Raw genomic sequence first — 144,179 nt, forward strand, 5'->3', positions numbered from 1 at the left:
AATGTGTGTGAAATAAAAACCTTGAGTTACCTTTAAATGCCTACAAATGTTTGCTAGAATACAGCTGCCTATATTTCTGGGGGGAAAAAAACCTTTCACCAGTGTGTTTTCATGTGTAATAAATCTGTATGTGTAAATAAAACAGTTGTTTGCTGGAATTAGAAAAGAGAAACAACTTCTCCAGCTACTGTGAAGAATAGGCACATTTTTTTTCTAAACAATGTCTAATCAAGGAGTGAACAGATCTTTTTTAATGAAGGATTTTTAAAAGGTATCATGTTGATAGGTCTGGAAACAGAAATTCTAAAGCTACAAAACAGATATAACACAGGCAGTGTCAATTCAAAATTCCTTGCACTGTTCCACTCTAATGTTTTCCAAACCCCATATTGGGGGACTGCCAGAAGAAAGAAATCAGCCTCTGTGCTCTTCCAGTCTTTGTTTTCTCTCATGGAACTAAAACCAAAGGTTAATTGTTGTCTATGCACATCTGTTTGCTAGGAACTAAACTGAGAATAATATTCACTATCAATTAAGCTTCAACTGTGAATTATTCTTGGTACATTCTAAGACATTGATGTAAATATACAGATTATCAGAAGGTTAGGAAATACTGAAAATTTTGATTCATTGGATTTTTGTTAAAAGGCACATACAAACTACCCTGACTTTAAATTAAAATAAATTGGTTTCGAATTTAAATAACTATGGCTACATTGGCCACGTGTTGTCTCAAGTTCAGTACCAATAGCTACAGAGAAGAAACCAAACAGAAGATTAAGAATTCAACCCTAAAGAAAATGTAAGAGTAGGGGTAAAAAAAGAGATAAATAAGACTTCTTACCTATTATCATACATCAGGGCAATTATGGCTGTATTTCTCCTCAGTGACAGAGCAAGTGTGCCTATTCTCAGACTTCTGGATCCCCTGGTCATCACCTCCTTTGGGTGAAAAACGATCTCTCTCTCCCTTTTTAGAAGGGTGTTTTCAGGCTGCCCAGTACCCTATCTTTACTGTGTTATTCCCAGATAGTGCTTGACCCTCCCACCTCAAGCCCCACCATGAATCCACCCCTTCCCTCATGGTTACCAGTTCATCACAGCTTCAACTCAGAACCAACACACATGTTAGTTAGGTTCATTCTTTTATACAGTTCAAGAGGCCCTGATCTGGAGTTTCCAGAAGTAGGTAATTGGTACACAATGGGCCTCTCTCCCTAGAGCTTTTTCAAAAGGTTGCCTTACCAGGGAAAAAAGTTCCATTTTCCTTATACAAAGACATTTAGGAAAACCACATTACTTGTTTTGTTCTAAAAAGACTTAAAGTTCCTAACACATTCCGGAGGTTGTATTTATCTTATCTCCCTGCTAAAGAAGTTGCATACAATCTCACAACTCTACATAAAACTTGCATTTTAACTACCTCAAGAGTACTGACCATAATTCAAAAAGGTGTAACTTTGTTCAATTAAGTTTGCCTTAATTCCATAATTTTTTATTTAGGATGCTGTCATGCCTATGCCAGGCCATTTTTCTTTATTATATGCCTCCGCCATATTTCCAGTATTTGTCATGTAACATGTTGTAAGGGACTACTCAGCACAACTCTCCCCTCCCCCCCAAAAAAACCAAACCAAACCAAAACAAAAAAACAGTGAATCTTAGTTAAATAGGCTGTGGATTTTGGAATCAAATTTTGAAGACATTTTGTTAGGAATCTCTTTGGGAATGAGAAACAAAAGTCTGTTAATGCAAAACAACAACATTATTTATTCTGTTGCCTACTTGTTTGTTTTCATACTATGCCACTCAGTGGAATAATGCAGAAAGAGTTTCAGATTAATATGTAAAGCACTCATACCAATTTTACAGGCTTTCCCATTGTTAAGACAGATCTGCTACTGTGAAGATTTTTTTTCACAGTAAATGGTTGCAACATGAGTGAAGAAAGAGCTAATTTTTTCAAGAGACTCTTTGAGGCTAGAATCTCTATGTGTGTGCCATTACTTTTTAATTTTGCATAGGCTAAAGTTAATTAATTGCAATAAAACATTTCATCTGGTAGCACAACAGGTGGGTGCCACAACAAAAATTCAGCAATAACTTGACAAATGCCTGTCCATTGTTCAACTCTTGAACTCATTCAAAAACCTGCTGAGCATAGAAGAAGTAGGGAAATATTGAACAGTGAAGAACTCATGCCAAGAGTTTCAAGGGCAGATGATAGGTGCACAATGCATTAATTTGAAACTAAAAGAGGTATATATATTAACTCAGGACCATCTCCTATGACTTGGCAGAGGGATGATAGAGGCCATCCTTCTCCTCCCTCCCCTGAAAATGTTAGGGAGATAGATATTTAAGACAAGGCCATTCTTCAGAATGATGGTGTCAGAAGTGATGCTGTCTTGTCTTAAATGTGAGTTTATGAACTAAAAGAACTCCTTTACAACTGGGCCACCTCAAAGGAATCACATAACTATGTCTACAAGGTAAAAGCAATGAGCATGGAGGGAAATGCAAAAGTAGTAGAGGGGAATGTACAGTAACCACAGACAACACAAATGTGTGGGTCTCTTTGATAATGTTAATTGATAATTTGGCTCCTGAATCACTGGGGCCTGACTATCACTGCTCTATATCATCTCCATTTGCAGAGGAGACTCCATCAATTCCTAATAGAGGAATATCTGACCTTGGTTATTCATGCTTTTTTCTTCTCTTCACTGGACCACAGCAATAAAATATACTTGAGAATAAAGCCTTCAGTGCTTAGGAACCTTCAACTGGCATACAACTCTACAGAATGTTTATTCAGTGACACAGGCTACCATGGGCACATCAAACCTATTTTGTGTTCTTTATACTGAGTTTTCATTATATGTTGAGTCAAGTTCCAGATTCAGTTCTTTTCTTCAAGGTGCTCCATGGCTTGGGTCCAGGACACATAAAAATCAAATGTCTTCATTCCAAATTTTCCACAGTTCACAGTGTTGCTTCTGGAACTCTCAACAATAATGGTAAAATTAATCTATGTGTAGGGTAAACATTTCTGAGGCAGGCTATGTTAAGAACCCCTACTCTAAATTTCAAGTCTGGAACAGGCACACAAATACCTATGTCAAACGCACAGTACATGAAGGTAACCCTTTCCCCCACCCCTGCTTAGCCCATTGGAAGAAGGTCATCATAAAGATAACTACCCAGATAATTACATCCCAGGGAAAGGCCCTACAGGTGAGAGACAGGATATAGCACATTCAGTGGCGCTAGGAACAAATTGTCATGAAACCTTACGACCTCTGCTTTAATCTTCCAGGTGCAACACCAATGGGTCACATCTGTGTAAAGATACCTTCCTGGTGCTAACAGACATATTGCCACTTAACCCATAATTGACAATTGATGTTTGATTTGTTAAAGTACTTGTTTCATAGAATGCTAGGATTGTAAGGAGCCTGGAAAGGTCATCGAGTCCAGTCCCCTGTCCCCATAGACCATCCTTGAGAGACATTTATCTAACCTACTCTTAAATACCTCCAGAGATGGAGATTCCACAACCTCCCTAGGCAATTTATTCCAATGTTTAACCACCCTGACAGGAACTTTTTCCTAATGTCCAACCTAAACCTCCCTTGCTGAAAGCATCAACCATCACCTCTCCTGGTACTGCATACAACAGTTGCTGGTTGCAATGTGCCAAGATATTGTTATTTTTGGTGATGATTTGTGGAATCAGAATATTACAGCCAGAGGTGTAGAAGGAAAACCAGCAAGACTGCTTATAGCTGATCAAGTGGCAGTTGTGATAATTGGGCCACAAATTTAATCTAATAGTAAATTCAGTTGGTGAGAAGTGGATAAAGGCACCCAAATTGTCACTATAATCTGTTGCATAAAAAAGTTTAAGAAAAGATGTGAGAAGATAGACAGAATTAATTTAAACAGAATGAGTCAACTGATAGCACACAAGGACCCTATTAAGATTATGATTGGTGAATAAGAGGATCAGAGGATAAGAAATTAGAATGCAAAATTAGTGTATCAGAAATTAGGCCTAATTGGTGAACAAAATAATGAGAAGATTGATTCTTCCACCCATCTCTCTGAGTGCCCTAAAAGAAGGCTGGGGCAGGAGGCAGATTAAGAACATTTATCATCAACATAGTTGCGGTGGAAGGATTGCCACCATGACACCAGGCCTTGGAGGGAGATGTTTGACCATTATGGCTTCATCAGCGAGGACCCCAACTTGACACTTGTGAGAGTATGCTCTGCTTTTTTCTGCCCTTGTATGCTCCTTTATGCCTCATATCTTCCTCTCCTGCTCTGTCTCTCTCTATTTCCTTTTCCTTATCTTGAAATAAACTTCATTGCATAGAACCTATTGCAGTGAGATGAGACAAGCAATCCAGATATGCCCAGCCTAAGAAGAATCAATGAGAGGACCTGAGGGGTACGTCTCCACTACAGCACTATTTTGGGGTATTTCCGGTATCTTGAAATAGCTATTCCGTGTCTTTTGAACAAGCCTGTTATTTTGAAATACCCTTCAAAATAATGGTTATGCTATTCCGATATCCCTGTAAACCTCATTCCAAAAGGATTAAATGTTGTTTTAGAATAGCGGTTTATTTTTGAAATTTGTCGCTGTGTCGACAGTGCCAAATTGAAAAATAAGCTATTTTGAATTTAACTCAAAATAAGCTACACAATTTGCATAACTCAAATTGCGTAGCTTGTTTCGAGATAAGAGTGTTGTTTCGAGATAACTCACCCACGTTATCTTATCTAGATTTTATAACCATTTTGTGCTGAATTATTTCAGGTCATGAAAAATCTAATATGCCTACTTCCATCGGAGGCCGGGGGTGAGAGGAAGCTGAAGTGTCCTTTTAATAATAAAAAGTGGCAACTGAGTTTTTATTACTTTGAATTTTTACTTTTCATTTGTAGTTCATAAATACAGTTAGGACATATGTAACATCTTATCTCTTTAAGTGATTTAGTCTGAATAGAGAAAGAAATAAGTCAGTGATGACTGACAAATAATGTCTATGTTCAGAAGATAGAACTTTAAGTGTCTGGCCTGAATCTTCACCAGTTTTTCTGTAATTGAATGTTATCTTTTCCCTGGCAGTCTAATGGGTTGGTAATGTAAGTAAGAGCAAAGGGCTTGAATCTTGATGTGTTCTCAAGGGATTAATCAAGTGTGTTGTTGCATAAAAAGCGAAGACCAACTTGGTTAGCCAAGGAAAAGAAATATATACATTTATGGATTTTAAAAAATGAGCCATTCTACTTTGAGCTCTTGATGAATTTAAGCGACTATGAAAAATGGATGGCTAAATAGTAGTTAGACTACTTTGTCACAAAAAAAGAATTACAGTGATAATGTCTGCACTAGTCTCTTACACCTCGTAAAAGGTTATGCTTCTTTGGCTCCAATGTGTTCTTACTTTTACACTTAATTATATTACTTAAACATCTTAAAAACATTTGGAGACAAAATCCAAAAGTTTAGGAGCACAAAGTTTCTATATACCAAATTGCACTTTTGTTTTTCAAAAAAAAAATATTGTAATAAAAAAAAGAAAGATAATGATATGTATGATTAATCAATGTTAGCTTTTGTTGTTTTGGGGCCACAATTCTTCTCCGAATGATGTGTCTGTACGTGGGAAGCCACATATAAAGACTATGGTTCATTTATTATGCTTTATTTATTATTGTAGGCTGAATAAGACAGAAAGAACTTCTGCTATTCTTAATTTTCTGTTGCTAATCTAGAGATCACTATTTTTGTGATATTTGTGCTGTTCTTGTTTTCTTTTTTTTTTTTCAAAGCTAAAAAATGTTACATCATCATTGTCAGATATTGTTTAAGATTTGGAGTCTGAGCTTCAAAAATGTAAAACAAATTGACACACGTATAATTATGCATCAGGTCCAAGAAATTAAAACCAGTCTAAAGTTAGACTTCTATATATATTTAGGAATATAAATAAGTAGATAATTTTTCAAAAGGTACTAAGTAGCATTCAAATAGCTGCCATAGATCTCAGTGATGTATACAAATAGGATTGAGAAAATTTAATGATTAATATTTTATGACTTTGACAATTAATATTGGTATATTTTACACATTTTTCTATTTTATAGATTTAAATATTCAAATTTAAAAACCGGTTATGGAGGACTCAGACAATGTGGGGGAGTTAGACATCTTTCAGCACTGAGGAACTCTTGTCTTCATAAAATTTCAGACTGCCAAGGGGAAAGCGTTATCTATTTGTCTGCCTTCCCAACCCTGTGGGCAAGCACAGTCAATCAAGTCTACTGTAAGAAAGGAGGCAGGGTTCTCTCTTGCTCTTCTTAGGAGACAAGAGAAGATTTTGTTTGTGGAAGGGTAGAAGAAGAGCAGGCAGTATCATTTTCCAAAGAAAGGAGGAGAAGCCTCTGGGCTTTCATCCCTGATTGTAACTTGTGGAAATGGATCGATCTTTCTGCTTCTTCCCTCTTCTTGCATTTTCTCTACTGCTGCAGCTCCAATCTTGGGAAGATATACAGGAGAACTCCTTGGAGTTGCCTTTTCTCCGGCCCTGGAAGGGAGAAAAGAAAGAAGCTCCATATGTACAGAAGAGCAGACATGCATGATACAAATATGGTGCATGGTGCAAATATGGGACTGGAACACATAAAAGGGATAGAATTGTTCTGTGCTGGGGTTGGTGGAGTTAGTTTGAGGTTGGTTAAAGTGTGTGGGTCTGGGTTCAAATAATCAGCACAGTAAAGTGGCCAAAATTATATGTTTCACTACACCATGACAATGCAAATCCTCCACAGTAAAGCTGTTCTATTTTTCAGAGATTGGACCAGAGCACTGATGACATTTTGTGTGTTCTTGTCATCAGTAAACAAAGACTGGCTTGAGAGACACAAACAAAAGTCTATCCCAACTAAGAGATCTGAGATTTCTTTTCAAGCTATCCACAGTTTACACACTCTGAAATAATGCTCAGTGCCTTTCTCTAACATGCTGTTAGCAAATCTGACATGCAGGTTCTTTCTAAAGCCCTTTCTCTTTGTTCCAACCTCCTCACAAAATATTTTCACACATGAATAGAAATGAACAAAGCACACAGTTTTTATTCATGTTTGCTATTCTTGGTCATTATACAATACTGAAGTTTGTATAACAAATTTTAATTCTTTATTGCCACCCGCCCTTTTTACAGTTTTCTTTAGAAGTGTAACATAGTCACATTTTTGAAGCTTCCCTCCCTATGTCGTTTCACATTTGATTTGACAAGTCTCTAAAATTTGATTAAGAAAAGGAAATTGAAAACAACAATAAAGCATATTTTAAGATAAAGGTAAATTCGTTTGTGCAAAATGAGGGGTTTGCGGAGGAAAAAAAACCCAAACGAAGTAATATAATCGCCACACTTCAAGCATTTGGGGAAAAGGAAACTTGTTTCTTGAAAGGCCCATTGAAATCTGCAAACAAACAAAACCTTTATAACTTTGTAACCAAAATTGCATATGATGCTTGATTTTGAATGATTTAAATCCCAACAGTGCAATCTAATGTCCATGGGAGTCTCTCAACAGACTTTAGATAAAAGAGTGTTGTGTGCATTTTTGTGCTGTAATGTTCCCTTATGATATCAGATTTAGGGGTTATATGAATCCCATATTCAAAATTAAATTCAGGTGATGTAAGGTCTCGCAGCTTGAAAATGATGAAGATCAATGAAAAACTGCCATGTCATACACCACTTTAGTTATATAACCTTTCTTTATTACTTATATTGCTTATATCCCATTTTAGCACTACCAAATAAGATTTTATTTGTTCATACTTACCATTCCTCACAACTACAACTCTTGTGTTTCTTCATATCCTATGACAGATAGTGGTGCCTTTGTGTGTGTGTGTGTGTGTGTGTGTGTATGCATGCATTTATTTCCTGCTCAGTGCCATTTCCAGTGGTAAAGTTAGTGTGCTTGTATAACTGAATATATATCTCCAGTTCTTTTATGCTCTCTCACATAAACGAAATGGCAAGATGATCTCAGGCAGAAACAAATACATTATTTGCATGAATTTTTGAAATGATGGGTCAGCTCTTCAGAACTGTTCAGACTAAGCATAACTCTGCTTCCATTGAATTCAGTGGCAGTTTTACATTTATATTGTAACCTCTCTGCTGACCAGCAGTATTAGGTCAGTTCTCTGCTTTAAGGGAAATCCGTGACATAGATTCTATGTATATTGTTTAAACTCAGTAAACCAGCCATTGAACATAGTGGTCAAAAATGCATGTAGTCACATTTTTCCTTCAGATATCTGAGCTGAACCAAATGTCCAATTCCCAAGAAGCAACTCTGCTCTAAGCATTGCCTCTCCTAAGAAAGATTAAGAACAAGAATAAACTCTATTACTATTGGCAATAATATCTAATGAATTTAACACAGCATATCTTCTAAGAGTATGGCTATACTACAGCGTTATTTCTAAATATCTTATTTCGAAATAGTTAATTCGAAATAGCTTATTTCAAAATAACATGTCTACACACAAAATGAATTTAATGCTATTTTGAAATAGTTCGTCCACACTGAGTGGACTCTGAATCTCATTTAAGGCTGGCCAGAACCAGTTCCAGCAGGGCATCAGGTCAGGACTTACTATGTAGGGCTGCTGCCTGAGGTCTGTGCTTAAAGGGACCCCCCCTGGACAGCCAGTTTTCAGGCTTCCCTGCTTGCTTGTCTACCTCAATGAGGGACAGCAAAGAATTTTGTCTCTGCGTGCTCTGGTTGTCCTCACTCAGGACACCACAGCACTCTGCAGTTTTGTCGACATATGTAAACCTCATTCTACGAGGAATAACACCTTTTGTCGACAGAGTTCTGTCGATAGAAGGCACTATTGCATCTACACTGTCCTTTGCATCCACACTGTTATGTCAACCAAGCGGCTTGCTTTGTCGACAGAACTGGATGTAGTCTAGACGCTCTTTGTCAACAGAAGCTTTGTCAACAGTATCTGTCGACAAAACTTCTGTCGACGAAACACTGTAGTCTAGACATACCCTAAGAGTGTACACTACCTACATACTAAAAAAGAGGTTGCATGATTGTCACATTGCCATTATGGTCTTTTCTGGCCTTAAAATCTTGAAACTATGTTTTATCTTAAGTATTGTATAGAGGTGCACAATTCTGCCTCCTTGAGGGGAAAAAATCATATCTTTCAAATTGTCAATATAATTTGTACTGAATTACTCTGTTATCTTATTGTAAGAAATTCTATAAGTAATTTTTGTGCTGTTAGTCAGTCACCTGAAAGATGCATTCTTATTGACAAATTGGCATCTTTTTTTCTCTGTATTTATGTTAAAAGTATACAGAAGCTTATCCTCTCATAATTTATAGTCATACCTACATATTTTGTAATCCAAACCTTTTACCAATAATACTCTCTACTTTAGTGTCTCCTTTTGAGTACAGTGTCTCTTCTCTACATCATTAGCCATACTGTGACAAAATAAGAGCAAATAAACACTCTTTGTTCTTTAGGACAAACTGTCCATGATCTTTAAAAAGTTATCAGTCTCAGAACAAAGAGAAAATTCTGCTGAGTGCTTTATTGGGAAACAGCCATACAGCCATTTTGAAAAGTAGCCAATCCCTAAATTATTTGATATTGGAGAGGAACTGCATTGCCTGATGGTTAGCTTGTAAAAATGTCAATACTAACTACATTTCATACTTTCTTATGTGCAAAAAATTGTTTCTGTGAATCACAATATTTAAACAGGGGTTGTAATTTTACTGTAACCCAATTTCAGTAACACTATAAAGATTTTCTGTAGATTAATTTAAGACAAGAAAAAAAGATTTAATAATCCTAATATTACAAACCCCCATCCTATCCCAGAATGAGCATAAAAAAAGCAAAGAGGACAGCTAACAAACACATACAAGCATTATACAGAGGGTGCACATAGTTTTCCATTTTACTGATTACTGCCATTTAATGATGGATCAAATATGTGCCTTCTTATCTAGAAGATGGATTTAAAACCCATTATTTGCATAGTTGAAGCACAACCAGAATGTCAAGATGTTGATCAGCCAAAGCTGTGAAGTCATCCTTTTAAATCTTTATGAGAAAGTGCTCTGAAGAGAAATATTGGCATAGAGTGGACCACTCAAATGTTAATATTTGTGTAGGTAAACATCAGGAGAGATTGAGATCTCAGGTAAGAAACTGGATTACTTTGTTATTATTTAAGTATTTGTATTACATTTGCATCTATAGTCCTTTTATGCTATTATTTATGTAGATATATAATAAGAGAGAGCTCCCATCCTGAAGAACTTACAGACAAAAGTGGAGCGGGAAACACCTGCAGAAATGTGAGGTGAAGGAAGTGCTGACAATGATTTCCATGGATTTGGATTCGAGCAGCATCTGTTGAATAATTCTGAAATAAAGGAGGTTTGAGAAGATAAACACACAGGTTTTTGTCCTCCCTCTGATTGTTCATAGGAGGGCTATTTATAAAAATAAAGGCAGCATAGGTAACATAAAAAAAAGACTCCAGTAGTCCAGTGTGCAAACCATAACAGCTAAGATCTCAGCTACAGAACTGTATGGGGAAAAATAATGGACTTATGTTTCTGACTGGCTACAGAATTAGAAAAGTTAATTAGGTCACTTAATTAAGAGCCCACATCACAGAGAAGATTAAATGAATTATCTGAACAATAAAGAACCAGATAGGTGCCTGGAGCTGGGTCAAAGCTACTCAGTCAGGCAGGTTGATAACAAAGACAAGAAAATCTGGAAAAGTAAACAAAACCAAATTCTAAATCCTACTAGTTACTGCTCATGGGAAACCTTCACAACAAAAGGGAACACAAGGTTAATGAATTGAAATATAAAGCTGCAATCAGTATTCTCATTCTTGACCAAACATAGTCTCAGCCAGTTATCCAGTAATTAGACTGATTTTTTACAACATGTAACTCCAGAAATGCCCATGTCTATTTTTAAAAGGCACTAAGACTCCCCAAATGATCATTTTGTCTTTGCTATAGTCCGTAAAATGTTTCCTGCTCAATGTGACCCTACAGATCTTTTTTAGATACCTGTGGCTATTTGTAAGCAACACAACCAAGGTATTAATGCATCCACAGACACAATAGTTTCCAAAGTCCTGGTACACCAAACTCAACAAAAGTATTAAGCTTTACAATTAAAAAAAGCTGTTTTTAAACTACAGTGTCATTTGAAAGATGTGAACACCTACAGGAGAAAATTATATATAACATCCCAACACAACCCAATATAAGACTTCAGTGGTGGAACAGGTAAATGGAGCAGGATAAACTCTCAACGGCTGCAAAGGTGGATGAAGATTGCAACATAGGAGAAAACCCTGGTTATCTAAGACCTCCTTGCCACTAGATAAAGGTTTGTGCTGCCAAGATTTGTGTGACTGCTGGGGCACAGCAGCTAGTCCATATTTAAAATACTCTCTAAAGCTACATCTACACTGCTTCCCTCTTCTGCAAGAGGAAATGCAAATGGAGTGCTCATTTACATATGCTGCACTCTCATTTGCATTTCCTCTTGTTTTCCCTTTGCACAAGAGGTTTTTACACAAAAAAAGTGCAAAAGTCCTTTGCTGTGTAGATGGCTCCTTTTTGTGCAAAACCCCCTTTTTGCACAAGAGCTGTTCTTCCTCAAAAAATGAGCAAAAACCTGTTGCGCAAATGGGAGCTGAGGAAGAAATGCAAATGAGAGCATACCATATGCAAATGAGTGCTCCATTTGCATTTCCTCTTGTGGAAGACGGAAACAGTATAGACGTAGCATTAGTCAGGATGTAGTCTAGGCTTTTCTAGACAGGTACACCACCACTTTTAGACCAATTGCCTGTGGACAGTAAGTGCCATCTCTTTCCCATGTTTCAGTGATATTTCTGATGATGCTGAACTATCTAAAGATAATTCTTGAAATATTCTAGTCAATGAATTAAAGGACTAGAAATCTTCATCAATGGTTTCTATGTTAATGTCTGTATTATCATCTCATTCATAGATGAGATTTCCACCAGTATTAAATGATACAGTTCCATTTAGACTGAACACCTCCCTGTAGAGTTTCAATTTCATTTTTTATTGCAGAACTAGTGATGAAGTGTCTAAGATCGTCATAATTGATGAAGAATCCATAAGGGTGTAGTATGTCAGTTAAACTGCAAGTCTTAAACTCATGTTATAGCTGCAGCAAGGCTTACATGCATCCATGGAATAATTTTATTTTAAAACTGTTCAACACTCTGCAATTGATTATATGCATTGCTGACTGTATTATTTGCCTCTTTATCAACCAGAGGATGTTTTCATCAAAGCTGACCTCTGTACATTTCAATTGCCTGGTTTTGTTGTATATTCAGAGGTCTTAATTTTGTCTATTTCAGATCAACAGATAAAAGTAGCATTAGGCAAAACCAGTTGCTCATCTGAGAGCTGTTCATCAAGCTTACATGTGAAAAGAACATCTACAAAACATTTGCATGATGTAAATTCCTAGTTCATGTTACTAGCAGCTTGGATAACATCAGCTCTTTTTACAGTGCTATGCAAAAGGACTGTTTGACCCACCCAAAAAACCCACCTGTCTTGAGCTACACTTGAGCTACACTGGACAATGATCTCAATCTCTGTGCAAGAATCCATCACCGTCAGTACAGATGAGGTGAAAGAGGATTTAGCAGCTATGAAGAAAGTGAAGGTAGCTGATAGAGACAGATTTATTCTACAATTTCTTTATTAAATAGACCCCAATGGTTGGTGAAACTGTACACAAAAACCATGGAATCCAGATGCTTCCCAAAAGCTTGATGGGAGATGATTGTCGCTGCCATACTCCAAGTGGACAAGCCAGCCTGGGAAGTTATAGGCCATTATCACTCCTATGTACTACCTGCCAACTCCTGGAATACATTATCCTTCAGGGAATCAAACCTCCTATCAAGTCAATGATCCCCCAAGAAGAATCAAGATTCTGGACTAAATGTAGTTGTTAAAGACAATTTTTGGCTCTTGTAATGTATATCGAGGCTAGAATCCATGAGAAAAATAAGTATGGTACAGTCTTTGCAGACCTGCAATTGGCCTGCAATTGGCCTATAATACACAGTCTGGCTTAAAGGTCTGATGCTGAATCTTTCACGGGTCATTCCCTGCTGAGCAATAGGTGGTTATGTGTTTTCTTGGGCAACGAAGTCTATTCACCCCAGTTCCTCAGCAATGGACAGCCACAAGACTCGGTACCCAATGTTTATAAAAGTGACATGCCTTCAACAAAGTTGTCACATTTGCATAAGTGGGAGTCCTTGCTCTGGCAATGCAAGCATCTACCTTCATTGACATTGACTATGAACAGAGACCTAAACACCACGGAGGAATATTTCCCAAAATTAAGTCTCAAGTCAAATCCTCACAGAATAACAAAAACTGTCTTTCATCTGCATAACAGGAAATCTAATCGCACTGAGAAAGGGACCTCCTGTAGCAACACTGTGCAATATGGCACCATTGTAACCTCTCTCAATGAAGTTGAATGAATTTGGATCATTCACTCACTTTCCATGACTATCCGATGAAAGTAGCTGATAAGATAAAGATAAGAGTCAACCTGGTCTAGAAACAATCAAGCACAAGCTGGGAAGCATCAGCATCAGTGACATCAACAATATCCCTGTGTACTACATAACCAAGGAATACCGTGCATTGGTATGGGCCAGAAATATCCAGAGCAGAAGTCAACTTGTTTATGTCCAACTAAACAGTGACATAAACTCTTCAGTCAAACCCAACATCTTAGCTGTTAGTGCTTTTGCACATTTGCTATGATGACACAACTCTTGAGGAATTCCAGAAAAACAGAGAAAATGAAAGCTTTCCTTCAACAAGAGCCCTCACCACTGCTTGAAACCATTTAAGCCTCACTTGACCTAGACATTTAACATTCAACAATGTAACAATGCAAGTTTAACCCTGATGAAGCTTAGGAAGCAGACTGGAGTTCACAGGAAGTCACAGATAAACACCCTGTGAAAGACTTGACACATAAAATCTCTAGCTTTGATCCACCACAAAACTGTTTGCAGTTCCTGCATTTGAGGGAAGTAAGATTTTATATCCTTTAAAAAAATTCCTGGTTATGTGTAAGATTGTTATCTTTCTCTTCAATCCACTGATAAAATGCATTGTCATAAAGTGATTATATTGTATCAATGCAGCGAGATGATTTTGTTTTAAGATTTCTTTTACTCGGGTAGGAAGAAAGGCTTTTACCACCAGTGTGCTCTCTAAACTGCATTGAAGCACAGCTTCACAGGGCATTAATCATCCCCTCCCAGTCAGAAGCTCAGGGCTCTATGCATGGAGCTGACTGACTGGGCAGGGCTGATAAATCACCTGTGAAGCTGTGCTGCCCTGCAGCTTTGAGGGAACACTGGTCATCACCTGCACATGTATCTAGAGAATCTTATCATCTTTGCCTCTATCCAGAACCTGATGAGGATGTTCAGAGACTGTGGTCTGCATTTTCCTCTTTCAGAAAGGTAGGCTGTAGGTGCCAATCTGTGTGAAAGGTGTTTGCTGGTAGAATCCTTCAGGAAGCACATGGAAAAGCAGTAGGAGGAGGTGTCCAAGGCTGAGGAAGCTATTCAATTAGAGAAGACTGTGATCATGCCCCTCCTGGTGGATGATATGGTTTTGCCACAGGAAGGGCACTGATTCCTGGTTACTTCTGGCTTCAGACAGAGCTCCACCCCTACTCCTATCCACCCTAAAAATTTAGAATTATTATGCTACCCTGGAAATGAGCAATGATGAATCATCCCCAAAGTACCAGCTGAGAAGATACACCCACAAGGCTGGAAGAATCACAGCCACCACTTCTAGAGGGTGGGTCAGATCTATACCTTAAGCATCCCTAAGTACAACATCTTCAGCATTCCCTTTGCTTCCCCATGTGACCTTCCCTGGAGCCCCCCACTCCTGATGAGATCATTCCTAGAGCCCAGTCTCCTACATTTGTAACAAACAGTAACAATGACCTGTCCTCAACTGAATTTAAAGAAACCATCTTTTTTTGGAATATTTAAAAAGCTAGGTAATTACAAAATAAAATTTTCCATAAGGCAGAATAGATGCTACAACTAAATTCACATACATTTATAGCTATCCAGAATGTGGTACACAAATATGCATGTAATCTACTGCACAACCATAAGCATGAAATTAATCTTCACAGCAAATTTCAATTGAAAATACACAGAAGCATTATCACTTGTGAAGTATGGTTTACAGTTAAGCAGATATGATGTGGAAACATTTCATGTTACTAGGTTGCAAAACACTGATATTTCCATTTTTGCCACATGACAAACAAGTCCATCAATTCTGAACAAAAAATACTTGCCAATGAAAAACAAATAGAAATATTTTTGATACAGTGTCATTGGGTAGCTTTGACCAAAAAACACCAAATTAAACTCACTGAAATGAATATAAAACAGTAACAACTCCATGCTGCCATGTTTGTTGAAATGTGCGAAAAACAAAGATACTTACTCTTTTGGAAATCATTGTTTCATCTCACTTACAAGCTTACATATCCACATAATTCCTTCTATAATGTACACAAATTCACTTTTAAATTATATATTATATGAGTGTGTGTAGGGTGGACATATTAAACTATAAAAATATTTGGCCAGTTTTAACTTGCTACAGGTTTATACACTTTCAATCAAGAAGTACATTTATATGTATTTTAAAGTAAATGTTTAAAAGCCCACATACATCTGATAAAGTGTGACAAATGCACAAATATTGTCTCTACAATACTGAATTACTACCACATTCAATAAGATGTAAGCAGTTCAGCCATTCTCCAAGCAACATTGATTGTCTTAGCACATGCAGATGAACTTTGTAGAGCTAAAATCCATATGCTTTTGCTGTTCATCAAATGCCATTTTTCCTTAGTTCCCAGCTTGCGGAGCTCTGAGATGCAGAGATAGGGAAGGAGAACTTCTTTCTTCCTAAGTTATAAGTATGAATCCCAGCCATTACTGCATCTTAGAGTTAGTTTCCAGTTGACTCCACATGCCCTATGCAGTAACTAGTGGATTTACATAGAGATGTTCTACCAGTCTCTGCTACCATGTCATCCCAGCCCTATTTCTAACTCCAGACCCCTGAACAAAGCTATCCTTTTCAGTATCTCCCCATATCTTGCCCCTCCTAGTTGTGCAGTGCACATGGAAACTTGTACCAGAATCTTCCTCAAGGAACTTAGCTTTCTGACTATATATTGCATTATCTGTTTTTTGGGTTTTTTTTTACATAAAATATGTGGTAGAAATGTTTAAAAGAGAAATCTACCTGGCTTGATAGGTGATGGCTACGCAAAGCAGCAGAGGACTGATATTCTGTTGAATATTGAATTCCACTTCCACTTTGAACAACAAAACATAAAAGATACTATATTCTTTTATCTTATTTTCTGGCAGGAGCATTGTCATTGTGCTGAATTTTTCTCTTTCAGAAATGCATTGATTTGTGTTACATGTGACATTGCAAGTTAACTGCATCTCCTCAGTGTGGCTCAGAATGGGAAAATAAGATGAATTTCCTCCTGTTGTATTGCAGCGCATGCTTCTTTCATGCATCCTGGATGACTTTGATTAAACAGTTGCTTGTCTTGTAAAATCAAAGACAGCACTATTCGTTATCTGTTAAGTGCCATGTCAAATTCTCATAACAAATCAATTCTGAAGCCAAGCAGTGTATTTTTTAATGACAAGCCATTTTTGAATAAGCTGCCACTAGCCTTACTAGTAGTACTCAGAGTTAAAATATTCCAAAGGCTATAGCCATCACATTACACCTAGAAAACAGTTTGACTTTACCAAATATTGTAGGACAATTGCCACACCAAAATGTTCAATAAAGAGAAAATAGATATAATTTTGCTAAAGCACTGAGTTAACTAGATATGTTTAAATAATATAGGTTATTTTCAACATTTGGGCCTTCACTTTCACTGAAATAAATCCTATACTTAATGTTTTAACATCAAAAAGTGCTGCAGTGGAAAAAGTAGGAAGCCATCAAATCTATTTCTCTGCTCTGAGGTAGGACCAAGCAATCTGAAACCATCCCTGACAGGAATTTCTCTAACCTATTCTTAAGAATATCCAATGGGAGGGCTTTCACATTTTCTGTTGGTAACCTTTTCTAGTACTTAACTTGGCCTGATTTTGGAAACACTTATAGTCATAAGTTTGATTAGAAATTATAAAAAAATCAGTACATAGTCTTTTCTAAAATTGTACCCTAGTTAACAATAAGCATTTCTCTAGGCTGGAGGTTCCCAAACTTTTTGGACCATCGACCACTTGGCTCAAAGCAAAACAGTTGCTAATAGAAACTCACCGTTAATTACATAAGTATTCCTAAACCATTTTGTTGGTGCTATAGCTAGAGAGAATTGTTTAACTTAATTTATTAAACATATTAAGTTTTTTAACTTTCTCATGTTAGCTTATCAAACTTCATTTTCAGTTAAGTAAAATATTAATTTATGTCCAAAACAAAAGGTTTCAATGGCAGGAGAGAGATCGCTTGATCATTACCTGTTCGGTTCACTCCCTCTGGGGCATCTGGCACAACTGGCAGACAGGATACTGGGCTGGATGGACCTATGGTCTGACCTAGTATGGACATTCTTATTGTGTTATGTTCTTAACGTTTTTTTTATTTATCGCAGGGATGAGAATTTTTTTTGGTTGGGGTCACTGACCCACGGAAAAATCAGTTGGGGACCACCCAAGTGAGAAGCAAATATACTCCTCCAAACCCCCCTAACCCTCACTGATGTGGCCCCCAACTGAGACACTTTACTTTTTTAGCACTCCAGCCTCACAGGGTGAGGAAAAGGGACAGGGAGGACTGAGCTTCAGGGTTTCCCAGAGATCAGATTTACTTTTCTGGGGTTCCAGAGTTAGTGAATTTTATAGATCCCCTTCAGGTCTTGAGTGGGGACAAAAATGAAGGGTTTAGTGTATGGGACAGGGCTGCCAGTTAGTGGGATAGGGATGGGGTGCAGGATGCAAAGTCTGAGTGGGAGTTAGGGTGTAGAAGCCGGCTGGGAATAGAGTGTCTGGCCAGGCAGAGGGAGCAAGACCAATGGAGGATGCAGAAGCAAGAAAGGGTGTAGCAGCTGGAACAGGGTAGGGTATCTGACCAAGAGGGAAGGTGCCTGGCCAGGAGAGAGGGTGCAGAGCATGGGTGTGAAATAATTTTTGATCAGGAGGCCACTCCAAGAATTTTGTAAGTGATCAAGAGCCACACATTTCCATTATTAATGGAGGAGGTGAAGGGGTTTGGGATGGAGGTTGAATGCAGAAGGGAGCTTGGGGTAAGGGATTGGGGTGTGGGATCTGGGAGGGAGTTTGAATGAAGGAGAGGATTGTGCCCTGAGGCAATGGAGTGGGGTGAGGAGGGGGTCCAGAGTTTGGGAGGAGAGTGTTATCTGGGGTAAAGATGTAGGGGTTTGGGCTGTGAGCAGAGACAGTGGATTGAGGTGCAGGATCTGGCAGGTATTTGTGACCTGAGGTGGGGTTTAGGAAGAGGTGTAGTGTCTGAGAAGGTGCATGGGGGCTGTAGTAGAGGTACAGAAGGTTTGGGTTACATGGGATAGGGGGCAGAGGGTTAGGGGAGGGAGGGACTGGGATGCCACAGACAGACTCTGGCTGGGAGAATTTATCTGGCACGATGGAAGGGTGCTGCCTAGATGCACCCCCAGTGTAGACTTGGCCTAAGAGAGAACTATCTATATTTTTGGTTAAATGCAATCTGTAATATAATCTGCCTTTGCAAAGTTACTCTTAATTTCATGCATCATTTCTTAGAAGGAAAATAAGAAATCCAGTTTATTGTTATGATTAAGCTGATATTCCTCAGAACGTTTCTTCTTTCAGAACATTACTATATATCTTCAAGTGTTAATAGGTTTATTTTTCAGCTAGTCTTACAATACAGTAAGAGTAGGTAACATTAACCATATGGGGGGAAGGGGTTGGTTGTTTGTTTTCTCCATGGATTTTGCTATAAAATCCACCAGCAGTGTTCCCTATAAGCAGCAGGGCAGCACAACTTCACAGGTGATTAAACAGCCCTGCCCATTCAGAGGCTGAGGGCTCTTTGCATGGAGCTGACTGACTGGGCGGAACTGATTAATCACCTGTGAAGCCGTCCTACGGCACATCTAGAGGGAACACTGCCCAACAGGCCAGATTTTCAGAAGAAATCAGCGTGCAACATTTCTAATTATGTTCAGTGTGACTTGCTGAATCCTTCTGCAAACCTGACTATTCTGTTTCACTGCTTAAGAAGGAGCTGTGCTCCTTTGAAAATCTCAACATTCATGTTAAAAGCGGAGTTGAAAAACTAAGTTACTTTGCAAATGATTCACTGTCCTTCCATTTTACCCTATAGCCCAGTAGTATTAGTAGCAAATAATTCCTTGCCATTGGTTGGCATAGCAATATATGTGTCACTTGTGCTCTCTTTGAGTAAGTTATTCGCAGTTTGTATTGGTACAAGTGGGTTTTTATTTCCCTTGAATTTCAGGCAGTAAATCAAATTTGTGGCTTTCTTTGCTATATCACACTTTAGGAATTCTTTTAAGTTATACTAGATGAAAATGTTCCTATCCAATGCCATGACTATTCTATGGTAATTAAAGATACTTTTATAACTTCTCATTGCATTAATGAGGGAAGCTTTGTTTTTCTCAGTCTCTCCAGTTAGAATATTTCTCTCATAGCCATTTCTCACCATTATATAAGGGGTGGAAAATAAGACACAGGAGGTTCATCAGGGTTAGCCGCTGGCAGGCCTCTAGCCCTTTATTTACCTCCATGTCCACAAGTATGGCTGCTTGTAGCTCCTGATAGCTATGGGTTACCGTTCTCAGTCAGTGGGAGCTGCAAGAAGAGGCACAGACTGGGACCCCACTTCCCACACCTTCCATTAGCCAGGCACAGCAATCTGTGGCCAACGGGAGCTGGAAGCCATCAGACTTGCAGATAAACAGGTCAATAAAGTTCCAGCGGCCCTCTAGGACTAACCCTGGTGAACCACCTAAGGCCTGGAAGTTAAAAGTGCTCTACATTAAAGGGAACTATTGTTTAAAAAGTGTGCCAAACATTGACTTAGATTTCATTTGCAAATGGTTCTCTGCTCTTAGGAATAAGGTCTCAGGGGCTCAATCTGGCACTGAAGTTGATGGGAATGTTGGGCTCACAACAAATGCAGAATGAAGCATAGTGTGCCTTGCAGAACTATTTCCCATGTAAGTTATTTGTCTCTAGCTAATCTTAATTATATTTTTATAGTGCAGCTTCTATTGTATATTATAGTAATGATAACATAACTATCATATTCCGACTTCATGATACTGTTTTATTAATGAAAGTTCAGGATGTACAATAGTTTTATGTCATATACAAAAATGTAATATGATTTTTTTCCAGGGGCTCATTCAATGTTAAAGCTAGCAAGACATACTAGTGCAAAACATGAATTTATACTTTTAGCTGAATGATAGTCTTTTACTATTAAATACTGCATGACCAAAAAATGGGCACATTCTTTATGACTGAAGAAATACACAAAATGACAGTTATAAGTTTTAATAAAACAGAAAAAAATTCTGGGTTTCCCTCCATTTTCATAAAAAGGGCAAAAAACCTTTAAAATGAATGTAAATCATAATGCAGAGACTACATTTTTATTAATGTAAGTTATGGTGGAAATATTTATTAGAGGCTAGAGAGGACAGTTGAGGATTATGGACACAAATTTGATTCTGTCTTACTTTATGTATGCTACAGTTTAAGTGTTTTTCTATTCTTCTAAGTGTTTTTATTACACTTTTTCTTGCTAATTTTTTTAATGAAAAGGACACCAATGGTTTGTAGCTGAGAATGATAGTTGCAGTTATTCTTTCTTCCACAATGGACATGGACATGGCAGACACAGTACAACCTCTTTGAACTCATTATCATTTCCACCTCTATCCCCCCTTTTAAATGCCAGCCTGACTACAGTGAAAGATTAGAGCAAAAAGTCACTTCTGTTGTTCTCAGTATTTGACTGTGCATCTGACCTTATATCAAGAGATCCTCCAGGGAGGCTGTCCCCTTTCTTGTACATCTTCAAAGCACTCATTGAGTGCTACTGCCTACAAATAATTAATAAAAAGAGGACTCAGAAGAGAGAAAAAAATCAATACGGATATGCATTTTACTATTTTCCACTTGACTTCAGTTGGAGATGGATCAGGCCCCATAGAAACTCTTCCTGTGAGGCAACTGAATGAAACCCTCTTCCTTCTACCAGTGTGAATACACAGCCAATCTTTGGTGCTCTGATATCAAGCTAGTTACTACAATCTGTGCACTGGATACATCAGTCTGTGTGTGTGTATGTTCAATATTCTTAATCCATCTACATAAAATGCTTTATCTTAACTATTTTACATAATTGGGTTGGGTAGTGGATGTCTTATGAAGAAAGCTAGTTCATATATGTACCCAATATTTTGCTTCTTCTCCTTTATGCTACAAAAGTGATACTAATCTTTGAAAGAAGAAGAAGAAGAAGAAAACAATATTTTTTTATGGAACCATGTACCCATATCAGGATTAAATCTAATCCAGTGGAAAAAGACTGATATTAGATCTAGTCAGTAGTTCCGTCTGTTAAAAATAGGGCATAAGTGGGTTTTAAGTTCACATAGGCCATGTGGGTGGCTTTCCACGGATAGATGAATTTCACCCATTGGTGAGTGGTAGTACTCACCAGCCAATATAAGTAATTTATAATTGTTTCTTAATTTTTAACTGTCCCATAACATGTAATTTTTCTTATTAGATGTTTCAGAATATATATGAGTCTCTAACACATTTGTCAGGTCTTTAAAGTAATTTTGTAGAAGGCTTCTATTATTTTAATTACTACAGTGATTTAATCCCTATTAAATGCCATAATTAATAATTAATATAATGAAAATATTTCCCCCCTAGGCAAGTACTTTTGAGACCTGGAATCTTATTTTTAAAGTCAAAACGATGAGATGAGATGAAAAAGATGAGAAATGCTGGAAGAGCCACTAGCTGCTGCCAGTTACTTTAATGATCTGTCATGTGTGCAACATTTGAAACCCTAAGCACTGTAGGCTAAACTAAACACAAACCATCAGCTAAAACTATAGAGATATTGTTTTGTAAATTATTGAAGTTTGTAGAATTCTACAGCCTCTGGCAATTATTTTTTCCTGAGATTTTAAGGGAGTTGCTGGAATACACACTGTCTGAATAAGTTCCTCTCACTTTTCATCTGATAGTATAACAATTCAAAAGGTACTTGTATACCTTATAAATTAAGAATCCATATTAAATCCTGCTAAAACATACTTTAAAGGAAAAAGCTCCCACTGAAATCAATGCATATGAGACATTACATTATTCATAAAAGCACATGTTATTTCTTGCCAAAAAACTAATTGTTTTACAATAACAGTGTCTCAGGATACAGCACAGAGACTGTGCTATAGAAAAAATTAAGTTGTTTATACACTGAATTTAATAGGCAAAATTTAAAATATAATTGCTAACTAAATACTACTATGAATGATAGGCATTTATTAGAGAAAAAGGTAAAGTTTATAAACTCCACAGAGTGAGTTTATTATAGAATCATAGAATCATAGAATAATAGGACTGGAAGGGACCTCGAGAGGTCATCGAGTCCAGCCCCCCGCCCTCAAGGCAGGATCAAGCTCCGTCTACACCATCCCTGACAGATGTCTATCTAACCTGTTCTTAAATATCTCCAGACAGGGAGATTCCACCACCTCCCTTGGCAATTTATTCCAATATTTGACCACCCTGACAGTTAGGAATTTTTTCCTAATGTCCAATCTAAACTTCCCCTGCTGCACTTTAAGCCCATTACTCCTTGTCCTGTCCTCAGAAACCAAGAGGAACAAATTTTCGCCTTCCTCCTTGTGACACCCTTTTAGATATTTGAAAACCGCTATCATGTCCCCCCTTAATCTTCTTTTTTCCAAACTAAACAAGCCCAGTTCATGAAGCCTGGCTTCATAGGTCATGTTCTCTAAACCTTTAATCATTCTTGTCGCTCTTCTCTGTACCCTTTCCAATTTCTCCACATCTTTCTTGAAATGTGGCGCCCAGAACTGGACACAGTACTCCAGCTGAGGCCTAACTAGTGCAGAATAGAGCGGCAGAATGACTTCACGAGTTTTGCTTACAACACACCTGTTGATACAACTTAGAATCATATTTGCTTTTTTTGCAACAGCATCACACTGTTGACTCATATTCAACTTGTGGTCCACTATGACCCCTAGATCCCTTTCCGCCATGCTCCTTCCTAGACAGTCGCTTCCCATCTTGTATGTATGGAACTGATTGTTCCTTCCTAAGTGGAGCACTTTGCATTTCTCTTTATTAAACCTCATCCTGTTTACCTCTGACCATTTCTCTAACTTGCTAAGGTCATTTTGAATTATGTCTCTATCCTCCAAAGAAGTCGCAACCCCACCCAGTTTGGTATCATCTGCAAACTTAATAAGAGTACTCTCTATCCCAATATCTACATCATTGATGAAGATATTGAATAGTACGGGTCCCAAAACAGACCCTTGAGGAACTCCACTTGTTATCCCTTTCCAGCAGGATTTAGAACCGTTAACAACAACTCTCTGACTACGGTTATCCAGCCAATTATGCACCCACCTTATCGTGGCCCTATCTAAGTTATATTTGCCTAGTTTATTATACTACCAAAAGAAGTAGCTTACTATTATCTCAGCATATATAATAGCTAGAATCAATGGCAATTTTGCCTGAATATGGAAGTTTAGATTGGAAACCCTATTAGCACCATAACAGGGTCTGAATGAATGTTTCCCGGGAAGCTAGATGGGAAGACGAAAGAGCCCCTGAGTGTATTTATGTAAATACATAAATATGTTAGATGGTCAGCAGTGTTTTGCTCATTGTAATCAGCTTAGCTGGTAACAGGTCACAAATTATTTTAGTACTGAATACAGGGGTAGTGAAATATATATAGTTGCAAATGTTTGTAATTATTGTAGGAATATAGAAAAGAAGGACTATGCTTTACCTGTCCAAAAGTAGAGTGTTACTTCTAGTTTAAAGAACCTCAGTAAGATAAGGCCTGGAATGTCAGAGTGCTAGGAAAGTAAAGGTACGGTGGAAAGACTCCCAACCAGCAGGCTTCATACTCTCAGCCCTTTACTATAAGTCTGGTTCAATCTGTTGCTCCCCACTGTTTAAAGAATAGAGCTAAATATTCTTCTTTGTTATTTCTAAATTGCCCATTCAGTGCTGAAACCACTCGTGACAGGATTGTGTTTCTGCCCCAGAACTGAAATCAATGGGAAATTAAATTACCTGAGATGGGGGAAATGTTTCTGTCCATCCTTCAAAAAAGCTGAAAATTAATACGAGACCAATGTGTAGAGATCACAGCAAAGAGGTGGATGGCAGTATATGGTGAAGACCAGTAGGGTGCCAACGGAGAGACATGATAATCACCAGCAGGATGGCTGCAGAAAGGTAAAATGAATGGCCACCAGGGCCATGGCAGAGAAGCATGATGAGTGAATAAGATACCTCTTTACTTCCCTTCACTTTATCCCCTACCGTACATGGGAGATTAATTCTGCAGCCATGAAAGAGACCTTTGGGTTGCTGGACTTTAAGAACCCGAGGAGAAAAGGACACTGCCCGGTCTACATGGAATTGGTCTTTTACTCATAATTTATGTTTATGAGCCTTCTTTGCAGGATTTTCCCAAATGAATTCTAAGTTACTTCCCTCCTTTTATTAAAAGTTCTTTCCTACACTCAGAGTCTGTGCCTGTGAGTGGGAAAGAGGCACTTAGGGATGGTATGTAAATTTTCCATCTTACTTTGTGGAGTCTTGAGCTGATACTGCGTTGGATTGATGGAAGGAAGTCCCTACATGTTGAACTTGGCCCTGGCTGCTTCCGAGAGTGCCATTTTGGGTGTGTAAGGGAGGTCAGCAGTTGTGTGCTCCAGGACATGGCTAGCTTTTCATCCCTTTCCCCAGTGAGATGAAAGTGCTTGCATTCTGTGTATTCCTCTTATACCTGGCTGGTACAGGGAGCTCACCAAACAGGTTTGAGAGGCATGCAAGGGATGCAAACACTTTCCCCTTGCTCCCTTAGCATATGGAGAACAGGATGAAAAGCTAGCCACATGCACATGGTTGCTGCCCCCCATGCGCCCAAAATGATGCCCTTGGCTGCTTCTGGTTCCATCTAACAGAATCATGTTTATTCCATAGAATTAAATACATGAAATATCTGATTTATACACAGTATTCATAGTATAATGGTATTTTCAAAATAAATGTACTTTTCTCTTGTTTACCTAAGAGAGAGAGGTCAGAGATCCATTACAATCTGTGTAAAATATCTTAATGAACCTCAGCATTTTTGTAAGGGCATAACGAACATGAAGGGGGGGGGAACATGTTTTCATTTGAAAGGAAGTAAAGAATAAATAACAGGTGTAGTATGAACAATAGACAATTGAGAACAGGCAGGATTTTATATACTGCAAGTACACTTTACAAGTCAATGCTTTTGCACAGTACCATGTTTAATGGGATTTTGATGTCATTTTAAAATGAATCATTGTAGAAAGACACACTTATTTCAGATATGATATCTGTTATTCAATCTTAAGTGAAGCTCAAAGACCAAAGTACTGCAGAATGAATTTTCTAACTAATTGATACCATAGTTCATCACCTGCTCAAATAATTTTTGGGTAGCTAGACACATATCTAACTTTTTACGGCTCCATTTGTATATTTTATTATCATCATATAGCCTGTCCATTCACCATTTTTTAAAAGATGAGCACTTAAAGAACGTTGTCTAATTAAATCTGAATTGATTGATTCCTTCTTTCATTACATCTGGCTTAAACCACTTTTTCCAATATCTAACACTGTAAGCTATTTATGACATTTTACTAAGAGACATAGCATAATATTTCTATCTAATGGGAAATATATCCAGTATGTTCATATGTCAGCTCCACATTGCACACTTTACCAGAACCAAAATCAACAAATAAAGCAATATCAATGTATCAAAGGATGGGTTAAAATGAGCTTGATTACCATCTGTCTGGACTGAGAACAGATGGAAGCCTTTGCATGTAATAAGCTATAATTAGACTCCACTATCCAGAGAGTGCCCTGCAATAATGGTAGCAGAATGTGTTATAAAATATTTCATTAATTTTGTGACTGAGGAGAGAGATTTTTTTACCAGGTTATGCCAAAAAGGACATGGGTATATCCAGAAATATGCACAATTTAAGGTTGATGGTTCAGAGTTATGACGCTAAATGCTAGATGCTAAATTTTATTATATATTCTAAACAATTACTAACTCCTACAATATAATGGACTACAGGGAGGGACGGAGAGAGAGACAGAGACAGAGAGACAGAGAGTGACCCATAAAATAAGACTGATCTATAGGATTCTACTGTCCTGGATATTTACTGATCTGCTTCTGTAAGTTGCAGTGTGTGTTGTATGTCCCACTCATTAGACATACAAGGCAAAATTTACTTCATTCACGACATCTATATATTATTTAAACTATAATTTGAAAGTTTAAGTGTGAATTAAGGATGATAGGCTACATTGTGGTATCCCTACAGGTATTCAGAACTTGATTGAGTTACTTTTAATCATGCTTTCCCTGTTTGGGTATCTTCTAGGAGATGCAGTTACTGCTCCTCCACCCTCTCCCTTTTCCCCTATCCCCACCCTAGTTTTCCTCAACTCCCACAGTTGCATATTGTCCACTGGCCCCCAGGTTATATATAAACCATTCAGGAAAAATTAAGATAAGATTATTTATCACAGATCAGACATGCACTTTCAATATGTGTCACAGCTGAATTTCGTTTTCCTTTCCTTTCCTCCTTATGGAAATCCCTTTGTATCCCTGATCTGAGTCCTGCTTCTCTTTATCATGTGGGACCAACCAGATGTGCTCTTTTTTGATAAAAGCGAAAATGGAATCTATGAAAAGGAGGTCCACTTGGATAAAAAGGGTGTTGTGATCATAAGCAAGTGCTAGCTGGCAGGATATTAGAATGCATTCAGCTCCTTCTTAAAGGATCAACAAAGTATGCTTTGTAGCCTGTTCCATTGGTCTACCATGAGGAATCTGTGCTCTTACATCTGGATTCTTGTCCCTCCTGAGACATTTGGAAGTCTCCATGGTCATGCCTGGTAGATTGCTACTGCTATCAAAACTAGGTTTTCACCTATATCATCTTGTAAATGTTTGGAGCTCAGGCAGTAAAATTGCACACTTCACTTTTGTTGGGAAAGTGAATCAATTAAATACAATCTCAAACATTCATATAATAGATTCATTACATTGGATATAGAAGTCATGTTTTAGAGTTGAACTTAGCAAATATACAGCTTTTAATATTACATATCAGGTCTCCTTTGGTTTTGGATTTTTTTCTTTCTTCAGAGGTATGAGTTTGAACACCAAATCACATAATTAGAACATTCACATGAGGTCTTTCCTGAATTAGTAAATGATTTTTAGTACTCTAAGTAAAATAATTCTGTATTTAATCTTGCACAAGGAAGGTGTATCAAATAGAGGAGAGTGGAACTGTTCCTGTCATAAAATTAACAAAACAATAAGGCATAGCACTATAAGGAGAAAGGGAAGCTCTATCCCTTTTAACCAATTACTTCATCCAGTTTGTGGGGTATTACTGCAAGAAAGCACTCATGTTGTAAAACTTGATTATGAGTTTGAATATTCCAAGGTCAGGGAATGCTATTATGACTGTGATTGCTAGAGGAGATAAACTGAGAATAGAGTAGACAAATCCCAAGACTAGTGATATATGCTATAATTAGATTCACTATGCCTGCAACAGAACAGCTTCTGGAATCCCTTACATGTTATCAAAAAGCAAAAGTGCAGTTCTCTTTCAGCAGTCCCACTCTCACCTAGACAGCCACATTTATATAGTGAGGGTTATTTAAAACTTTATTCACCATTTATAAAGTTATACCAGTTTTAAGGACTCAGACACATTCTCCACTAGGTCAATGAATTTTCCAGATCTTACCCAAATACACATTTATAGCCAAGTCTTATTAACTAATTCTAACATGTATTTAAATATAAAAGAAAGAGAATTTTTGTAGTTGAAAAGTTAATTATATATACAGGTATAAAAAAAAAGTTCTTAGATCAGTTTCATACTAGATATGATAAGGCTGCTGGTTTGGAAATGTTGTTCCAGAATAAGTTTAATAGTTGATAATTGAATAGACAGACTGTGTTTGCACAACTTTTTTTCCTCAGCATTTTCAGGGATAATCTCGGATAGAGCTGGAGTCCTCGGTCTTGTGAGCTGAACTGCCCGTACCAAGTCTAAGCAGATCTGAGATAGCAAAGGTTAGGCCCAGTCTTTTCTTTATCACTGAAGCTCAGCAGATAAGTCACTTGATAGCAAGGGTATGTGTACACTACAAAGTTAATTTGAAATAACAGTAGTTATTTCGAATGAACTTTAATAGCATCTACACAGCCAAACTGCTATTTCGAAATAAATTCAAAATAGTGGAGCACTTATTTCGAATTTGGTAAACCTCTTTCTACAAGGAATAACACCAAATTTGAAATAGCTAATTCAAAATAAGTGCTGCATAGACACTTATTTCGAAATAGGGGGCCTCCAGCCCTTCCCAGTTTCCCCTGATGGCCACTATGGGCCAAACCAGGAAAACTCCTCTCCTCTCCCCCAGCCTCGGAGCCCTAAAAAGGGGGTAGAGTCTGGCCACTGGGCATGTGCAAGAGCCAGGCCTGCCAGCAGCCGCAGACCCTCAGCCAGTGGTCGCACAATGGCAGCCAGTGGCAGCCAGCTGTACCCCGCCCAGTCCCGCAGCACCCAGGGGCCAGCCCGGGGCCGTAGACAGTGTGCACCCTCATAGACTAGTGCGGAGATCATGGACCTCATTGAGGTTTGGGGGGAGGCCCCCAACATCCATGATCTCTGCACTAGGTGGAGGTACGCGACCATCTACAGCCGCATAGCGGCCACCATGGCCAGGAAAGGCCACAGGTGCACCCAGGAGCAGGTGCGCCTGAAAATGAAGGCGCTGCGGCAGGTGTATGCCAGGGCCACCAGGGGCGATGCTGCAGCAGGGGCTGCCACCTGCCCCTACTTTCCTGCCCTCGACCAAATCCTGGGGGGGGGGGGGACGGGGCCGTCTGTGCCAGCTGGGGAGGCAGCGAGCCGGGAGCTGAGGACTCTGAGCCGGGAGCACCAGAGGGTCCACCACCAGCTGTCCCGGCACTGGAGTCAGCAGGGTCATCCGGGGAGGCCATGCCAGGTAAGTGCCAGCACTGTCCCCTACCCGGGGGAGAGGCGGGCAATGAGACCAGGGACCACGCGCGTGGGCCATGCCTCCCACAGATCATGCAGCCACCTCTGCATGTGCAAGCACCTGCCATGCCACCCTTGGGCAGGTGGTTCCAGCTGCGTGACACCAAGGGGCTGTGGCCCACATGCATGTGTGAAGAGACCTGACAGACTCCCAACTCCAGGGCGGAACACAGCAAGAAGCATGTCCCGGGCAGACACCCACCCTCTACACAGAGGCAGGGGACATCTCCCCCCTGCCCCGGCCACACTATACACAGCACACGGGCATGGCTGAGGTCCTGGGGCAGCTCCCACTCCCAGGCAGAGCCGGACATGCCGACCATGGCCTCTATACAAGCACATCGGCTCTGTTGGTGCAGGGCATGGTCTCCCTCACCTCGCAGCATGGGCTAAGCATCATCCACTGTGTCCCCAGGGAGAACTGACCACTTCCTTCTCTACAACCGCACCAGCTGCTCATGCAGGGTGCACCACCCTGCCCGGGACTTGCTCCTGCACCCACGGCCTCAGCAGGACCATCACCATGCGGCAGGGGTACAGAAAGTAGCACCTGCAGGCCCTGCGAGCCCAGTCCCGGATCATTGAGCAGCAGGCGGGAGTTCCAACGGGAGCTACTTGCCCAGGGTCATGCCAACTGTCACCATCTGCAGGCCCTGGTGCACAGCATGCTGTCCCGTGCTGGTCCTGAATCTGCTGCTCCCCCCCAGCTACTGTTCCTCCTCCCACTCCTGCCCCCCTCCCACCTCTTCCTCCTCAAGCTCCACAACTTCCTCTTCAATCTCCACACCCCACACCTCAACCTCTGCAACCTCCTTCCCATCGCCCCGGGGACACCGAGGCCCCCTTCCCCATGGTGCTTGGAGGCAGTTGGCTCGGAGAGACCCCCACCCCTGACCGATGAGCTTCTCCTCCCCCTTCTTCCCCTTGCTTCCCCCTTCCAGCTCCTTCCTCCCAGGTTTTCCCCTCCCCTCTTCCACCCTCTCTCCTGCCCTCTCCCACCTCCTTTCCCCATCTCCCCAGAGGTTCATCCCCCTCCTCAGTTGTGTTAAATAAAGACAGGTTATATTTTTGAAAATAAGTGTCTTTTATTTGACATCAGTAAGTGGGGGGGGGGGCTAGGGAAGGGTAAGTGGAAGGACGAGAGGGAGGAAGGGGGCACAAGCCCCCAGTGGGGCAGACTGGGGAGATTGTTAGCGCTCCTCAGGGTGGAAGCTCTCCCGCAGGGCCCCCTGGATCCTGACAGCCCCTCAATGGTCCTCCCAGATGGCAGCCTGCAGACAGTGCAGCCAGGCTGCTTTCAATGTGTCCATGAGACACAGCAGAGTCCCCAGGGGCAGGTCTGGTTCCATGATGCAGAGTGCTGTGGTGCCCCGAGTGAGGGCAAACGGAGCACTCTGAGACACAAATGCTTTGCTGTCCCTCAGCGAGGTAGACCAGCACAGACCTCGGATAGCCTGAGGCAGCAGCCCCACACACTAAGTCCAACTCTAGAGCCCTGCTGGCACTGGTTCCAGCCTTACTTTCGATTCAGGGTCAACTCAATGTGGACGTGCTATTTCGAATTAGAAAAGCACTTTTTCTAATTAGTTTTTCTGTCTAGGTGCGTTATTTCGAATTAGCTTATTTCAAATTAACTAAATCGAAATAATTGAATTCGAAATAGTGCTGTAGTGTAGACATACCCCAACTGATCACAAGAGCCTTCCCAGATGAAGAGTAGCTAGTGCATATTGTTGCTTTGAAGATAAACTTTTATTTCCTACCTATGCACAAATAGACTAGAAGCATTGATTAGCATAAGGCAATTCCCCATTGAAACCGTTCATAGGTAATTTATTACAAACTTCAAAGAGAAATAAAGGCAATATTATTACACCACAAGTTTCCTCTAAATGTTTACTTTTGATCTCTGAGGGTATGTCTACACTACAAAGTTAGTTCGAACTAACGGACGTTAGTTCGAACTAACATTCATAGCCGCTACACTAGCGCTCCGCTAGTTCGAATTTGAATCGAACTAGCGGAGTGCTTAGTTCGAACTAGGAAAACCTCATTTTACGAGGATTAAGCCTAGTTCGAACTAGCTAGTTCGAATTAAGGGGTGTGTAGCCCCTTAATTCGAACTAGTGGGAGGCTAGCCCTCCCCAGGTTTCCCTGGTGGCCACTCTGGCCAACACCAGGGAAACTCTATTGCCCCCCTCCCGGCCCCGGAGCCCTTAAAGGGCCACGGACTGGCTACACAGTTTGTGACAGTTGCAAGGCTGCCAGCACCCGTGCCAGCAAACCCTGCACCTGCCACAACATGAGCCAGCCACCCGAGGACACCCAGCCCTCCACTGCTCCCCAGGACCAGCCTGGCGGCTCCCAGGAGCCTGCCCGGGGATGCAAGAGGCGGGCACCCGCTTGGTCAAGTGCGGAGATAGTTGACCTCATCGAGGTTTGGGGGGAAGCCTCCAATGTCCACGATCTCTGCACTAGCCACAGGAACGCGGCCGTCTACAGCTGCATAGCTGGTGCGCTGCAAGATCAAAGACCTGCGGCAGTCCTACTCGCGGGCCTGCCTGCCAGGGGCTGACCCGGAGGCCTGCCCCCACTTCCACGCCCTGGACCACCTCCTGGGACTCATGCCGTCCCTGTCCCCCGGGACGTGATAGACCCCGGGGCAGAGGGACCGCTCCAGGAGATGGAGGAGGAGGAGGAGGAGGAGGAGGGCTCTGAGAGCCAGGAGCCTGCCGGCAGCCTGCCCAGGACCTGGGACCCCCGAGGCACCCCACAGAGCCGCTCGCCTGTGTCGTCCGAGGCCGGGGAGGCATCCACCTGTGAGTACCATCGTGCTCCCCTTATGTGTACGGGGGGCTGGGGCAAGAGGGAGCCCCGGGACAGTGTGCCTGGGCCTTGCCCACCACGGAGCAGCAGCTGGGGAACGTGCAGGGGCCCTGGCCTTGCAGAGGGGAGCTGGGATTCACACATCTGGGCCCCTGGGTTAATTGACCGCTGGTCTTGTTGCACCACAGCCGCAGCACCTGGGCCTGCAGGGCGCACCACACCGCCTGCAGCAGCTGCCCATGCCCGGGCAAGCAGGAGAGCCAGGAATGAGGAGGACTACCAGAGGCGGCACCTCCGGTTCATGGATCACCAGCTCCGCACCAAGGACTACTGGGTCCAGGAGGACCTGAGGCTGTGCCGGAGGAGTTTGGAGGCCCTGGAGGAGCAGGTCCGTGCCCTGCGAGGCCACCTCCAGAGCCTGCTCGACCGCTTCCCAATTCCTCCTGCTCCCCCTGCTGCTCCCCCTGCTTCTCCTGCTCCCCGTGCTCCCCCTCCTGCTCCCGCTCCTGCTTCCTCCACACCCCCTGTCCCCTCTGCCCCCCCCTCCACAACCATTCCCCACTGACGCCCCCGGACCCGCAGTGTGGCGAGACGGGAGAGACAGCCGGACTCCCACCCCTGAGCTTTCCTTTCCCTTCCTCCCTTCCCTCCCCTTCCAGCTCCTTCGTCCCAGGTTTCCCCCTCCCCTCTCCCATCCTCATTCCTCCCTTCCCCCACCCCAGTTATGTGAAATAAACATACGTTTTTGTTTGAAAAACAGGTTTCTTTATTTGACAGTAGGTAGGGAGGGGAAAGGGGAAGGGAGATAGGGTGGAAGAAGGCCCCAGTGGGGCATGCAAGGGAGAGGTCAGTCCTCCTCCTCCACCTGGAAGCTCTCCCGCAGGGCTTCCCAGATCCGGAAGGCGCCCCGCTGGGCTTCCCGGATGGCGGCGGTGCGGGGCTGACCGTAGTGTCCAGCCATGAGGTCAGCCTCAGCCATCCAGGCTGGCAGGAAACCCTCCCCCTTTCTCTCACACAAATTGTGGAGCACACAACATGCTGCCACCACGGGAGGGATGTTGTGCTCGGCCAGGTCCAGATGGGTGAGGAGGCATCAAAAGCGGGCTTTCAGTCGCCCGAAGGCCCCCTCCACCATGATGCGGGCCCTGGTCAGCCTGGCATTGAAGGCCTGGCGGGAGGGATTGAGGTGCCCCGTGTAGGGCTTCATCAGCCACGGCTGCAGTGGGTAAGTGGCATCTCCCACCAGGCACACAGGCATGTCCACATCCCCGACCCTGATGTGGCGGTCGGGGAAGAAGGTCCCGGCCTGCAGCCGCTGGCACACGGAGGAGTTGCGGTACACCCGGGCGTCGTGTGCTTTGCCGGACCAGCCCACATTAATGTCCGTGAACTGGCCCCAGTGGCTACACACGGCCTGCAGGATGATGGAGAAGTACCCCTTGTGGTTGATGTACTGGGACGCCTGGTGTTCCGGGGCACGGATGGGGATGTGCGTCCCGTCGATGGCCCCCCCTCAGTTGGGGAAGCCGAGGGTGCCGAACCCCCAGATGACGGCGTCCGGGTCGGCGAGGCGGACCACCCTGCGGAGCAGCACCTTGTTGATGGCCTTGACCACCTGCGGAGAGAGACACAGCAAAGCGCCAATCAGTGGGGTGCAGGGGTGGCTGGGAGCGTTCGTGCCCTGGCAGTGCCCCGCGCCCCATTCCCGGAAGCAACCCCCCTGGCGGCGTGTAGTACGGCCGGGACAGACCGACCCCTCCGGTGCGGGCGCATTCGCCTCCTCCCGCCCCCCCTTTGTCCCTGGGGCGGCCAATCCCCTTCTTGCAGCCCCCCTTCTCCCCCTGCTCAGTGGCCAACGAGTGCCATACCTGCATGAGCACTGCTCCGACGGTGGATCTCCCCATGACGAACTGGTTCCCGACAGAACGGTAGCTGTCCGGCGTGGAGAGCTTCCAGAGGGCGATGGCCACCCGCTTCTGGAGGGGGATGGCGGGCCTCATGCGAGTGTCCCTTTTGCGCAGGGCAGGGGCGAGCCACGCGCAGAGCTCCAGGAAGGTGTCCCTCCTCATCCTGAAGTTCTGGGTCCACTGTCGGTCTTCCCAGCGCTCCAGGACGATGCGGTCCCACCAGTCGCTGCTGGTGTCCAGACGCCAGATGCGGCGGTGCTTGCCGGTGCCAGGCCGCCACCGCGGCTCCTCCACGGCCCCCAGGGTGGCCAGGTGGAGAGGCAGGGGGCTGATGTGCACCAGGAGGTGCCAGGCAGCCTCGAGCCATTGCTGGCAGGCTTGCAGCAGCAAGTCCAGAAAATGCACCAGAAGGTGCAGGGCGAGCTGTGGCTCCATGTTGCCACCTGCGGCGGCATCCCCGAAGGGAAGGACCGACACAGACGGGCACAGAGACCAATGCTTTGCTGTCCCTCGGCGAGGTTAGCAAGCAAGCAGGAAAAGCTGAGAACCGGATGTCCGGGGGGGTCCCTTTAAGCTCGAGACTCAGATAGCCTCAGACAGCAGCCACACAACGCAACTACTGACCTGATGCCCTGCCAGAACCGGTTTCAGCCGCCCTTAAATGCCCCCCTGCGTCCAATCAGTGTGGACACGCTAGTTCGAATTAGCAAAACGCTAATTCGAACTAGTTTTTAGTTCTAGATGCGTTAGTTCGAATTAGCTTAGTTCGAATTAAGTAATTCGAACTAAGTTAGTACGAATTAGCGCTGTAGTGTAGACATACCCTGAATCTTATTGAATATGGTAGTGAAACATTAGAGATAGCAACCAAAGTTTATCATTTGCAAATTACTTAGGCCACATGGCTAAGCTTCAAACAAGATATTGGCAAACAAAAAATTACAATTAATATCTAATTTTAATTCTTCCTACAGACTTATATTTCAAGAATTCTAGTCCTTTAACATTGCTTCATTAACTAACAACTAGGGCTATGTCTAGACTGCAAGCCTCTTTCGAAAGAGGCTCTTTCGAAAGATACTTTCGAAAGAGCCTCTTTCGAAAGAGAGTGTCTAGACTGCACGCGGAATTTCGAAAAAGCAAGCCGCTTTTTCGAAAGAAAGCACCCAGTGAGTCTGGATGCTCTCTTTCTAAAAAGCCTGTTTGTTTTCAAGAACGCCTTCTTTCGAAAGAGCACTTTCGAAAGAAGGCGTTCTTCCTCGTGGAATTAGGTTTACCACCATCGAAAGAAAAGCCACGTTCTTTCGATTTAATTTCGAAAGAATGCGGCTGCAGTCTAGACGCAGGTGAAGTTTTTTCGAAAAAAGGCTACTTTTTTCAAAAAATACCCTGAGACTGGACTGGTCCGGTTTTATTTCTAATATATCTTTTAAGGTTGATCTTGGGTCACTTAGCCAGCTGATTGCTTAGCTCTGTCTGGCTCAAATGTCACAACTCTAAACTGAGTTTTCTGCTTGCTCATCAAGATCAAACTTGGGTTTTTATTTCCATGTCCCATAAAAGTTCAGAGTGTTAAGATATGACTTAGACTTTTGTTGTTTGATTTTAAAAACAAAAGAAAAAACAAGCTGTCTTTGCATCCTTTGACTCAATAGCAAAAAAAGGAAACAGTAGCTTATACAATTTGATGTATCTATTAATCTGACATCTTATTTTCTGCATACATTGCTTTATGGGACTCATAGAAATCTAGTTTATATCTAGGCTATTTATCCTCAATAAATCTAGTGTGAATTGGTGAGATAATAAGTGAAATGACTTAATCTACATCAAGAGTCCAGGAAGAACAAAATAAAAAATCTTGCAGTCGTCATGTTATCAACATTCCCATACAATTCAATAGGAATATTGTCTAGGGAAAGACTGCAGCATTTGGTTCATTATGCATACTCTCCACAGCAAAGCACTGCACAAGCTTCAGTTGACTTGAGAGAGGTTTTAAAAAGCTGGGGAGTTACCTTGTTTCTTCATAGGAGAGATTTTCATTGATTTAGCATTAGCTGAGAGAAATTATAGAGTCTAAATTATAGCTAAAAAAGGCCTGCTCTCTCTAAATAGATTCTGTGGAAGAGATTCCAATTTCATTTATACCACTGTCAACCCAAAATAATTCCAGTGAGGCAAGTGGTGTTACTTTTGATTTACATTGACAAAACTGAGATCAGACTATCTGAAATACATTTGTGATGAGCCAAGGTGACATCAGATTTTTGGGGTTATTTTGTTTTGAAATGACAGGGTCACATCAAAGCATGTGCTGTTTGTTTAGAGAAGGTGTAATTAGAGGGGGGATACAAAAATAGCAGCATTTCCTATAAAAATTCACTTGCAGAATGAATACATTGTGCAATAACATGAAGGAGCTATGTGAAGGACCATAATTAGTCTTGTCTCTTTTGAACTTCTCCCCAAATTAAGAGACAGTGTTTAAATTCAATTTAAATAATCTTTCAGCTAAATCTCTTTGTAACAGGATATGGCTAAACACTTTGAATGGGTTAGAAGGGGGTGAGAGAAGGAAGGAGGAAGGAAGGATTTCATGATTTTTACCTGGAGTGAACTTTGATGCAGTCCAGAATGGCTTGGTTTACAATCTTTTCGGGTAATCTGAAGGATTTAGTTAGAAGCAGATATTTGCAAATCTGGATGATGGATTTTGCTGTTCCCCATATAGCCAAGTGTGGCTACTTACTGAATTATCTAAATTCTGAGTTCCTTCACCAATATTTCTACTATCACCCATACAGGTCCCTCACTAGCCATGCTTTGTGCTCTCAGCAGACCCAAGACACCAGTCCTACTTTTTTTCTGGCATTGTAAGGAACATATCCGGAATCCTACTATCCCTCTCTAGAGTATATGGAAGACGAAGAAATGTTAGGTCTCTGGCTAGTATGCCTTCTCTCCCCAAAGAAAGAAGCAAGCATTTTTTGGAGGGTAGCTATGTAGTGGAGTGGATGGTGAGAATAAAGTATTAGGCTACCTCAAGTAAGCTCTATGCTAAAGCCAAAGAAGACTTAAATGGGAGTTAGATTGAGTGATCATAACTCACAATAGTTTGGGGATTATGAGTTTCAGAGCCCCAGACAGGTCCAAAGCATTCTGTAGATATACAAGTTAAGGAAGATGAAATAGTTCATTAACTGTTTGTAGACCAAAAACTGTTTAGTTATGACAAAAAGTAACAGCAGCAAGGCAAGCAAGTGGAATCAGTTATTTTGGAAACAATTAGGAAAACTGAGTGAAATTCATTTTGTATTTAGCTCATTCGATCATTGATAAATTACGGCAACCAGATCCCACAATTTCTGAGGCACAATTAATTACAATTAAGTCAATGATTGCTTTCTGAAACATTTCAGTCATCAATCTCTGTTTTCAATTATTCTAGTGTGCTTGCTTCTGAGACCTTTTCCACTTATGTGTAAGTATAGTGGTGTTAGTTAATGCCTATTTCGCCCACTGGCATGTAAGGCAGCAACAAAGGTTCTCCATGGTATGCTGGTGTAACTCCACTGAAACTGGCATAAAATAAGCTAATAAAAAGGTGAATTAAGTCTCAGATGACTAATAATTTCTCTAGCAGTGTAATGGTAAAATTCCCCCTTAGAAGACACCTTATGCAGACAACTCATCCCTGATCTATGGCCCCTTTTGCACTAGAACAAAAGGTCTACAATAGAGATCTGTCCATTAATATTTTCCTCTTCCTCTGGAAGAAGAGGAAAATATTAATGGACAGATCTTCTTCCTCTGGAAGAAGAGTGGTGTCTTTTTTCTGTAGTGGGAGAAGCACTGGTGCTAGAGTTTTATGCCCTTCTTGTGTACTTCAAGTGAGGCAGCTTATATGGGTATTTTAGTGTAATTCTCTACCATCCTTGGCTGAAGTAACCGTAGAGCCACTTTAGACGCAAGTCAATTGGGTGCTGGCTATCAGCATATAAATTGTATACATATTTTCACCAAATACAGAGATCCAAATAATAATCTAATGTTTGGGGACATCTTGTGCATTTGTGACTCTGCAATTGTGGGAGGTCCCAAATCAAAGGCTTGATGAAAATAATCCAAAATGTTATTATTTTTCTAAAGACATAGAGGCTACATCTCCACTGGCCAGTCTTGTGCAATAACATATGCAAATGAGGTCTGGTGATGAATATCATTTGCATACTTAATGAGCCGCCATTTTGCATGAGGGGCTTTTGTGCAAGAAGGAGCAGTCTACACATACTGAAAATAAGAGGCAGGATGGCTCTTGTGCAAGTGGGGGGTTTTGAGCAAGAAGGAGCAGTGTAGACATAACCACATTATTTTGACAGTATGCATCTTTTCAATCATTGCAACACGCTAACCTTGAAAGAACAAAATAAGGAAAAAAAACAGCTGTTGCAATAAGAAACCTTGGATGGGGACAAGTGTTTCATGTTACATACAGAATGCCTCTCACCTGAATAAAGGCATACAACATACTGGATATATAACTACTATGTATCATGGTCTTAATGTCATACTAGTTGCAGCTATCACTTATTTTTATGTTATTGCATATTTATACACATCTTAAAATGGACAGGTTAAACAAAACAGGAGACTGGTCTAGGAACTATGTGAGGATATGGTACCATATATTTTGAAAAAAAAATCCTTACTTACATTAGCAATAACATCTAGTAAACGTTCTCTTAGTGTTATATTATAATGTTAATATAGTTTCTTATCCAGCATGATAAATAAATAGACTAGTTGGTTTCACATATGTTTATAGCATGGCAGATGATGCAAGAGAGGTGTAGTCCAGACCAATTAGCTAACCTAATAACATGCTACTAGAGATAGAAGCAAGAGGTTTGTTAATTACAAAGTTTCATTGATAGAAAAATATTGACAAAAATAAATGATAGAAGTTTCCTTGTGTAGAAATACCTAAAGCCAAACCCCTATGCGAATTGTCAGTATGTAATAGGGTAAAATGAAGTCAGTGAGACAAATTATCTCCTGCATTTGTGTAGTTTTTCATCCTTTTGCTGGTGCAAACCTGAGTGATCAGCTCAAGGTCACTCAAATAATAGAGGAATCCTTTGATGGGGTAAAGATGCCATAGTGGTTTCTAGCCCTGAAGCCAGTTAAGGAGTTAAGGATAGAAGAGAGAATACATCACTGATGAAATCTTGGTTGCCCTTAGACTGCTGTTACTTGTCTTGAGAACTGGTCTGATACAGAGAGTTTTCAGGATCAAGGAGTGTAAAGGTAGTTTAAAACCACCTTTATGCCTCCCCCTTTAATTGAGTTGCTCCATGGCCAAAGTCACAAATTTAAGCCAGCAGGTATACCGTTCAGCTCAGGCCTTATTTTTCATTTGTTTGCCTAACAAAAAAATAATAATGTGGTAATATGAACAATATTAGATCAAGTATACATCAATCTGTTTGGGAAGAAATAAGTTGAAAATTAAAATCTGAAATGGCAAGCAATTAATATTGGGCAGATCCACAGCTGGAGTATATAAGTACCAATCACAGGTTATTTCTATGGAGGTATAATGCAATAGTCATGGGTTTTCAGAAAAGGAGATTGAACTTGGTATACAAAAATATAAGCTCCAACTGACCAAAGCATCAAATTCTGATAAATAAAACCATGGGGCAGATTTGTAACCCTATGCATATATTATCAGGGCTCGACAAATTATACAATCTACTCACCTGTGGTGAGTAGCTTGTAACCTGGAAGAGCCGGGTTCGAGCGATCTGCGCATGCGCAGATCACCGGACAGCGTGGATGGTGAGTGGGGCTCGCCGCGGTTCGGCGAGCCCTGAATATTATGCTTAAAAGAAGCACACGGGACCTTTTTCAGGGGGATAAGGCAACACGCTGCATTTATTGATAACATAAAGTAGCATATGCATTTACACACACACACACAAACACACATGCACTCTCGTGATGGAATAGTGACCAGTCTGTTGCTCGGCCCAAACTATTGGTCAGATAGGTCGGGTGTGAGGAAAAAGCAGGGTTCTTGTCAGTCCTGACTAATGCTCCATAGTCTTAGCAGGATGGGAACCTGAAGAAACATACAAGATACCCCATCCTTTATAGCAGGGGTTCTCAAACTTTGTGATACCACGACCCTGCTCTAAGTGGCTCGTGACCCCCCTCTAAGTTACTTGCGATCCCCCCAGGGGGTCAGGACCCACAGTTTCAGAAACACAGGTTTATAGGATTTTCCTTCCATGCAAGTCTATGCATTTTGCCTTGTCATGCCTTAATCAGTCATTCAGTATCACAATCAGTTTTTCTGCAACATATGTTCATCTGGAGGTTGTTCTCTCAGTCATCTGTATCAATATGCTGACAACCCCTGATTCCCTATCAAGGGGTGCTTGCCACTAACTTCAGAGTTCATCAATCTACCCTGGTAGTCTGTGTCTTCATTGTGCTTTCACTTAGTTAATAATTATTTGGTTCTTCTGAGTCTCCGGCCCCTCCTCTGACCAGTTGAGCATGCAGTGGCCTTCACGCTTATATCTCCTAAAACATTCTCTCTCTCATTCACACAAACAATACATTTACCGAATTTCAGCAAGAAACAAAAGTACCTCTAATCACTTTAACAAAATTACAAAGTCTTTCAACATTAAACTTCTTTTTATCTATTACAAGGCCTTACCTAATATTAACATCACTATGCATTACAATAGTCCATCCCTTCACTTTAACATCAGAACATGTTAACATCAGACAGAACTGGAGCTAACTTAACAAATCTGCCTGTCCTGTCTGAGGCCTACATCTTGGCTACATCTAGACTGGCATGATTTTCCGGAAATTCTTTTAATGGAAAAGTTTTCCGTTAAAAGCATTTTCAGAACAGAGCGTCTAGATTGGCATGGACACTTTTCTGCAAAAGCACTCTTTGCGGAAAAGCATCCATGCCAATCTAGACGCGCTTTTCCGCACAAGCCCCGATTGCCATTTTCGCGATCGGGGCTTTTTTGCACAAAACAAATCTCAGCTGTCTATACTGGCCCTTTTGTGCAAAAGTTTTGCGCAAAAGGACTTTTGCCCGAATGGGAGCAGCATAGTATTTCCGTAAGATTATCTTACATGAGATCATCAGTGCTTTTGTGGAAATTCAAGCAGCCAGTGTAGACAGCTGGCAAGTTTTTCCGGAAAAACGGCTGATTTTCCGGAAAAACTGGCCAGTCTAGACACAGCCCTTGTGTTTAAGTTTAATCCAAACCTTTTGCTGTAACATACGTTCATTATAACTAACTGACTTATTAGTTACAAAATTCCAGGACTATATATAGATCCAGCAACTAGAGAGAGAACATCACACTGTACATATGGGTTATATACGGATCAGACCTATGTTTAAAAGTCCAAAGCAAAATGATAATTATTTTTCTTGTCCACTGGAGATGCACAGAACCAACTTTTCTCATTATCTGCTCATCTGACATTATCTAATCAGGTCATGTATCAGAAAAAAATAACTATGAAAGAAGGTTAGAATCTGACCCATAGACATCAGTTTAACCCAAAATATATTGGTGGTTCAAAGCCATGTTTTATAATGCAGAATGAAAAGAAAAAGGCCAGTCTTATACAAGGAGTTATTGCTATATAAAACCTAACCCATGTAATCCTATTATTGGATATAATGATCAAATTAAGTGTATTAAAAAGTCAAAAGAAGTTCTGACAGGTAGCTAAGATTGTAAAATGTCAAATGGAAAATTATATCAGCATTTGACATTTTTACAAAAGAAAAAAAATGACAGTACAGTTCATACACTCCCACATGGCAATGTTGTATGTTTCAAAGTATAAAGAGATTTTTTTTTATTCTTTTAAATCACAGGGGATTATATATCTGTAGTAAGGTAGCCTCTTTACCTCAGGGTTAGGGACTCGTGTTTAATTATCAGAGTCAAGTCAAAAGGGGTTAAATACTTTCTTTAACAAACTCAGACAGCTTATTTGGAAAGAAGTGACTGTAGGAAGAATGACCCCTGGAATGTTTCCTGAAGAAGGGGACTGAAAGAAAAGATGTATTCTCCGTTCTGTACTTAGAGTCAAGGGGGGAAGCCTCTGAAAAATGGCTTCTTTTGATATTTTACTTAAGTTTCAGGTTTTTGAAAAATAAAACTGATTGGAAAGAGACCTGGGTGTGACAGAGAACCCTTCCTGGCAAGGATGAGAGGTCCAATCTGAATAAGGGAAACTGAGGCACTGGCTTAGTGTGAACCTAGATTAGGCCAGCAGTACTACAGGTTGAACCTCTCTTGGAACAAGTGCTGAACCCAGAGAATTTGCTGGACTATAGGAGGTCAATATTGTCTAGCAGCAGTATAGAACTTCTGATGTTTATTGGGTTTTAGAAGACATTTAGGGGTAAATTAGAACTACATAACAACACAGAACACTGAGAGCCAGGACTGGTACCTGTAAACAAACTTTATGGGGACACAGGAAACTTGGCCAAGTGAACATCTGGCCAACGAAAATTATGCCGGACTATGGATAATGCTGGACCAGAGAGTGTCAGACTAGAGAGTTTCAATCTGTATTGCAATGTTCTTTTGGGTTTACTCATGAATTCTTTGTGTACCCTAAGCTCTCATTACAGTCAATGGGATCTGTGGAGTTCAAGGCAAGGCTGAGCCACTTAAAAGGGTAAATATTTTTATTGTGCTATGATTGATTTTTATAACTTTTAATCTCTTTAAAAAGCAGCTCACTGAAAAAAATCGATAAAAATGTATTGCTTTATTATTTTATTTCTGTTTAAAGCAACCTCACAACTAAGGGCACCCAGCCAAAGTGCCTTTAACATTTAAAAACATAAAATCATAAGCTATTGCAAAACAAAACATAGTGGTTTTTCCATGAATATTATTTTGCTCTAGTTACACTAAATAAAAGGCCAAATACCAAACGACTTAAATATATGATTCAACCACATAAATAACACCTCCCATGATACAGTATAAGCATTCAATATTGCAAAGACTTGTACACATGCTTTCTTTTACACGTCAGGGAGCCATTAAAGGTTTTTGGGGCTGCTCCTCCATGTAAGTCTTTGTAGGATCAGGACCTAAGTATCTGCTTCTTATCTATTTGAAAAATAACTCTGGTCACTATATCCAGGTATATATTCTTGAGACAGATAAGAAACTTTGAACTTGTTTTTCCCTTGACAAGAGAGGTTTATGAGATCAACATTTATAGTACAGAGGAGCACAAGACCAATAGAAATGTCTATATTGAGGGGGAAATTATATATTCAGATTTAATGTGCTAGAGTGACAGGGAAGTTTCCAGTGGCCCTTTTATTTGATAGATGTTATCTGGTTTCCCCCTTTAGAATACGCATGTATATAACTGAAACAAGTTTGTTGTGTCCAATAAAGTGCTGGATTCTCAAAATTTCGATTAGAATGTAAACAAAGAAAAATATGTTGGCCTGCAAAAGTGATTACAGTTCACCTTCTATGGCCAGTCCTTTTACATCAATGGCATTATTATGCCTGTTCAGTACAGTTAACAAAATACAGTCATGCATGCCAACTGCTGTGTATGCAAATATTAATTTAAGGCGGATTTCTTTCCTATAGATACAATTCAAGGGCCATTTATATGCTGTGACTCACATGCCCTGAAATCATGTTTTTGGAGTAGTTTAGTTAACACCACTATCTATCTCTATTCATTACTGATTCCTACAATATCTAAAAGGAGAACATACATGTGGTCTGTTACAAAAATGTTACCAAAAAAAACCCCATGTTACAAAAATGTCCCAAATGCTCTCAACCACTAACACCTGAATTGGGGACACCTAATTAGTTAGCACTGCCCTGACTGGTTGTTTACTAAAGCTGATTTTTTGGGTAGCACCACCAGGATTTTAAAGGGCTCCATTTTTTGAGTGACACCAAAATCTAAAATTGACCTTTCGTTTTATTTTGTTTACATTTCAGCTACTCAGTGAAATAGCACATAACGAGAAGGCCACAGAGCACAGCACAGGGCTGGCAGAAAAATGAACAATTCAGAAGGGGAGCTGCTTGACTGAGTTTCTGATGTGTTCATTTTCACTGATTCTGTGAATTGTTTGCCTCACCGATCACTGGCAGAGCCCTATTGAAATAATACATGCAGGCAGGAAAAGGAGGAAAACAGCTAAATACTGTACTTAAATAATGAAAAAAAAATTTAAACAATGTGTTAGGGTGAAAACAGACAACACAATTATTCAAGAAAGTCCTAGGAAAATAATTGGCATAATTTCATGATGATGGCTTTGTGAAGCTAATATTAACATTTATATAAATTAAAAATAGAAATTGCTTGGGTGGAATTCATTAGCTAAATTTAATAGCACAGTATTACTCAATGTCAATGCAGGTTTCAAAGAAAGAGAAAACAGAATGGGGAGGAGAATAGCCAAGGAATATCATGTTATGACATCCATAAACAAACAGCATCTTTTCCTCTCCCAAAGAGAAACAAGACAGTATTATGTATGTAGATTAACTACAAATGGGACAGTAAGATGGAATACAGGCTGTGGGGGTAGAGGATATCAATGTTCTGATTTAATTTGCAAAGTTTTGGATATTTACCATTTTCTTATTAGTAGTACAAATTCTGTTATCCTTAACGCTAGATATTTTCTGAAAAAAGGTGTTATAACTGAGAGCACAATTGGATCTGCAGCCTTTATTAAGATTACTTATTTAAGTACAATCATCACCAGTTAACTTGTGAAAGAGAGATCTCTTTAAATTTAGTTTTATCTTTAAATTAAAACTTGGATAACCACAGAGTAGATAAGACAATATCCCATAAAGCTGATCAGATATTCATATAATAAAGTCAAATAATAAATAAAAGTTTGACCACATATAATATTTTAATTCTATCTCCCTGGCAATCAGATATTAACAAATTTGATAAGAAATTATCTATTATAAGGTAGATACAATTTTATTTTACAAATGTAATTAGTAAACACTATTCAAATAATACTCTTATAATTTAAACTTCTCTGTGTCAAGAATAGGTTGCTGAATCCTAAATGATGCTGCACTAATTGTCAGATTGCATGCTTCTTGAACATGTTTCTTGTACTGCATGAAGGCCAGAGAAAGCTTTAAGTGATCAAGATTTTCTTGATGATGATGTATTGAGAAGAAGAAACAAAACGGCTACGTCTAGACTACATCCCTTTTTCGTAAAAGAGATGTAAATTAGACGTATCGCAATTGCTAATGAAGCGGGGATTTAAAACTCCCCCGCTTCATTAGCATAAAAATGGCTGCCGCTTTTTTTTGGCACGGAGCTTTGCCGGAAAAAAGCGCCAGTCTAGACGTTGATCTTGCGGAAAATAAAGCCTTTTCTGAAAGATCCCTTATCTCTTTATGAAATAAGGGATAAGGGATTTTTCAGAAAAGGCTTTATTTTCTGCAAGATCAGCATCTAGACTGGTGCTTTTCTCTGGCAAAGCTCCGTGCTGAAAAAAGCGGCAGCCATTTTTATGCTAATGAAGCGGGGGAGATTTAAATCCCCGCTTCATTAGCAATTGCGATACGTCTAATTTATATCCCTTTTACGAAAAAGCGATGTAGTCTAGACGTAGCCAACCAAATATCTATGAGTCATTGCCCTTTAAAGATCTTTTCTAGCATATAGATTTTAACTCCATACATCAACCAGGAAACAACACAACTCTCATTTTGGTTATATGGTCTGGAACCTATCACTGCATACCTTTGTAACCACTGTGGACCTGATTTACCCATGCATCATGCTAGTCATACATCACTGTTACTTCCACTGACATACATAAAAATTGAATAGAACTAAAGCAGTGAGGTGATGATTGAGGCTTCTATATGTCTAAACACTTTAATAAATTCATTTCAAGATGAGATCTGGTATGAAGAAAAATCTATGGAATTCCAGTACTATACATGACAGTCAAATGACTGACAGTTTAAAAATAAAAAACAACAACAAATGGTCTGGTAGCACTAATTGCACTAACAAAAAGAACTTGCACTCCACACTTTGTGTACCTTTTTTCTGATAGTTTTGCTGGAAGAGGCTTTTCCAGAATTTGGCCTGTTTACAGTGGGCCAAATTTCAGAAAAACCTGCTCTTTTGGAAGAGCCCTTTTCCCTTGTGGCATGAGGAAGACAGGGCTTCTTAAAACGCACATCTGCTCTTCTGCAAAAAATATCAGAAGAGCAGATGCGTTCCCTGGATTTTCTTCCGGAGAAACTCAGACAAAGCCTGGGTCATCCCACTGCACTGAATTAAAACAGATAAGAGGATCAGAGACAGCACTGCTATCTCTTTCTTGTCTGGCAATTTTCTGTGTGGCCAAAAATTCTTCATATCAGATTTGTAACTCTCTCTCAAACTCTCAGATGAGATCAGTCAAAGCTGCTTTGTTCATTGAGTAAACTATTTATCCCAAAACTGCATCCAGATCTACTTTTTACCATTGTGAAATTCTAGGGTATGGAATTTTGATCTCCATCCTACCTAACCCTAACCCTAACCCTACCCCCTTTTAATCTTCTTAAAATATGCAAAAAGCTAGAACTAACATTAAAAAGTACAAATTTGACAACAGGGCCAGTAGTACAAAAATGTCTCTTTTTGGCATCTCTTAATCTGGCAAAATGCCTTTTAGTTCAAAGGATTTTTGGCTTGAATAAGGAGTATTGTAAACAGCCTGAAAAGAGACACAACAGAAAGCAAGCTTTAAGAAAGTGCAGATTATTCAAACTGTGGAACCTTAAATTAACCACATCTATGCATTTATGCCTACTTTACTACCAGCTTTTGATAGTCTCCAATTAAGTGACTGAAGTTTCCTTACCATATTAGCATATCAATAGGAAGTTAATTAGATGCTCATTTTCTATGTAAACTTGAGTTTGTTACATGGCAACCAGATTTCTTCTTCACATTTTTAGGTTGTTCTTATTGGCTTTTTTTTTTTAATGTCTCAGAAATGGTATGACAATAGTATTTTTCAACAAATGTGTATACATTATTGTTAAACTGTTTATTAGTTAATAAAAAACAGATGCCATCCTACACTATATCCTTATCCACACTGAGGCTTAAGTCATTTCTTGTCTTGTGGGGTTCTTATCACTACTGGATGTGAGTACCTTCCAGTTAGAGTTTGAAACAGGTGGTCTCTGCCATATATGTTCTCTCTCTCTCTCTCTCTCTCTCCCCCCCCCCCTTCCCTCCCTCCCAGGGAAAAACATTACATGTCTTATTTTCTGATTGCTCTCTGCATTATATGTGAGAAAAGTCAAGTCTTGAGAAAGTTATTGGAATTGGGATGGGTGCGGATGTTGAGAAGTAAGGTGTTTCTTGGATACAGTGGGAATTAGTTTCTCAGGCATGGACCAGTCCTGGAGAAGGCACTTTTCACATGCACAAATCAAATTTATCTTTTTGATAGACAATTCCATTCAGCCAGAAGAACTGAGTATAACTCCACATCCATGTAGCCTGTGTACACAAAGGTGAACTGAGGAAACAAAGGACTGGGAGAGCCTGAGCTACAACTGCAAAATCTTCAGTGCTATATTTAGTATTGTACTCTGAGTCCCACAAGCCTGATCCTGTTGACCTTAGCTCTCAAACTCATTGCCACAGACAGCATAAATGTACACTCAAAATTAAATATTTCATAGAGGGGTTGCTCCTGCACAGTACAGGTATGAAATGTGTGTAATTAATTAGGAGGGGAAATCTGAAGTACAAGGGAATCAGATCTCACATTAATGATGTGATGTTATCTGATATGACATGAATAATGTTATTTCCAGTTACCAAATCACACTGTATTCTTGATGATGGCTGGTATTGCCTGGTTGTCAGCAATTCCAAGGGTTACAGTTAATCATACATGTCCTTAAGAACAGCAGTAAGCAATGACAAACTTTAGAATGGACGTACTGAGACAGACCAATGGTCCCTCAATCCCAATATCCTGCCTTCAAAGAGAATTAATAGAACATGAAATCATCAAGTGATTGTCCTGTTGTTCACTCTCAGTTTCTGGAAGTCAGAGGCTAAGGACATCCAAAACATGGGTTTGCATCCCTGACCATTTTTTGACTACCAGCTATTGAGGGACCTATCCTCTATTAATCTAATTTTTTTGAATGCCAAAACATTTACACAACTGTCCCTAGAAGCACATCAACAGGAAACAAATGTAAATAATTTTAAATAGTGGAAAGTGTTGTGAGACCCTTTATGGGCAATATCTGTAACAATGAATTTAGCAAGTGAGTTCCTACTTCAGATTCATTAAGGAACAGGCACACCACAAACTCCTTGAAATTAAACTATGCTTAGTATTGAGGACTGCATCTAGAACTCAAATTTACTAAAACATACCCTCTTTGTCTGCCTACCTTTTCTGTCAAGTAGTTTAATAGCTATCTATTTAGAAATTTCCAGACATATCCTGAGCCATAAAGCACCAATGGGGGGCACATGGAAATCCAAGTATCAGGTCAATTCAAGCTTTTTAATTACAATCAAAGTTAATATGAAGATGGTATTTAATTGACAACTTGGAGAATGGAACAGTTTAATGACACACTGTAATATGGTTTAATATTATTGTGTGTGTGGAGGGGAGAGAGAGAGAATATGGAACCCCATTGTAGTCCCATTCATTGCTGAGTTGGAGGAAAATAACAAAAAACAGGATAATTTTAATCAAATCAGAAATAGAGTTGTTCTTAGAACCTGAGCACAGGAAGCAATAGGATGAAAAAACTGAGCTAAGAGAAAGCTATGATGATGAAAAGATGTATATAAGTTTTAAAAGAGTAGTTGAAGTAAAAAAATAGCTCCAAGAATTGCTATCTTAAATATCAATTCACATCTAGGCCTGGCAAGCAGAGTGGCATTTAAGATCTAACTTAATAACATCTGTACCCAAAATACAGATATACAGAAAGTATATTTTTTCCTGCACTGACTTCCACTAAGTTTTAGGCTTCGTTTTGTGCAGATAGTTTTGTAACCTGGAAACTCTGTTTATTATATAAGCTGAAAGTAATTGCAAGTTTGAAAATCTTGATTTTTAATAAAAGATGGTAACATAAGAGTGCCACTTGAAGAGTGTGATGGGTGTAAAGTTCTGGCAGACATCCAATTTTTCATGCAGACACAATAATACAGCATGAAGAAAAGACAGCAAAACACAAAGGTAGTTATTACCTTGAGTGCTGGTAAGTGTTGCTTTTACAATATACACAAAAATGACAAAAAAAGTTTCGATTTATAATAACAGATGTGCACAGATTAATGAAATAAGAAAAATGCTGCTTGAGAATTTAGAGATACCTTTAAGGATATTCACTTTGCATATTTTGATATGTGTAATTGACTATTTGTCTTTTATACAACATACCAGGTCCTGAGCACTTCCTGTGTATGTTTGTTTTATTTTAAATTTGTCTCTAGATTTCTAGGCAGAACTCTTTTCATAAAGCCCAAGCAAAGTAGTATTTTAGGGTTATATTTTTCAAACTTGGTTTTTGCACATTTCCATGAAAAAGAACTATTCAACCAAAAAGATGATGAAATTGAGTAGGTACTTAGGACATGTTTCTGACTTTATTCACTGTCCTTTTAGCATGTCAGTGGACAACAATAGGCATCTTTATTAGCATGTTCACTGAAGCTAGTTTCAAATGCTGATTCATTGGACTGGAATTTTTAGTCACACTTAGGCTCAATGAAACATTTGCTGAACCACAGGCAGGGACCACAGGTTAGGCAAGCAACCTGCCATCCCACCAGAGGCTGCACCGTCACTGATATAGCCGTGAAGTCCTCTGGCTAAAACAGGGAGCCCAGCGGTTCCGAGAGCCCTGATAGGATCTCTGCCACAGAGCAGCTAAATAAAATTGACATTCTTTTCAGTGTCCCAGCTGTTATTCAATGATTAGCAGATGTGAATTTGACAGTAATGTCTGTTTCACATTTTTGTTTCAGGAACATTATATTTTGGTGTTTCCAAAACAAAAAAAAATTGAGGGATGTCCAATTTGCAGGAAGAATTTAGTACATTTTCTCTTGCTCCAATATGTAACAGAAGCCATTCTTAAGTACTGAATCCCTTGGTGATTGAAATCCACTATTTTTGGTCATCTCTACATAAATATGTGATTTGTTGATAGAAAGGAAAGCTCACAAGCAGATTTTATATGCATTACCTTAGTGTGCATTGAGGCTAAGTGATCTTTGATATAAAAAAGGGTCTTTTCTTCCTATTGCTAGGAAATTAGTTGGGATTCCCACACTAGGGGTATGTCTACATTATCATCTTTCAGGGTTCAAAGTAGCAGTCTAGTTAACAATGCTAATTCGAAGTGAAAGGGGCACTCCAGTCGATGCTGGTAACCCTTCTTTCATGATGATTAAGGGAAGTTGAAGGAACAGTGTTCTTTATTCAACTTCCTGCAGTGTAAACACAGCCAAAAGCCGAGTTAAGCTACTTCGACTTCAGTTACACAATTAACATAGCAGAAATTGTGTATCTTAATTTGACTTTGTCCTGTAGTGTAGACATACCATAGGAGATGATATGAGGAACATAACATCAGAAATTTCCTGATTATATCAAAAGAGCCTTTAGTCCACAAAGATCATATTACCAGACACGTAAAAAATGCCCCCTAAAATAAAAAATTAATGTTACAAATCTGGAAAAAGAAGAACCAAAATGTGAAACTCTGGCAATAAATGATCAATTAATACTGACACTGCAAAGATCAAAAACTGTTGTAAAATTTGCCAAACATGTTCCATTACAATATGCAAAGGACTCCTTAATAACAGCAAGTCAAAACTGACTTTAAAGTTGGTGTCTAATTCTCATTTACATTTAAGAGCAGAGTAAAGGGGGCCTTAAAATGGACATAAATTATATTTTTACATATGCTGTGAGAATAGTATAAAGTGGCTTTACTTGAAATGAAAATCTGACCATACATCAGCTATGTAACTCTCGACATAAAACAGTAGCGGTCAGAACTCGGAGGGAAGCAACTCAGCCATAAATAAGTTCTCCTTATTAAAACTTAAGATTTATATGTGAAGCATACTTATCCTTTACTTCAAATATATGTAACATTAATATTAATAGAAATTATTCAAATAGTCAAAACACCTAAGGCAGATGAATATTATTACAAACCTGAATTAGATCCCTGAGAAGCTCAGGGTTGGGGGTCTTGCTGGCCCACTTGTCTCCCAGCACTGTGGGTGCGGGGGCCTCAGCATCCCCAGGGGGTGGGGGGAAGAGTGGGGAGGAAGAAGTGGGAGGAGGAGCAGGAGCTGGGGAGGCAGCAGGGCCTGGAGCGGCAGGAGGCAGCACTCTGCACCAGGGTCTGCAGGCGGTCGCACATGGCACAGCCCTTGGCAAGCAGCTCCCGCCAGCTTTCCTGCTGGAGCTGCAGGTCTTCAGGCACCCGGTAGTCCAGGCTGCAGTGCTGGCCTCGCAGTATCCCCAGGTGCTGCCGCTGGTACTCCTGTTGGCACAGGTGCGGGAGGATGTCCTGGGTGGGGCAGTGCACCCTGCACTCGCAGCTGCTGCAGCTGTGGAGAAACAAGAGAAGTGGTCAGTTACCCCTGGGGACACAGTGGGTGAAGCCCAGTCCCTCTCTGCAAGGTGAGGACGGCAGATCTCCACACCATTGGAGCCGATGTGCTTGCACACAGGACATGTTCAGCATGTCCTGCTATCCCCGGGAATGGGAGCTGGCCCGGGACTGCACCCATGCCCCTGTGCTGTATATAGTGTGGGGGTGAGGGTGGGGGTGGGGATATGTCCCCTGCCTCTGTGTAGAGGGGGCTTCTTGAGGGAGGACATTGTGCAGCGTCCCACCCCAGGGTCAGGAGCATGTCATGTGCCTTCATACATACACGCGTGTGGGTAACAGGCCAAGGCCCCTGTGTGTCAGCCACCTGGGGCCACGTACCCAGGGGTGGCAGAGCACATGCACAGGTTGCTGCATGATCCATGGTTAGCAAGGGCCACACGTGCAGTCCCCGGTCTCCCTCTCCCTCCACCTCACCCCTGCATAAACGGACAGTGATGGCACTCACATGTTGTTGCCTCCCCGGCCTCGGACGTCACCAGCAACAGGCCTGCTCAGACAGCTTGGGGGTCCTGAGTGTGTGGCACACTCCCTCCAGGCTCCTGCAGCTCCTGGCCCCCCTCCTCCTCCTCCTCTGTTTCCTGGTCAGGGCCTTCTGCCCCAGGGTCAATAACCACCCGGGGGGCACGGACCATCCCGCCCCCCAGGATGCGGTGCAAGACATTAAAATAGGGGTAGGGATCTGGGTCTGCCCCTGGTTGGGAGCTTCCCCCTGTGGCCCTGGAATAGTCCTGCCTCAGCTCCTTTATTTTCATGCAAACCTGCTCCTGTGTTTGCATGTGGCCTTTGGTGGCCAGGCTGGCATCCATCTGCCTGTAGCCTGTTGCATTCCTCTTTTTAGTGTGGAGATCATAGACGCTGGAGGCATCCCCTCAAACCTGAATTAGGTCCCTGATCTCCACACTGGACCAGGCAGGTGTCCACCTTTTCCGGTCCCTGGCAGGCTCCTGGGAGCTGACAGACTGGTCCTTGGGAGCAGTGGAGGGCTGGCTGGCACTGGCTGCCTGGCTCATGCTGGGGCCACTGGGTCAGGTGCAGCAACTGCTGGCTCTGGGCTGGCAGGCTTGGAGCTGGTACAGGCACTGTGGCTAGAGTGCCCCCTTAAGGGTTCGGGGGGGGGGAGGAGTTTTCCTGGTTGGGGCCAGAGTGGCCAGCAGGTCACCCTGGGAAGGCTGGAGGCCCCCTATTTTGCAATAAAAGTCTACACAGCTCTTATTTCAAAATAGCAATTTTGAAATTGGCTCTGTTCCTTGTGGAATGAGATTTACCAATTTTGAAATAAGCTCTCCGCTATTTTGATTTAATTTTGAAATAGCGGTTTGGCTGTGTAGACATTGGTACAGTTATTTCAAAATAACAGCTTTCTATTATTAATAATCTACTTTGCTGTGTAGACATAACTAGCAGAACATGATCAAAATTCTAAAAGTGAATGACAGTAGAACTCACAACAGCTACTATAGGGAGCCCCTCAACCTTCCTACCTTCCGGACCCCACCCTTATCCATCCCATGTCCCAAGCCTTCCAGGTCCATCCATCACCAAGCTGGTTGTGGTTGTAGGGGTGGCTGTTTCGGGAGGGGTGGGATTTGAGCCCTTGACCTTTGGAGGCAGGTATCTTATCCACTGCACCACTGGAGGAGCCCCAGTTTCTTCTCTCTCATATAAAAATTCATTAAACATTTTTATTGCAGTCACAGGCAAAACATCTGGTGGACAATATAAGAGATTCAAACCATACACTTTTATAGGCAGTGAAATTCATTCCTCATACAATCAAGACTAGGCAGTAGTGATAGGCAGCAGAAGCCAGAAAAATCCACTCAGTCAAGGGCAGGGGAGAAAGCAGTAAGGTCCAGATGATGGAAACAAGTAGAAAATAATCAACAGTTAGAATAAGATTTGATTGGTGCCAATAGGGGTGGTGGTTTAGAGATTTCACCGTGTTTCCATCCAACATGACCCACTGTACAATTGTTCAAGGTAAATACAAATCTAGTGATTATCTTGAAAATAGAAGTGCTCTGAAGGCTTAATTCTTTTGTTATCCAAAAAAACATTTTCACAGAATTTAGAAACTTACCAGCTGTCACTGCTGTTTGTGTCACATAAACAGAATTTTCAGGGTTTCAGCAGCAGTGAGAGAGTAACAGGCCAGGATATTCAAAAGTCCTACTGTGAAAGCCATCATGCGAGAATGTTTGACAAATAAACATAAAAATAATAAGGGAAAAGTCTTCACATTGAGTATATTCTCTTCAAAGGTAAGGAGAGCCCAAATCTGCTCTCATTTAGATTAATGTAACACCAGTCCCATAGTGATGCTAGCATGACAGAGCAGAGTGTCACTATGCGTTAGTGAATAGAATGTAAATGAGAGTAACGTTACCACATGCACTCTTATAATCAACTTTTATTAACTTTTCTTTTAATTATTTATTTATTTTGGTTTCCAGTTTGTCTTCATATTGTTGTTGCCTTCATTTGTGCCTTAAAAATCTGAGGAGCTCTATTTCGGGGACACCATTCTGCCTCAGGGTAGAAGTATGCAGAACCATGTTCTCCTTGTAAGACTCAGATTATTCCCAACAATCATTTCCCCATATGGGGAATCATCTCTGATGCTCTGTGCAGGTGAAAAGCAGACCTATAGACAAATTCCCTTCTCTTTCCCACTTTCTTTTAGGCACTATCTGTGCCCAGGTGAGTATGAAAGGAGCAGTTCCTGAAGTCCTCTTAGCACAGGAAATGCAAGTGTGTCTTTCCCTTTACCTAGATAACAGAAGTTGTTTGAGGAGAATATAGCGAGGGATGGGGTATAGGAACATTTCATTCTTCTCCAATTAGATGTGCAAAATGATTGACTGCAGCATACACCACACACATTAACATGATTAAGATTGCAAAATCCAGCGCTCAAAATTTAGGAAAAGCAAGAGTTAAGGTTGCCTGTACAATATTTGATCACCAAGACCATGTATACAGTAGAACTTCACTGAGGGGCAGTATTAGATGTGGGAGAGGCTCAGTTATGCACATCCCAACTTCATGGGGGTTTCCTATGCAGTAGCACACAGGGTCTGCTGCTGGAGGAGTACAGCCAGAGAATATTTTTAAAATAGTATTTATGATTCATATTTCTTTTGTCTATGTAATTCATTGTAATCTATCCATAAATATAAGCGATTATTTTCTGTTAACATTTTAAGATAAACAGAATATATATTTGAAAACAAATGTTAAAATATATTGCATCACCTTTATTTTTAATTGCTAATTTTTCACTCATCTCTTACCTTTCTATGGCTGTACAACTGGGGGAAACATGGGCAAAGACAGTGGGGGGGGGGGAGATGAAAAAAGAGGGAAAATAGAAGGGACACCTAGTGTATGTCTAGACTACATCCCTCTGTCACCAGAGGAATGTAAATTAGATATACCAAAATTACTAATGAAGCGGGGATTTAAATATTCCGCACTTCATTAGAATAAAAATGGCTGCCATTTTTTGCTGACATGGCAATTTGCCGACAAAAAACGGAAGTCTAGACGGGGATCGGTCAACAAGGAAAGCCTTTTCCGACCCATCCTGTAAACCACTTTCCTTGTCGACCGATGCCTGTCTATACTGCTGCTTTTTGCCAGCAAATTTCGGTATGTCTAATTTACATCCCTCTGGCGACAGAGGGATGTAGTCTAGACATACCCATAATGAACAAATTAGATATCTATATAATAATGGAATAAATATGGAGCATAAATGGGAAAAACTAGAATACTACCGAACAATCACAATTATGATATAATTGAGATCATAGACTTAATGGGATAATGCATATAACTCACAATAGAAGGTAGAGAAAGTCTCAGCTTGTTCAGGAAGAGTAGTTGGGGAGAAAATAGAGAAGGTGTTGCCTTGTATATCAAAGATGCATACTCTTGCATTGACACTGAGATTGAAGCAGGAAGTAGACCTACTGGAAGTCTTTGGGTAAGAGAAAAAAGGTGATGTCATGTGAGGTGTTTACTATGAACCACCAAACCAGAAAGAAGAGGTGGATGAGGCTTTAAAAAAAACTTGCAAAGAACAGGACTTGGTGGTAATAGTGGACTTCAACTATACAGATATCTTTCTGGAAACCTGCCCACAAATAAAGACAATGCTGAAACCTTTTTGTGGTGGAAATAATATTTTACTTTATTTAAAATGAAGCTTGGCCAACAAGGCTCCAATCAGGGCCCAGCCTCCATCTCGCCGCAGCATCCTGTGCCTGGCCCTGATCCTGGGGCAGGCTCCTTGGTCCTGCCCCTATATGACTGCAGAAAGTGCTGGTGGTAGCCCGACTTCCTCCTGTGGCACTGATAGGAGGAGAGGCCATTATTTGGCTGCGGAAGACAGAGAGGGTTGATGAGCACAGTGAGCAGGGTTAGCAGCCTCCTAGTACTTTATACTAAATCTTTAATTTCAGATACGAAAGGTTGGCTGGCAGCATGGTATTTTGAATAAGATCCAAACTAATATCAACTTGGTAATGTGCCTGGCCTTTTGGGGATCAGAAAAGCATTTTGTACAGTGAACAGAAATTTAAATAACTCATAATTTTACTGGACTTATGTGCTAACTGGGAGCCAGATAATTGGAATGCAGTAGAGAGGACTGTGATTTTTTTCCCAGCTTCTTGATAATCACTGCGGGGTATTAGGAGCACAGTCTGTGACTGTTTTGTGAATCTAACTTCAGGGTTAACCTTCATTTTGGGGAGAATCTGTTTTCCTTTTTTTTTTTGCAGCCTGCTCTGACCTTGGCTTTTTCAGTGATGCCTACACTAGGCACTGTGGGCCACAAAGTGCACAAGTGAAAGCTATCCCAGTCCATAGGAAAGATAGTAAGTATGATAAAATATCACCTTGGCTTACTCTGGAGATCTTCAATTACCTGGAAAAAAAATCACACAAAAAGTGGAAAGTAGGTCACATTATAAAGGATGCATATACAAAAGCAACATAAGCAGGAAGGGAAAAATTAGAATGAACAAGATTAAACAAGCTATAAAGGGCAACAAGAGAACATTTTACTCATACATTAGAAGCAAGAGGAAAAGCAAAAACAAAGTGGGACCAATAATCAATCAGGTGAGCAAGACAACAGAAAACAGAGTAACTGCCAAAGTTTTAAATGCTTTTTTTTTTATTTCACCAAAAAGGTTAGCAGTGATTGGATGACTCAGAAAGTGAACATTAGTTAAATGGTTTATGAGCCTATTCTAAAATAAGGAAAGAACAAATTGTAAATTATGTGGACAAGTTAGATGTTTTCAGGTCACCAGGATGTAATAAACCACTTCCTAGTACACTTAAAAAAAATCAGGCTGAAGAGATCTCTGAACCATTAATGATTTTTTTCCTGAGAATTCTAGGAGCATGGGTGAGATTCCAGAGAACTGGAAATATAGTATCTATCTATAACATAAATAGTACCTATATAGAAATGTAGTATCTATCTATAAAATGGAAATAAGGACAACCAAGGGAAATATAAAGCAGTCAAGATAATCTCAGTACTCAGTGAGATAATGGAGCAAAAAATGAAATAATCAAATTTTAAGTACCTAGCAGATATTAAGGTGATAAAAAAGGATATAATTCTGTCATGGAGGTCATAGATTCCATTACTTTCAGGGATCTTCGTGACTTCTTCTGGAGCAGGGCAGGACCAACAGTCAGTCCTAGGAACAGCATGGTAATGACCCCAGGGCTGAAGCAGCAGCTGCAATTTGATCAGCATATCTGGGGCAGGAGAAGCAAGGGGGGATGGAGCATTTGTTGGTGGTAAGCCTTGAGGCTGTCAGAAAAGCAGTTCCTGGGTCAGCAGAGCAGGAATAGTAACTCCCAGGGACTCTGGAAAAGCTGACTGGCAGTTTTCTCTGGAAGCCACAAGAACAGCTAACCCTAGTCCATGGAGAGGCTGATGAACATAAGAACATAAGAACGGCTGTACTGGGTCAGACCAAAGGTCCTTCTAGCCCAGTATCCTGTCTGCTGACAGTGGCCAGCACCAGGTGCCCCAGATAGGGTGAACCGAAGACACGATCAAGCAATTTGTCTTTTGCCATCTCTCTCCAGCCTCTGACAAACGGAGACCAAGGACATCATTTTATCCCCTGGCTAATAGCCTTTTATGGACCTAACCTCCATGAAATTATCTAGCTTCTCTTTAAACTCTATTATAGTCCTAGCCTTCACAGCCTCCTCTGGCAAGGAGTTCCACAGGTTGACTACACGCTGTGTAAAGAAGAACTTTCTTTTATTAGTTTTAAACTTGCTACATATTAATTTCATTTGGTGTGCTCTAGTTCTTCTATTTAGGGAACTAATAAATAACTTTTCTTTATCCGCCCTCTCCATACCACTCATGATTTTATAGACTTCTATCATATCCCCCTCTGTCTCCTCTTCTCTAAACTGAAAAGTCCCAATCGTTTTAACCTCTCCTCATATGGGACCTATTCCAAACCCATAATCATTTTAGTTGCCCTTTTCTGAACCCTTTCTAAGGCCAAAATATCTTTTTTGAGGTGAGGAGACCACATCTGTACACAATATTCAAGATGTGGGCATACCATAGTTTTATACAGGGGCAGTAAGATATTCTGGGTCTTATTTTCTATCCCTTTCCTAATAATTCCTAGCATCCTATTTGCCTTTTTGACTGCCGCTGCACACTGCGTGGAAGTTTTCAGAGAACTGTCCATGATAACTCTAAGATCTCTTTCCTGATTTGTCATAGCCAAATTTGCCCCCATCATACTGTACGTATAGTTGGGGTTATTTTTCCCGATGTGAATTACTTTACACTTATCCACATTCAATTTCATTTGTCATTTTGTTGCCCAATCACTCAGTTTGGTGAGATCTTCTTGGAGTCCCTCACAGTCTGCATCTGTCTTGACTATCCTAAACAGTTTGGTATCATCTGCAAACTTTACCACCTCACTGCTTACCCCTTTCTCCAGATCATTTATGAATAAGTTGAAAAGGATTGGTCCCAGGACTGACCCTTTGGGGTGAGTTTTCAGCTCTGAGGCTGTCAGAAAAGTTGTTCCTGGGCCACGTGAGCAGTGGCCAGGGTTGAGTCATTCCCACTGGGGCCTTAGCTGTGGCAATCAGCCACAGCCACAAGAGCAGCAGGAGGACTGGAGCAGCTACAATCCCCGGGCAATATTCTTGGTCCCTCCCCCCTTCCCGCCCCCTCACACAGCATATTTTTTTAGTAAAAGTTATGGACAGGTCACAGGCTTACATGAATTCTTGTTTCTTGCCTGTGATCTATCTCTGGCTTTTACTACAAATGCCCATGTCATAGTGATAAATATCACAAGGGATTTGTTAAGAATGGATACTATCAAAACACCCTAATCTCCTCTGTGGACAAGGAAACAAGCCTTTTGGCCTTGGGGTGGAGGTCCAACAGATCTGATATATCTTGATGTTAATAAGGCTTTTGGTAACCTTATTATGAGCAAGGTAGGGAAGTATAGTCTAGTTGAACCTACTATAAAGTACTGGGTGAAAAGCTTCCTTAGACTGTAGTTGTCGATTCTTCCTAGTTAAGCTAAAAGGGAACATCAAGTGGTGTGCCACATGGATCTGTTCTGTATCTGGCTCTTTCACTGTGTTCATAAATAATATGGATAAGGTGAAATTTCTTGTTCTGCCTCAGACTTCTTCTGTCAACTTGAGCAAATTGGTTAGTCTCATTTGTAAAAATAATATTTAAACATATCTCAGGGCATATCTACAATACAAAGAAGATTGACTTTCCAGAGGTCAATCTTCTAGAGCTCAGTTTAAATCATACCTGTAAGCCAAATCCAGCTACGCATTTTGCATAGCTGGATGGCGTACCTGAAGCCGACCTACCTGATTTTGTAGGGTATGTCTACACAGCAAAGTTATTTTGAAATAACTTTACTAGCATCTACACAGACAAACCACTATTTCAAAATTAATTCAAAATAGCGGAGAACTTATTTCAAATTTGGTAAATCTCATTCCACGAGGAATAACACCAAATTCGAAATAGCTATTTCAAAATAAGTGCTGTGTAGACACTTATATTGAAATAGGGAGCCTCCAGCCTTCCCAGGGTGCCCTGGTGGCCACTCCAGCCTCAACCAAGAACACTCCTCTCCCTTCCCCATCCCCGGAGCTCTTAAAGAGATTGACTCTGGCCACAATGCCTGTGCCAGCTCCAAGCCTGCCGCTGACATAAGCCAGCATGTCACTGGCAGCCAGCCCTCCACTGCACCCCATGAGCAGTCTGCCTGCTCCCAGGAGCCTACTAGGGCCCAGAGAAAGTGGGCACATTTCCCGGTCCAGGGTGGAGATCATAGACCTTATTCAGGTTTGGGGGATGCCCCCAATGTCCATGTTATTTTGATAGGATAACTAGCCTTGTGGATAAGGGAGAAGCGGTGGATGTCATATACCTAGAATTTAGTAAGGCATTTGATACGGTCTCGCATGATATTCTTATTGATAAACTAGGCAAATATAACTTAGATAGGGCCACGATAAGGTGGGTGCAAAATTGGCTGGATAACCGTAGTCAGAGAGTTGTTGTTAACGGTTCTAAATCCTGCTGGAAAGGGATAACAAGTGGAGTTCCTCAAGGGTCTGTTTTGGGACCCGTACTGTTCAATATCTTCATCAATGATGTGGATATTGGGATAGAGAGTACGCTTATTAAGTTTGCAGATGATACCAAACTGGGTGGGGTTGCGACTTCTTTGGAGGATAGGGAAATAATTCAAAATGACCTTAGCAAGTTAGAGAAATGGTCAGAGGTAAACAGGATGAGGTTTAATAAAGAAAAATGCAAAGTGCTCCACTTAGGAAGGAACAATCAGTTCCATACATACAAGATGGGAAGCGACTGTCTAGGAAGGAGCATGGTGGAAAGGGATCTAGGGGTCATAGTGGACCACAAGTTGAATATGAGTCAACAGTGTGATGCTGCTGCAAAAAAAGCAAATATGATTCTAGGTTGTATCAACAGGTGTGTTGTAAGCAAAACTCGTGAAGTCATTCTGCCGCTCTACTCTGCACTAGTTAGGCCTCAACTGGAGTACTGTGTCCAGTTCTGGGCGCCACATTTCAAGAAAGATGTGGAGAAATTGGGTGCAGAGAAGAGCGACAAAAATGATTAAAGGTTTAGAGAACATGACCTATGAAGCCAGGCTTCATGAACTGGGCTTGTTTAGTTTGGAAAAAAGAAGATTAAGGGGGGACATGATAGCGGTTTTCAAATATCTAAAAGGGTGTCACAAGGAGGAAGGAGAAAACTTGTTCCTCTTGGTTTCTGAGGACAGGACAAGGAGTAATGGGTTTAAAGTGCAGCAGGGGAGGTTTAGATTGGACATTAGGAAAAAATTCCTAACTGTCAGGGTGGTCAAATATTGGAATAAATTGCCAAGGGAGGTGGTGGAATCTCCCTCTCTGGAGATATTTAAGAACAGGTTAGATAGACATCTGTCAGGGATGGTGTAGACGGAGCTTGGTCCTGCCTTGAGGGCGGGGGGCTGGACTCAATGACCTCTTGAGGTCCCTTCCAGTCCTATGATTCTATGATTCTATGATCTCTGCACTTGATGGAAGAACATAGCTGTCTATGGCAGGATAGCGGCCAGCCTGGCCACGAAAGGCCACATGCGAACCCAGGAGCAGGTTTGCATGAAAATCAAGTGGGTCGGGCAAGACCCCCAACCCTGAGCCCTGAGCTTCCCCTCCTCCTTCTTCCGTTTTCTTCCCCCTTCCAGCTCCCTCCTCCCAGGTTTTCCCCTCCCCTTTCCCACCCTCTCTGCTCCCCTCCACCGCCTCCTTTCCCCAGTCTCAGCAGAGTTTCATTTTCGGCCTGCCCCCCCCCCTCCCCCCAGTTTAGTTAAATAAAGCGAGTTTGTGTTGATGAAAATACATGTATTTCATTTGATATCAGGAAGGGGTAAGTGGAAGGACATGAGGGAGGAATGAGGCACAAGCCCCTAGTGGGGCAGACCAGAGAGGCTCTTAGTGCTCCTTAGAGTGGAAGCTCTCCTGCAGGTCCTTCTGGATACTGACAGCCCCCCGATGGACCTCAAAAATGGCAGCCTGCAGAAACTGCAGCCAGGCTCACAGCAACACATCCACAGCTCTGGCTCCTTGTTGCAGAGTGCTGTGGTGTCCCGAGTGAGGGCAACCAGAGCACAGAGACAAAATGCTTTGCTGTCCCTCTTTGAGATAGGCAAGCAAGCAGGGAAAGCTGAGAACTGGCTGTCCGGAGTGGGGAGGGTCTCTTTAAGTACAGGCCTCAGATAGCCTCAGGCAGCAGGCACACACAGTCACTCCTGACCTGATGCCCTGCTAGACCTGGTTCCTGATGGCCTTAAATGTGATTCTGCATTCTCTGAGAGAGGACGCAATATTTTGAAATAGGAAAACTCTATTTCGAAATGCATTTTGTGTGTAGACGCATTATTTTGAAATATTTTATTTCAAATTAACTATTTTGAAATAAAATATTTCGAAATAATGCTGTAATGTTGACATACTCGTATAGACCAGGTCTCACAGGGTGTTTTGAGCATAAATACATTAAAGGTTTTTAGTCCCACCTAAATGAGGTTGTTGTTTTTTTCATTTCATGAGGAAAGTATCGAAGGCAACAGTGTTTCTAAAAAGTCTTATTTTCATAAATCTTGTTTTTATCTACGTTTAGGTATGAATTACACATACATACACACACAAATGACGCCCAATATTTTTTATAGGTATTACACTTAGCTTTATGAATGAATTTGACAAATTCTAGTCTGAAGTAGAGCACCTGAGAAAATATTCGTTGATTCCCTGTGGGTATCATTCATAAGGAATTTATAGCACTTTTTGATAGACAGATACTTCCTTTGTTCTCATCTGCAGAAGCAGAGACATTAACTTGAGAATATAATACAGATAGTTGCTTTAAATAACAAACTCAATGTTTACATTCAATTCTTCACTATTTCTATGGAATTATATGCAGTTCCACACTGCTGTGTCTCAGTTATGGTAATATATAATCACATACCTGTATCTGGTTCTTTCAGTATATTATAAATGAACAGGATTCAGAAAATGTACTTGTGACTCCCACAGCAATCATAATTCACTAACATTCCGCATCTACCATATGTTTTAGAGAGTTTATCTGTTTCATCAAGATATCCTCTAGTCTAAATGGAAGAGCTAGGACCACAAAACTCGGTATACAGCTTTCTCTTATCATTACTTAAAGCAGCGTAACGGTTTGGATGTGCCACGAAAATGGACTATACCTAGAATGGGATTGCTTCTCATAAAACTAAAGAGAAAACAGATAAGTATCAGAGGGGTAACCATGTTAGTCTGAATCTGTATAAACAACAAGAAATCCTGTGGCACCTTATAAACTAAGGGCATGTCTACACAGCAAAGTTTTTTCAATATAACAGCTGTTATTTCGAAGTAACTTTCCTAGCATCTACGCAAGCCAACTGCTATTTTGAAATTAAATTGAAATAGCAGAGGGCTTATTTCGAAATTAATAAACCTCATTCTATGAGGAATAGTGCCAATTTCAAAATTGCTATTTTGAAATAAGCACTGTGTAGATGCTTATTTAGAAATAGGGAGCCTCCAGCCCTTCCCAGAGTGCCCTGTTGGCCTCCCTGGCCACAAGGTAACTTCTGACCTGATCCCCTGCCGGAACCAGTTCTGGCTGGCCTTAAATGTGATTCAGTGTCCAATCAGCGTGGACGCACTATTTTGAAATAGCAAAAAGCTATTTTGAAATGCATTTTGTGTGTAGATGCATTATTTCAAAACTAGATATTTCGAAATAATGCTGTAGTGTAGACATACCCAAACAGATTTATTGGAGCATAAACTTTTGTGGGCAAAGACCCACTTCGTCAGATGCATGTAGTGGAAATTCCAGAGGCAGGTATAAATATACAGTCACATGAAAAGAAAAGAGTACCAATCAAGAGGAAGGCCAGAGATAACAAGATGAATTCAGTCAGGCACATTCTCCCTGACTGAATTGACCTCATTATCTCTAGCCTGCCTCTTGATTGGTACTCTTTTCTTTTCATGTGACTGTATATTTATACCTGCCTCTGGAATTTCCACTACATGCATCTGACGAAGTGGATCGTTGCCTACAAAAGCTTATGCTCCAATAAATCTGTTAGAAAAAAGACAGAATTACCAAAACATGTGGGCTGTGTCTACACTGGCCACTTACTCCAGAAAATCAGCCGCTCTTCTGGAATAACTTGCCAGCTGTCTACACTGGCCCCTTGAATTTCCGGAAAAGCACTGACGATCTACTGTAAGAAATCAGCCGCTTTTCCGGAAATACTATGCCGCTCCCGTTCAGGCAAAAGTCCTTTTTCCGGAAAACAGTTCCAGAAAAGGGCCAGTGTAGACAGCACAGTAGTGTTTTCTGCAAAAAAGCCCTGATCGCGAAAATGAAGATCGGGGCTTTTTTGCGGAAAAGCGTGTCTACATTGGCACAGTCGCTTTTCCGGGAAAAGTGTTTTTCTGGAAAAGCATCCTGCCAATGTAGACACGCTTTTCCCGGAAATACTTATAATGTAAAACTGTTCCGTTTTAAGCATTTCCGGAAACTGGTGCCAGTGTAGATGTAGCCGTACAGTCCTTAAATTGACAGAACTGAGTGAATGTTGGAAGAGAATGAACCAAGATAAGCCAGAAAAATAGGGTGAACAAAAATACTATTGCTCCTCAATAAACCTTACAGAAAAGAGATAAATCAGAGGATATAGGATTAATGCTGTTTTGACACAGCTAAATTACTGTTTAAGATTTAAAATCTACAAGGGAGTGTTATTGGAAATCAAATTTTGTAGTCTTTTTTTTTTTTTTTGGTTAGAACATTGTGAATTATAACAGTTTTTATAGAGCTGAAGAAAAATACTCTGTATGGAATTCCTGTTTTAAAAAAAAATACTAAAATTAACTTCATGAAAATAACACTGTATTTCAGAAAAAAAATGCAGTCATTTCAATAATCATACACATTTTCCTTTTATTTAAAAAAATAATTGAGGTAAGCACCGAGCAGCATCAGGTAACAATGATAATAGGTAATAATTTGCATTACTGAATTTGTTGGTAAGTGCTTCACCTTATTAGTGCAATGACCTAGATTTTACTTTTTGCTCACACTATTGTTTAATCTTGCTGGATCAGATCACAGACTTTACACTGAGGGCATCTGAGGAGTGCAAAAAGGAAAGATAGCAAAACTATCCAGCATTGACCCACGCCCTTAAGATAACATTCCAAATTGACTTCAGTGGGAGCTGAATTAAACTAAGAGTCTTTGAAACATCATACCTATGTCTTTTAGTTATAAATCTAAGACGAAAACTTCCCACGCTGGCTGGATCTCTTTTAACATATTTCGCAAGTCCAAGAGAGGCAGAGATGAATTATCAATGTACAAAAAACAAGCGGGTAGCCAAAACTTGTCTATGCTTTATTGAGGTATGGAGTTCCCCCTAGGATATGTTTGCCCTGGTGTGACTTGTGAATAGATAAAGTGTTTTTAACAACTACCATTCATAATTTTCACCAATGGCTCATGAATCTTTGAGTCTAAGGGGCATGTAATAGGATGCCTTTAGTTATTCAAGAGAACTAGAAGGGGAGTTGAAAATGAGACCATGCATTGTTATGTGAAGTTTAAATTGGCTCAACTAACATTTGTTAAAGAAAAGACTTTTGGCTTTAATGGGAAATTTATGATCCTAGAAATTAACAAAATCCAGTGTGAGTTGACAAAATGACAAAAAGAAAAACTGCAGCTCCTGCCTGATGTTGACAATATAGGCTTCCAGAAAAATAAAGCTACGCTTCCATTGATATTAAATAGTTAGTAATTATATTTCTTATAGATGGCATGTTCCAGAAATATAAACAATGTGGTCAAATTCTGCCCTTAGTTACACCCATTAAACTACATCAATTTCAGTTAGACTGTACAAAAGTAACTGAGGGCAGGCTATGGTTTCATGCCTTGTTTGCTTTTTTAAGCATGTCATGAGTGTTCTAATGGCCTTTCCATTTCTCAGGCTTAATAGCAAACAGATTAATCCTTTGGAATCTCATGTAATGAAAATTTCTCTTGTGACTGCTGAATGACACAAATATTAAAACCAACTGTCCGTATTAACCAATATCAGAAAGGTCCCCTGGAATCAATTTTGTCAAAGTAATGCCTACCTCTTCACATTTCATTACAACATGAACTTTCATTCCATAATTAATTACTTGAGCTGCATGAGTGGGCACTGGATAGTAAAAGATTAGGATCTGGTTTTCTGTGTCTTAGTTCAAGAACAGAAGTACGTGTTTGAGAGCAGAAATGAGCCAAAGCAATAGTTTGGATCCAAATACAGAATGATATTTGGGGATATTTAGACCAGAAATTTTGATTCAGGTCCATCCCAGATCTTGAGTTTCAGTTTAAAAACATCAATATAATAATCCATTTGTTCTAGACATAAATGGATTTCCGTACTAGGATGCCCTATAATTCTGTTCAATTTTATATGGATTATTACATAGTCCTCCTTATCATAATGTCTGTATGGTATTTTTACCAGAGATGTTATGGAGCATTTTTAAATTATTTTTTGAAGTGGCTTGAGTCCTTGGATTAAAGGTGTTATATAAGTGCAAAGAATTTTCCACACTAAATTCTATAAAGTGAGGATCCCTGCTGTCTTGATGTCTGATAGTACAGATATCATTTCTTTTCACAATAGAGTTATTTAATACCATGTGAGTGAAGGTCCTCTCATGGTTAAAAGATAAGGGGAAAAAAGGTCAGCTTTTCCAATGGAGAAAGGTAAATAGGGGATTCCCCCAATGATCTGTACTGGGAGATGTACTGATGGAAAGGGGGATGAACAGTGAGGTGGCAAACTTTTCATACACTATAAACTTAATCCAGATAATCTGACTGCAAAGAGTTATAAAATAATCTTATTAACCTGGGTGGCTGGACAACAAATTAACAGGTGAAATTCATTATTGATAAATGCTAACTACTATAAAACAGAAAAGATAACTGCAACTGTATAAATACAATGATGAGGTCTACCTGTTCTCTGTTACCACTAAAGAAAGAGCTTGGAGTCACTGTGGTTAGTTCTCTGAAATCATCTGCTCAATGCACAGTGATACTAAAAAAAAAAAAAAGCTAACAATCATTAACAAAGTATTAAACAATAAATCAAAACATCTCAACACGCCTTTATATGAATCTATGGTATGTCCAACCTTGAAAACTGTGTACAATTCTGGTTGTTCCATCTAAAACAATATTGGAATTGGACAAAAGTCGAGAGAAAGGCATGAAAAATGATTAGCTTTCATTTGAGAAATCTCAGAGGGGTAGCTGTGTTAATCTCTTACTTCAAAAACAATGAGCAGTCCTGTGACACCTTAGACTCTAACCAAAATATATAGACTCATGGGCTGTCAAGTGCAAAACTCACTTAATTAGATGAATTTGAGGAGAGTGTAAAAAGATTGGACTGTTCAGCTTAGAAAAGAGACAACTATGGGGAATACTATAGCAATTTATAAAATCATCAGTGGTATGGAGAAAGTGAATAAGGAAATGTAATCATCCCTTCACATAACCCAGAAACAAGAGGCCACATAATGAAATTAATAGCAGCAGATTTAAAACAAGCCAAAAATATTTTTTTCATTCAACACAGTCAAACTGTGAGATTCGTTGCCATGGGATACTGAGAAAGCCAAAAGCATAACTCAGCTAAAAAGAGAATTAGATAAATTTGTGGAGAATAGGTCCAACAGCAGCTATTGGCCAACATAGTCAGGAATGCAATTTGAAGTTCTGGGTGTTCCCTTAATCTCCAATTGCCAGAATCTAGAAATAGATGAGAGTGAATGGATCATTCAGAATTGCCCAGTTCTGTTCATTCGTTTTGAATCATCAAGTACCAGCTGCTGTCAGAAGACAGAATACTGTGCTAAATGGTCCTTTGGTTTGATGCAGTATGTAAATCCTTATGTTCCTATGATGTGGAATGCAGAAAAAGAGAGAATGGAGAGGGGAAAAAATGTCTGAATAACCCTGCTGCTCCTACCCTATTTCTATAAAATGTTATCACTTGCATTTGACTAGGATGAAAGATCTGAATTTATGTGAAAACTGATATAAATGTGAGGTTTTTTTCTCCCAGAAAATGTTAAAATACATGATGTAGTCTCCTGCATTTGGGGAGTTAGGTTTCACATAAAATCCATATATTCTTTGTCTGTGCTCCATTTTTCCAAACAAACCATCTGGCAGCCTGCCAGTGGCTAATGCTAGTGAATTGCATGCATCCCAAAGTCTCACCCCTGCCCTAGATCATGCTAATAGCTATTATGCTTGTTCCTAATCACACAGATGTGCGTGTGCTCTGAGAAATAAATATATATTTCCTATATGGGTGTTTTGTTTGCTTGCTTTTTCTTTAATTGGTTAAAGTGTAATTAACTTCTGAATTAAAATGAAACGTATGTTTGTGATTATGCTTTTTTCTGAGAGAGTTTGACAGTTTAAAAAGAAGTCTTTATAAATGTGTTCCATGTCTTTGATGTCAGGTTGTACTACTGCAGTATGCTTCACCTGCATTTTAGCAGCAAAGCCACAAACCAAAATAAAATAATAAAAATTAAAACTTGTTAACTGTATCTGTTGCTCTCCTCTGGATTCTCTCCAGTTTGTTCATATTTTTCTGAAAGTTTGGTGCCCCAAATTGGAGACACTTTCCAACTATGACCTCAGCAGTGACAAGTTAATCACATTATTTATATTTTACAGATGGAAAATATGAATTATAGAGAGTTGAAGTAACTTGCCCAGCTCCACACACCTGGTTGGTGATGAAATAATGAGAATACCCTTTTCTAATTAAGCACTTTTCATCGGAGATCTCAAAGCACTTCACAATTTTCAATGTATTTATCCACAGCTTGAATGGATTGTGGGAGCATTCTTCCTTGGTATGGTAAGTTGGTGAGAAAAAAAAATCATAGAATCATAGAAATTCAATTGCAGGAAGTCCAGCCTTTCATGATGAGGCAGGACCCAGGAAACCTGGACCAGTATTTCTCAAACTGTGCTCCATGGAGCCCCAGGGCTCCGCGAAACATCTCCAGGGGTTCAGCGAGGTTGACAAACTGGAAACATCGATAGGTACAACACATACAATCAGTGGACTGCGGGGGCTCGATATAAAGTTTTACGCATGTAATGGGCTCCGGAGTCCAAAAAGTTTGAGAACCACTGAGCTAGACCATCCATGACAAGTTTTTATTTAAACTGCTTCTTAAAATCCTCTAACTGAAAGGATTTCTAGAGCTTCTCCTGATGCTGGACTACAGTTCTAACTACACAAATATGTACCGGTGTTATAGTCTTCACGGACTATGTTTTGATCTCAGAAAGTTTAACCTATCATGTAGCCAGGTGGAGAACCAGGCAGAAAGTTTATCAGGAATAGGTGGAACAAACAAAAAATTTCTAAGGATCTAATACTGCAATGAGAAACACACAGACATACCCCGGTTCATACACAGAATCCTACTGACTTTACAGTGGTGTCATGCATGCACTGAGATGCACTTACCTGATTCTCTTTGGACTTGGATTTGTGTCCCAGCTCAGTGTCTGAATAGCAATGACTCCCACTAAAGTCGGTGGAGTCTGTTGCTCATCATTATCTTTTAGGATTGTGCCTGTGGTGGTCAGACATCACCTGTGTGGTTTCCTGACAGGTCTCCTGATCTGTAAGTGATGATAACCATTCAGCTGGGTGTTTGGCCCTGTGTGTTATGCTGGCTTGCACAAGTAGCCAACACAGCAGACTCTGAGAAAGCCTCTCAAAGACCACAAAATCAGATAAGATTTGAAGGCACCAGGACAAGTTTATTGCAACCAAAGCTCAGTAATAGCTTCCCCAGATTAGATGTCTACAGCTAGGCTCAGAATGTGTGCCTGTGACAATGGACTTGAATCAGTCAATAGCACAGGATCTGCTGACTGGGAGCAACAGAAGACCACTTGTGACCAGCTAGCATGCTAGCATGAAACTATGTGCTCCTCCCTCACCTTGAAGCACATGGCTTTGTGCATGGAGTGGGCCACTAGCCACATCCCTGCCCCCGCCCCTTGGCTTCCTTTTCTAGCCTCCACAGTGGCCACTGGGGCTCCAGAACACATGGTGATGGGACCTCTCAGACAGCCAAAGCCGCCTGAGTAACCCAAGGCAGGTGCCAGCCCCAGCCTAATCCCTGAACCTACCTCCACATTCCTCTTCCCTCCTCCATTTCAGGTTCTTTCTCTAGTTCCTCCCCTGCTGTATATCCTCCCAATAAACAGTCTTGTTTTTTTTCAGCAAGGAAGGTTTTTTTAATTTACGCTGCAGGGGAGAGAGGGAAGGTGGGAATGGAGAGCAGAGGAAGAGTGGGGTGGGGAGGAAAGGCACACAGAGGGGAGGCAGAGGTCCCTTGTGGAGAGGCATGGAGGACAGTCTCATAGCAGACCTTGCATGAAACTCTCCCTCAAGGCCTTTCTGATGAGCACAGCCCCTTGATGTGTTCTCCGAATGTCACTGGTGTCTGGCTACTCTTATGCCAGCCATTCAGTCCCTGCTCCCCACCCTGCCACGAAAGTGGCCCCCTTGCTCTCACACAGGTTGTGGAACACACAGCAGGCTGCCACCATAAAGAGTATGTTGCGCTCACTGGGGTCCAGGCAGGTGAGGTGACTCCTGAACCTCCCCTTTAAGTGGCCAAATATGCACTCCATGACCATACGACACCTACTTAGCCTTGTGTTGAAGTGCTCCTTGGTGGGCTCCAGGCTGCCCATGTACAACTTCATGAGCCAGGGGAGCAATGGGTGGGCTGCATCACCCAGGATACAAATGAGCATGTCCCCGACTCTGATGCTGCAGTCAGGAAAAAAGTACCACTGTGCATCTTTTGAAAGAGGCCAGAGTTCTGGAATTTGTGGGCCTCATGTGCCTTTCCTGATGTTGGTGAAGCATCCCTTTGTGATACACGAGGGCCTGCAGCACCATGGAGAAATACCCCTTTCTGTTTATATAGTCCTAGGCACTATGGTCGGGGGCTGAATGGGGATGTGAGTGCCATCTATGGCCTTCCTGCAGCTGGGAAAACCCATGGCAGCAAAGTTATCAATGATACTGTCTGCTTTCCCCTAAAGCAATGACCTTCCATAGCAGCACATGGTTGATGGCCCTACTATTTGCAGAAGCATGGCCCTGACTGTGGATTACCCCACACCAAACTGGTTTTCAATGGAGCAGTAGCTGTGCGGTGTGGCGAGCTTCCACAGGGTGATGGGGATGCACTTCTGCACGGGGATGGTGGGTCTCAGTTGAGTGTCCTGTCACCTGAGAACAGGGATAGCTATTCGCAGAGTTCCAGGAAGGTGGCCTTCCACATGTGGAAATTCTGGAGCCACTTTTGGTCATCCCATAGCTGTAGGATGATGCTGTCCCATCAGCCCAAATTGGTCTTCCACCACCCAAAGGTGAGAAGGCTATGTGAGAAGTGGACATACAGAGAGGAGCCCTGAAATCATGAGTCACAGCTCTAGCCTCCTGTTGCCCTCTCCAGAATGTTTCCAGGGGCTCTAAGTATGAGGCAGGTTCCAATCAATGCGTACACACTATTTAAAAATAATTCTGACTAATTTCAATTGCTTCCCTTTAGTGGGAACATACTATTTTGATTTTGTTATTTCAGGAGTAGTTATTTCAATTTTAGTTAATTTTAAATAATCTCCTAGTGTGGACATGTTCTCCTTCTCCAGCAGTGGTATGCCAGTAGTCCTGTGTAGCTGGATAGTTTCCTCAGCCTTAGATGGCTCCACATGAATTTTTTAAAGGAATTCCTCATAGGTACAGATGCACCTCAGTCTAGACACTTCCTCCTATAGAATACTTCTTCCTAGAATCCTTTTGTTAAAGTAATATATACAAGTTGTTTGATTTCACATTATACGTGAGTATACTCCACTGAACTCATAAGCCGTAAACCACTGTAAAAGCGTTGTAAGTGAAATCAGAATCAGGCAAATATTTTTATAATTACATTCTCTGGACTAGCTTTCAAAATCATTTGCAACTTTGAAACATACAGTGATGAATAAAAGATTCTGAGAATGTAGTCTTTCCAGGGCAGCCCTGAGGAAAACCTGGGGGGCATGTAAGAGAAAAGTATTGTGTTGCTGACAGAGTACAGAGGTAATTAGAAGGTCATTTTTATTTAAAATACAAAAGTTTCATATAAACCATCGCTATCTTCCTTCAGCATTATCAGAAGACTTTCATCATTGTGGGCATGAAAGTATTCTTATCAAAATAACACATGAATGAAAATGTCAGCCTTCAAAACACAAAACATAAGTGACTAAAGGAAATGACTTGCAAGGAAAAAATACTCTTAATATCTCTGGATCAATTTATAGGAATTGCTCTCTCTGTGTCACACCCCCACAATTCAACTGAGATTAGAAGGGTAAGATTCTGCTCCCCTTGCTCATTCTGAGTTGTACTTTACTGTGTAAGAAACAGAGTTGCCTCTTGGAGAACATATTGAATGTGATTCAAGTGACCTCATTTAAATTCACAAGTCAGCTACTAGTCTGCTTGCTGACTTTGGAGCATTTTCTGGCCTTTCCCCCCTCCTCTATCCCTTAAAATCAGGTGATGGTACTTAAAACGTTCTTTGGGATCTACATGAAACACACAGATAGAGAGTTAGATATTATTATTAATAATATTGGAGAATCAAATGTAATTATTTGTATAACAGAGAACCAGTGATTGTGAGTAAACCTGGCAAAATAGGGTGCATACTAATAAATATCATAAATCTAAGAGCTTCAGGGGGTAGCCAAGTTAGTCTGTGCAGGATAAACTTAAAAAACAACAAATGGTCTGGTAGTACTTTAAAGACTAACAATACATGTAGATGGTATCATGAGCTTTCGTGGGCACAGAGTTCTTTTCACCTTCACTGAGGTATGCAGTAGTGGGCTTCTAGCTTCTGTGTTCTTGGAAGTGTTAAACAAACAAGCCAATATTATTGGTCAATAGCAGCCCTTCCTGCCTATAATAAGGATTAGCTATAGGAGCTCAAAGGGTTCAACGTACAGCTGAATTTAATCATTGCTTACTGCTTTATTTCAGCAAAAGCAGGTATGTATTTTAAACCAAACCCAACTCCTGCCCCATTGGTGTTAATTTACTGCAAATATAATTTTTGACTAACTAAAAAGGAAGTTTGCAGATGAAAAATACTGCTGATTCTCTTTGGAGGAAAATAGGCCAGAATCACCCTGCTTGATCTTATACACAAGCCCTGTTTGTCTGAAAAGTCCAATAACAAACTAATCATTTTTCAGATAGGGACCAGAGATGTACCAAAGAATGGATATGGCTGAAGTATGTCCCTGGTAGTCCATGCAAGCAGATTTCTTTGTAGGATTTGGTCTTTACAAATATGTTCCCAATACATTAGCATTAGTATGACAAGTTGTGCTTCCCTTAACCAGGACTGTCTCGTACAGCAACATCAGTGGTCCAGCAAGGCCATGGATGTTCCTGGATGAGAGATCCCTGGAGCAGGTGAGAGGATGAGAGGCCCTGGAGCCCTGAGAGCCAAGTGAGTCTGGTTGCAGCAGGGCCACAGCAGCCAGAGCAGCAGTGGTTCCAGGAGAGCCTGGGAGGTAGCAGATTGCTATTGGGGCTGCCTGCTGCATAGCAGCAAGGTTGGGACCATCACAGCTCAGGAGGGGAAGCCTGGCTAGGGCTATGGCAGACCAGGTGACCGCAGTGTGATTAGGGCTGCCTGCCGCTCAGCAGTGGGACTGGGACTGGGGCTGCAGCCACTGCAACCTGGGAAGGGAAGCCAGGCAAGGGTCGGGCAGCTGGGCAGAATCAGCGCAACTGGGGCCAACACCCGACAGCAGGTCTGGGTCTGGGTCTCAGAAGCCCAGGAGGAGAAACCTGGCCAGAAGCAGTACGGCTGGGGACATGTTCCACCCAGCAGGCAGTGGAGCCAGGGCTAGGGCTGGCCAGCAGGCAGCATGGACTGAAGGTGCCAGCAGCAGGGAGGGGTAGCAAAATACAGGGCTGGAGTCAGAGGAACTCCCCTGGCAAATTCCCTCATCCAGAACCGGTCCGGTCACGAGGTGTCCAGACCAGGGAGGTCCAACCTGTAGTATGTTGCCTTCTTTTGGGAACTGCTCTTACTTCTATTAAAGCCAACAGCAAAATTGTCACTGATTTCAAGTGGACCAAAGCAAACACTTTGGTAAAAAGCTTAAAGCAGACTGTTGGATCAATATCTGCACATTTTAGGTGTCCAAAGAGTTTTATTATGATGAGTCTGCTTTATAAATAAAGGCTACTATGAAAGAGGCACTATTCCATTTTGACTCTTAAAATTGAAGGCTTGATCCAAACTCCACTGGTAAAAGACACTGGTTGGTTTCATTGTGATCTAGGTAAAACCCTGAGACACAGGAAGCTTGATAGTACAATTTATTTTAAAAATATTGTAGTAATATTTATAATTAATGTGACAGCAAAAAAAAAAAGCCTATAACCATTTCTAAGTCAATTATAGTTATGTATGAAATATATTTAAATTCCTTCCCATCCCCTAATCTTTTATGAGATAAATTAAAAAATACCTTCTGACCTGAAACCACACACCTGTTGGTCAGATTTTGTTCTCAGTGTAAATCTACAGAAAATGAACTGAAATAAAATTGATAAAAGAAAGCAGATTTTTACCAGGAAAATTCTTCACCAAACACAGATTCAGAATGAACTGTAAACCTCTGAAATATGTGGAAATTGAAATGCTAACTGGTATTAAGTTCTGTAATGACATTGGCACAGAGGACATCCCTAAGTATGCCTCAAATACATGCTTCTCATTTTGGAGCCCCATGTGGAGTCCATGACAGTAATTTAGTCTGGAGATGAAAAACACACATCACACTCATTCTGAGGTCTTTGAACAAGTGAAGGCTGCTAAGATAAGAGAAGTGGTAAAATAGGATTTGAATTTCAATGGTTAATGAAATAATGAAAATATATTTTAACATGTTTTTGCCATACTCTGGTAAGTACAAGCCAATTTCCTTTCAAAACATTTGGTAATTTTTTTTACAAATACTAAACATTGTGAAATGTACAGTCAGAAAACATAATAGTAGCGTAGTATGTTTAAAAATCTTGCCTCATTTCCAACAACTGATTCTGTTTGTAAAACATTTGGTTTTAAACAGAAAGGGCAACACATACTGCACAGAACTGGCTTGTTACATTGTTTGCCCTCTAGGCCTTTCCATAAATTATCTTTCTTGACGGCTTCTTCAGGCTAGCCAAATGTGCAGCTTAGTTTTTGGCAAAGATTAAATCAAAATAACTAGCATAGTCTTCTTTAGCAAAGCTCTCAAAATAACCCAAAGTTCAAATGAATTGTGACTACGGGGGAGTAGGCATACCAGGGTATTTGACATTGAAGTTTACGTACTTTATCGGCTAGATTACACTTTGCTGTTCACATTCTGGCAAAATGTGAGACACAATATAGCTGTGCTCTTTGGTAACCAGAAAAAAACTAAGCACTACAAAGACCTCTACCTAGAAAGGTCATTTATGATAACTCTTTTCATTTGCCTTTATGTCTTAGAGCTGTGTAAACCCACCTAGTTTGGGTTTGCACAGCATTCTGAGAGATTTCCTGTTCGCCCAGCTATTTGAGTTCTTGAATTCATACTTCCATTATATCACTCATGGTTCAATATTATAGTTATTAATTATGAGTCTGTAAATTATTAGACCCTGTGTCAGGTCATTATTAAGCCTCAGGTATGTTCTGTAAAGAAACAAAACAACAGGATGAACAGATCAAAAAGTATTAAAATAATAATGTCTAGCAGCAGACAATCTAGCCTTCACCATAGCATGATCCTGAAAGGGTATATATATTCATTCATTAATATGGATGTAACTGTGCAGTGGAAGGGGAATTACACTGTGGAGTGTAGTTGATAAGGGCCTTTTGAAAATCCCAATGGCAATATGTGGACCTGGAGGTGCTTAAATACATAACAATTCTGTCCCTAAGGCATACAATCATAGAACTGCGGGTGTCAAAGAGAACTTGAGAGGTCTTCCAGTCTAGCCCTCTGCACTAAGATAGGACTATGCCATCCCTGACAAGTGTTTGTCTGACTCTGTAGTTCTCAAATGTTAGCAACCCAAGAACCCCCATTTTTATTTCCAAGTTTTTCCAAGCCTACCGTGCCAGGTTCTAATTTTTTAATTTCCCACAGTTAATACTTGCTCAGCCCCGGGCACCACCCTCACCTCACCCTTTCCTCCAAGATCCTACCCCACTCTACCTCTTCACATTCCTGTTCCATGACTTGTCCCTCCTCTTCCCCACCTCTTTCTGCTCCGTCCCTACCTATAGACAGACACACACATAAGCACTGATATGCACAAGGGATAAATAAGCAACAGACTCCTTGGCAGAAAAAGGAGGAGGGATGGCACCACAGTTGCATGCACTCACTTATTCACTCACACACTTAGATTCACACATAAGTATGCACAGACATACTTCTCTGTTCAAGAGTAAAGACACCTCCTGAGTATAATGACACTCAGATATCATTGAAGCAACTGTAAATTTCCCTGTTTAAAATTGTGAGACTATGCTAATGCCAGGTGAAATGTTAAAGGATAGTATTAAAACACTTCTGGCTATGGGAGCGGTGGATAATTACTGGCACCTACTGTGTATAAGCATTTGTCTGTTTAGCAATAATAATAAACTACAATCTCCAGGCTGATAGCAAGAGACGAAGCAGCCATCGTGAATCAAATGCATTTCCCCTTGTAGCACTAGTAGATGCGTGTGTCAAATCTGAAATAAAAATAAGACACTTCTCAAAGGAATCACAGAAGATAGCAAATATACTAGGTCAGTGTCTCCTGTGAGGGTTACGATTAGGAAGGCAATTAGCCTTTACTGAGAATGTCCTACGGGAAACCACATCCCTTTTAATTTTGGAGGGCTGCAGATTGAGTACCTCTGCTATACGGTGTGAAAAGAGACATGGTTCCCCAGGTAACCAGGTAGCCAAGGTTTCTATAGGAAGCCTGGAATCTTATTTGCAAAAGCTGAGGAATGCTGGTATAATGTGCTCTTTGTGTGACATACTTCTTAATAAATAGGCAGCTGCATCCAAAAAGGCAAAAAGGGAAAAGAAACCTCTAAATGAGGGAAGAGGAATAAAAACTAGCCATTCTGAGATTTCTAGTTTACACTGACAAATTTTCCAGGCCAGCTGCTGTGATCCAGTTCATAGAGGGTAACTGGAGAAGGAGAACAAGGCAGGGGCCTCATGATAAGCAAGGCTGCAAGGATCATATCTGCTCTTACTATCATCAAATGGATGCTGGATCCCTCTACAAATATTACAATAAAGATATCCCACACAAAACACAAAATTATCTGTCATTTATTAAGTGAAAAAAAAAGAAATAAAATGCACAACTAGGTTCAGAGCATGGGGACAAAATTAATCCCTTTGATTGATCAAGAAGTCCTAACTGGTAAAAGCTAGGACCACCAAATTTGGTATACCACTTCCTCCTATCATATTTTAAAGCAATGTAAAGGTTTGGTTATGCCAGGAAAACAGGATGTGCCTGTAATAGGATTGCTTCTCATAAAACCTAACAGAAAAGCAGCAAATCAAGTACAGTCCTCAAAATGATATAACTGAGTGAATGTGGAGACTGAACCAAGATGAACAACAACAACAACAAAAAAGATGAACCTGGAACAGGATTGCTTAAAGAAGAGACAAAATGGAGAAATTTGGAGGAGTTCTCTCTTTTGGCATAGCTAAATCAATGCATAAGATTTGAAAACTAGAAGATTTTGTTGTTGGAAACCAAACTGACCTTAGCCCTTTTTTCTTAAAACATGGTGAATTATAAGAGTTAATAGAAAAGAAAGTACAATTGATAGAATTCCCATTTAAAAAATTACTCGAATAATAAATGGACAAATTTTAACAATCCCCTTTTAAAAGAAATCAGAAATAAAAATTAACTTCATTAAAATGACACAGCATTCTTGAAAAAATACAATCATTTAAATAAAATATGTATATTTTCCTTTTACTTTAAAAAAATAATTAAGACCAGAGCTACACTTGATAAATCTGCTATTAAAATGTACATATTCTCTATGGTGTCCCACTTGTTCATGAAAACATAATTAATTTTTCAAAGCCCCTTATTATGCTTCTTGCAAAATGAAATGTTAAAATGAATTTGGAAAATGGAAGGTTTCCATTGTGTTTTATATTTCTCTTGCATGGATTTCATAGAGAAGCTGCATTGCCTTTACACTGAGCTGTTCTGAAAGGTCATTTGTCAACATATACCATTCTTACTTATCAGTCAGGATGCTATTGATATTCCTGTTGCAAAGGTTATTTAAAATGACCAGTGGTCAATTAAAATAGGATACATTATAATCACTTATAGGTGGGAGATTCTTATATTATCTTTTTTGTGCTAAAATTATGTTCTAAAGCTCAATATCCTATTAAAACCACAATGCTTTTTTCCATCTAAGGGTGTGTCTACACCCTAAACTCAAAATAAGATATTCAATTTGCACTACACAAATTGCGTATCTTATTCAAATCTATTTCAAAATAGCTTATTTTGAAATTTGTCACATCTACACAGCACCAGATTTTGAAATAACACGCTATTTTGAGCCATCCTTTATCCAACAAGATATACCAGGATGGTGAAATAGTGCACCTGTTATTTTGAAAAATATTTTGAAATAACTAGCAGCTTGTGTAGATTATCTGGTATCCCGAACTAACTGAGCAGTGTAGATGTACCCTAAGAGAACTGATCCTTCAGGGATTTTTCCAAATGTGATAAACTCCTCAACCCCATAATGTCCCCACTTTACTGAGTATTTGTCTATTCTACATGCTTCTGAAGCATTCAGGACCTCTGAGCCTAAATATTTTGCTATTTAAAATAACTTTATACAGCAATATAATTATAATTTAAAGTAATAATATTACCTTACCAATAACTTGTATACAGAAGTTGTTGACCAGATAGTTCGTTTAATTTTTTAACAGACAAAACTTCCAGCTAATTTTATTTCAGAAACTTAAATTGAGGACATTTTGCCCTGGTCTACTATAGGACATTATTTTAAAATAAGACCCCTTATAAGTGGAGCATTCACACTATCAAACCTGTTATTTCAAAATAACAGGCTGTTTATTTCAAAATCTGTACTCCTGCTTTCCTCAGGGAATAATGCTAATTTCAAAATAGTGATTTCAAAATAGTGTTAGTGTGGATGCTCCAGTTTTGTTATTTTGAAATAACTACTCCCCAGAGTAATTCAAAGTAATACTCCTCAGTGTTTTCTAGGGCTCTAAGTCAAGGTCGCATGGCCACATTAACAGAGCCTGCCCTGGACTAATTTAAAGGCTTCTCTGTAATGGGGATACAGTAGTTCATTTTGTAAAACTGGGAGTTATCAAGTTAGGTTTAGTTATTTTTGAAATAATTTCCTAGTGCATGCATGCCCTTTGTTAATAATTAATACATATTTTGTACAGAGTAAGGGCTGTTTTTCAGAAGACCAGTAATAAAGGAAATAATTTTATTTCAAAATATTAGTGCTCAAAAATATTGTAAGGGGATTTGAAAAACTAAACATTTATACAATTTTTATGAAAATTACTGTGTGAAGTTGAAATAAGAATAGAGCATTCTTCACATCTTTATAATTTATAGCTTGAATGTGAGGTTTGCCTGCATAATATATCAAGGCTGTACTGAGTTCCATTCCTGGCCCTGTCACTTAATCATACTCAACTTGAGAATGAACACGTAAAGGTAAATATTAATGTCTGGAAGAGGGCATTTTCCTATTCTAAGCTCAATATCCTATAGATGAAAGTATATTTCTGATATAAAACCATGGATGATCATTTTTAATGGCTATTCCTCCCCCCCCCATTAAAAACTACAAAAGGAAATCTGACAAAATAGCAGCTTTATGTAACACAGATTTAAGCATGAAATAATCTATGATATGATATTAGGATATGATTTATTTTCTTTGTTTAGTCCTGACATGATCATTAATAATACAGTGGAGTGTAACTACTAAGCAAAATATCCAATGTACAAATGTTTTCAAAATCTAGTAAATTATGAATTGAGATTAATGTGAATCATTAATTTTGTCAGTAATGTTTTCTATCTTAAAATAACATGAATTTGTTAAAATGATGTAAAATAAAACATTGTACAAGCCCATATCCATTTCTTTACATGTGCTAGTAGTGATTTCACACAACAATTAATCAACTATTCAAAACTTTCTTTGTCATTTAATAGTTACTTAATATTGTTCTTTGTTGAACCAAATCCAGTCCAGTGATTTACTTAACCTTTCTTTTCCTTTATCAGATTAAAGAGCTACGTCTCTATAAAATTATATAGTATTCAGGAAAAGCACTGAGGCAGAAGAAATTCCAGAGCTGAACAGGTTTTCTCTTTCCTTTATTGGTAAAAAATGCAAAAGTGATGTTACATTTGCATAGGCAAGCTAAGCTTAAGTCTTCTTTTTACATCACATCAGGGAGGGCACTGTAACTATATTTTTTATATATATATATATGAACTTGGATTTTGGAGCTAGAGATGCAAAGAAGGATAAGAGAATTTACAGGGTAGAAAGGTGGATTTATTTAAACTGAAATGATCTAAATAAATTTTGCATTTGTATTTTAAAGTAATTTTCCTAAAGATAATATCAATCTCATTTGTTGGCAACTATAATATATGTTGAATTTCAACTAAATATTGCTTTTATGCTGAGGCTAGGTCTACACTATAAATAAAGTAAAAAAAGAATACACATATTGAGAATCACAATTTGCGTATTTTTTCCACTTTTCTTTCAAAAGAGGCTTTTCTGAAATTTGACCCGTCTACATGGTGCAAAATTTCAGAAAAAACTCCTCTTTCGAGCCATACCTTCTTCCTCATAGAACGAGGAAAACTGGTATCCTGGAAAAGCCCTGCAGACTGGATATAGCCTCAATTTGGGGATCTTTTTGCTACTCAGGTGTATCTATAAAAGTATATTTCAGCAATTATATAGAACTGAATTGAATCTTCAGTGCTTCATATTTTTAGAATGAGCAGATCTCATCCTCTCATGACCAATTTTATTCATAGATTGAAAGAAGAAAACAAGTTTTTCTGCTTCTTCTCAGCTTTAACCTGGCTAGCATATTTGATGGATGCTCTTTATCTAGACCATTTTGATTTTTTTCCTTTTTGTTTCAGTTAGCATTCTCCTATGATCCAATGCCTCATCAAGACTTTGTAATAATAAACACATATTTAAAATATCCATTAAATGAATATAGTTGGATGTCAGGATGTCATGAACTATCAATTTTATCACAGTTCACTGTTTTGGAGGAAACTGAATTCTTCAGATATTGCAGTTGAGTATTGTTCAATTACCTGATAATCCCAGCATTAGATTTAGCACTGAGGGAACATTATCTTGCAGATAATGTCAAGAGGGACAGCTAGTCTAGTTGCTCATTTCGTGTCTACTCCTACTCTCTTCTGAAAACACAATTACATTAATATGACCTATAGAACAAAAATGTTTTGTAATTGGACCCAAACCTCATATGTTAATTTGTTTTCTGGGATACTTAGTTCAAGAATATTCCAAGGAATTCAGGGTTTTTTGTTTTCCACTAATGCAATGTTTGTTGTGTTAATGAATACCATATTGTTACCTTAAATCAGGTTAGACATGCATCATTAACAATCTACACCCTATCCTGGAAAATGATCCCTCACTCGCACAGGCCTTGGGGGACAGCCCTATCCTCATCTACAGACAATCCCCTAACTTGAAACAAATTCTTTCCAGCAACCATGCAGTACACCTCCATCTTACTCACCCAAGAACCCATCCCTGCAATCAACTCTGGTGCCAACTCTGTTCACACATCTATACAAGAGACATCATCACAGGACATAACCACATAAGCCACCACATCAGAGGTTCATACAACTGCACATCCGCCAATGTGATCTATGCCTTAAAGTGCCAGCAATGCCCTCCCTTCTGCCATGTATATTGGCCAGACTGGACAGTCTCTACAACAAAGGATTAATGGACACAAATCAGATATTCAAAATGGTTACACTCAGAAAGCTGTTGGGGAACATTTTAACTTGCCCAGGCTCTCATTAACAGATCTAAAAGTGACTATACTCATTACAAAGCAATTACAAAAAACCGCTGGAGAGAGAAGCTGCAGAACTTGGTTTCATTTATAAGTTTGACACCTGGAATCAAGCTTTGAAAAAAGATCTGATCTGGATGAGCCACTACATTTTGCACCCCAATGACACAAAAAGCTAAGCACTAGGTACTTAACTCACTCTATTGGCCTCATTTAGCACAGACACCCTAAATGACATTTTTCCCCTATTTTTTGTTCTCTTTCCCTCCCAATCCCCTCTCTTTCTCTGCTATTTATTTATACCTGGAGCCCTTACTCCATGAATCAGAAGGTGGGTTGTGCTCATGAAAGCTCATGATACCATCTACATTTTTGTTAATCTCTAAGGTGCTGCAGAAGTATTTGTTGTTGTTTTTTAAACTTGTATATTTTGAAATTAACTTTAAACTGTTTAGTTTAAAATCTGTCTCTGAACAGATTTTTTGTTGGAAAATACCATTTGGTGGAAACAGGTAGCAGAAAAGCCAACCACATTGCATGTATAATACATTTAAACAGGATTTTTTTAGAAGACTTACAATTTCTCAGTTTAAAAAATTTCCCTTTATGTTTGATGTATTTTAAACTCTGAACATTTTAAAAAGACTATTGTGAGTTGTGCACAGCACTACATGAGGTAACACTGCATCTATTTTTAACATTATCTTCTTGGATTATTAGTCCCATGTCAAAACTTCTGTCTCCTCTGTAATGCTAAGGAATTACTTAACTTCTCATCCCACTTACTTCAACTTGAATTACATAGATCCCTGCAACAGCATTATAGTGTTCTGTATTGTTACATGAGAGGTTCATGTGAATTTATGCACTCTGTTCTTTATGCCATGGAAATAATGAAATGGGCCATATGAGCAGCAAAATCAGACTCCAGTACCCATGTTACTCTCATTCCTTGATACACACGTGGAAAATTGATTTCAGTACTTCATACTTACCCTCTAAACAGTTATTAACATGAATTATCAACACAAATCTCCCTAGTTATAAAGTTTAACCTGTGCTAATGGATATTACACAGTTTATATATCCTCTCCCATAGCAACATAAGTTACACCGAAAAAGTACTGTTGCGCTTTTCTCACTGAGGGTATGGCAGCTGTTTTTCCGACAAAAGCTGAGTTAAGTCCACACTAAAATCATGTTCTTCTGAAAGTAAATTGAAAGAACAAAGAGGTTTTTTCTGGCATTGGTAATCCTCTTTTTATGAGGAAGAAGCCTCATAAAGGCGTGTATGGACGGGGAAGAGAGAGTTCTTTTGGAAGAAGAGGAAAGAGGAAAAAGCACAGATGCTCTGGTGGCCATTCCGTTCATAGTAATCACAGCTTAAATGCAAGATAGTACCCATTCAGTATGAATGCTATCTTTTGAAAAAGCAGATTGCTTTTTTGATGAGCTTTTGTGTGTGGATGCTCTCTTTCGGAAGAAGTTTTTTCAGAAGACCTCTTCTGAAAAAAGGTTCTTCCAAAAGAAGCCTGCAGTCTAGACATAGCTTGATATAGGCTACTACCATTCGTGGAGGCTGGTTTAGTAAAGCTGAGAGGAGAGCTCTCTGGTCTTAGCTTAGAGAAGCTATGTTAGAGATTTTACTATAACACTACTGCAGCAGGAGTCATAACCAAAGAAAGGAAGTTTTCCCAAATTCTGAATAATCATAGGCCATCATGTCAGAAAAAAAAAGAGAGTAAGGGAGAAAGAACCTTTCAGAAGCGACTTGTGGCTGAGGTGTTTTTATTTTTATTTTATGTCATTTTCTCTTTCATTTTATGATATTTTCATCCAGGTATTCAAGGATAGCATCTAGGCATGGTGAAATATGGAATCCACTCTATGGTTTTCCAGTGTCTCCCTGTCATTCAAAGGCAATAGGTAACTTTTATTAAAAAGGGAATTTTATCTAGTACACAAGTGAAAAAAATGAGGTTGTACCTGTGTGTTTATTTTCTGTGTAAATTCTATGTGTTTGCTTCTCTTGCTATATCAACTTTAACATAGATCAGTAGTGCTCAACCTTTTTTAATTCATGACCCTAAGGCCTGGGAAAAATTTTGTTGAGCAAAAAAAAAAAGCACCAGGAACATTTTGTTGTGGCCCCTTTAATTTAACGGCACTGCGACCCCCAGGAAGACAACAGAGTCACGACCCACAGGTTGCACACTGCTGACATACATGACTCAGTATCACATGAGAGGTGCACCACTCCTTGTAGCCCCACCAAAATTTGTATAGCTTCATAGGGCGCCTCCTAATGCTCTCTCTCTGTTCCTTTGGGGGAAATTCCCTACCTTCCCTCCTCCACAGCACCAGTTGCCTATCATCTTTGAGTATGTTTTAATTTTATTTTACAAAAACCTCCTGTTTAACTTTAAAGCAGGTTTCTGTTGTGCAAACTGTGTGGAATTTGTGTTAAAGTGAACTGATAAAATGGGGCAGGCTTCATTCCTCCAGGGTGAGAACCCAGAAAGGGACAGTCTGAGTATCTGATAATTAAGATCTTGGCATGGACAGATTTGGTTAGACTCAGGATCAGGAGTACTGTTGAGTTCTTGGGAGCAGCAGTTAATCTGCCAGCAGCTAACCCTGACAGACCCCATGTGGCCAGCGCGCCAGAGGTTCCCAGAAGCCCAATTTAACAAATTAACTCCTCTTGTTTTGTGCTGGAACTTTATCAGCAGTGTTGATAAGTATAACAACTGCTAACACTCAGTGCCTCCAGGAACCCACTTACCATTATCACTAATCAGTACTGGGCTCATGCCAGACTTTCAGCATTCTCAGTGACCCAGAGATGTTAGGAATGCTAGCAATATAACAAGCCAAATGAGAAATTGGACATTCCTTTCACCTCAGTTCGAAATGTGTGTGCAGCTTCTGTGCCAATAGGTAAATTCAATGAACAGATAAGGATCTGGAAGAAGGATAGTGATGCTCTTCAGCATTTCAAAGATTTTTTTAAATATGTCTTGAGATAGCTAATGAGCAGTTGCAGTGGGACCGTGCACTGTAATATGAAAAGCCCACCTTCGTGTAGTCTTTCTTCTCTGTAATTTCTTGAATTGGAAAATGTGGGGATTTCTATAGTGGATGCAGTATCAGCTTCAGGGTTAACTATTATCTAATTATCAATAAGAAATAGTTAGCTGCTGTAGCAAGTGGAAAACAAAATGAAAAGCTTAATCTTTAGTGATGAAGAAGAGACCAGGCCAAACTTGTGTGACACTGCTACTCTGTATGCTAAAAAGCAAGGCCCAGAGAGAGGAACCAGCCCCAGCCCTTGAGACAAACTATAGAAGCTGCTAATTTGCCCCCCATTTTAATTGTTTGACAGTTTATATTTGCTATTTTGCATGTGTGAAAAACACAGGGCTCAACGGGTGAGCAGCAAAACTTCACTGTTTCCTTTTCCAGTGGACTGAATGAAGGAAATTTGGGGTTAAAATATGAACCACTATTTTTACCACAATTTTGTTTTTCATTAACTAGATTTCATGACATCTGGTGTCTGTGCCTTGGCAACTTCAGCAAAGGAAGGAGAGATCCTAGTCATTCAGGTGATAGTCTGAGCTATGGAACATTCCACAAGAGTTGATATTGGAAGCAATGGTAGTTGAATTCCACTCAGGTGCCTTCGGCTCCACAATTTTCTCTTATCCCACATCTGCCAACATATCCCACAATATGGAGTATCGTCTTATTGTTCTATCTATTGCCAGGCCTTCCACTTGAACATGAGAGAGCTTAGCCTCCAAAATTTGGGGTAGTGAATTATCCTTTGGCATTAGTGGTGTTAAAATACTCCTTTTGACCAACAAAGACCAATTCCCTCAAACTCAGCCAGGTTGAAACAAAGGCACATACAAAAGGAAGAGATTGGGGCTCGGTCAGGGGTGAAAAGAACTTAATTTTTTATAGATACTGTTTGATCACCACGCAAGCACCTTCCAGCTTTTTAAATAGCTTCCTGCTGGCTTTTGCCAGAGCTCAGCCAGTTCATTCTGGAGCTATGCACCTGGGCGCATCTGCTTACTTTCACCTCTGGGCTCGGTTTTCAATTAAGTTTCTTTCTTCTATGGCATGCTTATTTGTGTGTGTGCATAAAGAGAATGATTTGAGTAAGTAGGGGTATCACAAACATTGTGAGATAATATCCAGTGTTTTGGATACCAATATCTCTGTTTGTTTAAATTAAAATGCCACTGTCCTCCAATTGAGCACTGAGACCTGAATTCTTCACTCACTAATCTACTGTAAACTTTGTACAGTCACATTATTTTAACCTAGTAAGAACAATTGACTGTAATTTCTCTGACCTTGCTTACGTGAAGTGAAGCATTGAGAGAAAGCTGATGCAATGGCTCAAAATCTGGACTTCAGTAAGGCTACGTCTAGATAGCGGGGCTATTTCAGGATACTGAAAGTATCTGAGATATTGAAAGGATACCCGAAATAGCAATTCCATATCTTTAACGCACCCATTGTTTCAAAATATATTTTAAAATAGCAGGCACACTATTCCAGCATCTTGTAACTATCTTTTCATGAGGGTTAATGGATTTGTAAACACTTTATTTCAAAATTTGGCTCTGTGTAGACAGCACCAAATTTTGAAAGAAACTATTTTGAAATAATCCCAAAATAAGTTATCCAATTTGTGTAGCACAAATTGCATAGTTTATTTCAAGGTAAGGGTGCTGTATAAACACACCTTGAAGCATTTAATACAGTATCACATGGGAAATCATTAGTTAGAATAATGAAAATGAGGATTAGTAAAACATTAAAAAAGGGGTGGGAACCTCCATCCCGTGGGCTACACACGGTCAATGAGAGTTAAATGCTGGTTCTTGTTCACGTGCTCAGAGTTTAACTAATTGTTGTATGCGGGGTTGGAAAAGAATTTTCTCCATCATATATGTTAGTATACGTTAGCACCTAAATGGAAATGGCCTGAATTTCAGAGCTGATTAAGACATTTTTGGTTTTTCAGGGAGCTGAGTTTTCTCAGCACTACTGAAAAGCTGGTCACATTTGTTCAGAATCATAAACGCAAATGTAGATAGGGTCTTGACCTTCCACAGTTGCCATCTACCACAGGCCCTAAAGACAAACAGTCTCTCACCTCTTTATGTTATGTCTTTGAGATGAATACGCAGGTACTTACTAACCTTTTCGGTGTCCCAATCAAGTAACTTCAGGAATCAGACGACAATATTCTTTGTCTATCTCTGATATCCATATGGGGTCATCAGGCCATCTCTCCCTCTGTCTTCAGGTGAACTCTCTTCCTGTCACTCAGACTGGTAAACATGTGGATGAGAACCTTCTCCCTTCTGTCTCTCTTCCAGGGAAAATAAGGACCTTCCCCCTCCCTCTGTCATCCTAAGATCTTCAAATTTCTTTTACAATTTGTGAAGGTGCTTTTCTCCTCTCCTTTAGTGCCCCCAGGAGTAAACCATTTTCATACCATGAAATATTTTTTCCCTCACTCTCTCCCACTTACTCTGTGGACAGTTGAGGGTGGCTCTTCTACAGTGTGGGCTGGAAGAGAAGACTGAATGAAGAAGTAACTCCATCCTTTATAATTACCTTCTTTACCAAACTGTCCTTAAAAATTCACCAAACTGTTACACCAGAACTAATGGTGTCAGTAGGGGGTTAGTGTAACAAATGGCTGTTTAAGAAGAAAGGTTGAGGAGTAGTTTGTTTTTGGAGGAGATAGTTCGGTGAAAGGAAAAGCTGTGACAGAAGGCTGACACTGCGAGTAGTGTCACAGTTATGTTTTTGGTGTATAAATTGGAATGAAAGACAATTGTAATGGAAAGGAGTTTTTATAGGTTGAGAAGTAGAAGATATTTCTAGTTGGGTTGCCTAACTCTTCATTTCCTTTGTTTTGTGGTTTTGTTAGATATGCATGTGTATAAACATAATTGTTTCAAACATATCTTTGTGTATATGCTTTTATGTGTAAATTACACATCTCAAGAAATAAGAAATCCAGTATGTTGACTGTTCATAAACGTTACAATTGCATTTTGTGTTTGTACATTTTATATTGATCAAGTTTTTATCTCTCTCTAGCCAGGCATGTGTTTATCTCATGATGTATTGATTTAATTTAAAATTTGTCTTTGATAAGACTGACTCATAAATGAGGTAGTATATAAACCCAATGGCTTTAGTACTTATGAGCCAATTGATTTCTTTTACACAGGGCATACCATCAGTAGTTGACAACCAAAAACCCCCACAATTTACTTAAATCATGAATTTAAAGATTTTTTTCGGGTATGTTGTTGCCAGTCTGACATATGACGGATTCTGTGACTGAATATCAATCTTTCATTTCAAAAGTGGATATTTATCTATTACCCTTTGACAGTTCAAGCAAACAAGACCATAACAAGCAGCTTGTAACCTGTAATTCTGCAAGACATTTTGAATTTCCCAATGTCCTAATAAGGAATATTCGTGAAAATAAGGCAATCATTTGGAAACACAAGATGAAAGGGAAAAAATCTTAAAGAACATGTGAAAATGTTTCAAGCATAAATACAAGGAAGTTAAAAATATACATACAGAAAGAAATTTGTCATAAATTAGCAATAATTGTCAAATATATGTTTTAAAAGCATGTGTTTTACATGTATATATAATGTGTACTGCTCAGGCCTCACATGTATAAAATATGCATTGGTGTCTAACTACAATTAGTTTTTCAACTGATTTATTTAAATTGCTGTAAACACCTGTAGGGGCACACTTCAATGGTTTACTTCTGGAATAACAATGTAGCTGAAATTGGTAATTTCAACTGATTTTTATTAAAGCTTATAGAATTTTTTTGACATAGGTGTGACTAGTTATCCAAATTGCATATAAAATCTTGAGAACCTTTGTATATAATAACTTAAGGCACATCTACACTGTATGCTTATTTTGAAATAAACTATTCTGGAATAGTTAATATAATAACTTAGTTTGAAATAGCATGTCTACATTGCAGGGAAGCATCAAAATTAGTTGGGGGCCGGCTTCCCTAATGTAGATGTGCTATCCTGATGAACAGCGCCAGGAGGCATTGGGGAGGAATAACTTAAAATGGCCCTGGTGAGGGGCTATTTCAAAATAGCAGCAGTGGCATGCCTACAAACACCTTATTTCGAAATAGCTATTTTGGAATAGCCATTATTCCTCATAAAATGAGGTTTACAGATTTCAGAATAAGCCTTCTGTTATTCTGAAATAATTTCAGAATAGCTGTGTAGACACTCACATTGTTGTTTCAAAATAATGCTAGTTATCTCAAAATAACAGTGCAGTGTAGAGGCACCCCTTAGATGAAAAATGGCAAATCAGTTTTAGAGGGTGCCTTAGGAAACTAAACCCTAAATGAAGGCCAAAAATAATGAAAACATAAAATTTAGAATAAAATAAAATACAACTTGAGGGACTTTTTTTGGACATTATTGAATAATACAAATTTTGCTTCTCGTAAACATTTGTGATAATATTCTATTTTAAATGTAGCTAATCAAGAACTCTATTAATATTCAGAGATCTAGTGTCTACAATGTATGCAAGGCATCAAAGTTCAACTGTGTATCTGGCTAACATATTGTGGAGATATGCTAGCCAATAAAATTCAGCTATGTGGAGGCCTGAGGGTGGGGATAGGTTGATTCAGACACAGTTGATTCATTGATGGAGGAACATTTCTATCTCAGCAACTCATTACATAAAATTCCTGTTAGTTTAAAGAGATTCACCATGCAGAGTTTCAGAGTTTGTCTAACATGAGAGACTCCAGAGGAGTTCCCAGCATAGTTACGAAGCACCCGTGGAGAGATTCCAGGAAGATTAGATCAGCTTGACATGGGAAAACTTGACAAGATTGAAAAGAATGTTTAAAACTGCTTTCTGCAGCTGCCAATATCATAATATTTTCTACCAAAAAGAATTTGATATATAAAAGACTGTACAGATATAAATTACCTCAGGCATAGTCCAGTCACAAAGTCCTCAGTTACTGACTCTGCCTCTGAAAGGACTGTGGGAATAGAACTCATATAGGAATGTGTGTATCAAATTATATTTTCTATTTTATAATATGTGTTAAGCACTAGTCTGGATTTGTCCCAAGGTGGGCTACTGAATTGCATTTCAGACATCTGCCCTGTCTCAGTGATGTCTGAAAACATGACTCTTTGAACCATAAAAGTAGGTCCAATAAGATATTACCTCATATATCCCAGGTCCCCTATAGTTGTAAAGTTAGATGTCAGCAAGTCACCAGGTCCTGATGAAATGCATCCCAGGATACTCAAGGAGCTGATAGAGGAGGTATCTGAGCCTTTAGCTATAATTTTTGAAAAATCATGGCAGACAGGGGAGATTCCAGAAGACTGGAAAAGGGCAAATATTGTGCCCATCTATAAAAAGGGGAATAAGAACAACCCAGGAAACTACAGACCGGTCAGTTTAACGTCTGTCCGAGGGAAGATAATGGAGCAGGTAATTAAGGAAAACATATGCAAACACTTGGAAGGTAATAAAGTGATAGGGAATAGCCAGCATGGGTTTGTGAAGAACAAGTCATGCCAAACTAATCTGATAGCTTTCTTTGATAGGATAATGAGCCTTGTGGATAAGGGAGAAGCAGTGGATGTCATATACCTAGACTTTAGTAAGGCATTTGATACGGTCTCACATGATATTCTTATTGATAAACTAGGCAAATATAACTTAGATAGGGCCACGATAAGGTGGGTGCATAATTAGCTGGATAACCGTAGTCAGAGAGTTGATGTTAAAGGTGCTAAATCCTGCTGGAAAGGGATAACAAGTGGAGTTCCTCAAGGGTCTGTTTTGGGACCTGTACTGTTCAATATCTTCATCAGTGATGTAGATATTTGGATAGAGAGTACGCTTATTAAGTTTGCAGATGATACCAAACTGGGTGGGGTTGCAACTTCTTTGGAGGATAGGGACATAATTCAAAATGACCTTAGCAAGTTAGAGAAATGGTCAGAGGTAAACAGGATGAGGTTTAATAAAGAGAAATGCAAAGTGCTCCACTTAGGAAGGAACAATCAGTTCCATACATACAAGATGGGAAGCGACTGTCTAGGAAGGAGCATGGCGGAAAGGGATCTAGGGGTCATAGTGGACCACAAGTTGAATATGAGTCAACAGTGTGATGCTGTTGCAAAAAAAGCAAATATGATTCTAGGTTGTATCAACAAGTGTGTTGTAAGCAAAACTCGTGAAGTCATTCTGCCGCTCTACTCTGCACTAGTTAGGCCTCAGCTGGAGTGCTGTGTCCAGTTCTGGGCGCCACATTTCAAGAAAGATGTGGAGAAATTGGAAAGGGTGCAGAGAAGAGCGACAAGAATGATTAAAGGTTTAGAGAACATGACCTATGAAGCCAGGCTTCATGAACTGGGCTTGTTTAGTTTGGAAAAAAGAAGATTAAGGGGGGACATGATAGCAGTTTTCAAATATCTAAAAGGGTGTCACAAGGAGGAAGGAGAAAATTTGTTCCTCTTGGTTTCTAAGGACAGGACAAGGAGTAATGGGTTTAAAGTGCAGCAGGGGAGGTTTAGATTGGACATTAGGAAAAAATTCCTAACTGTCAGGGTGGTCAAATATTGGAATAAATTACCAAGGGAGGTGGTGGAATCTCCCTCTCTGGAGATATTTAAGAACAGGTTAGATAGACATCTGTCAGGGATGGTGTAGACAGAGCTTGGTCCTGCCTTGAGGGTGGGGGGCTGGACTCGATGACCTCTCGAGGTCCCTTCCAGTCCTATTATTCTATGATTCTATGATTCTAACTCCATAAATCTCTTTGAAGCACCATCAATGAGAGCAATGAATGACTCTCAGGCTTGTCTAGACTACATGCCTCCATCGTCAGAGGCATGTAGATTAGACACATAGGCAAAGTCAAATGAAGCCACAATTTAAATGATCGCGGCTTCCGTGCTGAGCCGACAAACAGCTGATCAGCTATTTGTCCACTCAGTGCACTAGTCTGGACGCTCCCCTGCCGACATCAAAGCCCTTTGTTGGCAGCCCCGTTATTCCTCGTGGGATGAGGTTTACCGGAGCTGCCGACAAAGAGCTTTGATGTCGACAGGGGAGCGTCCAGACTACGTCTAAACTACATGGCTCCGTCGCGGCTTCATTTAAATTTTCATGGCTGCCGCACTGATCAGCTGTTCATCGGCTTAGTGCGGCAGCCATGTAAGTTTAAATGAAGCCGCGATCATTTAAATTGCGGCTTCATTTGACTTTGCCAAAACAACAAATCTACATGGCTCCATCGACGGAGCCATGTAGTTTAGACGTACCCTCAGTTACTGATTCATCCCCACAGAACATTTATTCCTGGACCTATAAGTGGGAGAAAATCATGACTAGTTGATTTGGAGCTTCTTCATGTTTGTGCTCACATGTACACACTGAGTTCTGCTCTGTGCTGAGAGGGGGAAGTAGGGAGATGACAGCCACTACCATACATAAGGAATAACATGTAAAAAACGCTCTTCCCCACCTGAATGCTGATGAAACTCACAGAAAGGATAACACCCAGACATGGAGACCCTGTAACTCTAAGACACTGTAGTTTTTTTAAAAAAATTCTTTATTAAGCTTGTGTTTCCTGCTTTCCTGCCATTCTATCTCCAAAGAAGTTAACTAGAAGCAAAGAGTGCCATCAGCCTAGGTGGAGACCTGAGGAAGCACGTGTAAGTGATTCATGACAAAGACTCTGATTTTAGGGTATAGGGCAGTTGGACGGTGGTGTACCTCATGCCTAATAAAGCCTCCTTTCTCTTGTCTGAGCTTTTCCTTAACATGTGGCACATTACCAAGAGACCGAGACTGAAAAAAGTGCCCTAGAGATGCAGTGCTAGAAAGAGTGACTAGCTGCATTTTAGTCTAATATAATGGCAATGAAATAAAATTAAAAATGTTTTAAATGGCTTAACCCCCTGTTTATTAAATATTTCAGATATATGTGGCAAAGTATTTCAAGTAAGATAAATACAACTTTATATAGTCGTCTATAGTTTAAAGAACAAGGGGAACATAGAATCAAAAAAAGGAGTTAATTACTTGAAGGTACCTGCTGTGCAGCTTTGTACCCTTGAAGCAAGTCTGGAAGGTCATTTGTGCTGACATAAGGCTTGAACTACATAGTTTTAGTATCTGACACAGAAATGAGCCATCACCTTTTGAAATGGAAATTAATTCATTACTATTAATATTTTGCCTGATCCTACTCCATTCCTAAAAGCACTTCAAGAATTACTTCAAACAAACAGATTTCAAACTTATTCCCTGCCTCCCTTTGAGGAATATAGCCTGCACCGTTGTGTCCTTATAAGTCTTAACTTCGATTTTTTTTAAACTCCATTACACAAAACAGAAGTTATGGTCATGTATATATTATCTTTCTAATGTTTTACAATCACTGTCTTTTTTATTATTTTTATATTTACAGGCAGAACATGTACAAATGTTTTTGAATTAGAAGATTTAAATAATTGGAGAGTAGGAGAAATCAGTAGGAGAAAAAAGGTCTGAAAGGATAAAATATGTGGAAATGTCTCCAATTGTTGTTAATTCTGACTGTAGTAATTATTGCAAGTGAGATTGTGTTGAAAATAATATTCAGAGAGATATTTTGCTATTCTTGTTCAGTGTTAAAGTACAATGTTACAGTATGAATTCACAATATTTCATTGTTTTTGTTTGCATTGAATGCATTGCAATTTTGTTTGTGGTACTGTGTCTCAGAAATTATTAGAAAAAACAGAAAAAGAGTAAATTAATGAAATTTGCAGATTATATTTAACTGGAAGGTGTTGAAACAGAAGTAAGGATTGGGAAATTCTGTAAAAAAATGGTACGAAGTTAGAAATTTAAACTAAGCAATGCTCAACGTCAAATGATACAGTGCAATGCACCCAAGGAAAATGAATTCCGAATATTTATTTAGGCTTGGGTGATTCTATTAATGTCAATGGGAGTACTTATGTGCTTGTAGTAATGCATTTGTTAAAGGTCTTTGCTGGGTGGGAACGTTGGACAATAATGGTATCTGAACAGAAATGATTGTTAGTAATATATGTAGGAGTCTAAAAGCATTTATAGTACACAAAAAGGATCAAGTCTAATTAAAATGCATTTGCACAAGGTATTACTGAAAAGCCAGGTAGAATAACCTTTCTTTGTTGTGCTCCAATTTGACAACACCTAGATGGCCATTTCCTTGTGGACACCCCGTTAGAAAACATACAACTAGAAAAAATTCAGAGATGAGAAACAGAAGTGATTAAGGGCTTTCTACATTCATTATTGAGTTAAAAATAACACTATGGGATTGATCCAGCACCTCTATACAATAATGGGAGTCTTTCTACTTGACTTCCTTGCACTTTGAATCAGGCCTCACATATAGCATTTTCTTTTAAATGGTATTTTTTATACTATCTCCAATTCTTAACTGTTGTTTTTATACTGACAGCTTTCCCATTCTGGTGCACTATACCTAAAAGAGGGAAAGATGCATTTCTGGTAAGCAGTAAGCACTGCATTTCTTTCTTGCTCACTCATTTGAAAGTTTTATTTATTTTTGTACTGTCACTGTACACCAAATGTTAATGATTTGATTTAATTTTTGAAAATGTAGTAGATTTTGTTTGCTATGTTATGAAGTTTATGCCATGTCTAGTATGCTTGACATAGCAGGTGTCTCCATGTCCTGCAAGCTTTCTCTTCTGAACTGACTGTGAGACAAAATTAAATGATCTAGAAGTTAAGCTCGTAGGTGATGATAGTAGCAACAAAGGATGGAGATAGAGAAGAGATAAGGAGAGATAATAAAAGTAAACAATGAAAACCAGCTCCCAGTGCCAGCTGGAGATACTTTTGATAGAAAAAGATGGTGCTGTCTCACTCTTATGTCTGTTCAAAGACAAGAGAGTGAATGAGTAAGAATATGTATAAAGTGGTTGCCATGAGAGGGCGGTGGAAAGATAAAACTCTTACCCCGTGTGTTACCCCATCACTTCTTAGCTTTAGCATCAGGAGGGAGATGACTGATTGACATGATAAAGTTGGGGAAGGAACAGAGAAGTTCCTTCCACAATGGAGAAACTTCTTGGGATGCATATATAGAAAAGTATATAGTATAGAGAGGAGAATGGTAGGTGGATTGGGGTGAGTGAGACTGGCACAGGTTTTTGGATATGGCAATTATAGTAGAAAGAGAGAGCAGAGCAACATCGGCCTGATACAAAACCTGATGCCTGAACCAAAGTTAGCAAAAGTTATGTTAAGTCCCAACAAAAAGCAGGCGCTTGACTGCATGTCAATGTTTAGTGCACAAATTCAAACACATTCCGGTAAGTCAGCACAAGAACTTCCAACCTAGCACGTGATAAAATAGATTGACGAAAATGACAAAGAGCGATATTGTGTCTGAAAGATCAAGAGTAAAAGCTCACAGAAAGGGGTGAATATAAATGTTTTATCTGAAACAGCAGCAGGAAAGTAGAACAGGAGGTAACAAATATGTCATGAAATATGTAAGGCTCATGGCCCATCAGGGTAATCTGCTAGCAGGCTGCAAGACAGTTTATTTACATTGAGCATCCACATTCATGCCTCACCCCCCATCACAGCGGTTTGCTGTTTCTGGCCAATGGGAGTGGCAGAACGCAGCAGTCAGCACATGAATGCTCAATGTAAACAAACTGTCTTGCAGTCCACTAGCAGATTACCCTGATGGGCCATGAGCCAAAGGTTGCCGACCCCTGGTGAAAGATTTTATATAAGTTGTTGATCTTAGATTGCGTGTCTCAGTCTATAAAAGTTGTGATACCTTACTTTATCCTTTCAGACATCTTGGAAGCAGGAGGCATACATATATTAGGGTACATCTAGACTACATGCCTCTGTTTTGTGAGGTGGCAAAATTTGTAAATGATACTAAACTGCTCAAGAAAGTTAAGACCAAAGCAGACTGTTCAGAGCTTCAAAACCAGGTGATTGGACACTAAAAAGGCAAATGAATTGTAGTGTTGATAAATGCAAAGTAGTTCACATTGGGAAAAAAATCCCAACTATACAAAATGATGGGGAGTAATTTAGCTATAACCAATCAAGTGAGAGATCTTGGAGTCATTGTGGATAGTTCTCTGAACATCCACTCAATGTGCAGTGTCAGTCAAAAAAACAAACAAACAGAATGTTAGGAATCATTAAAAAAGGGATAGAGAATAAAACAGGGAATATTTTATTGCCTCCCTATAAATCCATGGTATGCCCACATCTTGAATACTGCATACAGATGTGGTTGCCTCATCTAAAAAAATATGTATTGACATTGGAAAAGGTTCAGAAAAGGGCAACAAAAATAATGAGGGTTTTGGAACTGGTCCCATATGAAGAGAGATTAAAAACACTGGGTCATTTCAGGTTAGAAAAGAGGAGACTACTAAGGGGGGATATAATAGAGGTGCATAAAATCATGTCAGGTATGGAGAAGGTGAAAAAGGAAAAGTTATTTACTTGTTCCCATAGCATAAGAACTATGGATCACCAAATGAAATAGCAGGTAGCAGGTTTAAAACAAACCAAAGGAAGGTTTTCTTCATGCAGCAGCCAGACAACTGTGGAACTCCTTGTCAGAGGATGTTGTGAAACCTAGGTCTTTAACTGGGTTCAAAGAGAATTAAGTAAATTCAGGGAAGTTAGGTCCATTGATACTTATTAGCCAGGATGGGTATGAATGGTGTCCCTAGCCTCTGTTTGTCAGGGGCTGAAAATAGATGACAAAAGTGGGATTACTTGATGATTACCTGTTCTGTTCACTCCCTCTGGGGCAACTGACATTGGCCACTGTCAGAGTACAGGATACTCAACTAGATGAACCTTTGGCCTGACCCAGTATGGCCATTCTTATGTTCTTATTCAATCCCTTTGGTGCCATTTTATTCTCAGAAAGGCTAGACAAGTCAAAGCAAGGCAAGAGGGCTCAAAAAAATGGCAGTTTCCGGGTAGGTCATATCTCAATTCTTCCTCACTCCCTGCACATTTTTTGTTGTTGTCCTGGCAGTTCTTCTTTGAATGTGGTTCCAGCAGCAATAGTGAGCTTGGTATTCTCCTCTCTACATAGTGTTCCTTATAATATAGGACTACAGTGTAACATTTCTTGGTCCCTTTTCCACTGCTATTGGACATGGGTACTGGCTTCAATATCAACATTCAAAAATTATCAGCATTTGGGCTGAAGAATGAGCAAACATTCACGAAGAACTCTTGTTTTAATCAAATTAGCTGACCAAGTCCAGCCCCCATCTTTCAGAAAATATAATGGATAAAATCAATCTGCTTTCAAATGCCTTTGTTTCACCTTCTTCCAAATTTATGTATCTATGTCTGTATATAATTGGAGAATATTTTTAGGCTATGTTTACACCTTTTGTTATTCTGTGTTCACATTGTTTTAATTTTGCTTCCAAACATATGTATGCTTTCTTTAAACATTTGTAAGGAAGTACCTTCCATTATTAACAACAAAATCAGGCAGAGTGTGAGTCAGGATGTCTTGGGATTCCTACTTGTCTATATATTCATTTCAGATTTTGCACCATTTTACTTGAAGGGGTCCTCTCAAGATGTATTAGAGAACAAACTGAAATGCTGACATTTGCTGGGGGTTTTCCTGACTTAGTTCTGAAGAAGACAACACCATTCTTCCAAGTATAGTTATAATAAATTAATACTGTGTCCTTTTAAAATGAATTACATTTATCTGCTTGTGGTTTTCTCTGAAAAAAATATATTGAAAAAGATCATCTGTAGAGAAGAGATGTAAGAATATGCTAGAGTAGTTTATTTGCCTGTTCTGTCAGTGGTTTCAGAACTTCCTTATATGAAACAAATCAGTGTTAGTAAAACTGAGTAGGATGGATCCCTGTGCAATCTGCTATGATTCAGTGTGAAAGAGCATTAGATGTGAAAGGTCTTCAAAGTCAGTGACAGAACTAGGCCAGAAACAATGAGAGCAAATTAAATGATAAACTGATATTGCTCAGCTGCCATTTGATATTGGTGTTCTAGTTCAGAGATCATTGTAAACTGCATGCTGTATCAAGCAATTTTTTTTAAATGGATATAAAGTAGCACTGTATACCATAATACATCTTACATGTGATACTGTAGGAAACATAGAACATTACATATGCACTTATTTTCAAGATAACTCATATATGGTGAACATAATATGTCACGGTAATGTTTAAAAAGTAGCTCATTTTCAAAAGTGACACAGGACCTTAGGGTTAGATTTCCACTGAAGTTCTATGTTGCATCAGCTAACTTCTAGGAAATGGAATTCACAGTCCTGAGTTAGATACACAAGTCTCTGAGGGTATGTCTACACTAGCCCCCTCGTTCGAACTAGGGAGGCTAATGTAGGCATTCAAAGTGTTCCCACTGAGTCCTCCATGGGAAGACAGCAGCCATCTCTGAAGCCCCTGCCTGGTGGCAAAAGAGGAGGACACCATCCTGTCCTGTGTGGAGATCCTGGATCTCAGGGTATGTCTACACTAGCCCCCTAGTTCAAACTAGGGAGGCTAATGTAGGCATTCGAAGTTGCAAATGAAGCCCTGGATTTAAATATCCCGGGCTTCATTTGCATCTTCCTGAGCGCCGCCATTTTTAAATCCCCCTTAGTCCGAACTCCGTGCCCGCGGCTACACGTGGCACGGAGTAGGTAGTTCGAATTAGTATCTCTAATTCGAACTACCGGTACACCTCATTCCATGAGGAGTAACGGTAGTTCGAATTAGAGATCCTAATTCAAACTACCTTCTCCGTGCCGCGTGTAGCCACGGGCACGGAGTTCGGATTAAGGGGGATTTAAAAATGGTGGCGCCCGGGAAGATGCAAATGAAGCCCGGGATATTTAAATCCTGGGCTTCATTTGCAACTTTGAATGCCTACATTAGCCTCCCTACTTTGAACTGGGGGCTAGTGTAGACATACCCCAATATATCATAGGTAGAAGTGGGTAAATTACCTAAGGAAGGGAGTCTGAGAAGTCACTCATCTGTGTCAAGATCTTCGTAGGCTACACAGGGGTGAGACACAGGTGTTAGGGCTGGCATCTCCAAATGCAGTAAGGTGCTGATGCCCATTTGTTTGCCCTTAGGCATTTCAATGGTAGCTTAGAGGGAGGTGTCAGTCTCCTCTATGGAATCTCAGCTGTGAACCTATTCCTACTGTAGGAATTTGTACCAGGTCAGGCATTTCTAAGGAGATACCTGACCTGAAGGAGGCTCTCTTTAGCCGTTTGTTAGAGTGATCACCTGGGATCTAGAAGAGTCATTTTAAGTCCCTGATCTAATAAATATTGACTATTTTGCAAAATTGAGTAGTTTCAACTATAGAAGTTGAACTGAGAGAGTCTACTCCAGAATAGCCAATAGCCTGGTAGTTAAGGCGTTCATCTGGGATGTAGAAGGCCTGAATTTAAGTCCCTGCTCCAAATCATTTACAGCATTCCTCAAAGAGCACTGTGGGGAATCTACTTGTGTGTCCCCTCTCTGTCAGTTGCTAGCATAGTAGTGTGAACAAACTTGTGGCACTTATGGCATTTGCAGTTGTATTCGGAGTGATGCATTCTGGGCAGCTATCCCAAAGAGCTTGAGACACCAATTTGTTGCTGAAAGTCAGTAATATTTGTTGCTATGGATGGAAGTACAATGCTTGTAATGGCAATTGGTTCCCATGATGAGCTTTGTAGAAAAGGGCCAGTTGCTCTGCTGGGGCATGCTTGTTTGCTTTCATGTAATAGACTAAAGATTGCTATCAAACCCAAGAACTTCATTTCTTAAAAACCACAAATGTAAAACACACACAGAGCATGACACATCTGCGCTTTGTGGGAGGAAGTGAGGAAGGGAGGAGGTGATGCCCTGGTGCATTTACAGATATGTGTATGTCCAGGTATTGTATGCAGCCCTGCTCTCTGATGTGCCATGAAATGGCTGCTGCAGATCAGCTGGGTTATATTGCACAGGAAAGGGAGTGGAGTGAATTGGGTACCTGTGGGAATCTTCAGGGATGGACAGTGGAGGGGCAGAGGTGGAACGCAGCACAAGACAACTGGAGATGGGATGGGATGGGGGCCAAAATGTGTTGGCAGTGAGAGGGGGCACATGGAAAGCAGTTTGGGGATAACAAGTGGAGAGAGCATGAAGTTGCTCTGTCTGCAGTGCTAGTAGCACCTGGAGTGTGTCAGCCAGGGTGAGTGCACATGAACCACAAAATGATGAGTTAACCACTGGGACAGGGGAATTCATTGGTGCAGGACTTAGTGTAGTCTGGGCGCATATGTCTTGGGGAGAGGCAACATTGAAAGGGGGAACAAATATCAGTAATGTTCACACATTTTCCACAGGCTGTGTTCATTGTGGATGATATTTGTGACTGAACAGGCCAGGTCTGGGCACAGCTAAGGGCATCCACTCAGGGTGAATTGCTCAAATTCGGAGCTCTCTATAGCCCCCAGACTGAAGACCTTCCCAAATAGGCCACAAACCAGTCCCACAGAGTGCTTCAGCTGCCTTCCTGAAGCCTCACAAGCAAAACCCCTCCGACACCCCAGCACTATCCATGCCCCAGATGGCCCCGGGCCTCATACACAGGTGAGGGGTTTTAGAGCCCAATCTCACCTTCCCCGAACAAGTTCTGTCCTGTTCCAAGAAACCAGCCACAGATCCCTAGTCAATTTACCCTCTGGACGTTACCCACAAATCACACTAAGCCAATCCCTTAGAATCTAACACCTAAAGGCTTATTGGTACAAAAAAGAAAAGCGTGAGAATAAGGTTGTTAAAGGATAATACATTACATGCATCGAATCTCCCAGTTCTCAATGCAGGCTCTAGCAGAGATGTTATAACTGCTGGCTTAAAAGTCCTTGTTGCGCATCCTAGGTCAAGATGGGTCCACAGTCCTTTCCAGCGCTTCGATCCCTACACTGCTGCCTTTGGGATGAAGTGCTGAGCTGAGTACAAAATGGAGACCGCCACATGGCAAATTTATACCTCTTTCCTGGTCTCTTCTGGGCTGCAGCAGGTCACCTGGCCAGCGGCCTATCCCTGTGTTCCCTGCTGGCAGTCCTCAGGTGTCAGCCCTCATTATTTAGGTGTGTCCTTGACCCATTGAGTGCTATTGTCCCACATAGCCTTGCTAATTAGCATGGCTATAGGCCAAGCTCTGCCCCTTGCTCAACTACCCACACAGAAATATTTAATACTTGCACAAAGTACATACTTATAACTTTACACGCAAACATTATACCTTTACATGAATAGCATATATAAAATTAGCAGACAGTAAGCTTCTATTTGACATCTCGCATGGGCCCCTTTCCACTACTTTTGGGACCAACAATCTCCCCCACAAGGGTGCAGCAGTGATCCAGCTGCCTCACTCAAATTCAGTAAAGTGACAATATTTCACAGTGGAGGATGAGAATGGAAGCAAGGGAGGGTCTTCTGAGAGACTATGGCTTACACCCTGGCCCTTACGCAGCTCGCCTGTGTGCGGCTTTAGATACCACATTCTCATGGCACAGTGGCATGGGAATATGATACTTATTTGGACAATGAACACAGCAGCTCTGACAAGGAATCTGCACAGGCAGATTGCCTAAAATCTGCACGACACGTTCGATGAGATCTGTGTGGCCAACTATCATGAAGTGAGAGAGTCTATCAACACCTTGTTGTGCATCTGACCAGCCCTGTGTGGATAGTAGCAGTACACAGACCCAAGCTTGCATTCTACAACTCTCCTGTCCCCCAACAACTTGCTTCATTGTGCTTCCAGAAATCAAAGACACTTACCAGGCATATCCTCTACTGTTTTTGTTTCCCAAACTTCTGGCTGCTGTGATTGGTTAACTTTCTTTGGGATGGAAAATAGCTCCTGACTGTATGCATCTCTAGATGCCGAGTCATCCTCCGGCTCTGGGATCCCCTCCTGCTCAGCACCAGTGTTCCCTCTAAGCTGCAGGCAGCCCAACTTCATGGGTATTAATCAGCCCCACCCTGTCAGATGCTCAGGGCTCCATGCAGGGAGCTGACTGACTGGGCAGGGCTGATTAATCACTGGTGAAGCTGTGCTGCCTGCAGATTAGAGGGAACACTGCTCAGCACCCTCATCTACGCTTTCTTCCTCTGGCTTGGTCTTCTGTGGGATGACCCTTGCGGACCCAGAGTATGAACAGAAGTCTTTGAAATGGAAGTGGGGTTGCCCCCAACTATGTCATCTAGCTCTTTGTAGAACTGGCTGATTGTGGGTGCCGCACCAGAGTGGTACTTTGCCTCTCACAACTCGTGGTAGGCATTTCACTGCTCCTTCACTTTGACCCTGCACTTCAATACATTCCAGTCATGGCAGCTTTAACTCATGCATCTCAATATCTGCCCATAAGTATCATAATTCCTATAGCTATCCCCATATGCTGATGGGGTCCTGCCCCTCAGCATGATTCCACATCTGGAAAGATGTGCTGAGAGCACTCTGTGTATTGCTGAGCAAACAGGAAGAGGATGTTCAAAATTCTCAAGTAATGTAAAAGGTGTGTCTGAGGGTTGGTCATCTGAAAACAGGGCAGCAGAGTTCAAACCTGATAACCAAAGAGGCCAGAACAGGTATTGCTGGACTGGTATCGGAGGCCAATGACTGTGCTGTAGTACATCATGCTACAAATGTGTGTACCTTTCAAATGTGGACACCTCAGGAGTTACAGCACTAGGAACTGATTTACTGTACAGTAAATTGCCAGTGTAGACAAGGCCTGAGAAACACACACAGTGGAGAGTTAGATTCCTAAGTTGCTTTTGTTCAGTGAGACTGACATCAGGCAATGGCACTTGTGGGGATGTGGTGGAATACAAAGTGAAGGACACAATTGATGTCTACAAGGGATCTGGATATTTATTATAACAACATGCAAACAACAAAGAAGCAAATAATAAAGAGACAAATACCTAGCAACTAGGCTTCACCAGTGTTAGGTTATCCTTGATCTTATCTTTTAGAAAGTGAGATTTCACCTCTCTTTACCTAGGAACTCTTTTCTCACTCCCTGATCAACACTGACCTCCTCACTTTGTGTTTACTTTTAGTATAACCCTTTGTAGCTTTCTTTCCTTTAAGAAGATCCTTTGAATCAGGGAGAGACAGCTAGCTGCAGCTAAAAGGTGTTCACTGTGCCTTTGATTGCTGCAGATAACAATAAACTCTCAGCTAAATGCTAAACTTAGTTGAAATCCTTATAACAATGAAATCAATGAAGTGACATTGATCTACACCAGCTGAGGAGTTGGCCCTAGTGCTTTAGTTTCCTCTATGTTTACTGATTCATGGGAAGGTTTTCCATCTTTTCTTTGCTCTCTGACTTTTGAACAGTACTTGGAGAAAGAAGTCAGCAGCATAAAAAAAACAATATAAGACTATGTTTTGTGTAGCGTGTTGATGATGTGATTACACACTGAGCTTTTGCAACTCTGAACAATTAATTCAGTTTGACTGAGCTGCAACATACCTTGTACGAGCTGGAAATAAAAATGAGAATTCAGCTGTAAGAAATTATTGAGGAATCATTGGTTGCAATTTGTAAATAGCTAGGCCTGGACTAAGTTGTTTTGCTTAACTCTGTTCAAGGACCATAATAATGTATTAACTTAATGTGTCCATTCAGTTATATCTTTGGTGGGAAATAATCCTTTTCTCAGCCTAAAATTTTTGAACTAATTAGAAATCTGACAGAACTAAATATGTTTTGAAAGTGAGTGTATACTTGTGTATGTACATGTATCTTTATTATTCAGTCAACTGACGACATTTTTAGTACTCTGTCTGGATCAGATCTTTTGCTGGTGTGAAGCTATGTAAACTTATACCAGCTGGGGATCTGCGCCTCTATCTTCTTAACAGTAGGTACAAGAATATGTTCATATACAGATTGTTTTTAATGCTACTATATTGCACTTGTATATAATTTATATATAATAGTGTAAAAATGCTTTATGCCAAATTGTTCATGTGTAATCGTTGGTGAATATATTATGGTTTCTTCCCCTCCCACTTGCTACATTTTCATATGGTGAGTTTATTACAGCCACATCTGTAGCTCAAGCTGTAACAGTGCTTGCTTCCAGCTGTAGATCCATTGTACCAGGGCATTGGCTATAATGACAGCCATCACCCATGTGCAAATTAAGGCTTAGATACTTTGCAGTAATCAAATAACGTGCTAGATGCCACACAGTCCAAAGAATAAGATATGATCCCTTTCTACTGTACAGTTTAGACATGATTTAATAATGTAAAAAAGGGGAGAACTAAGTTTCAGCACTAAATTCATATGATTATACAGTTAATGGTTTGCACATTGTGGCAGAACAAAGAAGGGAGGTACATTAATTAAAATCAAATGAATCTTGTTTGAAACCTTTTTTGAAAACATTGCTGTTAATGTCTCGGTCACTTTAGGTCTCAGAAAGACAGGATGGAATTTCTTTCTTGTAGTAAGCTGGGAGTGGATTTTTCAGTTGTATGGTACACATGACTGGTAATTAATTAAGAAAAAGGAATAGGAAGTGCTGCTGTTTTGGATGGTAGAACTTCTTGTATGTCCTTGAAATATGCCTCAACAATACCCAGAGCTCTGCATGGAATATCTGTGGTGCAGAGTTCATTTTTTTTATGCCATTTCAATTTCATTTTGAACTTTAGCTTGAATTATTTTATATATTTTCATGTGCAGGTGTGTGGAGTGGCAGGATAGGAATACAGCTGTGCTTTGGGAGATAGGAATTGAATGTGCACGACAAGTGAAATCTCACTGTCATCATGATTTGGGAAAATAGTCAGCGGAGGCCTCACACAGAAGAAAGATATCAATGTGGTTCAATCAGAGGGAAAAAAGCTTTTGACTGAGCCCAGGGTGGCTTTATAGTGTAGGGTAAAAGAACATAAAATAGACATTTAGAAAATTCTTACCTTCATGAAACCTCTGGCCAGGATCTGAATGAACTACAGATTTCAACAACTTGGAGAGGCATCTTAAAGAAAAAAAGCTGCCTGAAAGTTTTTTTTTCTTTGTCAAAAACTTAGCCCTGTTGTAAAAACAGCACCTACAGTGTAGATCATTACAAAAATATCTTTTACAAAGATGAAGAATTTGTTCTAGAAGAATGGAATATCTATTTAACTCCTTCACACCAGATGATTTAGTAAGTGTTTGGAAGTAGTTAAGGGAAGGGGGGATGGGAAGTGTCAAAAAGGCAGGGTCATCGGGAGTAATGGAAAAGAATAACAACAGGAGAAGTAGACCAGTGAGAATCAGGAGTACTGGGAAAAAGCTAGGAAGATTTGGAAAGGAGTAAATCAGTGTTTCCCAATTTTATTTGGCCACGGAAATAGAGTTGCCTTAAAAAAAAAAGCCCCTGCCACATTTCATTGAGCAAAAAAAAAAAAAAACAGCCCTCGCCATGGCTCTGTCTCTTTAACAGGGGGCAGGGGAGTGTCGGCTCTTCGCGGAACCATTGTTTTCACTTCGCGGATTCCCAGAGTTCCCCAGAGCACCAATTGGGAAACACTGGAGTAGATACTGGAGAGGAATGGCAACAGCATCCGGATCAGCAGCAGGCACAAGCAAACGATAGTGAGGAATGGGAGATAGGAGCGAGATAGATTTCCAATGACAATAGCCTAAAAACAAATTTTAAACCATCTTCTTGCTAACAGGAGCAGAAGAGATGGATGATTGTCTTTCTTGAGGTGCTGTCAGATGATATGATGATGGAGACCAGCTTAAGAATTTCACTTTGAGAGATGACAAGCAGAAAAACGAGCAAGAGTAAAAGTGGATAAAGGACCAGGCAAGTCTAAAGAATCTGTTCGTCAGAAGGAGACCAAATAAAGATTGTAGACATTGGTGAGGAACTGGAGCCAGGGTGAGAGTAACCATGGAGCCATTAATCCATGTCCTAGATCACAGCAACAGAAAACAGTCCTTTAATACAGTATACTCAAATAAATAGGAAACATGACACAAGAATTCTTTCTTGGTGATTCACTCATTGAATTTTCAACACAGAGACATACCCAGGATGGCTTTTGCTGTCCCAGAATTTTTTTATAACACATTAAAATGGTATAATCATACTTTGCTAAGCCACACAAGATGTTTAATGAGATAGTGTAGCAACATTGCTGGCCCTTCACTAACTCTGTCTTTTTTGAAAAAGTGCCAATTATTTGTGTTCCTTCTAACTTCCAGACCAACCTGTCTTCCAATTCCAATGGCTTTGCAGCTTTCAGGCATGAGATTTATGTTTTTTAGTATCCCTTGGGTATCAGGGTAAAGAGTTTGAAAAGCTGAGTGTAAGAGAAAAGTGAATTATTATTATTATTTGGTAAAGCCTAGGAGTAGAGCTGGGAGAAATTTTTCTGATGAATAATTCATTCATCTAAAAATGCCGTTTCAGGTTGACTGAAACTATTTGTGAATTCAGGTCATTTTTAAACATTTTGTTTCTAAATATAGTTCAACTCACTGTAAAAAATTGGGAGATGTAAAAAAAAACAAAAACAAAATGAAACAAACAAGCTAAAAGATATTTTGGATTGCATGCAACATTTCATTTTACCCAAAGGAAACCATTTTATATTAGGTCACAGGTCACACAGAATATTTGACACACCCACACACCCACCCATCCAGAACCCACCATAGGTGGAGTGGGCCCAGCTCTGGAGCAGCCTAAGGGATAGCACATTTGCCTGGAGAATGCAGGATGGTGTGGGTTCAAGTCCTGGGAGCCCTTTGGCAGCCAACTGAAACTTGAAGAAAAGTGAATTTTTGTTTTAATTTTTACAGCATTATATGATAAGAAACAACAAACAAAATATATAAAGTTTTGATAAGAAACAACAAAACAAAATCTATTTTAGTTAACTCCAAAAGAGCTTTTGTATTTTCATCCACTGAACTGAAAAGTCAACTATTCACATAGTTCTACACAGTCTTGGACTAGGACTCTATTGTCCTATGCAGAACAAACACAGAACAAAGAGAGGTACATGCCTTATAATCTTAGGCTTGGTCTATAGTACATGGGAAGTTTGAAGTAAGATATTCAGTTCCAGGTACGTAAGTAATATAGCTGGAGTTGACACATCTTATACCACTGTCCACACAGTGGGAGGTCGTCAGGGGCAAACGCTCCTGTCAGTTTCCCTTACTCCTCATGAGTGAGCTTCCTAAATTGGACCTGAGTTTATAGGGGTGGCTGCTGCTTCTTCCTTCTCTCCCTTCTGCCATGACATATAGCATTTATGTGTGCTTTGACAATGCCTACCCGATCAGGCCCTGATGGTAAAATAGGCAGAACAATGCCTAGTTTCATTTGCATTGAGGATACTGTGGAAGACTTTGATGTTAGATGAGTACTCAGGCATGGACAGAGACATTATACGGATGACCAGTGGGAAAAACTTCAGTATGTAGGGGATGTTCATGGAGAAAATTTAGGGGCTGGAGGACTTTAGGTGCATTCAGAATTAGGCAGCAGTATACTGGAGATTTGAGGATCTGAGTGTCACCTAACTCCTTTTGTAAATCCCTTTACCTAAGGGAAACAACCAGGCAAGCCCAAAAACAATGGCTAACCACTTGAATTAAAGGGACACCATGTAATAATGATCCTAAAGAACAACTTATAGGCTTTTCTTTAGCAGCAGTATTATATGGTGTCCCTTTAACTCAAGTGGTTAGCCCATGTTTGGAGGCATGCCTGGTTGTTTCCCTTAGGTAGAGGTGGACTGATTGCTGCCTCCTGCTGCTCCAGCCCCTGTGGCCGCCCCAGCTATCACTCCTCCTCTCACCCCTGCTCCCCCCATTCCCCCTGCTTATTCCGGCCCCCCATCCCTCCTGCCCCACCCTCCATACCCACTCCCCCCAGGGAACACCGAGGCCCCCACACCCACAGTGCTGTGAGATGGGAGGGCCAGCAAGATCCCAACCCTGAGCTTTCCCTCCCCCTTCTTCTCTTTGCCTCCCCCTTCCAGCTCCCTCCTCCCAGATTCCGCCCCTCCCCTCTCCCGCCATCATTTCCCCCCTCCCTCCACTCCAGTTATGTTAAATAAAGAGTTTTTTGTGGCAACACAAGTGTTTTTATTGTATATCAAGAAGGGGGGTTAGGGAGGGAAAGGGGAAGGAGGTGGGGGTGGAATGTAAGGCACAAGGTCCCAGTGGGGCACGCCAGGGGGACTTCAGTCCTCGTCTGCCTGGAAGCTCTCTCGCAGGGCTTCCCGGATGCGGACAGCCCCCCAAAGGGCCACCCGGCTGGCAGCCATGCGGGACTGTGCATACTGGCCAGCCAGGCGATCAGCCTCTGCCATCCAGGCTGGCAGAAAAGCCTCCCCCTTCCTCTTACATAAATTGTGTAGCACACAGCACGCTGCCACCACGTGTGGAATATTGTGCTGGGAGAGGTCAAGATGAGTGAGGAAGCATCTAAATCATGCTTTCAGTCAGCCGAAGGCCCCCTTGACCACAATGTGGGCCCTACTGAGCCTGGCATTGAAGGCCTGCCGGGAGGGGTTGAGGTGTCCTGTGTAGGGCTTCATCAGCCAGAGCTGTAGAGGGTAGGCCACATCCCCCAGCAGGTACACTGGCATGTCCATGTCTCCAACCCTGGTGTGGTGGTCAGGAAAGAAAGTCCCGGTGTGCAGCCTCTGACACATAGAGGAGTTGTGGTACACCCGCGCGTTGTATGCCTTGCCGGACGAGCTCACATTGATGTCCGTGAACTGGCCCCAGTGGTCAGACATGGCCTGGAGGATCACAGAGAAGTGCCCCTTCCTGTTAATATAGTGGGAGGCCTGGTGTTCCCGGGCAGGGATGGGGATGTGTGTCCTGTTGATTACCCCCCCGCAGTTGGGGAAGCCCTGGGCTCCAAACCCCTGGATGACCATGTCCAGGTCAGTGAGGCAGACGACTCTGCGGAGCAGCACCCTGTTGATGGCCTTGACCAATTGCAGAGAGACACACAAAACCAAGGGTCACTGGGGTGCCCGGGAGGCTGGGAGTTCCCCACCACTGACCCATGCCCCATTCCCAGGAGCAACCCCCGCTGCAATCCTGGCCACTGCGGGCATTCTGTAGCACGGCTGGGACAGACTGAGCCCTCCTGGGGAGGGCACTTACACCACCTTCCCCTCCCCCATTTTTCCTGAGGCACCCCATCTCCTCCTTGCAGTCCCCCCCCCTCCTGGCCCAATGGCCAGTGACTGCCATACCTGCAAGAGCACCGCTCCGACGGTGTAGCACATATCCCCATGCCAAACTGGTTGCCAGCAGATTGGTAGCTATCCGGTGTGGAGAGCTTCCAGAGGGCGATGGCCACCCACTTGTGGAGGGAAATGACAGGCCTCATGCGTGTGTCCCGTCGCAATAGCGCTGTAGTGTAGACATACCCTTGTTGTCTCCTTACCTTTCTTGTAAAATGTGGATAACAAGGGTTCCCTATCTGAAAGAGAGAGGAGGATAAATTCACTGAAGATTAGGAAATGCTGTGGAACAAGACCTATATCTTATATAGTATATTATTGTAGTCTCTCTCCAGTGGAAATTAGCACTCTATCTACATCTTATATGTTTCCTGTGGGCACTAATTTAACTCACACATTTTTTTTCATATGCAATATCTTGCTGTTGAACTTGGTTGAAATATATTTGTTTGGGGCATTGTTCTGAATACCCTTTTCTATCCCCTTTTCATTTTGTTGTTGTCCTGATCCAATAAACAAAACATAAAAAGAAAATGAACCAAAACTAAATATGTCTTTTAGGGTTTTTTTTTCTAATTCAGCACAACTTACTTCAAACTTCATGGATATTAAAGTTAAAGGCTCCTTACCTAGTAATTTCTGTATCGAGACCACATTGGAGCTTTACTTTTTAAGAATATCGAGCAATTTCAATTGAAAAGTTTCAACTGATGAGCATCAGCCACTGAAACAATCTATCTGGGGATTTGAAAAATTACTGTCTGTGATGTTGCTTAGGGGTACACAGGGCTCTGAGGCACTTTGCTACCATACACCCTTAGCTTCAGGAAACCTTTTCTGTGACTGATGTAAGTCAGCACCCCAGCCCTACTAGGCTTTTGCAATGCAAGCACTGGCCTCTATGGACTCCATTATCTTTTTCCGGGTAGAGGCACATTTCTATCTCCAAGCTCTCTGAGAATTCCCATATCCTTTGATACAAAAGGATCCACACATGACTGTTTTCTAGTTACATAACAGAACTCGGCTCTACCACACACAACACTTATACTTGCTTTCTCTACAAAGTTTTTAATTTCAAAGAACAGGTATTCAAATGGTAGCAAGCAAAAGTATTGGAAGCAAAGTCATATATATGATTTTATTTTATAATACACGTACTAGAGACAAGACTTAATTGTCATGTGAATTAGAACAAATGCTCACCAAAAAATCTTCCTATAGTATTATAGACAGGCTTCCTTGTGACATTCTAGTCATTGTTAGCATGGTCAAGTACAGTGAAATGTGGGGAAAATGGTGAAAAAAGGCAGAATGGAAGACAAATCCTGAAAGACTCAGTTAAAAGGAAAAGAAAGAGGCAATGTTTCATATATATAATACAGGGGTAAAATCATGACTATGCTCAAATGAATGGCATGATTCCCATTTGCTTCAACAGATCCAGGATTTTGCCCAATATGTGTGTAGATGGCATATGGGGGAGCAAACACTTCTGTGACTGAAGATCCTTCTGTCCACACTGTCTAGATAAGATGTCCATTCAGGTAGAAATATATTTTCTATTTAAAATTAACTCACCGCTATAAGAATACAGTTTAAATTACTGTAATAAAAGTTCAAACTAGTTTTGTTCGAGCTGCAACTCCTAAAGAGGTTTTGCATACCTTTTGACCTATAATTCCATGAGATCGGCCACTCCCTCATCCAGTAATTAAGTAGCTTCATATCTTTTCATTGTTGTAATCATTGCACTTCGACCTATTGTTAACCTCTAGCTGCAAACTACCTTGTACTAGAATATTTTCTTCATTTGTAAAATTATGATAAGGATTGTACAATTATGATAGAGCAGTTTGCTTATGTGTGGGGGGAGATGCTTTTACAGAAACATAATATGGTTATTACAGCATATTAACATATATTAATCATAATCTATTGTACTTTTTCATGTATCATATTAACTGCCAGCATCAGTGCAGAATCACAACCACCCAGCCCATAAGAAACTGACAGTCTTGGTGGTAATACTAAATTATTAGAAGAGATTTAACATATTGAAGAGCTTCCTGATCATCATTGACATACACAGCTTATTTTCTCTTCTGCAATTATATAAAGTTAACCTTTCAACAGACAATTAAAATGTGGAAAACATGTAGGAGAGAAGGGAGAAATTCTAGAGATGTATTTTCTAAGGTCTCCTTTGTGCCACCTCCTGAATGCTAATTTTTCAGAACACATATCCTTGGAGCCATTTGCCTTTTTTTTTTCGACTTATTTATTTCACTTGTTAGTGTGTCACAAAGTTTGGAGAAAGAGATCATCAACACTGCAGCAGGAAAAACACTTAAGGCACTCTAGGGGTTTTTGATGCACTTACCATTTACCTTCAGTGCTTGTTATTTTCAGTTTTCAAACAGAATACTTTCCTCTGAATCCTACATTTTTTGCACTCTGACCTGGTACAAACAGAGTTGTAAAAATGACCTGCGTGTCTGCTTGGAAGGTACGTGAAACTTCTCAAATATTGAAGGAGAAGGGTGCTTTTACAATGTGATTTCAAAGAATAGAGCCTTTTAATAGATCTTTGGGTATGGCTACACTAGTCATTCGAACTTGCAAATGAAGCCCAGGATTTAAATATCCCAGGCTTCATTTGCATGTTCCTTGGCGCCACCATTTTTAAATGCCCGGTAGCTCGACCGACCTGCCTGCAGCTACACGCAGCATTGGCTAGGTAGTTTGAATTAACACTCTTAATTCGAACTACCATTACTCCGGGCTTCATTTGCAAGTTCGAATGACTACATTAGCCACCCTAGTTCGAACTAGGGTGGCTAGTGTAGCCATACCCTTAGATAGTAAAGGAAATATGAATAGTCAAACAAAAAGTGACTGTCACACTTATGAAAGCAACACATGGACCTCTGAATCGGCAGTATCTTAATTATTATGTACTAGCCCCATAGGTGTGTATCAGAGGGGTAGCCGTGTTAGTCTGAATCTGCAAAAGCGACGAGGAGTCCTGTGGCACCTTATAGACTAACTGAAGTGTAGGAGCATAAGCTTTCATGGGCAAAGACGAAAGCTTATGCTTCTACACTTCAGTTAGTCTATACGGTGCCACAGGACTCCTCGCCACTTTTATAGGTGTGTATGACATATTATAGGCATATAGAAATGGTAGGTGACATCTGCCCACAGATAGATTGGTAACCAGACAACTTAGTTCTATTATTTCTACCTACTATTGTCTGAACAAGTCTCTAATAACCTGAATGTATAATAATAGACTTGGGACAGCTATTTCAATCATCAGCAATTTGGTAGATCAAGCAGCTTTACAAGACTCCCTAAGGGTATGTATATGTTAGAGAGGTACATCGAAGTTGCTGCTGTCGATCTTCAAGGGTTCAAATTAGCAGGTCTAGTAAAAACAGCTAATTCAAAGACAGAGGGGCCATCCAGTAGATGCTGGTAGTCCTGCTTCCACAAGGAGTAAGGGAAATCAACGAAAGAGTGTTCTCCCTTCAACTTCCTGCAGTTTAGATAGTACCAATGGCTAAGTTAAGCTATTTTGACTTTAGCTATGCAATTAACGTAGCTGAAGTTGCATATCTTAATTCAACTTTGTCCTGTAGTGCAGAAATACCTTAAGTGTTTATTGTTCTGCTGGGGTTTTCTCTATTTTTTTATTTATTTACTTTACTTTAAAGAAACATTCACTCAAGTTTGAAATAGTGATGGCACATCTCAAATTCAAAACCTAGTGAACACATATTTTTAATAGCTTGTTATTTAAGTATTTAAGTACTGGGTATGATCCCACCCCAATATGTTTGGTTCAAAGTTGGATTTCAAACTGTAAAAGACACTTACGTAAAATGTTAAGGCATCTGTTTCATTTATATTATTTTATGTATGAAGTACGAATGAATGGAAGTGAGGCAGAGGTTGGAAATATTGAAACTCTATGGGCTCATTAGGTGGCCAGGAACCCACATTGACATGGTTTGAAAGTCAGCAGTGGGAGGAGGAGCACTGGGGATGTGTGGGGAAACTTGCCATTTGGAGACAGTTTGGTCTGGGCTGACTGACACTGTCAAGAAAAGTCTCAGCAGACCCCAGTAACTGGCCTAGGCTTCCAAAGTGTGTGTGTGTGTGTAGGGGGATGGCTTATATAGGGAAGCCTGACTTGGAATTTGAAATAAAATTTTCCTGGCCTTTAAAAGGGCAATAGACATTTCCAGATGATAAATTCCAGAGACCATTGATAAGTTTTAATTGTAAATAATAAATGAGTTCAGATTTCTTGCCCAAGAATAAATACACCAATATTGTTAACCTTTCCTCATAGGTCAGGTTTTCTAAACACATTTTTTTGTTGATTTCCAGTAGGCTGTCTCCAGGTTATCCTCATCTAGATTAAATGTGTGGCATTCAAACTGGATACAGTACTCCCGCAAAGGCCTTACCAGTGTAGAATATTGCAGGACAATTGCCTACTATGTCTGGCATATGACACTCCTGTTAATACAGCTAGGAAGGCTATTAATCCTTTTCATAGCTGCATCACATTGCTTACTCGTAAGTCAAGTTGTGATCCATTCTTAATTCCAGATTCTTTTCAGCAGTTCTATATCAAGTCAGTTATTCCCAGTTTGCAATTGTGCATTTGATTTTGCCATTCTAAGGGTGCATATTCACTCACTCCACCCGTATGGATGCTGCCAAGCTTGGCTTAAGGTACTCTGACTCTAGCTATGTGTTATATGTAGCTGGAGTTGTAAAAATTAAGATGACTTTCCAGGTCTAGTGTAGACATGGCTTAAGTGTAGTACTTTTCTCTAGACTTTATTGAATTTAATCTTGTTGATTTAAAACCGGTTCTCCAATGAATCAGAGTCCTTTTGAACTCTTGACCTATTTACTACAGTGCTTGCAATCCCACCAAATTGGTGTCATTCACAAATTTGTAAGCATACTATCTGTTCCCTTATCTAATAATATATGAAAATTTTGAATATCACCAGTCCCTAGACAGACTATTTTGGGACCTTCCTTGATATGTCCTCCCTATTTGATAGTGAACTTTTCAGATCTATTTTTGAGTACTGTTTTTCAAACAGTTGTGTGCAGACTTTGCTGTAATTTAATCTTGCTCAGATTTCCCTATAGTGCCTATGGGTATGTCTACACTACAGCACTAATTTGAACTAACTTAATTCGAATTAGTTAATTCGAACTAAGCTAATTCGAACTAGTGAATCTAGACCTAAAAACTAATTCGAATTAGCGTTTTGCTAATTCAAAATAGCATGTCCACACTGAGTGGACCCTGAACCGAAGTTAAGGCTGGCCAGATCCAGTACCAGCAGGGCATCAGGTTAGGGCTTAGAGTGTGGAGCTGCTGTCTCAGGCTAGCTGAGGGCTGTGCTTAAAGGGACCCGACCCCCACCCCAGACAGACAGTTCTCAGGGCTCCCCACTTGCTTGTCTACCTCGATGAGGGACAGCAAAGCAGTCCTGTCTTGGAGTGCCCTGAGTGCCCACACTCAGCACATCACAGCACTCGGCCATCAGCCCAGCTGCACTTGCTGTAGGCAGCCATCCGGGGGATGGTCAATTGGGGGGCTGTCAGGATCCAGGAGACCCTGCAGGAGAGCTTCCATCCTGAGAAGCCCACAGAGCCACCCCAGTCCTCCCCATCGGGGGCTCATGCCCCATTCCTCCCTCACCTCCTTCCACTTACCCATCCTTAGCCCCCCTTCCTGATATAAAAAATAAAGGACACATGTTCAAAAATAGAAACTCTCTTTATTTAACAAAACTGAGGGTGGTGGTGGGGATTAACCTCTGGGGAGACTGGGAAAAGGAGGAGGGAGAGGGGAAGAGAGAGGGTGGGTGAGGGGAGGGGGAAACCTGGGAGGAAGGAGCTGGAAGGGGGAAGCCAGGGGAAGAAGGAGGAGGGGAAGTATAAAATTATGGTACGCCTACATCTTCAGTACTATATACAGATGTGATCTCCTCATCCCCAAAAAGATATTTTGGCCTTGGAAAGGGTTCTGAAAAGGGCAACTAAAATGATCGGGGGTTTGGAACAGGTCCCATATGTGAGGCTAAACTGACTGGGACTTTTCAGTTTGGAAAAGAGGAAACTGAGGGGGGATATGATAGAGGTCTATAAAATCATGAGTGGTGTGGAGAGGGTGCATAAAGAAAAGTTCTTCATTAGTTCCTATAATAGAAGGACTTGAGGACACCAAATGAAATGAATGGGTAGCAGGCTTCAAACTAATAAGCAAAAGTTCTTCTGCACAAAGCAAATAGTCAACCTGTGGAACTCCTTGCCACAGGAGGCTGTAAAGGCTAGAACTATAACATAGTTTAAAGAGAAGTTAGATAAAGTCATGGAGGTTGGGTCCATGGAGTGCTATTAGCCAGGGGGTAGGAACAGTGTCTCTGGCCTCTGTTTGTGGAAGGCTGGAGATGGATGGCATGAGACAAATGGCTTGGTCATTGTCTTTGGTCCATCCCCTCCGGGGTAGCTGGTATTGGCCACTCTGTCATCAGACAGGCTACTGGGATGGATGGACCTGTGGTCTGACCCACTATAGTCGTTCTTATGTTCTTATGTTCTAAGCTCAGGGATCAGGGTCGGGGAGCTCACTGGACCACCTTGATTTTCATGAAAACCTGCTCCTGGGTTTGCATGTGGCGTTTGGTGGCCAGGCTGGCAGCTATCCTGCCCTAGTCGGCCGCTTTCCTGTGCGTAGTGCGAAGGTCATGGACGTTGGAGGCCTCCCCCCAAACCTGGATGAGGTCCATGATCTCTGCACTAGACCAGGTGGGCGCCCACCTCTTGCGGCCCCGAGAAGGCTCCCGGGAGCCGCCAGCCTGGTCCTAGGAAGAGGCAGAGGGCTGGGTGGCTGCAGGTGCCTGGCTAGTGCCGTGCCAGGTGCAGGGTCTGCTGGCTGGGTGCTGGCAGGCTTGCACCTGGCACGGGCACCGTAGCCAGACCATGCCCCTTTAAGGGCTCCGGGGCCAGGAGAGGGGCAGAAGAGTTTCGCTGGTTGTGCCCAGAGTGGCCACCAGGGCAAGCTGGGAAGGGCTAGCCTCCCACTAGTTCGAATTAAGTGGCTACACAGCCCTTAATTCAAACTAAGCATTAGTCCTCGTAGAATGAGGTTTACCTAGTTCGAATAAAGCGCTCCACTAGTTCGAATTAAGTTCGAACTAGCGGTTTGCATGTGTAGCGCCTATGAAAGTCAATTCGAACTAACGGCTGTTATTTTGAATTAACTTTGTAGTGTAGACATACTCTATGAGACTATCTTTTGGGACAACATAAAAAAAGCATTACTAAAATCAAAATATGCCACTTATACTTCTTCTCCTCTTTTCTACTAGGCCAGTACCCCTACCAGAGAAGAAAAATAGGTTAGCTTGGTATGATTTGCACTTGTCAAATCCAAAATTGTAACCTCTTATCTTCCAAGGCTATGTCTACACTGCAGCGCTATTTTGGGATACTGGAGGTATCCTGAAATAGCTATTCTGCTTCTTTTGAGGGCACAGATTATTTCCAACTGTAACGGGCTTGCTATTCTGATGTCTCTGTAAACCTCATTCCACAAGGAGTAAGGGACATTTGAGAATAGTGATTTATTGCAAAATAAGTGCTTTATAGACAGTGCCAAATTTCAAAATAAACTATTTACTCAAAACAGACTATATAATTTGCTTAGATCAAATTGCATAGCTTATTTTGAGCACAGAGTGCAGTGTAGATGCACCCCAAGTGCTTATAAATTGTTTGTTTAATAATTTGTTCATGTATCTTTCCAGGAATCAAAATTAGGGTGACTGATCTATAAGTCCATGAGTCTTCATTGTTCCTTTTTCTAAAGATATGATCCAATCCTTTGGGACCTCATCAGTCCTCAGTAAGTTCTCAAAAATAATTGCTAATGATGCTTAGGGTGAATTTTGTCAGTCTCTGATAACTTGAATCTATCTACTTTTTCAACATTTTGTTAACCTGTTATTTCCCTAACTTGGTTCTGATGTTTTATATTCAGTTAGATGAAGGGCAAGTAGGATCCTTTGGTATATTTGATTGGTAGGAAATAAATCTGTCAAGGATACAGGAAGTTAATTTATTGGACAGGCATATTAATGAACAATAGTCCACAATGAAGAAAGTGCTGTATGCACACAAGTCTATTCAATAAAATCATCTTTGTGTGCCTCATCAGTCATATAGTAGATATTGGGAAACATGCTTTTTTGAGCTTTTCCTTCTATAAAATTATGGATAAGGTATCAAATGCTTGCCAAAATGTTAAATTTTCTTCAAGAGAGGAGTATATGGAGAATGTTAGGATATGCATTTATGTCGATTGTGACACATGTTGTGGACATGAGATGGTAGTTTGAAACTGAAAGACTTTGAGAGCCCACTGTGCTCCCTAATGTTAGTCTGAATGAAGGGTGGTGACTTGCCAGCCGAACATAGTTTGGTCTGGTCTTGGCTGAAGATTTTAAGAAAGGTCTATTTGCACTCCAGAGACTGGTCCATCAGAGATGGGAGAGGTCTGGACTGCTGAGAAGGTGACTGTGATATCAGTCTGTGAGAACATTGGTGATTTATGAGAAGGATGTATGAATGGGGATAGCAAGTAAAACTTCCAGTGCTTGAAAAAGACAGTAGACACTTCCAGGTGATCAGTTCTGGAGTTCATGGATGGGTTTCAATTACAAATAATAAATTACAGATTAATTACTTCAGTCTAGAGTGGAGATTCGTTGAATGGAGGTTTCCACAGAAGCTTTCAAAGAACACTTACCATGTCAAGGTATTACTGCTCCTGGAGGCAATGTCTTTATAACAATGAAGAGGAATTCCTCAAGGCAAAATTTTCAAGTGAGAAGCTTGGTAGCAGCAAATATTTGAGACCACATCATAGAAACCCAATGATGCAACAGCATATTTTCTAGTTTCTATGAGGATGAGCATTCAGAACAAGGGATTTTGGGATAACAAATAGGAATTGGCCTAATGAGACGCCTGACATATGCTATTGAAATTTCCTGAATAAAATTTGTGACACATTATTTTTAACTCAAAACTTTGCCATGATTTATCATCAAAAAGTTGAAAGGAAGAACGTATTTTCATGTCTAATCTGAATATGGATCTACACACTGACTTGAATGCTTTCATTTGGAACTATACATCTTATTTCAGAGGTGACACTCCCCACTCCTGCCAATACAGAGACAAAATTAAATTGCTATAAAAAGTGAGAGTATATTAGAATGATCATGTAACAATGAGAGGAATATTTTCTGGTTGGTAAACTGCATTGGTCCATATTTGTCTCTGGAGTCACTCTGTTTAAGTTGATTTTCTCATCTTAATTTTAAAATATTATTTTCAACATTAGGCTTCTCAAAGGGACTAAGGCCTCTTTAGTTTGTTTGTTTGTTTGTAGGATGTGCAAATTACACCAGAAAAAAATGAACATACACGGAGGTAATTAGAAGCCCAAGAATTAGACTTGAACTTTCAGTTCTAATGCAAGTTACAGTACACAAACACAAAATCAGCAGCTGCAGATTGTGTTCTCTGAAAAGGAGGGCATCCGTCAGAAAAGAGGTCACACTGAGGACCAAATTTTTGAAACAGCTAATCTATTTTAATTTGGCTAAGTGGTTTAGAATGTTAAGGTTGTTCACAAAACGAACACATACAACAGAATAAAGAATCAGTTGTGCTCTTAGTGACACATGAAATATGGCTGAGAAGGCCAGTTGTGTCACATAGGTGCAGCTGAAGGTAAAGTTTCTATTAGTATGCTTATACTTGAGCACATGTTATAAATGTCTCTTCTGTAACTGCTCAGCCACCATTCCATCATAAAAGAACTATGAAAGCAACAGTAGGGAGGAAAAGATAATTTGATAGCCCCATGTGGGAAGAAAAATGTACTGGTGTGTATACATAAACATTCCCTAAAACAAAATATTTACACTTGCTATGTTTCTTATGCGGTCATTAATTGGGTTTTGTTCTGAATATCTTGGAAGATGATATTGTTGGTCCATAGGACACAGTTGATCAGATATAGAGCTCAGGAAAAGCTTGTCTTTATTTTTCAAATGGCAGTCTTGACTACTTCAATTTATTTATTCCTATAGGATTCTTGTAAATGATTAATTTCCCCCAAACCCTGCAAAAAAAAAACCAACAACCCCACAACCAATCATACAAGAGAGCTGCAACCATTTATTTCTTTTTTTGTTTTTGTTCAGATCCTTAATCTCAATGGAAAAGAAGCAGTTTAAGATCCCCTTCATTTTCTAAGTATTTCCTAAAACATATGCTTTGATTAAGCCCAGTAAAGAAAATCCCTTATTTTATATAAATGGCTTAATATTTCATTTTTTGCTCTACCTACCAACTTAGTAGACGATAGTATCCTTTGGTTTTCACTTTTTAAAAGACTATTTAGAAAACCCTGGGCTCCATTCTTAACCAAAAGTTTTGCAGCTTTTCGACAGCTAAATGGAGTTAGTAAGTATGAAAAATAGATACTTTAGTAGTGAAATGATAAAAGCACAATGACACAGAACAACTGGGAACAGCTAATGCCAATTCAAAATGTTTTTATCAAGCCAATCACTGGCTCTAGCTCAACACTGAGAAATGGGTTACGTTGCTGAACACAGATTTTTTTTTTCTGTGCTTTTGATAATGATCACTTGATATAAGCAGAAAATAAATTACTTGTTGGCAGATTTATGAAATGTAAAGTCAATCCTCAATCAAAGCTAGATTTAAAGAAAAAAGGAAAGGCAAAGTGGATATGACATAAATTCTTTCTGCATTAACATCATTTTTAAAATATGTTTCAGTTGAAAGGAAATATTCACCCATTTTGCTCAGCAAAGCACTGTGATAGTTCAGAAAGGTACGAGATACTTAACATCATGTAGAATTAGTGATCTTTCTTTGAAAGTACCAGTTTAATAGTAATTGGAATTTTTTTCCTAGGGATAAAAGTGACTATATAAGATAAATAACATTTTATATATATCTGTTCACTTTCATATTCATTGCATTCCAAAATGTTAATTACAACACCTTAGGCAATGTTCCCCAAATTAGAATTGGGTGGAAGGACATAGTCCGTGATTTTAAAAATATATATTTATCGATGCCAGTATGAAAACCCAATGCAACAGACCATTTGATAATTCCATGAAGCAGAACCTGGTACCAAAATTCCCTGAGGCCAAGTTTAGAAAACTGATGAGAAACTGTGTCTGGGAAGAATTCCACAAAGAAACATTTACTGGCTCTTCAGATGCCTTTGTGGCGTAGTTTTTTTTATTTAATACATCATGTTTTTAGGGCCAACACAATACATTCCATAGCTCTTGATGATGGAGTGGGACTACCAGGAGTTGAAGTAGTTAGAGGAGAAATATTAAAGATGATCTTTCTGTACTTGGTGTATCATGGAATGAATGTCCATACTAATATTGGCTAGACTATTTGGGACATTGGCTTAGGGAAGGATCACAGGACCTTTTAACAAGTTACTTGAAATACCCAAGAGGAGAGCAGCAGCTGCTAATTTAGTTTGGAATAGTAGAGAGGTTAAATTGCATCCGCATAGGTTGGAAGAATGAATTCTATCCCCCAATTCTGTTTAGTTCTTCATGTGGTATGTTTACTCAGGATTTGTATCAGGAAGATAAACTTTTATTCTATGGGCCTATTCACTGCACTGCTGAAGTCATGTCATTTCACATGGATACAAAATAGGCGCTGCTCTGATTTAGAATTAATTTCCATATTTATTCTCTTTGGGTGCGTCTAGACTGGCAGGATTTTGCGCAAAAGCAAAAAAACTTGTCAGCTGTCTATACTGGCTGCTTGAATTTACGCAAGAGCACTGACTTTGTAATGTACAAAATCAGTGCTTCTTGCGCAAATACTTTCACGCTCCTGCTCGGGAAAAAGCCCTCTTGCACAAGAATACTTGCACAAGAGGGCCAGTGTAGACAGGGAAGAACTGTTTTGCGCAAAAAAGCCCCGATGGCTAAAATGGCGATTGGGGCTTTCTTGCGCAAAATCGCTTCTAGACTGGACACGGATGCTTTTGCGCAAAAGCACTTTTTGCGCAAAAGCATCTGTGCCAATCTAGACACGCTTTTGCGGAAATACTTTTAAAGGAAAAACTCTTCCATTAAAAGTATTTCCGCCAAATCATGCCAGTCTACTGCAGCCTTCTAGTTTGAATCATGTCCTCTGACCCCTGTTTTTAGTCTTTAATTAAGAGAAGGGCTAATGTTTTTTAATCAATGTGTGTAGTAAATGGTGCTCCAAATATCATTCAATTATGTTTGTATGGAGCATATTTGTACATTCCTCGGCATGTATTAATTAATACTGGGTGTCCAGTTTGTTTTTTGAGATCCTTGAATGGTCAAAGCCAGTAAGATATACCTAATACAGAATAAAAAACCCATACACTGGAACGGTTCAAATGTCTGTCATAAACTTGTAAAGGTCATAATCAAACAGATGTGAGAAATTATGTATTGGTTTATATTTCACTGCAAATCTGAGTTCCTGAGAAGTAAACTGTTTGTTTTAATTTATCAGAAAATAAATATCAATCTTTTTTGTTTACTGAATAGTGATGGATATTTACAGATGAAATAGGTCTTATTTTATGGCACATAATCCTCTTTTTGGGGGAGGGCACAGATTCTATTACCAATCTGCTGCATTTACTAAATTCTCCTCTCAGGGATTGTGATGCCTATTGTTCCATCACCTCCCATGATAAACCTAGTAAACGTGGGACTTTCACTATTCTTTCTTCCTTACTCTCAATCTTTATTATATTTCAAAATATTTATTTTTAAAAATACAGCTGATATTTCTGTTGAAAATATTTTCAGCAGAACAGTTTTCCATTTTTGTGTGTGGTAAAATGTAGATATTGATACAGAAAAATATTAAAAGGATTTCAAATCAAAATAGAGTATTTTGTTGTGATTTTATCATTTAATGTTTTTTGACCATTTCATTTCTTTTATTAGAAAAAGTTTGAACTTTTACTAAATGCATATTTAAATGTTATTTTTTACTTTTATCTTTTATGTAATATGGATATTATAATGCTCCAACATCATTGAAACAAATGTTTCAGTAAGGCCGTTGTGTTTCCAAATCTAAATTCTTTCTGATTTTGGATCTGTAATATATTTCCAAATTTTGACTTTTCTTGCCAATTTGGATGAAATCCCATTTTGAAATTCCACAGTTGCCTGTAGAATGTAAATTCAGTTTTCCAGCCAGATGGTTTTAACCCCATTAGGTTGTCTCCATTCTTAAGCCACCAGAATGAGGTCAGATAAAATACCTGGCTTTTCCTCTACACTTGCAATGTAAATATACTTTGGAACCTGAGCACCACAGTTAGACCAACATAACTTCTTGTTGATTCCTTTCACACATTCCTTGTCTACACTAGGGGAAAGGTTCAAATTAAGATTCACAACTTTACCTACGTTAACTACATAGCTTAAGTATAAGTATCTTAACTCAAATTTTGATGCCATCCATTCTGCAAGAAGTCAAAGGGAGTACACTCTCTCTTCGACTTTATTTACTCCTTGAAGAAGCAAGACTGCTTCATTGATGAGCACGCCCTCTCAGTTCGAATTAGCATGTCTTCACTAGATGTGCTAATTTGAACCCTGGAAGATCAACTGCAGCAGCTTCAATCTTATCTGTAGTGTAGATGTGGCCTCATAGAGATGGATTATATACATGGACAGAAATACCACTCTTTTGATATAGGTACCATCTATACTATGGCATCAAAATGGCTTCCATAATAGCTATAAGGTAGACATACTCATAATGTCTCCATTTTTATTCATGTAAACTAGGGGACTGTGATATACAGGATCCGTAGGGGAGCCAGCTGAAGTCACTCAATTACAATGCACTGTACGCAGGAACCCACTATCCCGGGAATATGGTAATAAAAACAAGAATAAGACTATTATCAAAGATGCAAGATTAAAATGATAGTAAGAATATTGGAAGCAAATGGTTAAATATAAAACAAACAACTTCTATCCACAAAATTTGTATATGATCTCTACACAGCAAATCTGTTTAACCCAGGTTTTGATATGTATTTAAAAATATATATAATAGGCACTATTCTCAAATAAATGTGTTTAGTTCTGCACATATACGTAGCACCCCTCCCTAGCTGCCATTTGCTGGAGTTAGAAAGACCTGCAAGAATGCTGAGGTAGAGACCCCCTGTGTCTCTTTTTTTAAAAAATTCAGCTTTAGGAAACAGGTGCATGATTCAACATACTATCTGGTCAGACTCTTAGCACACTGTTATTTTTTCATGTCAGTATACTTGTTGGATGATTGTTCAGAGGTTACTTGCTTGAAGATGTCTAATTTTAGATGTTGAAGGCTGCTAAATTCCTATCCCATGGTGACCAGCTAGAAGTGTGGAAGAAACTCACCGGCCATTACATAGCAAGAGGCCAGTAGTTTGTAGTAAAAGCAGCCATCATCAAGCAAGCAAGCAGGGAAGCAATAGCTTCCTTCATCTTTTGAAAAGGATGGTGTCACCAAGGTGTGGGGAATCACACCCCCTTCTACAGTCAGATGTGACTGTTAGTCAGCAGGTGGAATAGAAAGTATATTAGTCAATAGGGATACAGTCAGTACAATCCATCTTGGGGAGAAGGGGCTCCAAGCCAAGGTCCCTCACCCCCTCCCTGTACCCCAAGCCAGTAGAGACTAATTCACACACCCAGCAGTTGTCCCATCCCAGCACCCCAGCCAGGCCCCTCCTCCTTTGTCCTACTTCCTGAGCAAATGGGGGCACCTGATCACATTCCTTTCTGGGCTCAGGTTTCAAAAGGCATCAGCCATTGTGTAGGTGGGGAGGCTATCACAGCGAAATTCCCATAACCATCGAGGTATTGGTACATTACCCAGGGAAACTGAAGCATATATGCAGGGTTTCTACAAGACAGTAGAACTCACATTCAACATAAGGCAAACACAATCCAAGATAGACTAGCTGGTCACTTCACCATAGACATATTCTTATGAGTAGCTTTGAAAACTAGAAGGGGGCATGTAAACTAGTTACTTGTCCCTGCCCATAAAGTATCCATTGCCACAAGCACAATCTTAATTCCCAAACATAGGCAAACATAAGCCCAGTTCCTCAGTACAGCCTGGATTATAGCTTCTAGGATATTTTCACCTTTACCATTTTCAATCCTTCCTGCTTCTATGCCTAGAAGAATACTGTGCCAAACAAACAAACAAAACAAAACAAAACAAAACAACACCACCAAAATCCACATCTGTACACAATATTTTAAAATTCTGTATAATGTATTTGTCATAATAACACATAATCATACCACTTTCAATTAGTTTGGCAATTTAAAAAATATGTTAGCAAATATATCTGTAACAAAAAGAAAAAGGATTTTTTGACACATAGATACTTAACTAGGCTTATTAATAGAAAATTTGAGTAATAATGCATGTACATGTCAATATAGGAAAGTATTTCCTGCATCCCTCTCAAGGAATGCAAGGCATGGGACACTCAGGGGTAATCCTGTGCCCTCTCATCTGGCCTCAATACGACCTTGTGAGAAAAATAGACTCTGCTGCTTCCTCTCCACAACAGCTGTCCTGCCATCTTAATTTGCCTAATTTAGCACACTTGTTTTAGCATTGAATGCTAGACCTGCTTCATTAAAAAGAAGTCAGTCATCATGTAACAGTTTATTCCTGTCTATTTATTGGCATTAACTAATGATAGTTCATTAGATCATCTTTACACAAATAAAGAACTTAAAAATTCCAGTAATTTGGGTTTTAAAAGTCCATGGATCAAAAATTTACTCTGCAAGCCCAGGGGTATTCTGAGATATTTGAGGTCATGGGCCAACCCACAGACATTGTTTCAATTATCCTATAAAAGTCATGACTCCAAATTATTTTAAAAATACACACCTAGCAAAAAGTTGGAAGTAGATAGAAACCATCATTATAGCATTCACTCAGCTGTGAATATAAACAAACAAACAAACAAACAAACAAACAACCAGCTCCTGTTCCATGTACAGGCATTTATAATTCCCCTTTACACAGTCATTCATTTTTAACAGTGTTTTGTTGTATTAAATCTGGACATAAATTTGGACTTCAATGGAATTAAAATCTTTTCTTCCTAAATTGATAGTGTTGAGATTCAGTTTTTAGATCTATGATACCGTGACAAGCCAGGGTTCAATCCAGACTATTGGACAGTCATGTCACCCCTGAACTGTAATCATGGGCACCTTACACTATCTCATTGAAGTAATTCATACTTGGGCTGTCCAAACCCAGCCTTTCAGCATGCAATTCACACCAAGGGTGTGTCTAGACTACATGGCTCCGTCGACGGAGCCATGTAGATGAGTTTACTAGTCATAGCAAAATGAAGCGGCAATTTAAATAATCATTTACATCAAAATGGCCACTGCGCTATGCCGATCAGCTGATTGTTGGCACAGCGCAGTAGTCTAGATGGGGATCAGCAGATCCCAGAACCCTTTGTCATCAGATCCTGTAAGCCTCGTTTCGCTTTTAGAAACATCCCAAACATTCCAAAATTCTCCAATAAAATTCTCCGGTAAAATACAATAAACAACCATTTTTATCCGTGATTAAAATTAAATACTGAACTTTATTTCCTTAGTCATAATCAGTTGAACACAATGGGTACATCTCTACCGCATGCTAATTTTGAAACAAGATATTCCAGAAGAAATACTCTAAAATAGCTTATTTCGAAATAGCACATCTACAGGGAAGCCTCAAAATTAGTTGGAGGCAGGCTTCCCTAATGTAGACATGCTACCTCGATTTAGAGCCCCAGCAGGCACTGAGGAGTAATTAGTTTGAATATAAACTGTGAATATAAACAGCTCCTGTTCCATGTACAGGCATTTATAATTTCCCCTTTACACAGTCATTCATTTTTAACAGTGTTTTGTTGTATTAAATCTGGACATAAATTTGGACTTCAATGGAATTAAAATCTTTTCTTCCTAAATTGATAGTGTTGAGATTCAGTTTTTAGATCTATGATACCGTGACAAGCCACCCCTTGTGCTAAGGAGCTATTTCAAAATAGCATTAGTGGAGCATCCACACTGCTGCTATTCCGAAATAGCTATTTCTGAATAGGCATTATTCCTTGTGGAATGAGGTGTGGAAGTCAGAATAAGCCATCCGTTATTTATTTTGAAATAACAGAATTGATGGGTAGATGCTCGCATTGTTATTTCAGAGTAATGTCCATTATTCCAAAATAATGCTGCTGTGTAGATCCTCCCAATGCGTTAGTGATACATTTTCAATGTTAAGTAATTTGAAGCCTACCAGGGATATCAACCATTATAACAAAATAAAATTCATAGTATGATCCATTCAAAATGCAAATTAAGAACTGTTTTCCAACCTCTGTTAGGGCAGGGCACTGGGGTTTGGAAAATTTCTGTATCTTTTAACTTTACACACATTTTATCAGGGCCAGAAAATTATGTGTTTTCATATGATGCAAGACATATTTTGTGCAAAGATGATTACAATAATGTGTATGGTGTAAACACGGAGTTATATTCTATCACACACACACATCTGTGTAATGATTTCAGCATTATGTAGCATTTTTAGACAATAGAGGTGAGAACATTATGCGTTTGAAAGTCAAAAGTAGTTACTGAAGCCATTAGAAGTTTGTCTCACGCTGGTGAAATTTCATGTTGTCTTTTATTTCGTAATTTTCTAGTTCTGATTAAAACTAGCCATGAAAAATCTCAATACTTTTTCCCGTTCTAAAAATAATCTTCTCAATTTACTAAGGTTCCTTCCTTTTGCATAAACTTTATACTTTTGACTTGTTAAAAAAATGTTTCTAATTACTACATTTACAGACATAAGCAAATGAACTATAAGATTCAATTGGTCATACCTCATCTTTAAATCTTTCAGATTGATTTAATTTAATCCGTTGCTTCTTGGCATACCAGAAATGGTTTGCTAAAATTGGATTTTTTGTTTCATTAATGGCAGTGGATTATGCGTGACAGTCTTTTTTGCAGTGATCAACAGCTTATGGTAGTGTTTTCACTTTTTGTTTGTGGCAACATGTGATGAAAGTGAAGGAACTTATTTCATTTTTATTATGATAATCTAGTAATAGTGGATTCAGGTGTTTTCTAGTTGGTTTTAAAAAAAAGCAAGGTACATTTAGTAAAGTAAGTCACTAAGATTTCCGTCTTACTGCTTCTGTGCCTTTTGAAAAAGCTAGTTATTGTTGAAGTGGCATCAGTAGTTATCTCTGATAATGTTTGGGATTCAGATGGAGCAAAAGAACTTGCATCATCTTGCCATTCCTGCCCAGTGTGAGCTGCAGTAAGCAGTGGCCTGGCCTGCACTGCTTCCTACAGCTCCCATTTGCCAGGAACAGCAAACCACGGCCATGGGCAGCTGAGAGCAGCTATGCCTGCAGAAGCTGAGGTAAACAAAGTGTTTGGCAGCCCATTATCAGCTAACCCTGATGCACCATGTGTGACCAGGGTACAGGAGGTTTCCCACCCCTGTATTAGACTGTATCAAATAATTAGGTGTCTACCAAATTGATGGTTCATTTTGACCAAGTTCAAGGACAAACTGAGAGTACATCTACACTAGCCCCCTAGTTCGAACTAGGGAGGCTAATGAGGGCAACCCTAATTGCTAATAAAGTGCAGGATTTAAATATCCCACGCTTGATTAGCATAATCCCGTCCAGTCGCCATTTTGGAAACTGACTAGCCCAAAGTAACTGCCCATGTCTACACGTGGCACAGAAGTGGGATTCCGAGATAAACCCTATAGTTCAAGTTAACTGTTACACCTCATTCCATGAGGAGTAACAGTTAATTCGAACTAAGGGGTTTATCTCAGAATCCCGCTTCTGTGCCGCGTGTAGACGTGGGCAGTTACATCGGGCTAGTCAGTTTCCAAAATGGCGACCGGACGGGATTATGCTAATCAAGCGTGGGATATTTAAATCCTGCACTTTATTAGCAATTTCGGTCAACCTCGTTAGCCTCCCTAGTTCGAACTAGGGGGCTAGTGTAGACGTACCCTGTTTTATAATCAGTCAGTTTCATGTTTTCAGATGTTTACATTTAGAATCTCACAGTGTTGTAACCAAAGGGGTCCTGACTCATTTCCACTTCCAGGAATCTCCCACAGTTGCAGGACGTTCCGTGGTTTATGCCTTCCAATTTAGACATTAATCAGGTAAACTGAGAATGTATGTATAACATGGAAAATGACATCCAAACATATGGGTCTGGGAGGGTGTTTGTGGCAAAGAGGGATCTCTTTGTCTAAAAACCCTAAATCATGACAGAAGTTTTGGAATTTAGTCGGGCAATGAAACTGCCTCATCTAACCCTTTACTGTGAAGACGAGACACACAGCCAACTGTTTCTTTCTGCATTCTGTGTAGTGCTGTACTAATATCTGGTTGGGAATCTTTGATTAAATAATTCCAATTGAGTCTGTTATTAAACAATCTTGAAACAACATTAATTTGAGACTAGCTTAAGAAAGGCAACCGTGGAGTGGGGGCAGAGTGACTTGTAGCCATAGAGTTTGGATTCATGTCAGTTTAGAATTTGGAGGAATTCTGAAGCCAAAGGACTGAGCAAAGAGAGAGCTGAAAGGAACACTCAGAGACATTTAAGGGAACTAGCTGAAGCTTTTAAAGGACCTGAAATCTATGGCAATCAAAGTTTCTTTGATTCTGGGGATTAGCCTAGGAAATGCTCACTTTGTTCTGACTACTTATTGGGCCTAGAAGAAGGATCAATTGTCCTTGTATAGGACACCTGTTGCAGAGGCAGTACAAGGACTTCTAGGTTAGCTGACGCTATGGTTGGAGCAACCCAATATCACATGCTGCATAAGCATTACTGTTGCAGCAAAAGGGAGAAAATGCAGTGGAGCCTCCAGTGGGACAAGTTACAGACAGACTTTCACCAGGAAACAATGTGTTACCTACTTGCTTTTAACATGTGACCACTGAAGAGGGGACTTCAAACAGGAGGCATGAGTAGACAAAATTGGCCTGCCCTGAGGAGTCAAGGTAGGAACTACTACATTTTACATTGATATATAACTGCTTAAACCTCCAAATCAGGGGTAATTGCAATCTCTCCCGTTTCCAATAACCCTTGTACATTTTCCCTTCACTTTAGCCACATGTCAAAGTGGTTGTTAGGACCCAAAGGGATCAAGCCTAGAAGATCAAAGAGCTGAAGTATCTTCATTGTGTGCCTCTGAGTCATTGTACTTCTTGCAAGCTACTGAGTGCTTTAATAGGCCTAGAATACAACACGGAGGAGTCATATTAATTAAACTACATCATAACCTTTTTTGTCTACAGCAATGAGATTGTTCCCTAGCTTCTGTGCATTTTATAATTACAACTCTTTAATGTTAATTTGAATAAAAAAATCAGCTAAGAGCCTGATCCCTCAATTTTGCTCATCCAAAACGTCAGTTGCTTCTAAAGTGAAATATGTAAGAAAAAATTAAATGTGGTCACTTGTCACCTGCTTAGTCACATTTGTTAATATGAAATGGGTTATTTTTACATATTGAATATTTCATATGCATTTAACAAATTAAAACACTGAGATCTTAAGCAAATCACGTAGTCTGTGTATTAACAAGTATTTAGCAGCACTAGATCTGGCTTAGTTTTTTTTAATATTTTTGGTCTTTTTCTATAAAGGCTTTTTTTATTTGCAAACATTATGTATTTTAAATGAAAAAAATTGTCTCTTTACTCAAAATGTCATAGAAAACTTGAAGATGACTATCAATATTTTGTACTGACTGAAAAGTAGGTTTCAAGGAACAATACTTTTTAGTACAGTTTCAATAAATTTTGTGCTAAAAATGACAGTACAAAAAGATCCCAAATCCATAATTTTTCAACAAACTTTTTTTCACTAATTGACTAGCTCTTATCTGCAAATAGATTAGCTAGATTCTGTAAATTAGAATTCCAAGAAACAAAAGAACCTTAGCTATGTAGAGATATTTATATACTGGCTATGTGAATGTGTATAAATCTGAGAAAATAATCAAATTATTTTCTGGAGTTTATTTTTAGGTCTCTGACTTTATGTAATTGAATCTTGAGTACACAACATTGTTGGCTATGCTGAAGTGACAGGAACATGAACTGAAATATTGGTATGCAGATGTTGTCACTTCAGTGCATTGCAATGCATATACCTCAAAGCATTGTCAGAAAAGGAGTAGATACAGTATACTGTAACTGGCAAGTAATTTTAATTAAAGTTTCCCTTAGGCTCATTTGTGGAATTTCTCAGAAAGGATAGAGCTGGCTATGTTATTCATTGTAAATAAGTTATCTGAATATTGACAGGGTTTCCCCCCCAAACACACATAAACACTCTTTTTTGCATTATTCAGCTAATTTTGGCCTGCTGGTCACACACAGTTGGTCAGGATTAGCCACTGGCAGGTCACCAGGTGTTTTGTTTACCTGAATGTCAACAGGCAAAGAGCCCCGCAGCTCCCATTGGCTGGGAACCATGAACTGCTGTGACTGAGAGCTCTGAGCAGCCATGGATGTGGACAAAGCTTCTGGTGGACCAACAGCAGCTAAACCTGACTAACTGCATGTGGCCTGCAAATTGGAAGTTCCCCACACCTGCTATCAAGGGTCAAATAATATTCTGCAGATATTGAACTCTGTCACTCACTGAATAATGTATTTATGACTCAACATACTCAAATGGCCAGCACGAAAGCTGCTCATTCAAAGGATTTGTAGAACTCTCATATCTAGATCCCCAACTTGTGGCTATAATGACATAGTCTCATCAAAAATACATTTTTTCCTATAATAGATATATTTTAAAAAACCCTGTTTATTGGATTTCATTAAAATTAATACAATATTATAGAAGTTGCCCAGAAACAACTATTGTAGTTAAGATTATGTTGGTACTTTCATTATAAAATCATGTTCTTGCATATTTTTTATAACTTCTCATCTGGTAGTGGTCTTGGTTCTTAGTTTCTGTCCAAAGAAAGTGTTGTTGTTTTGCTTGGCGAAAATAAATTGGGTCTGATTTTCCACTAAGCTCTTATGCTAGATCCCTTGTGTAACTAGAATCAGAATAGAGTTACCTCAGAAGAGATTTGCAGGTTTCTTGTCCTCCTTAGGACCAGATCTCCTTTACTTTGGCACAGAGAAGAAATATATAAAACACATTAAATGCTGAAAGTGTCAGACACATTTCACCTCATTAAGCCTCTGCTGTCTGGGTGCAACAGCCCATCCCTGGACAGGTAAGATAATTTAGCCCCAGCCCTGCCTCCCAACATACTCTATTTCCTGTCCTCAGCACCCTGCCTTGCCTCCTGCACCTCACACATACAACAACCCCCCTGCCCTGAGCCCCTCATATGCCCCAACCTAGATTCCTCTACCCCGACATCCCAAGAATTCTACATCCCCAGCCCTCTGACATAACACTCCAGCACTCCCTTCCCCACACCTCAATACTGAGCCCTGAATTACAATAGAGGAACATTAAAGATGAACAGATTTATCTATGCATAAGCTTTTGTGGCAAAAGCCCACTTCATCAGATAGAGGAACAGATTTTCTGGTAGAAAGTGCTGTTTTCCACTGCCTGACCACTGCTATTGAGAAAACTGAAAGGTCTAAGATCAAGCATAGAAGTCCCTGTTCCAGCCTTCATCTTTGCTCTAATTTTATGATAGTTTGGCAGGAGCAAAGAAGTCATGGTCAGTATTGCTCTACATCCTATCTACTGATACCCGTTTAATCTCGAATATAATGCATTATTTTTCCGAGTTTTTGGGGGTCACAGTTGGGGTGCGTATTATATTTAGGAGTTATTGTTTAAAGTTTTATTTTGGTAGTTCCGTGTCAGAAGACAATGAACCTCCGCTATGCCGACACCTGTTTGCTACTAAGACAGCAGTAAACATGAAATCAACATTAGCTGAAATGGCAGAGATTCCAAGAATGCTTTAGAATATTTAAAAACAATGAATAATATGAATGTAACCCTTCTGCCAGGCCGAGTAAATAGCAGCAGCAAGGGCCGGGTTCAGTATCTAGGGGTCTCCTCCCAACGAGGTAATACAACACCGGCTCGAGCCCCCACCCAGTGACCTGGGAAATCTTACATACACCTCTGGGTGCCTTCAAAAGAGGCAATTCTTCCCCTCTCGCAAGCACAGAGCCTCAGTATAGTAGCAAACCTTTAATAACATGAGGTAACCGACATCTGCATTAAATTGGGGAAACACCACAACTCTGATTTACCAACCAAACAATGAGCAAAGGCCCTCCCCCCAGCCACAAATCTCCCCAACGTCCCACAAGTCCAACACCCCAAGAGTCTCAGCCCTGGGTCAGTGCCGTCCCAGGGTTCAAAAGTCCACCCGGCAGGGTTTCACCATCCCAACCTGGAGGGGTGGGGATCGATGCACCTTACGTGGCCCGGCGGTGGCTCCGTCTCTCCGTGCCGCCGCCATCAACGCGAGTCACTCCGCCACACTCCACTTGTCGTCGGGTAAGCCGCCTCCACTGTCCGGCTCCGCAAAACCGCCAACCGTCTCGGTCCACGCTCCGGGCTGCCAGCTGCCGCTCCTACCAGCCGCAGGCCGCCGTCAGCCGCTCTGCTGTCTGCCCTCAGGTCGCCCCGCCAGCTGCATCTACTGTCCGCCTGCTCTTGCTGGTTGCCCCTTGCAAACCGCTCTGCTAGCAGCACAGCGCCAGGCTCCCCTCAGCAACAAAGATTTCAGCTCTCGTCCACAGCACTCAGTGATTTCAGCTCATAACAGAGGAGCCTTAGCGCTGGCCCACAGCAAAGTTAGCTCCACAGCTCACAACTAGACTCCTAATGAAATCTAAATTAACTCTGATATTCCACAGTGGAGAGAGTGCAATCAGTGTTGTTTAGGCCCTCAGACAGGGCCCCACCACCAGGTACCAAGACCTGTCCCCAACCGCTCTCAATTTGACTGGGTTTGGAACCCATGCCCCTTGTCTAGCGAGTGCTACTTAGTTTATGGCGAATCCCTCTGTCATAAACAGTTCCACCATTCCATTGTCCTTGATTCGCATAATCAGGGTAACAATACTTTTATCCCCTCTGCCTCAATAACAGAGAGACTGGGGCTCCCACAGTGGCCAAAGTGACGATTTGGGCTGCTGTGGCACATGCTAGACAGGGTGGGTGTGTCTATGCAAATTGGGCTCAGCCCCTGAAGTCTCTTTGCACCACTTGCCACAGTTTGCCACTAGATGTCAGGATAGAGTTTACCCTGACCCTGCTTACATTAAATTTATGTCTTACTTATTGTATGAAATAGTTTATAGTAAATTAATTGCTGACATTTATGAAAACAAGTCATAAACATTACTGAAATCCACCGAATGCAGAGGTAATAGAGCGTCGAAACGCCGCTTATTCTATAATCGTACACTCAAGTGCAATTAACCTGCAATACAGTAATTCCTCATTTAACATGTGCCCACTTAACATGTTTTCGTGATAGCATGATTTTTTTTTAGGGAATGTTTTTTTAATTACACGACTGTCCCCGGAATAACATGATTTCCCCATCCAGTCCATTGCTGGAGGCTGTGCAGGGCTTCCCCCACCTCCCTGCAAAGTGACGGAGGGTTTGCCACTTGCCGTGCCATTCCTCAATGACCCCCCCTCGCCGGATGCAGTGCTGGTCCCGGCAGACCCATTACAGGGGCATACTCCCATCCAAATCCCCCTCTCCTCTCCTCTCCTCTCCTCTCCTCTCCTCTCCTCTCCTCTCCTCTCCTCTCCTCTCCTCTCCTCCCCTTCCCTTCTCCAGAGCCAAACGCCTCCCCTCCCTGCTGTAACCCAGTCCCCTTTCTCCCCCAACCTTATGTTCCGGTCACAACAGACACCACTGCTTGAAACTCAGTCCTCACCTTTTCCATTATTTTCAATGGGAAAATTGACCCCGCATAACACGTTTTCACTTAACACGAACAATTTTCTGAAAAATATCTATAGTGTTAAATGAGGAATTACTGTACAAAATACGACATGCCAGCATATCATAGACTTGTAATTGAATAGACTATATTTAACGATGCCTTTGTATCTATGATGACAGGTATCAAAAAATACATGTACAATGGGAAAAGTTGAGGTGCACATTATACATCTGTGCGCATTATATTTGAGATTTTACAGTCGCTATGTTGGCCCTTCCAAATATGGAAAGCTAAGCTGCTCTAACAGAGCTGAGAGCTGTTTTGGCCTAGAAATGATGATAATACCCAAAGAGAAGAATATGAATGTAGAAAGACTCTTTGTACTGAAATCGTTATGCTCTTTTCTTTATATACCCTGATGTTATAAGGACAGAAGTACATAAATATTTTAATGCAGAATGGTGTGCAGGGCCTATGAATGCTGAGAGATTTCAGTGTAGAAAAACAAAGTATATTTTCTATCTTGAAATCTTTTGTTTCTGTATCTGTAGTGGATCTTATAAGATAAGCCTTTCTATTTTGTTGTCCATAAGTTTGATCCAGTGTGATAGTGCCACGATTCCTCTCTTATTCTTTCATCAGTGCTAATGGGAGATCATGAAGCTCAATACCTAACTAGACAGTGCTTTTCATCCAAAGTATTATGACACCAAGTGAATTGCTAGTAGCATATAAAGTTTATAAACTCTGCAAGTTCAGTATCTAAAATTAAATTATAGGTGAAATTCACTTCAGTACATACGGTTCTGTTACCATTGGTTTGCTCTGAGAGCTTTCACATATGCAATGAGCCACTTTAACTCCTTAGTTTAGCCCATGATAAGAGTTGAAATGGGATTTATATGGTTCATAGAGACTCGTTTAAGCCCTCAGCCCTGATCTGATGTCACATTAAGTGCTGAAAGCTTGCTTTAGCTTCCTTTTTAGAATAAAATAAAATAAAATAAAATGAAGTATCTTGTATACAGTGAGCTTAGTTTTTAGTAACTTACAAATTACAACTTTAAACACTTAAATGGCAGAAACTATCTTTATTTCAAATGCTCTTTCAAATACAGTATTATTTATCTTGTCAAAGACATAATGAATGGGATTTGCAAAAGCATAAAGCATGTTAGGAACACAAGTCCTGTTCAGTATGTTTTTACCATATCATGTGAGGATGAAACATTAGCAAAGTGATTACATCCATTGCTTGGAAGAATTTTGTTCTCTCTATGCAAAGACCCGCACATTTTCATTTATTTGAATACGAACTATTTTCAGCACAAACCTTTTTAAACCTAATTATATTGTAAAGAATTGTTCAATTTAATGGCACAACCTATTATGGAAGCCTTACTCACACTGGTGAGCAAGTGGACATCTGTGTTAGTAAGGGGGAGAAGTTTCAGTCAGGCCTGTATTTTTACTCTGCAGGTGAGCGATCCAAAACACACGCATTTAGAATTATTATGTGTCACTCTCTCTGCTTCTCACCTGCCTACATGCTTCTTTTATTGAGAGTTAGCTAGTAGCACACAGCTACATCTTGCAGCCAAAACCTGAGTCACATATAATCTCATTCAATATAAGAGAAAAAAATGTGCAATGAAGTAGAGCTATCACATAGAATAATGAAATCTAAACTACAGCAAATTGCAAGGAAATCATCAGTGAGTAGGGAATAAAGAACAATAGATAGAAAGGTCATGGGGATATCATGGTTCTTAGATAGTAGAATTACTGTGTTTGAATTGATGAAAAATTAGGGTAGGAATATAGTGCTTCAAATTGTGGTTCAAGTAACCTCTGCAACAGGCAACAGATGACTTTGAGAGTATGTGATTCATATATACAGAAAAGAAATCACACTGAGCTAGTGTGCTATTTGTAAAATTAGTAGGCTTCCTGAAGATGAGAATATTAAATGTATTATTTACCCATGTGAACAAAATAATAAAGTTCAGCCTTAAGGATAGTATTTTTCAGGATTAGCATGATTCGAGGAGAAATGAGCACTGTTATATTTGTCAGTATTAATTGAAAAAAGCAATTTGATAGGGAACGGGTGGAAGCATGTATTTCAGAATGTTACAGCCAGGGGACGAGATGGCCTAAGATTGCAAAATGATAAAATAGTCCTTTTTATTATTTACTTATTACTTTATTTTGCTATAATAAGTAAAAGTGCTGAGCTCCATGGTTAACCACACCTAGGTATTCAGATTCAAGAATTTCAAAACCTTTACAAAATTTGGAGCAAGTAATTATATATTCACAACACATGCAACAGAATTGTTTCCACTCTCAGTTGAAGTTCTCTTTGTGGGGTATGATGATGAAGAGGATGGAGAGTGAGTGATTCAATTAAATAATAAAAATAATGATCAGTATCAATAGACTGGAAGAACTTATGGAACTAGCATTACCATGTATCAGAGGGGTAGCCATGTTAGTCTGAATCTGCAAAAGCAGCGAGGAGTCCTTTGGCACCTTATAGACTAACTGAAGTGTAGGAGCATAAGCTTTCATGGGCAAAGACCCACTTCGTCAGATGCATGTCACGAAGATGCATGTCATGCATCTGATGAAGTGGATCTTTGCCCACAAAAGCTTATGCTCCTACACTAGCATTACCATGGCACCACATAATAGAGCAACCTGTTCAGATTCTCTCTGGAATCCTCTTGGTTTGACCAGATGTGTCAGATTTTATAAAGAAGAAACCAGCATTTCAACAAATTCTGTGGTGCCCTCAGGAAAGGTGATGCTCAAAAGCATCTGTGCAAAAAAGCAGAGAATAGAAATACCATGTAACCTATGTGATCAATCATGCACCCACAACCAGGTAGCAAAATAATTCCAAACATTTTCATGAAGGGTATGTCTAGATTACATACCTCAGCCATGTAAAATAGCCTACCTGACATAGTCAATAAAACCGGGATTTAAATATCTCCAGCTTCATTAAAATAAAAATGGTCACCATGCTGTGCCAGCTCAGTTGATCATCGGCACAGCACGTGAGTCAAAACACAGATCGGTCGACAAGGGAAGCCTTTGCTGACCGATCTGCGTCTTGACTCGCGCGCTGTGCCGACAATCAGCTGAGTCAGCACAGCGCAGCGGCCATGTTTATTTTAATGAAGCTGGGGATATTTAAATCCCAGCTTCACTGACTATGTCGGGTAGCCTATTTTACATGCCTCTGTTGGCAGAGGCATGTAACCTAGGCATACCCAAAGAGTCCATCCTCTGAAAATTCTGCCCAAAATATTTTTCTCAGATTCTTTGGAATAATGAATGCATTCAGGATCAGTTCATGAGTCATTTGATAGCCAGAAAAGGGAGTACATTTGTGATAAATATTTGTAAATGATCATTTGATTATCTCCACCAGGAATGTAACACCTCATGCTCCCTGTTATTCTGACATATTACTGGCCCTGAAAATTATATAGGAAGCATTACTGTAAATTGAGTAAATATTGCAAAATGTGCACGTTACTACTTTTGCTAAGAATAGTTGTTAGTTTGCCCAAAATGCCATTTGTGACTTTTTTAACATTTATTTTTCCAGAAACATTTATTCATACCTACAAAATACTGTAGAATTTTTTCACAGAAGTAGGAAGCGCTGCAAAATACTTCTGCTTGTATATTCGTGTATATAAACATTTACACCAGAAATGCTCATGCAATGCTCTTAAAAGATGACAGGAAGGGGAAAGGGAAAGAAGTGTGACTTTTGGAAGTAAAGTAGGAGGATCAATAAAATAAAATGAGTAGATCCCACAGTAAGACGGAGGAGATAAGATAAGGGCCCTGCGCTGAACCCCCACTAGCAGCAGGAATGGCATTTGAAAGAGAAGACGATACCTGGCTAAATGACTTACTACCTGGAGTGTAGGTAGACAGAGGTGTGGGAATAGTCCCTTTGGAATTTACCCATCTGGGCAGCCCTGACTGGGGACAACTAGAGGTGTATGAAGTTATGCCAACCTCAAGGGATCAACAGTCATGAGCTGGACTCCCAAAATTCATACAATTTTTTAAAAAGTTTTTACTGTGGTGTTTTGTCTTTCTTTTGTGAGCTGAACCTTCCCTACCCATCCTGAGTATGAATGTGCCCTCTATCCAAAATGTAATTAGGTAAGATGATTTTTCCCCTGCAGAAGGAGCTCTTACTTCCACATCTGCCTAGCCCCTGGCCAGTATTTTATCCTGTTCTTCAGTTCCACTCACATGCGTGCTACCTCATCTGCCTCCTTCTTTCTCATGAGCCCATAGACCCCATTAGTTCATCCCTTCTTAGTTTAGTCCCACCCAGCCTCATCTTTGCTCCTCTTAAGGTTCTATACTACCTCCCCCATCCCGCTTCTAGGTGTGGAAGGGAAGGCTGCATTAGGATCCCTTCTGTTCTCTTCCAGACTGTTTGGGTAGCTTCAGGGTTCCTCAATCTCCTCCCCACCTTCAGCGGATAGACATCCTATCTGTGTTTTCCACAGGAGAGGGAGTATATCTGTGCTGGGCTCCTGCACTCTGGTTCCTCTCGTAAGAATAGTGAGGGGCAAGGAGGGACTCACAAATGCTAGAAGGACTGAATTTTGCAAGGTGGAATATTGTGTACAGATGTGGTCTCCTCACCACAAAAAAAGATATTTTGGTCTTGGAAAGGGTTCAGAAAAGGGCAACTAAAATGATTAGGGGTTTGGAACGGGTCCCATATGAGGAGAGGTTAAAGCGACTGGGACTTTTCAGTTTAGAAAAGAGGAGACTGAGGGGGTCTATAAAATCATGAGTGGTGTGGAGAGGGCCGATAAAGAAAAGTTATTTATTAGTTCCCATAATAGAAGAACTAGAGGACACCAAATGAAATTAATGGGCAGCAGGTTTAAAACTAATAAAAGAAAGTTCTTCTTCACGCAGCGTGTAGTCAACCTGTGGAACTCCTTGCCAGAGGAGGCTGTGAAGGCTAGGACTATAATAGAGTTTAAAGAGAAGATAGATAATTTCATGGAGGTTAGGTCCATAAAAGGCTATTAGCCAGGGGATAAAATGGTGTTCTTGGCCTCTGTTTGTCAGAGGCTGGAGAGAGATGGCAGGAGACAAATAGCTTGATCATTGTCTTCGGTCCACCTCCTCTGGGGCACCTGGTGCTGGCCACTGTTGGCAGACAGGATACTGAGCTAGAAGGACCTTTGGTCTGACCCAGTATGGCCGTTCTTATGTATGTTCTTATGTGGCTGAAGCTTTTTAAATCATCACAAGACTAACTGTAGAAGCTGCTGATATCCCATTACTCACAGAAATGTGTGAGAGTTGGCAGTACTGACACAATTAGAATGAAAGATACTGTAGCTGTCAGACTTTATTATCATGGGCACTCCTTGACAAATTCCATCACCAGTTCCATTTCCAATGGTATGTTCCTGAGCTAGTTTCATGTATTTGTATTCAGGAAAAAAACTGAATTCCCCCATTTATAAGGAGCAGAATTAAGTGTACACTGCCTTTGAGGTCAACCTAGCACCCATAAAAGTAAATGGAAATACTTCACTGGGTGTTTCATCAAGTTCTAAAATAATAGGTTGAATTAGTTGTCAGTATGACTTTGTCGTGCATCTCCTTTTTTGTTTTTCGCCTTATCTAATTATCAAAATTCCATTTATATTTAAAAGTAATTTGATTATTATTTCCCATATCACAAGGAGGAATAGCCTGAGTCGCTGCACAATGATGAGAAAGAATTCTTTGCACCTAGCCTATTTATTCTGTGTTTGTAACTCATTGTGATGTGATTGACATGATTTTGCACAGATGAGGAACTCCAGCCACTGAAGGTGTCAATTCTTCCAATATAAATTAGAGAAGCTGCAAAAGTTTAATCAATGGCATCCATAATTTAATCACTTTTGTGTTATTTACCTGGTGTTGTGCTCTCCTCTGTGCCTGAACTTTGCAAAGCAGTTGAGTCAACCAATGGGGGAAATGCCAACATTGGTACATAGTTTCTAAATTTAAACACACATTAGATTATTTCCTCTGCCTGAGGAGGGTCAAAACAAATGAATTCTGCAATATCCTGAGTGCCACAAGGTATCTTAACATCAGTGGTGAAAGTAACTTAAAGTTTCTTACAGGTACTGTCCTGTTGCACTCCAAGTCCTTGCCAGCTCTTTTAAATAGCTCTTTTGCTGCATCTCAGCCAGCTCATGCTACAGATGAATATCAGAGTGCACCCACTTATTTCACCTCTGTTTCACATTAAAATAAAATTGTAGTTGAAAAAGTGAGAATTCTGAAGGGAGGTGATGGTCAGCAAAGGCCCTATTATTCAGCCCTGAAAACTTGGTCTTTGTCTGCATTGTCCCCGACTCCAGGTAGAACCAAGAGTAATTAAAACTGTGCAGATGGTCACTATACAAATGTAGAATATATTTGTTATGTTTGGCAGTGCCAGTGCATTACTGGCAGCTAGAAAGAGACTTATAGCCAGCATTAGTTTATGTAAAGTTTGAGGAACATCCTGTCATTTAGAAAGATCTGCTAGAATCTAGGAGGGCAGAAAAACATTAAGGTCTTAAGAATTTAACTCCAAAAATTCATGGCTATTGATGTCAGAGTCCTTAAAGCTGTAAAACAACAACTAATCATATATATAGTAGCCCAATGTCTGTGACTCTGTAATGCTAAAATGCTGGCTGTTCCTTCTGGGTGGTGTGGTTGCCTCTCACCATAGCGGTTGGCGGACTTCTGCGCCGCTCAGCCGGGCCGCCGCGCGGGAGGAAGCAGTACAAGCAGCCGTTTGGGGTCCGCACTCCCCATGTAGCACAGGAGTGCTTCATGGGGAGCGTGGGACCCAAACTGCCACTTGTGCTGCTTGCTCCAGTGCGGCGACCCGGCTGAGTGGTGCAGAAGTCGGCTGAGCACCATGGCGGGAGGCAACAGCACAGCCCAGAGAGAACAGCCAGGGGGGCAGGGCCTGGACAAGCATGTGTCTCAGACATCAGGAAAGGGCGCCAGATTCAAAAGGAGGAAAGCGGAGCAGACACAGAGGACAAGAAGGAGACAGAGAGGAGAATGGAGGAGGCGGAGGACAGCGAGAATGTGAGTGAGATGCAACGGGAGGAGAAGAAGAGGAACACAGAGTGAGAGGCGGAAGGGGGAGAAGAGAAAGAGAGAGACTGAGAGAGAGGCAGGAGGCAAACGAGAGCTGAGAGAGGATGAGGCAGTAGGAGGAGGAGAAAGAGGCCATTTGTGCTGCTTGCTCCCACACGGCGGCCCGGCTGAGCAGCACAGAAATCAGCCGAGCGCCATGGTGGGAGGCAAAGGGGGAGGGGTGATGATGTATATGACCAGGAGGCGGGGCCTGGATGAGCATGCATCCCCAACGGAGACAGAGGAGAGTGGAGAGAGAGTGAGAGGCAGAAGTGGGAGAAGAGAAAGAGAGAGACTGAGGCCGTGTCCAGACTCAGGGGTTTTTTCGGGAAAAGTAGCCTTTTCCCGAAAAAACTTCCCCTGCGTCCAGACTCAAGCGAAAGAACGCGGCTTTTCTTTCGATGGCGGTAAACCTCGTTTCACGAGGAAGAATGCCTTCTTTCGAAAGTTCCTCTTTCGAAAGAAGGCGTTCTTCAATGTAAAGAGGCCGTCTTTGAAAGAGAGCATCCAGACTCGCTGGGTGCTCTCTTTCAAAAAAGCGGATTTCTCTTTCGAAAGATCCGCCTGCAGTCTAGACGCGATCTTTTGAAAGAGGCTCTTTCGAAAGATACTTTCGAAAGAGCCTCTTTCGAAAGAAGCCTGCAGTCTAGACATAGCCTGAGAGAGTGGCAGAAGGTGGAGGAGAGCTGAGAGAGAGAGGGGAAGGGAGGAGGAGAGAGAGAGAAAGAGACAAGGAGCGAGAGACCAGAGGTTTAGGAGAGAGACCTGAAAATCCCATCTTATGATGGGCTAATTGGCTAGTTACAGTTATAATTTCTAAAGGCTATAAGAATAATACCTCATAAATGCCCCTAAATTAAAATGAAGTGAAGAGCAAGCTTTGCTGTATTGTAAAGGCATTCCAGATAGCTAACTACATTTCAAAAAATTTCCCTACTATAGTAGTATTTTTTTTCAAATGACATTTAGTAACTTCAGCTAATATTAGGCTTAGAACAACTGTTTAAAATTCACTTATTTCTCCTATTGTTTGATGTTGGAAATCTAACAATTCCCCAGAAAACAAATGCTCCCATTTCAACATGTGGCTTCAGCATTCCAGATTGTTATTATTACAGCACATGCACACTGATAACAACCAGTATTCTAATGATAATTAGCACAGACTGGGAAAAGAAGAAAGACTCTTGCAGTCGCCGTATGGTCAGCGAAGTGTGTTACACCCCCTTCAAGCATACTCTAGTACTAAACAACTACTAAATAGCTTCTCTTCTAATTTCTGCTGCATTTAGGGCCTTTTCCAGCAGGATGGACTTGTCCTGATAGCTCAACCTCCTCAATTTTTAATTTCAGGGAAAAAATATGAAGCCTCTTTTGAAAGACATTTTTAGCTAAAATGAAAAGAAAACAATTTATGTGAAAAGCACATATTATGGACTATGTGATCACCACATATCAGAAACATTCAATGATACACCATTTCACACTGTCATATTATTAACCTCTATCTGACTCTCAGAAATGCTCATTTGGATTGGAATATTGCAAAAGTCTATCTACATTACCAATACAGATGTTGATCAGATATAAA

This window comes from Pelodiscus sinensis, chromosome 1 (genome assembly GCF_052426305.1).
Source record: "Pelodiscus sinensis isolate ZL-2025 chromosome 1, ASM5242630v1, whole genome shotgun sequence".
Lineage (NCBI taxonomy): Eukaryota > Metazoa > Chordata > Testudines > Trionychidae > Pelodiscus > Pelodiscus sinensis.